General features: G+C 47.8%; 2 protein-coding genes and 4 long non-coding RNA genes across 7 annotated transcripts; 4 read left to right on the top strand and 2 right to left on the bottom strand.

Annotated features, from left to right (window-relative positions):
- Positions 1 to 9,053: 9,053 nt before the first annotated feature.
- CBLC (Cbl proto-oncogene C) lies at positions 9,054 to 37,836 on the top strand. Its single transcript, XM_079985568.1, has 11 exons — positions 9,054 to 9,853; positions 13,754 to 13,900; positions 18,183 to 18,339; positions 23,096 to 23,217; positions 26,129 to 26,266; positions 27,232 to 27,319; positions 28,000 to 28,131; positions 33,058 to 33,243; positions 33,350 to 33,481; positions 35,214 to 35,369; positions 36,607 to 37,836. The coding sequence occupies exons 1-10, from the start codon at positions 9,519 to 9,521 to the stop codon at positions 35,340 to 35,342; spliced, it is 1,566 nt and encodes a 521-aa protein (XP_079841694.1). The 5' UTR covers positions 9,054 to 9,518; the 3' UTR covers positions 35,343 to 35,369; positions 36,607 to 37,836.
- Positions 37,837 to 57,198: 19,362 nt separating this feature from the next.
- LOC307221391 lies at positions 57,199 to 62,739 on the top strand. Its single transcript, XR_013841359.1, has 5 exons — positions 57,199 to 57,213; positions 57,266 to 57,574; positions 57,658 to 57,790; positions 58,295 to 62,082; positions 62,115 to 62,739. It is a non-coding gene; the product is annotated as an uncharacterized lncRNA (long non-coding RNA).
- On the bottom strand, positions 60,115 to 122,358 carry BCAM (basal cell adhesion molecule (Lutheran blood group)). Of its 2 annotated transcripts, none has more exons than XM_079985502.1 (16): positions 122,202 to 122,358; positions 87,369 to 87,502; positions 87,043 to 87,259; positions 83,601 to 83,671; positions 82,442 to 82,538; positions 81,193 to 81,375; positions 80,024 to 80,148; positions 79,243 to 79,402; positions 78,677 to 78,792; positions 77,260 to 77,401; positions 75,486 to 75,613; positions 73,417 to 73,555; positions 70,127 to 70,165; positions 67,439 to 67,586; positions 65,309 to 65,423; positions 60,115 to 63,946 (listed from the first exon to the last, which is right to left on the bottom strand). In XM_079985502.1, the coding sequence occupies exons 1-16, from the start codon at positions 122,275 to 122,277 to the stop codon at positions 63,941 to 63,943; spliced, it is 1,896 nt and encodes a 631-aa protein (XP_079841628.1). In that variant the 5' UTR covers positions 122,278 to 122,358; the 3' UTR covers positions 60,115 to 63,940. The 2 variants fall into 2 exon arrangements, with proteins under 2 accessions (XP_079841628.1, XP_079841629.1); XM_079985503.1 differs by having other exon boundaries at positions 70,127 to 70,162.
- LOC307221423 lies at positions 113,964 to 118,110 on the top strand. The gene is made up of 2 exons (XR_013841397.1): positions 113,964 to 116,826; positions 117,330 to 118,110. It is a non-coding gene; the product is annotated as an uncharacterized lncRNA (long non-coding RNA).
- LOC307221439 lies at positions 116,807 to 117,325 on the bottom strand. Its single transcript, XR_013841413.1, has 2 exons — positions 117,101 to 117,325; positions 116,807 to 116,885 (listed from the first exon to the last, which is right to left on the bottom strand). It is a non-coding gene; the product is annotated as an uncharacterized lncRNA (long non-coding RNA).
- A 17,823-nt stretch (positions 122,359 to 140,181) lies between the features above and the next one.
- LOC307221437 lies at positions 140,182 to 142,420 on the top strand. The gene is made up of 2 exons (XR_013841411.1): positions 140,182 to 140,315; positions 141,490 to 142,420. It is a non-coding gene; the product is annotated as an uncharacterized lncRNA (long non-coding RNA).
- The last annotated feature ends 376 nt before the right edge of the window (positions 142,421 to 142,796 follow it).

Here is a 142,796-nt window from a genome sequence, read left to right as displayed (position 1 = left end):
CACGTCTGCCACCTCTTCTCTTCAAAATGTCAGCCAAGACCCGGGGGAACAGTGAGATGGCTCAATGCAAGACAAGACCCCATCTTGTCTTTACGGCGCCATCCCATCGTAAAATAGATTAAGGCGACCTGCAACACAAAATGCAAAAAAACCCCACACACTTACACATATATGAAACATAATTAAATTATGTTGGCTAAAAAGAGAAACTCTTTTTATTGTGAAGGCCTGTTTTAAAAGCACCGTTTTGTTTTTTGTTTTTGTCTTTTTATTAACCAGGCATGGGAAACTTTATTTTACATAACCACAAAAGTCACATTACAATTCATTAGAGCACAATTTTTATTAATTTAAAAAGACTACCAGCTTTTAGTACAGTTCCATGCAGTAGCTTCAATACAGGTGTATAGCAACAGACAATGTCATAAAGAACAAAGTTCAGTCAGTTAAAGGGAAAGATTGCAGGGGAGGGTTGTGTGTTTTTTGCAAGTGTAAGAAGAAAGCAAGATGAACTAGGGAATGTATCAAGTTTTGTTTAAATCAGTTCTCCGGAGCTTTTGCTTTAGTTTAAACAAAACTTATGCAACCATACACTGTGACATTATGTTAGGGAAAACAGGGGGAAACACTATGGGAAACACTTGTTGGGAATTCTGACTGGAAAAAAGCACCGTTTTTGAGAGATGTCTAGGTATGGGCGGTGCCTGCCAAACCTCTTGTGGCAGGGAGTTCCACAGGGCAGGGCTCACCACACTAAAGGCTCAGTCCTTGGTGAACCTCAGGGATATGGGGAACCACCAGAAAAGCCCCCTCAGAAGATGCCATCGATCAAGGTGGAGCTTGAGGGATCAGATGGTTGTTAAGGTAGTTTAGCCCTTTGTGAATTAACACAAGGACCTTGAACCTTGCCTGGAGTACAAACTACCATTGTCCCATACCTTTATTCCATGTTTCTTGCACTTCCGTCTCTTTGCAAATACACCTAGCGACTCACTACCTCTTCTCCCGACTCCCAAGGTTTCTACTTTTATTTTTCTCACGTTACAAGGAAAGAGAACACTTCCCACCCTATAACATTTTTTGGGTGTGGGGAGGAATTAATTGAGGCCGGAGCATAAATAAGCAGGTACAAAGTGCCTTTCCCTTTCCAATCACCACCAACCCTTATACTTCCGTGAGGAGAAGATATCAGAGATAGGGAATTCCCTCTAAGAGATCAAGGAAGGTGATCGGGTTCAAAGCCTGTCTGCTGATTTTACCTCAGAGGCTCTGATATCTGTCCTCTGCCCAGAGCCAGGTGCCACGGGAATGAATGTGGTGGTTGATCTGTTATGACGGAAAGATCATCTTCTTTAATATCAAAAGCTAAAATTCGGAGCAAAGATTGGGGAAGACCTTGCTCAAACAAAGCTCAGCTTAGTTCCAGAGCCTCTTGTCTTATTAATTCCCTTTTTATCCCATCCTTTTTCTGCAAGGCACTCAGTGTGGTGGCCGTGATTCTCCCCTCCGTATTTTTTCACAACAACAGCCTTGTTGGGTAGTACGGATGGAGGAGAATTTCGGTTCACGTTTGAATGCAAACCGACTAAACGGCACTTCCTCCAAAAAGTACGCAAATTGAAATGTATATTTTCTTTGAAATCCACACGGCATGTTTGAGGAAAGCTGCTCTCAAAAAAATAAATAAATGTGAATATTGGCAAAATGGCATACAAAAAGGGCACAACAGGAGACAACGCATACCAAGATTCTGACAAGTTTTCGCGAGGACTCTAAAAAAACAACAACGTCGCACCTTGATGTGGAAATATGAATGGAAAAAATGAGAAACTGAGTGAAACCAAAACTAACATATTGGCCCATCTCTTAGTGGTAGGTTAGACCAAGAGAGAATGTGTTGCACAAATACACAAGAGTGTTTCTTGGCTAAGTGAGGATTTGAATCTGGGGCTTCCCAGTCACAGTCTGACACTCTAACCACTACAGGGCGCTGTCTTAGAAAATAATCTGTCCCACTTGCCCTGCTTCCTGTTTCTTCCAGGGGCCAGATGATACATTATCTTGTCCCCACGGGAGGCCACTTCTGCAAAGTGAGTAGTGGTGAGTAAGGTAAAGGGACCCCTGACTATTAGGTCCAGTCATGACCGACTCTGGGGTTGTGGCGCTCATCTCGCTTTACTGGCCGAGGGAGCCGGCGTACAGCTTCCAGGTCATGTGGCCAGCAGGACTAAGCCGCTTCTGGCGAACCAGAACAGCGCACGGAAACGCTGTTTACCTTCCTGCTGGAGCGGTACCTATTTATCTACTTGCACTTTGGCGTATTTTCGAACTGCTAGGTTGGCAGGAGCAGGGACCGATCAACGGGAGCTCACCCCGTCGCGGGGATTCGAACCGCCGACCTTCTGATCGGCAAATCCTAGGCTCTGTGGTTTAACCCACAGCATAGTGGTTGCATATTTCCATTGGGTCTGGCTGGGTAGCAGGCAGGGAGGGAGGCCACCAGTAGGTGGCGCCAGAGCCAGTGACAGGCAGAGCCAACTCCTCCTGGGTTTGTCCCCATCCTCCACCTGGCAGAGTTGCGCAAAGGTAGGACGGACACTCAGGCCACATGGACGACCAGGACAGATTGGCGAACTGGCCCCAAACCAGCAAAAATAAATTTCAACAGGGACAAATGCCAGGTTCTACATACTAAGGCAGGAAAAACCAGCTATACAAATACAAGAGGGCGGGGCTGGATACTTGGCTTGCCAGCAGTACTAATATCTAGGGGTCTTAGTAGACCACAAGATTAACATGAGATGCAGCACCAAAAAAAAAGCTAATGTTATTCTAGGCTGCATCAACAAGTCTAGTGATCACAGAAAGTAATAACACCGTTTATTCTGCCTTAGTCAGACCCCACCTGGAGTCCTGTGTCCCGTTCAGGGCACCACAATTTAAGGATACAGTGGTACCTTGGGTTACATACGCTTCAGGTTACATACGCTTCAGGTTACATACGCTTCAGGTTACATACGCTTCAGGTTACATACGCTTCAGGTTACAGACTCCCCTAACCCAGAAATAGTACCTCAGGTTAAGAACTTTGCTTCAGGATGAGAACAGAAATCACGCTCTGGCGGCACGGTGACAGCAGGAGGCCCCATTAGCTAAAGTGGTGCTTCAGGTTAAGAACCGTTTCAGATTAAGAATGGACCTCCGGAACGAATTAAGTACGTAACCAGAGGTACCACTGTATTGACAAGCTGGAACATGTGCAGAGGAGGACAACCAAGATAATTATTATTATTATTATTATTATTATTTATTTATTTATACCCCTTCCCCAGCCACTCTGGGCAGCTTCCAACAAAATATCAAAATACAGTAATGCATCAAACATTAAAAGCTTCCCTAAACAGGGCTGCCTTCAGATGTCTTCTAAAAGTCTGGTAGTTGTTCTCTTTGACATCTGGTGGGAGGGTGTTCCACAGGGAGGGGGCCATCACCGAGAAGGCCCTCTGCCTGGTTCCCTGTAACTTGGCTTCTCACAGGGAGGAAACCGCCAGAAGGCCCTCGGCGCTGGACCTCAGTGTCTGGGAAGAATGATGGGGGTGGAGACACTCCTTCAGGTATACAGGACTGAAGCTGTTTAGGGCTTTAAAGGTCAGCACCAACACTGAATTGTGCTCGGAAACGTATGCAACCTGAGGTACCACTGTATACCAAGAAAAAAGCACACCAAGAACTCAGACCAAATTAAGTTTCAGTAGTGGGAGTGGTCCCTACTCGCAAATCAATAGTCAATTGTAACAAAAACTAATCCATTCAAAAGTATGTATTCTGACAAGGATTACACGTGAAGGTCTTAGTTTCAATCATTGAGTAGAAGTCAGAAGTCAATTATGGATCAGAAACCTTCCCGTCGAATCTAACTATGGACTAATATGAACTTATCTCTACTCATAAACTCTTATCTCTAATTCTGTAACGAATTATTGTGTTATACATATCCTTATGAGTTTGAGTTTGTAATCTCTGTTTGAATTTGTAATTTTCTATTTGAGTTTGTACTCCTTGTCAGAACACATACTTTTGAATGGATTAGTTTTTGTTACAATTGACTATTGATTTGCGAGTAGGGGCCACTCCCACTACTGAAATTTACATTGGCCTGAGTTCTTGGTGTGCTTTTTTCTTAGCTGAGATTTATGCATCGCAGGGGGGTGGACTAGATGACCCTCGGGGTCCCTACGATTCTATGATTTCCCACCGTATATTTAAAGCACTGCGTGATGCCACTTTAAAGCAGCACGGCTTCCCCCACGGAATAATTGGAGCTGCAGTTTGTGAAGTGCGCTAGGTGTTGATGGGTGAATCTTTGGACTTCCCCATTAAACAGCTCTCTGTGGGTAGCCACGAAGCCAGCTTGCTCTTTGTGTGTCATCCAAATCACATGAAGACTCCCCACACATTCTTGGTGTTACAAAGCACTGCATGGTGCCAGAAGAGCCCTTGCATTTTTCTTTTGTTATGAGAATTGTATTTTTTTATAATAATTTTTATTGAGTTTTCCACATTTATCATAACCACATTTTATTACATTATTCTATAGCCTAAAACATTGTTCAAACAGAGCATCGACCTCCTTCCCTCCCTCCTTCTGACTTCTGAACATCTTTACTAAATTTAGTAAACTTTTTTACCTTCTATCTTCTTTTTACATTTCACCCCATTATATGTAAATCAGTTCCTTACATTCACATTACAAAACATTTCAACTCAAACCTACAAACGTTTTCCGATGTTTACAATTCATGTTTTATATGAAAGAAAAATGTTATGAGAATTGTAAGGTCTAAGATATAAAATAAATGTTCACCAATGTACCAGGCAAACACATACATAAATATATAAACCACCTGTCTGAAACAGTACAGGCAAATGGTCCTTAAACCATTTTGACTCTCCCAAATTGACCTCAAATGTTTCTCTGCAAGGAAGAAGGAAATGGGAAAACCTCCCCATGGTCTCTTTGCTCACAAATCCTGTATTAAGGGCATATCTGTGTGTGAATAGGACGAGCCTGTGACCTGGATTCAGGAACTGAGTATTTACCATCACAAAAGAATGGCCAGACTGTCCACATAATGCAATCAGTGACCGTTATCAGGTACCCTGGCAAACAGGATTTCTGCTGTTCTCTGCTGTTGACCGCCTCCTTCTGTGATTTATGTATGATGTTTCAGGGGGGTGGTCTTGGGATACAGGGCGGGCAATTTCAAAAGTCTATATAAGAGCTTGCACACCAATGTTCTGGGTTCCTTCTCCCTCCTTCATGGGAGATGTGGGCACCCTGCTGCAACAGTTTAATAACCGATAGAGAATAATAATAATAATAATAATAATAATAATAATAATAATAATATTTATTATTTATACCCCACCCATCTGGCTGGGTTTCCCCAGCCACTCTGGGCGGCTTCCAACAGAATATTAAAATACAATAGTCTATTAAACATTAAAAGCTTTCCTAAACAGAGCTGCCTTCAGATGTCTTCTAAAAGTCTGGTAGTTGTTGTTCTCTTTGATATCTGGTGGGAGGGCTTTCCACAGGGCGGGTGCCACTACCGAGAAGGCCCTCTGCCTGGTTCCCTGTAACTTGGCTTCTCGCAGGGAGGGAACCGCCAGAAGGCCCTCGGTGCTGGACCTCAGTGTCCGGGCAGAACAATGGGGGTGGAGACACTCCTTCAGGTATACTGGACCGAGGCTGAGAACCTACATAAGGACTCTATACAGGCTTTTGGGTACCCCAGGGAGCAGTTTTTTTCTTATAACACTTTGAACAAGAGACTCCCCCCCCCACCAAACCCAACAACCTTTGGCCTAACCCCCCTCCATCCTCACCTACAACTAAAGCAGAGACAAGTTTCTTGTTTACTCATATTTGCCTGAACTCCTCTGCCTTTTCTGATATCTTGAGCCCCATATGTTCTGTCCGGCTCCTGGCCAGCAAATCAGGAAGGGACAATTCCACACAATTCCACGTTTTGCTCCCACTGCCATTGTCCCCGCCCCCTCCAAAGTAAAACCCAGTTCTAACTTTACAATGCAAGCTGCTTGCGTGCAGAGACCTTTTCCGTGCGCTCCAACATTTCTCCAATGAAAATAGGAGCGTCCTTAAGAATTATGATGATGATTTTATTATTTATATCCTGCCCAGCCACTCTAGGAGGCTTTCAGCATATATAAAAACCATAATAAAAAAATTAAACATTTAAAAACTTCCCTGTACAGGGCTGCCTTCAGATGTCTTCTAAAAGTTTTATAGTTACTTATCTCCTTGGCTCAGGGGTTGCATAACTCCATACCATCCAACATTTCTCCGATGAAAATAGGGACGTCCAAAAGAAAAGTGGGACATTCTGAGTTCAAATCAGAAATCAGGATGGCTTCTTCTGTAAATCTGGGACTGTCCTTGGAAAATAGGGACACTTGAAAGGTCTGCTTTTCCTTGTGTTGCCCTACAAAGAGCTATGTACATTGAAATAACATCAAACGACAGAGATTAAAAAGTAGTAAGGAGAATAATGAAAAGCAGCCATATTTTGGATAAGTATCAGTATGATAATCTCTTGCATCAGGTCCAACTAAAACATCACGAAGCAGCAAGGAAGCTTTCGAGTTCCCTGGAAGATAAATAAAATGGCATTTGTACACGCCTTTCCACCAAAACAGACTCTCTAGGCAACAGGCCAAAAATCAAAAGAATCTATAAGCAAATCTTTGAAAAAATGCAGCTTGCCGTGACTGGAAACCACTGGAAGGGAGAAGGTTCTTGTGCAGGCCATGCAGGTATAAATAAAAAGAGAATTAGCTGGATGCCTAAGATCCAGGTTGAGGGCTCGTAGACTTTGGTGAGAGAATTAAAACCACAAAACATGCAGCAAAGGAAAGCGTGGAAATATAGGCTGTTAGACCCTTAAAATATCCTCTTCTAAGTTGCTCCCAAAGTTCCTCTTTTCCCTTAGCACAGAAAGAGACCATAGGTTTGGTAAGTGAAAAATGATTTCCTTACAAACTCTTCAAAGGTCAAATTCATGTGCTTCTCCATACAGCAGTCAGAAAACACAGGCAGCAAAACTTCGGTTTCCAAGTGGCGAGTGTTTCTAAGTTGTTTGTATAGAATCGCAAAGGGCGGCTTGCTTAAGCCACAGAGTCTGATCTTGGAACAACCAGCATAGACCTCCTTACTGGTGAGGTTCACATGGTGGAATGGAAGAACAAGGAGCTTGATAACCCTTCCTCCCAAGGTGAGGGGGTGTGGCCTAGCTAAGCCTGGCAGGACAGCTTACTCTATTGTCTTAACCCCTTCATGCATAAATTTGACTTGAGCATGATGGTTATATGAGGCTGGTTTCCCAGAGCAGTTTAACAGTCAATCCCTCTTCTCAGGAATCAGCGGGAATTGTAGCTCTGTGAGGAGAGTAGGCGCCTTCTAACAACTCTCAGCAGTCTTAACAAACTACAGCTCCCATGATTCTTTGGGAGAAGACATGATACTGTTTTAATATAGTGGGCAGATGAGGCCTTAGTTAGCTTATGGGCCTTCCAAAGAGGCAAATGCTTGCAGTTAAAAGTCATATGTATGCAAAATAGTCATGGTTAAAGTGGCCGGATTTTCTACTGACGGGGCTTATCTGCCTTGAACGGCTACCCTGAAGCCAGAAATATAACTATTGAAGGTTTTCCTGACCAAGGATGAAACAGTGCTAGGCAATCCAGCCCAATGGGCGGGGTATAAATAATAAATTATTATTATTATTATTATTATTATTATTATTATTATTAATACCCCGTCCATCTGGCTGGGTTTCCCCAGCCACTCTGGGCAGCTCCCAGCAGAATTAAAAGCACAATAAAACATCAAACATTAAAAACTGCCCTAAACATGTCCTTCAACTGTGACCACGAAGCCTTTTCCTCGCCCGAGGGGAGGATAGCTCCAGACATCTCTGTGTGCAGACAGCCTCGCAGGCCTTCAACTTAGGCCCCAGCCCCCACCTCCCGCCTTCCCATCCCCTCACCACTCTGGCATGCAGAGACCCTCCAAGTGTCCCTATTTTCCAGGGACGTCCTTGATTTAGAGAAGCCATCCCAGTTTCTGATCTGATCCCACTTTTTCTTAGGATGTCCCTATTTTCATCGGAGAAATGTTGGAGGGTATGGAGTTATCTGACCCCACAAGCCATCTGAAGGCAATCCTGCATAGGGAAGTTGTTTTTTAAAAAATGTTTAATGTTTTGCTATGTTTTGATATATGTTGGAAGCTGCCCAGAGTGGCTGGGGATACAAGTCAGGAACGGGACGTCCCGATTTCCTTTAAAATATATATATATTCTTTATTATACTTTAATTTACATAGAACTTAGACAACACAATACATAAAATAAAGTGCTACCTCGGGTTAAGAACTTAATTCGTTCTGGAGGTCCGTTCTTAACCTGAAACTGTTCTTAACCTGAGGTAGCACTTTAGCTAATGGGGCCTCCTGCCGCCGCCGCACGATTTCTGTTCTCATCCTGAAGCAAAGTTCTTAACCAAAGGTACTATTTCTGGGTTAGCGGAGTCTGTAACCTGAAGCGTATGTAACCTGAAGCGTATGTAACCCGAGGTACCACTGTACATACAATACAAAAATTTACATATATACAAACACAACATAAACACACCGTGAATATTGTTTTGTAATTTGTTCATCTATATGCATTTCATTTTTGTTATTCTACTTTCCTATATTTTTTTCTATACAATTTTTGCTCTACGTTTTCAAGATCTATTCTGCGTCTGCCAGGAGGTTCACATTACCCGTGTACTTTTTAAGGTGTTCTTGAAATATGGCCCATTCCAATTATTCACTTTTCGTGTTGCGTTTCCTCTCAGGGACATCCCTTATTTCCACCGGAGAAATGTCGGAGGGTATGCATGCGGCCCTCGGAAGCTTGCGCGGGAGCAAATGCGGCCCTGGGGGGGGGAGAGAGAAAGCTGCCGCACCCCTGCTGCGGCCTGCGCAACAACGCCCAGTGCACAATATGCAGCCGGTAAATATTCAGAGGCAGCGGGTGGTGAATAACAGGAGCACTTTTGCGTTTGTGTGGGGTGCTGAGGGTGGGTGTGCAATGCCCTGAGGCAGTCGAACAAGCCTGCTCAGTGCAGGCATCAGCTTGTCCACTCCCGCTGTAAAACTCTCCCCTGTGTGTTGTGGCCAGCCCTGTGGTGTGTTGTCAAGGCCTCGCTCGCTCTCCGGCGCTGTTTGTTGTTTCCTTTTCAGGGGTTTGTCAGAGGTTTTTTCCTCCCCTCCACGTCTCAGCCCTGCTCTTTGGCTCTCTTTATTTCTCTACCTTTCCTCCTTCCTCCCTGCTTTTCTGAGTGACGCAAGCCAGTGCCCGCTCAGAAACCTGCTAGCCTGGCACTGGGGAACTCCGGCAAAGGCTGGGCCTCGCCTTTCTCCGATTCCTTTCCTCCCCTCGACTGCCATGGAGACGCTTCCCGGTCCGTCCCGGCTGCCTCGCTGGATTTCGGCCCATCGCACCCTAGAGAAAGCTCTGCAGGGCTTGGTGAAGTTGCAGCACCTGGTGGAGCAGCCTCGCCTGGGCCTCCGCAACAGCCCCCCTCACCTGCCCTACCTCCTGCCCCAGACGCACCAACACCTGAGGCTTGTTCGGGAACACTACGGGGCAGGTTTGGCCCAGCTCTGGGAAGAAACCTACTTTCGGGTCTTCCTCACCAACCTGCTCGAGAAGATCAAGCAAGCCACCAGGCTCTTCAAGAGGGAGAAGGAACAGATCTTCCAGGAGGGCTCGGCTGCCAGGTAAATCTCAAGAAACGGGTCAAATCTTTGCACGTTAAAGAGGGTGAATCGTAGAATCATAGACTCGTAGCTTTGGAAGGGACCACAAGCCTCATCTCGTCCAACTCTCTGCAATGCAGGGATTTTTGCTCAACATGGGGCCCACGACCCTGACATTGAGAGTCTCACGCTCTGCCAACAACAGAACTATCCTAGGTTCTGCAACATCTTGCTAGGCTGCCCCCATTTTCTGGGACAAGGGTGGTCGCCAGTGCTGGATTTGCCAGCGAGCGAAACTCTGTGATGCTTTAGGGCCTCTGATTATGCAGGGTCTCTAAAACAACAACAATAATCAGCTAAGTTTTCAAATATTGCAGGCTATCCAAGTGTCCCTATTTTCCAGGGACAATCCCAGATTTAGAGAAGATGTCCCGGTTTCTGATTTGATCCCAGAATGCCCCGCTTTTCCTTAGGACGTCCCTATTTTCATTGGAGAAATGTTGGAGGGTATGAAGTTATGTGACCCCCCCCCCACAGGAAAGGAGATAAGTAAATATACAACTTTTAGAAGACACCTCAAGGGAGACCTGTATAGGGAAGGTTTTTTTAATGTTTTGTTATGTTTTCATATATGTTGGAAGCCACCCAGAGCGGCCGGGGCAGAGTATAAATGTTGCTGTTGTTTTTGTTGTTGTTGTTGTTGAATAGGATGTCCCTCATTTCATCAGAGAAAGCTTGGAGGGTATGGTACTGCACAATTATGTTTCAGCCGGCTTGTGAGCTTGCAAATGCAAAAGTTCATTATTTCTGTTTTCTGACAGAATAGCACACATTTGGGAGAAGTAGTTAGTGCTGTGGGGTCCCTCCAATTTGACAAAGCTAAAGATCCCCCCCCCAAGTATGGATTAATCTGGCATTTCTGAACTGCAGCTCCCATCAGCACCAGCCAGCATGCCCAATGGTCAGGGATGGCGGCGGCTGTCATTCAGCAACATCTAGAGATCACCCCAGTGGCTCCCCCAGATTTAGGTGCAAGGGCACGCTTTTCGCCTCCCTTCCTTCCCAGGTTGCAAGCATGCTGGTGGAAGGCTGCACCTGTTAGGTTTCTGCCTGGCTAAAGCCCAGGATTCTGGCCAGAAGGAGTTTTACAAACTAGCAACCCTGCTGGTGCTCTGGGATAAGGCAACACTGTTTCTATTGCCAGCTTCTTTCATGGCAAAAACCCTATGAAATAACAACCTGGCTGTGGCTCTATAGGTAAAGCATGAGACTCTTGATCTCAGGATTGTGGGACACTGGGCGAAAGATTCCTGCATTGCTCGGGGTTGGAGTAGATGACCCTCATGGTCCCTTCCAACTCTACAATTCTCGTATTCAACTAAACAATATGACCAGGGCAGTTTGTTCCGAGCAGCACAAGTTCAAGAAAAAGCTGCATCTGTTGGATTTCTGCCTGCCACACGGCAGCTGTTAAGGGAAACAGAGTTTCTGCCGTGGTAAAACACGGGGAATTATCATTTTCGCTAGTAATAATGATTACATTTATTACCTTCCCTTCACCAGCAGCTCCCAGGTGGATACAGCAATTTAAAATTAAAAACGCTTAAAGCAGATTGCAATCACGGGAATAGGGTGGGCCTTGAAAGCACGCATCTCAGGTGTGGATTAAAAGTTGCAATAAGGGCTGTGGTTAGTTTAAAATCAAGTACACCTTGAAAGCTGGGGTAGAGCAATATCATTTAGTCCCTGGGGCTCTCTTAGGCTGTGAAACATTGCAGCCAGGGCGAGCAGAGGTGGCACATTTCTGTACCTACATATAAGACATTTTTTAACACCAGGTCAGGAGAATCTGGACTGCGCCTGTAAATCCTGAGAAGCCAGAACAGAAGGAAATCTTGGACCTACGAGCCTTATATGCAAGAGGGGTGGAGGAGCGGTGCTTTTTTGTTTTATATTATTCACTGAAAAATAAGAAAAGTACAAAATTGTGAGTGTACAGGGTAAAGTAAGACACAAAAAAGAAGAAGAAACAAGAAATAGTACCCATGTAGAAAACAAAGCAGGACAACAACAAATATTGTGTACATTACCAAAAAAAAGGGAGGGGGGATTCTTATTGTAGTTAACCAGACCTTATGGTATTTATAAAAATGAAATCCAAATATCGTTAAATTTGTTCATGGCATGCCTATGTTTGCACGCAACTTGTTCGTGCATAGTGAGTTTTTGTACATATCTTCAACCCAATCATTAAAGGGGAGCTGCATTTTTTAAAAATCCTCCCTCCAAGAGGGGCACTGGCGAATTTTAATTTAGATGCTGTGGCAGAAATGGCAACCAGGGTGGTGAATTGGGGGGGGGGATGGCGGGCTGCGTACATTTAAATTTTCACACACACAACCAAAGAATCTGGGAACTGTGGTTTCTTAAGGGTGCTGGGAACTGTAGTTTTTTGAGGGAGGTGAGCTACAGTTCCCATGATTCCTTTCGGAAGTGTGCTTTCAGAAGTGTACAGCCTCTGCCTGGTTTAACAACCTGACTGCAAAATTCGTTAGGGAATTATTTCATGCTAAGGTGTGCAGATCACGGGACTGATAGCAGCACAGGAGCAGGTGAAAGAAAACAGAGTTGGCCATTTTTCCCCCACCCATCCACCTGTGGCCTCAGTGATCTCTTTCCTCATTTATCAGCCGGTTGCTTAGTAACCAGGGCCTCTCCCCTCCTGTTTTATAAGGCCACAATTGGACCTTATGAATAAAAGTTTCTTGCTGCCTTTTGAACCCATGAGCTGCAGCCTTTTGATCTACAGCAATCTGCAGATAATGTCCCTTTGTCTCATTCCCTCATGGCAGCCTGCTGTTAAAGGAACAGGAGCAGGCCAGGCCTGGCTTTTTTCTGGCCGTTCGGCAACCCTGTTTGGACCCCGCTGAAGCCACTCACCCAGCCTTTCCCACTGCAACATATACCTAATGCACAAGCCCCAAGAGGCATCGAGGAGGAAAGCGCTTCACCTGTTATATTTCTGCCTGTTCTGCTGTTGTTAAACGACAACCCATATATTTTCCACATTTCCCCCCTGTCCCACGCAAAAAAACAAGCCCTAATGCCTGACTGCAAGGTTGCTTCTTCTGTCCCGGTCGTGGCTTTGACAGAGGCACAGTTCAAAATCCAACCGGTGAAGCTTTGCTGTCGTGAAACCTGAAGGGAAATCCGTTCAAAGCCCGTGCTGTTGAATTCTATTATTAGCAAGATGAGGCTGATTACTGCACGGTGTGGTTTTTATGAATGGCGTATTTCTGAACAGCTTTCAAGACCATGAGTCAATTGGGGGGCAACTGGAATAATAGGACTACAGAGCGGGAAGGGACCCCGAGGGTCATCTAGTCCAACCCCCTGAAATGCAGGAATATCAACTGAAGTATGCATGAGAGGTGGCCATCCAGCCTCTGCTTAAAAACCTCCAGTGAAGGAGAGCCCACAACCGCCAACATTTATTTCAGATAAATTACAGTGGTACCTCAGGTTACAGACGCTTCAGGTTAAAGACTCCGTTAACCCTGAAATAGTACCTCGGGTTAAGAACTTTGCTTCAGGCTGAGAACAGAAATCGTGCGGCGGCAGCGGGAGGCCCCATTAGCGAAAGTGGTGCTCCAGGTTAAGAACAGTTTCAGGTTAAGAACGGACCTCCAGAACGAATTAAGTTCTTAACCAGAGGTACCACTGTATTGTGAGAAGCAGGAAATGGCTTTATATTTCACACCCGCTGTGCCGATACTTCGTTGTGTTGTGTGTGCTTGTAAAAATTGCCTCCCCGGGCACCGCTGGTAAATGATTATCATTTGTGCCTACAGCTAAGGCCAGTTGTGTGTGATTGATTGACTGGCTGGTTGGCCTTCCCCATTTCCCCTTCTCTTGCTGCAGGAGGAATCTCACCAAGCTGTCCCTGATCTTTAGCCACATGTTGGCCGAACTGCAGGCTTTGTTCCCCGACGGGCAAGACCGCGGCAGCACCTACCAGCTCAGCAAGCCTGAGGCCCAGACCTTTTGGAGGGAGACGTGGGGATCAAGGTAGGACCCTCCCTGCGGGTCGCTCGGGCTTGGTACAAACATCCTACTCTTTCTACTTCAACACACCAGTACCAGATTTAAAAAGATAAAGGGACCCCTGACCATTAGGTCCAGTCGTGGCCAACTCTGGGGTTCTGGCACTCATCTCGCTTTATTGGCCGAGGGAGCCGGCGTACAGCTTCCGGGTCATGTGGCCAGCATGACTAAGCCGCTTCTGGCGAACCAGAGCAGCGCACAGAAATGCCGTTTACCTTCCCGCCGGAGCGGTACCTATTTATCTACTTGCACTTTGATGTGCTTTCGAACTGCTAGGTTGGCAGGAGCAGGGACCGAGCAACGGCAGCTCACCCCGTCACAGGGATTCGAACCGCCGACCTTCTGATCGGCAAGTCCTAGGCTCTGTGGTTTAACCCACAGCGCCACCCATATAAGCTAAACAAGCTATAGCTTAGGGCCCCACTCTCTTGGGGGGGGCCCAAAAAAGTAAAAGGGAAAAAACCTGGATGTACATTTCCAAAATATAAGATAAAAAAAACAAATAAAATAAAACCTACATACAGCAACATTTTTGTGTTGCGTAGGCTCCTAGGATGTACGTCATGCGTCCTGCCTGCTCGCTTCATCCCTAAAATATCACTGGTTTGCTCATTTCTATATATAGGGTGCCTACATTCTGCTATTTATAATTATTAGTAGTCTGCATCATATATTACACCTATTATTATTACATGTTATAGCAAGTTTCTGGAGACTAGATTGTAAGTCTTTGTAAATTGTGTTTCTAAAGGAACTTTTGTTATTGCAAAATGCCAATGAGTTTACATTATTACGTTTGTTATGAATAAAAGTCATTTTAAGTTAGAGCTTAATAACTATTTCACTATTAATAGACTATTATTTCACTATTAATATACTGGGACGCGGGTGGCGCTGTGGGTTAAACCACAGAGCCTGGGACTTGCCGATCAGAAGGTTGGCGGTTCGAATCCCCATGACGGGGTGAGCTCTCATTGCTCAGTCCCAGCTCCTGCCAACCTAGCAGTTCGAAAGCATGTCAAAGTGCAAGTAGATAAATAGGTGCCGCTCCGGCGGGAAGGTAAACGGCATTTCCGTGCACTGCTCTGGTTTTGCCAGAAGCGGCTTAGTCATGCTGGTCACATGACCTGGAAAAACTGTCTGCGGACAAACGTCGGCTCCCTCAGCCAGTAAAGTGAGATGAGCGCCACAACCCCAGAGTCGTTCGCGACTGGACCTAATGGTCAGGGGTCCTTTACCTTTACCTATTAATATACTTCTTAATTGTATTTTAGTTCAACAATGACTTTGATAAAATACATATTTTGTGATGTGCAAATGGCTTTAGATACCTATTAGGTCCATAAATGACCATATAGCACATATTCAACACAAAAAAACAGCGGCAGTTTGTTATTGACAAAGGACAGCTGAACATATAAAGGGCCCTGTTACCTTCAGTAGCTGAGGGCCTCACCAAACCTAAATCCGGCCCTGAACACGACACAGACTCCTGTTGCCCTGTTTACTGGGCATTCAAAATGGTATTTGTGGGGGGGGGGGGTCATATGTGACTCAGGATGCTAGCAGGGGGTACGGGGTTCATACACGATCCTGCTTTCGATCCCATTCGTGCCTGCAAAAGTTTTGGGGCGGACGTTCTGCTTTTGCTTCCAATTGGCGCAAGTACCGAAACTGCCTGCTGAAATCTTGTGTTGTAGAGGTTAATAGCACAGGGTTTGCCAAACTCAGGTCTTCACCTGTTTTTGGACTACAACTCCCATGATCCCTAGCTAGCAGGATCAGTGGCCAGGGTTGATAGGAATTGTCAAAAAAACAGCTGGAGACCTGAGTTTGGGAAACCCTGGAGAGAATCAGACTAGGACAGGCTTCCTCAACCTCAGACCGCCTGAAGTTTTGAGACTACAATTCCCATCATCCCTGACCACTGGTCCTGCTAGCTAGGGATCATGGGAGTTGTAGTCAAAAAACATCTGGAGGGCCGAGGTTGAGGAAGCTTGGACTATGACCTGAGAGGCCAGGGTTTGACTCTCCACTCGGTTGTAGAATCATAGAATTGCAGCGTCATCTAGTCCAACCCCTGGATCTCGCTGGGTGACCTTGAGGCAGCCACTGCCTCTTAGCCTACCCTACTTCACAGGGTCGTTGTGGGGATTAAATAATAATAATAATAATAATAATAATAATAATAATAATAATTTTTTTTTATACTCCACCCTCCCCAGCCAAGGCTGGGCTCAGAGCGGCTTACAAGCAATAATAAAAACAAATTGAATGATTACAACTTAAAAACAAAATTAAAATACAACATTAAAATATTGAAACATTAAAATATTAAAATGTAGCCTCATGACAGGAGGAGAAGGAAAGGAAAAAAGAAAGAGAGGGAGGGAATCAAATTGGCTCCAAGCCAAAGGCCAGGCCGAACAACTCTGTCTTACAGGCCCTGCAGAAAGAAATCAGATCCTGCAGGGCCCTGGTCTCATGAGGCAGAGCGTTCCACCAGGCCGGAGCCAGTGTTGAAAAGGCCCTGGCTCTGGTTGAGGCTAATCTAACTTCCTTAGGGCCTGGGACCACTAGGGTGTTGCTATTTATGGACCTCGAGGCTCTCCGTGGGGCATACCGGGAGAGGCGGTCCCGTAGGTACGAGGGTCCTAGGCCGTGAAGGGCTTTAAAGGTCAAAAGCAGCACCTTAAATCTGACCCTGTACTCCACCGGGAGCCAGTGCAGCTGGAAAAGCACTGGGTGAATATGCTCCCATGGCAGAGACCCCATGAGGAGCCTCGCTGCAGCATTCTGCACCCGCTGGAGTTTCTGGGACAGCTTCAAGGGCAGCCCCGCGTAGCGCGAATTACAGTAGTCAAGCCTGGAGACGGCCGTCGCATGGATCACTGTGGCCAGTGAGAAGAGGGAGAACCATATGCGCCACCTGTTTGTTGGAGAAAAAAGTGGAATAGAAATGCAAGAAATAAATAGAGGAAAAGTTATACTACCAATGTTCCAGTATGTGTATGTTATATATCTCCAGGTTTTCTTGCGCTACAGTGCAAGAGTGCCTGTCCAAGCAGCACTAATACAAGAAAGCATCACAGATTCTGGAGCAGTGCCGGATTTATGTATAGGCTAAGTAGGCTGAAGCCTAGGGCCTCTAAATCTAGGGGGCCTCCCCAGCCTGACCACCCCCCAGCAGGCAGTCTCCCCTCTCCCAAAATTGCAAACCCAAGACTTCATGCGAGGGCAGGGCAACCCAGGCCCAGCAACTCTGAGACTCGGAGCCAGCCAGTGGGTCCCAGTTTGAAACTCTAATGCCCAACCTGAAATTTTTTTGTTGGGCCCTATGGGGCAGAATCTTAAAGATATAAATCCGTGTGCTGAGTCATTTTCACAAGGTCGGCAAAGCCCTTCAGAAATCAGACCTGTTATTGAGTTCTTGTGCAAGTTCGTAAACAAATTTTGATGACGTTTTCTGACGTCCTTTAGGGGAGAAATTGTGAATTGCAGAATTTTAAATACCCATCATCATCCTTGGCATCATTCAATTTTGTTTATAATGCCTTTTCATTTTCTTCTAGTTGTGAGGGTGGGGGGTTGGGAAGGGCCTCACAAGTGGAGTAGCCTAGAGCCTCTCTTCATCTAAATCCGCCCCTGTTCTAGAGGGTCCCTAATTCATCCTCCTTAGTTGCTGAAACCATATTTTCATTCCCCTTATCTCTCCCCCAGGCCACATTCACATTTAAAGCACCACGATACCACTTTAAACACTCAGTGGCTTCCCCCAAAGAATCCTTGGAGCTGTAGTTCCTTAAGGGCTCTGAGAGTTTTGAGCCTTTCTCAACCTGTGGGTCCCCAGGTGTTGTTTGGCTACAACTCCCATCATCCCTAGCTGGCAAGGCCAGAGCTCAGGGATGATGGGAGTTGTAGTCCAACAACATCTGGGGACCCACAGGTTGAGAACCGCTGTTTTAGGAGAACCCCGGTTCCCCTCACAGACCTACAGTTCCCAGAGTTTCCTTGCGAGGGATTGAATGCTAAACCACTCTGGGGATTGTAGCTCCCTTCACAGTCCGTGGCTCCCAGAATTCTTTGGGGGAAGCCATGTCTAGCGAAAGTGACCTCGTAGTACTTCGAATGATTGGCGTTTCATTCATTCTCTTGCTATCCCTGGTTGCCCTCGTCTGGGCATGTTCCAATTGGCCAGTGACCCTCCTTACTCTGAATTTGGCCTCACCCTTTCGTTTCTCTGCAGGAGCCTCGTATCCTGGTCTGAATTTCGGGAAGGACTCGATCGGGTCCACCCTGTGGATCCCGGCCCAATGGCCTTAGCCCTGAGATCCACCATCGACCTCACCTGCAATGGGCACATCTCCGTATTTGAGTTTGACATTTTCACCCGCCTCTTTCAGGTACACCTGGGGAGTTGGTGGGACCTTGGAGTTGGTTTTAACCCTGAAAACGAAACGTCTTGCCCTCTTCACCTTCAAAAGGAGCAAAATCGGAATACTTGGGGAGGGAAAACGGAAATCTGTTTATTTTATATTGATTTACTGTTTTATCAAAATACAAAATCAAACGCAAAACGGAATCATCATTTTGCGAAATATCTTTCTTTATAACATTTTGTTAATTTTCCAAAAATAAAAACAATAATAATATTCACAATTAACAATTTCAACCATACATCTTAACTGACTTCCCTCCATTCCCCCTCCTGGTTCCATTTATTTATCATTTTTTATTATTTTACTCTTATTCATGCACGTCCTTAAAATCTTATATTCTTAATAATCTAATTTTTAAACCTTGTTCATTTTATTACAAGTGACTTTTAAAAGTTTGACTAATGTAAAAAGCCTATACACAAAGCTCACAAGGTTATGCTTTAAACATTTCCCTTGTTTAAAAAGAAAGAAAGGGGGAAAAACCAATGTCCTTTTGGGTTTCATATTGTCTAATATGTCCTGCATAGTTCACTAGATTATTTTACCAATCTTCTTTATCTTCTTTGGCATGGCCTCTTCCTTCTACGGCCCATTCTTGGCCTGCCATCCACTCTCAGGTGCAGGTCATTTTGCAAAATATCGAAGCAGGGACAAATAATTGGGTGTGGAGGGCGTAGACAGCAGTAATACATTCCAGGCTTTTGATATAATAGAAAGTCTATGAAATAAAAACAAAACTCTTAACATGGATATCTGTTATCCCTCCCTGGACAGGGGGGAGGAAGTTTAACACTGAAAATGAAACGTTTTGCTCTCCTTTGACTCCTCACATCCAAAATAAGCAACGTCGGAATACTTGGGCACTGAAATGTATTTGTTTTATTTTAAAGCATTTATAGACTGCTTAGCATTTTAAAAAAAACAAAACTCCAAATGGTGTACAATAGTGAAACAAAAAAATATATCTTTAAAACAAAAATACAACATAAAACCAAGAAGACAATAATATAATGGTATATATATTTTTTAAAAACCCAGAATGGGAATTTAGAGGGTGCAAACACAGAAAATGAGGGCTGATCATATGAATCAGAGGAACGGCAGGGCTAATTTTAGGAAAACTGCTCTTGGTGGTCCTATTTTATCTCCATTTCCAGTTGTCATGTAACCCCCCCCCCCCGCCAAGTTAGCTATCAGAGGGAATATGGCACACACATTCTGTTGTGTTGCCTGTGGCCTTTATATGTTCAGTGAGGGGAGGTGTTTTTGCTTTAAAAAAAACCCAGAACGCACTTCCTCCCTGCACCTTTGCGAAATTAAACCGAGCCAAGAGATGGAAACTTTGGCTCCTCGCCCACCTCTGCTGACCCCCCCTCTGCTATCACCACCCACGCATGGCAGCCTTGAGTGAGCGATGGACACACACCAGCCACATCCTGTCCTGTGGTCAGCAGCTCTCCTTGCAAGAGGCGCGAAAAACGCAAACGGTGCGCACAAGACAAAGATCTTCCATGGAGGGGTGTGGAGGAAGGGGGGGGACGGATGTCGTGAAGGAGGCAGCCGGTTGTTTGTCAGGTGGAGCCGGCAGCCCTCTGACCCATTTGCAAAGCTCTCGCCGAAAGCTTCCTGCAAGTCAGTTCGCCCTGCCTTCCAAATACTGCGTCCTACATTCTGAGATGGCAAGAAAAAAAGCACTCCAAGAACTTAGGCCAATGTAAGTTTCAGTAGTGGGAGTGGTCCCTACTCAAAGTCAATAGTAACAAAAACTAATCCATTCAAAAGTATGTATTCGGACAAGGATTACAAACTCAAATAGAGGTTACAAACTCTAGCAGAGATTACAAACTCAACTCATAAAGATATGTATAACACAATCCTTCGTTACAGAATTAGGGATAATTAGAGTTTTGTTACTATTGACTATTGATTTGTGAGTAGGGACCACTCCCACTATTGAAATTTACATTGGCCTGAGTTCTTGGTGTGCTTTTTTCTTGGTATATTTAATAACAAGAACTCCAACTTACCCTACATTCTGAGATGGCAAGGCTCAAGCCCCATGTTAAAGGTGCCGAGAGCTGTGAGGAGACCCCCATATTCCCCTCACAGAGCTATAATTCCCAGAGTACAGTGGTGCCCCGCAAGACGAATGCCTCGCAAGACGGAAAACTCGCTAGACGAAAGGGTTTTCCGTTTTGGAGGCGCTTCGCAAAACGAATTTCCCTATGGGCTTGCTTCGCAAGACGAAATGTCTTACGAGTTTTTCTGACTTTTTTTCCCTCCCCCCCCCCCTTTTTCTAAGCCGCTAAGCAGCTTATCCACTTATCCGCTAAGCCGGTAAGCCGCTAAAAGCCGCTAAACTGCTAATAGCGCTAATCCGCTAAGCCGTCAATGGGCTTGCTTCGCAAGACGAAAAAACCGCTAGACGAAGAGAATCGTGGAACGGATTCTTTTCGTCTTGCGAGGCACCACTGTATTTTAACAGTCAATCCCACTTCCAAAGGAACTCTGGGAATTGTACTTCTGGGAGGCGAATCGGCTTTTCCCCCCCTAACAACTCTCAGCACACTTAATAAGGCACAGCTCCCAGAATTCTTTGGGGGAAGCCATGACAGTTAAAGTGGTATCATAGCGCTTTAAATGGATGGTGTGAATGTGGCACAAGTTTTTGTTAACTGAGGTCCAGCTCTGAGGGCCTTCTGGCGGTTCCCTCCCTGTGAGTAGTGAAGTTAACAGGAAACCAGGCGGGGGGCCTTCTCGGTAGTGGCACCCGCCCCGTGGAACACACTTCCTTCAGATGTCAAGGAGATAAATAACTACCGGTACATAACTTTTAGAAGACATCTTAAGGCAGCCCTGTATCGGGAAGTTTTTAATGTTTGGTGTATGTCTTACTGTGTTTTTATATTTTGTTGGAAGCTGCCCAGAGCGGCTGGGCTAACCCAGCCAGATGGGCGACTTACAAATAAAAAAGTCATTATTAGGGCTGTGTGGTCAGGTTCCTCATGTCATTTCGTAGAGCCCTTGTCAGTGGACAGGGGTGTAGCAGGTGCCAGACTATAACTCTCAATGGCATTTTAGACTGGGTGATATATCAATATATTGCCCAATACCGATTTGAAGTGATATCAGTTTCATAATTTTTGACCTGGCAATGTACTGCAAATCATTATGTGTGTCAGGACTGAGTGAGATATCATCCTAGGCATAATAATAATAATAATAATAATAATAATAATAATAATATTTTATTTATACCCTGCCCTCCCCGGCCTGAGCCCGGCTGAGGGTGGCTAACACCAGTAAAATTACAATAAAAACATAATAGCAGGGGGGAAACCAATTTAAAATACAGGTTAAAATGCAATTTAAAATGCAGCCTCATTTTAAAAGTAGCCCATAGATCAAAACCATAAAAGGAGGGAAACATAAGGGTCAGACTGAGTCCAAACCAAAGGCCAGGTGGAACAGCTCTGTCTTGCAGGCTCTGCAGAAAGATGTCAAGTCCCTCAGGGCCCTAGTCTCTTGTGACAGAGCCTTCCACCACGTTGGGGCCAGTACAGTGGTACCTCGGGGTACAGACGCCTCAGGTTACAGACACTTCAGGTTCATAACTGTCAACATCTTCCCTTTTTTAAGGGAAATTCCCTTATTCTGAATAGGATTCCTTGCAAGAAAAGGGAAAAGTTGACGGCTATGTTCAAGTTACAGACTCTGCTAACCCAGGAACAGTACCTCGGGTTAAGAACTTTGCTTCAGGATGAGAACAGAAATCGTGCGGCAGCGGGAGGCCCCATTAGCTAAGGTGGTACCTCAGGTTAAGAACAGTTTCAGGTTAAGAATGGACCTCCGGAGCAAATTAAGTTCTTAACCTGAGGTACCACTGTACTGAGAAGGCTCTGCCCCTAGTTGAGACCAATCTAACCACCTTGCGACTTGGGACCTCCAAAATGTTATCATTTGTGGACCTTAAGGTCCTCTGCGGGGCATACTGGGAGAGGCGGTCCTGTATGATGTGAGTTGTAGTCCCAAAACAGCTGGAGAAACCCTGGACTAGATAGACCTTTGGTCTGATATAGGAGGTCTTTTCTTATATCAGAGGTAGGGAATGTGGCCCTCCGGACCTCTTTCCCTGGCCCCCAGGGCTCTTTCCAGGCTGCACCTCCTCCCTGGTCACACTACCTGCTTTGCATCCTCTGTTAGTGCTTTTGCCTGTGTTATGTACTGAGTTGAATAGGATCCAAAATGTAGCAGTCTGATTGGTCCACAGGAGCCACCCAATCCAGCTCCAGGTGAAAGTGAATCCGCGACCTGATTGGCCTACAGGACAATCCCGGAATTAGCCAATCACGTGGGGCCCATTGTGTAAATAATGTATATAAAGCAGACATTCTGGGGAAACTTTCATTCCTCCTCACACTATGAGCTAAATAAAAAGCATGAAATCCACTCTCGACTCCGAGTATATTTCAGCCTGCCTGGAAATGCCCCCTTAATAATACCCGGATGGAGGGCTATGTGTGTGTAGATGTAAGCCTACTCCGGAAGGGAAAATTTGCATCTGTTGCTCTGCCCACTTTGCCCATGGCCCCACCCACCACCGGCATGTGGCCCCTGGATTTGGCCCTCAGGCTGAAACAGTTTCTCCACCCCCCCCCCTTACATTTATAACGGCTCCCTGGGCGCTTGCTGATGCCTCTCTCTGCTCTCTCCTCTGCAGCCTTGGCCAACATTGCTCAAGAACTGGACGTACCTCGCGGTCACGCACCCAGGGTACATGGCTTTTCTCACCTACGATGAAGTGAAGGCACGCCTGCAGGCTTACACCAACAAGCCCGGCAGGTAAGATGGCTCCCTCGAGTGGTTCTACACAATCAGGCCTCCTTGCATCACTTAAGAACTGGTTTTCTCAGGGACCCTCCAGTTTTTATTCCGGTTTGCTTGCACAAAGTGTACACGGCAGTTAGACCAGCTCCGTTCTTTCTCAAGCCTTTGTTCCGATTTGTTTATGTGGCAGTTATACAATAAGGAGCGTCTTTCCACATTCATTCCTTTTTTTATGTATAATTTTTATTAGTTTTTTTAACATATCATTTTCAACAGTAATTAAACATACTTTTACATATTATTCAAATTTTTGACTTCCATCAATCCTGTCTGAATATTTTCCAATCTAATCTCTCCGTATGCATTTCTTATCTTCCCTATTACATTTCAAACTCATAACCAATATCTCTATCTTTTTCTACTTTGTAACACTTTGTATATTTCTCCTTACAAAACTTCTTGTAGTCCTACTAGCGTAATTTGTTGATTACAGTTGCTCTTCAAATAATTCATATGCTTCTTCCAATCTTCTGTAAATCACTGGTCCCGCAGGTTTCGAATCCTTCCTGTCATTTTGTCCAATTCTGCATAGTCCATTAATATCGTTTGCCATTCTTCTTTCGTCGCAATTTCTTCTTGTTTCCATTTCTGGGCTAACAATACTCTTGCCGCAGTTGTTGCATATATAAACAATTTAACATCTTGCCTATTAATGTCCAGAAGTAAAAATGCTTCTGGTTTTTTAAAAAATGTATATTTCAACATATTTCAGCATTCATTCCTGATATGCTGGTGGGCCGAGGTGTAGTGGTCTGGGGTCACGGGAGCAGTGGCGTAGCGTGGGGGGTGCAGGGGGGGCCGGCCGCACCGGGCGCAACATCTGGGGGTTAGGGTTAGGGGTAGGGTTAGGGGGCGCAAATCCACGGGTTAGGGGGCGCAAATTACTTGCCTTGCCCCGGGTGCTGACAACCCACGCTACGCCACTGCACGGGAGGGCCAAAGACCCCTTTCCATTTCTGCAGTGGGGTCCCTGCCTCTAGCTTCCTGGAGGCGCCCAGCCAGAATGAATGGGGACATATCCAGTCACTAAGAAGTCTTCTTGCCCGTTGTGCTGATTGGAACCAATCGGAGTGAAAGGAGACGAGTTGGCCATTGAGGACGGGCTCCTGGGGTCACCCTGGAGAGGAGATGCAGGAGCAACACTGATTCAGTGTTGGAGATGCTGGAGCTGTGGCTCTGTATGCTCCCAAACTAACTGTTTAGGAACGCTGGAAAACACAAGAGGTTTGGGGTTCGAGATAATGCTGAGTTCTGTCACATACAATGGAACTTCGAGGAAAATGCAACTTAAGGTTTGAAGAACTCCACATTGTGTGCATTCCTGGGCTCCTTGTGGGATTTGTGAGATATCTACACAATTTCCTGCTGATCGTTCATTCATCCTCCATTTTTCTCGTTGCTTTCCTAACCTCAAAAGTCCAGTGTTGTTTTGGGGGTTTGGGGACTGGTGGTGGTGGATTGATTGCATTGGAGCGACAGTGTGCCCTTATGTGCTCTAATTGCCCATATCTAAAATCCTGCCTTGCTCTGGAATCCCTTGACAGCCGAGGCACCTTCAGGGAGCAAAGGGAGGAGGAGGAGGTGTGGCTGTCCAACCCCAAGCAAGGACATTACTGCTCAGTGGTTAGAGCACCTTCTTTGCATGTCAGAAGTCCCTGGTTCAATTCGTGGCAACTCCAGGTAGACTACTACTTGGAACACAGGAAATTTTCCTTAAATCAAATTGGAACATTGGTCCATCTAGCATTGTCTACACTGACTGGCAGCGGCTGTTTTGCATTTTATCCAGGGGCATATTATTATTATTATTATTATTATTATTATTATTATTATTATTATACTGCCCTATACCTGGAGGTCCTGAGGGCAATTCAAAGAACAAAATCAAAATACAAAACCCCAAAATATATAATCAAAATAAAAACACCCCCCCAAAAAAACCCACATTTTAAAAGGGCATAGGAAGTCAGTCAGATCAGCCAAAGGCCTGGTTAAAATGGAACGTTTTTGCCTGGCACCTAAAGGTATAAAATGAAGGCATCAGGTGAACTTCCCTGGGGAGAGCATTCCACAGACAGGGAGCCACCGCAGAAAAGGCCCCGTTCTTGTGTTGCCACCCTCCGGACCTCTCAAGGAAGCGGCACATGAAGAAGGGCCTCGGAAGATGATCTCAGGGTCCGGGTTGGTTCATATGGGAGGGGGCAGTCCTTGAGGTATTGCGGTCCTGAGCCATTTAAGGCTTTATAGGTCAAAACCAGCACTTTGAATTGGGCCCAGAAACTAACTGGCAGCCAGTGCGGTCGGATCAGGATCGGTGTCATATACTGAAACCATCTTGCTCCGGTGAGCAACCTGGCCGCCGAATTCTGCACTAGCTGAAGTTTCTGAACGGTCTTCAGAGGCAGCCCTACGTATAACGCATTGCAGTAATCTAACCTTGATGTTACCCAGGTTACTAGCTACCTGGAGAAGCTGCCAAGTATTGAAATCGGGGGCCCTCTGCCTGCAAGGCAGTTGCCCTAACCACTGAGCCATGCTCCTTTCCCCCCAGAAAAGTCCTGCGGAGCTTCTGCCGCACAGTTTGGGCAGCGCTGAGCTAGGTGGACAAAGGCTCTGACTTGGTATCAGGGAGTTTTCTGAGAACCCCTAGCAGATGCCAGCCAACACCCCCCCCCGCCAGCTACCGCTTAAATGCTCCCAGCTAAAAATGCTTCTAGATCGCCTCCCTCTGTGAAACTCCCCAAGCCACCCACCTTCCAGGTCTCTTCCACCCCAGTTTGACAACCGCCATTCCGTTTGTGCCGCCAGTTCTTAACTGCTGTATTGCCACGCTATTGACCTCTCGCTGGGTCTCTCTCCATCTCAGCTATATTTTCCGCCTGAGCTGCACCCGGCTGGGCCAGTGGGCCATCGGCTACGTGACGGAAGACGGGAGCATCTTGCAAACCATCCCACAGAACAAGCCCCTCTTCCAGGCGCTGATTGACGGACGCAAGGAGGGCTTGTAGGTGATGGGGATTGGCAGTGGGGATGTGGTGGGGCCGGAGTTGTGGGTGTTCTATTATTGTTACTAATTTAATGATGATGATGATGATGATGATGATGATGATGATGATGATTTATTTATACCCTGCCCATCTGGCTGGGTTTTCCCAGCCACTCTGGGCAGCTTTCAACAGACTATTAAAATACAATAATCTATTAAACATTGTAGCTTCCCTACAAAATATTAAAATACCGTAATACATCAAACATTAAAAGCTCCCCTAAACAGGGCTGCCTTCAGATGTCTTCTAAAAGTCTGGTAGTTGTTTTTCTCTTTGACATCTGGTGGGAGGGCGTTCCACAGGGCGGGCGTCACCACCGAGAAGGCCCTCTGCCTGGTTCCCTGTAACTTGGCTTCTCGTAGTGAGGGAACTGCCAGAAGGCCCTCGGCGCTGGACCTCAGTGTCCGGGCAGAACGATGGGGTTGGAGACGCTCCTTCAGGTATACTGGACGGAGGCCGTTTAGGGCTTTAAAGGTCAGCACCAACACTTTGAATTGTGCTTGGAAACGTAGTGGGAGCCAGTGTAGGTCTTTCAAGACCAGTGTTATGTGGTTTTGGTGGCCACTCCCAGTCACAAGTCTAGCTGCCGCATTCTGGATCAGTTGTAGTTTCTGGGTCACCTTCAGAGGTAGCCCCACATAGAGCGCATTGCACTAGTCCAATTTATATTATTTCTTTATATTTATATACCACCTTTCGTCCAAGAAGCTCAAAGTGTATTCATTTTTATGCAAACTCCCCCCCCCCATATATGCAAATTTGCAAACATGGTTCAGTGAGCAAGCTGCAGAGCAAAATTCAGATCACTGCACACATTTTTGTGTTTCGGTTCACATGGTGCTTTTTTGGGAAGGGGCGGATTTGTTAAATTCGGCTTCAGGTGAGACCTGGATTAAATTTCTATCCCATCCCCCTTCTGCAGCTATCTGTATGCTGATGGGAAGAATGCAAATCCGGATCTGGCCGAGTTGACGGAGGTGTCATCCCAAAACCGAATCCAGGTCTCGCAAGTAAGTCTCCTTGTGCTCTTCCCCCAACCTGAGCAGGTTGCTAAGACTTTAAAATTAAGTGCTCTGAGTATAGGGACAACAGGATAAAAAACTCATGCACGCCCACCTTCATCAAATGCCTGGTTTCCAGCACCCATATCTGCAGCTTCTAGGTGGGTGCCACCTGGGGACTCAGCTACATTAGTAAAGAAACAGCAATTTGAATGCGCTATAAACATGCAACACCAGATGGCGCCAGAGAGCAGGAAAATTTTAAAATGTGATTTTCCATAGAGATTTTTTAAATCTTTTGTTAAAATGATCTAATTGCTGACTTATTTATAGCAGGGGGCAGGTTTCCTGTGTTTAGATCCACCCAGGATAGGGGGACTTTTGGGTACTGACACCTTGTTTGCGGCCTACCACTGCCTGGAGAAATCCACCTGGCACCACTTGATTCCTCTTTAAAACCATTGCGTTTCGCCAGTCCTTTGGTGAAAAACAGAACTTTCACTTCTCCCAAATGTATCCTCCGAACAACCCTGTGAGGTAGGTTAGGCTGAGAGGCAGCGACCTCAGCTTCAGGGTTCAGTGAGGACTGGAACATGGGTCTCCAAGTGCAGCACTCCAACCATTAAGCCACGCTGCCTCCCGTTCTCTCAAGTCGCCATCCCATGCCCCTTTCTCTGCTTTTCCCACAGGAGCAATTTGAACTCTACTGCCAGGTGGGCTCTACCTTCCAGCTCTGCAAAATCTGCGCCGAGAACGACAAAGATGTCCGCATCCAGCCTTGTGGCCATCTCCTCTGCCGGGGCTGCCTCAACACGTGGCAGGTGAGGGCCTGATCCCTGACCTTTCCCAGGCCCCTGCCCCTTCGCCCTGCCTGGCTGCGCCTCGCTGCCTTATGCAAGCAGCTGCTTCTCTCGTGAACTAATGTGTGCAGTGATCTGAATTTTGCTCACCGAACCATGTTTGCAAATTTGCATATATGGGGGGGGGGAGTTTGCATAAAAATGAATACACTTTGAGCTTCTTGGATGAAAGGTGGTATATAAATATTAAATATTTCCTTGACTCTCAGCCACTCTTAATGCCATTCCATGTTAAGCATTATGCCACTTTTAAGAGTCATGGCTTCCCTCTGAATATTTTGGAAGCTGTAGTCTTCCAAGGTGTTGAGGGTTGTTTGGAGACCCTTATTCCCCTTCCTGAAACTACAGTTCTTCAGAGTAGTTTAACAGTCGGACCCTCTCCCCAGGGGACTCTGGGAATTTTAGTTCTGTAGGTGAATATGACAGTGTTCTCGAAGCTACAGTGGAACCTTGGGTTACATATGCTTCAGGTTACAGACTCTGCTAATCCAGAAATAGTACTTCAGGTTAAGAACTTTGCTTCAGAATAAGAACAGAAATCGTGCTCCGGCGGTGCGGCGGCAGCAGGAGGCCCCATTAGCTAAAGTGGTGCTTCGGGTTAAGAACAGTTTCAGGTTAAGAACGGACCTCCAGAATGAATTAAGTACTTAACCCGAGGTACCACTGTACTAACATGAGGCGGTGCATGACAGGAGTGCTTGGCGTGCTCTGGCGTGCTCTAGGACCCTCCCTGCGGGTTGCTCGGGCTTGGTACAAACATCCTACTCTTTCTACTTCAACACACCAGTGCCAGATTTAAAAAGGTAAAGGGACCCCTGACCATTAGGTCCAGTCGTGGCCAACTCTGGGGTTCCGGCACTCATCTTGCTTTATTGGCCGAGGGAGCCGGCATACAGCTTCCGGGTCATGTGGCCAGCATGACTAAGCCGCTTCTGGCGAACCAGAGCAGCGCACGGAAACGCCGTTTACCTTCCCGCCAGAGCGGTACCTATTTATCTACTTGCACTTTGACATGCTTTTGAACTGCTAGGTTGGCAGGAGCAGGGACTGAGCAACAGGAGCTCACCCCGTTGCAGGGATTCGAACCGCTGACCTTCGGATCGGCAAGTCCTAGGCTCTGTGGTTTGACCCACAGCGCTACCCGCGTCCCTTCTCAGCACCCTTAACAAACCTTTAAAAAATATCACTATGGGAATTGTGCTGAGAGTTGTTAGGAGGCCTCCATTCCCCTCCCAGAACTACAGTTCCCAGAGTTCCCTGGGAGGAGGTACTGGCTGTTAAACCGGTCAGAGGGCAAGGTCATTCTGTGACAAGAAACCAACAGTTCCCAGGATTCTTTGGAGGAAACCATGACTGTTGAAGTGGCATAAGACTGGACGGTGTTGTTGTTTTCCTTGATGTGCTCCACAAGATGAACTGTCACATCCCGAGCTGGTTCCTTCCTCCATTCCTCTGCTTCCAGCCAGTCCATAATACTTATCCCATCTTGCTTAAGTGTTCATCCAGCCACTTTCCCATAGAAAGTAATGCAAAATGGATTAATCCATTCCAGACTTTTAAAAACGACCCCTAAAACAGCAATTTAACATGAATTTTACTCTCTAACAAGACCATTGGTCCATAAAAAGGAAGCAATAAACAATGTACTGCCGTCACACAGTCCGTCAGTCAGTAGCTGAACTGGGTTCCACACGGTCACAAAATGAGAGCTGCAAAAACAAAAATGCAAAATAAATAGCAGAAACACACAGACCTCAGCGTAACACTCAAATCGGAAGCGTAACACTCAAAACTGAGCACGTTCGGCTTCCGAAAAAAGTTCGCAAACCGGAACACTTACTTCCGGGTTTGCAGTGTTTGGGTTCCAACTTGTTTGAGTATCAAGGTGTTTGAGAACCAAGGTACCACTGTACAAGGATGGGGAACTTGCTGATCTCCAGTCGTGGCCAAACTCCGACTCCCATCAGCCCCAGCCAGCATGGTCACTGGTCAAGGATGATGGGAGCTGTAGTCCACCATCGTCTGCAGAGCTGCAGGTTCTCTATCCTTGGTTTGCTATTTCTAAATGCGTCTTCTTCGTTTTATACAGTGGTACCTCAGGTTACATACGCTTCAGGCTACATACGCTTCAGGTTACAGACTCCACTAACCCAGAAATAGAACCTTGGGTTAAGAACTTTGCTTCAGGATGAGAACAGAAATTGTGCTCCAGCGGCGCGGTGGCAGCAGGAGGCCCCATTAGCTAAAGTGGTGCTTCAGGTTAAGAACAGTTTCAGGTTAAGAACGGACCTCCGGAACGAATTAAGTACTTAACCCGAGGTACCACTGTACTTAGCACATGAAAGGGAAGAAAAAGTGGTGCTTCAGGTTAAGAACAGTTTCAGGTTAAGAACGGACCTCCGGAATGAATTAAGTACTAAACCCGAGGTACCACTGTATCTCTATGTATGTATCTCCATTTTGAAATACCGCCCTGAGTTTGTAATCTAACCCCCGGACCGCTCGTCAAGTTTCCATAAATCATTAAGAAAATCGTTTGAGACTGGAGACGGCAGTACAGGGAGTTGACAAGTTCATCCGCCACGCATCTGGATTTATCAGTTCCATCAGGCTTAATGGCCCATTTGCATGAGCCAGTTCATTAGGATCTCTTTCGCTCTCTTAATTCTCCCCAGCACATTTCGGAGATAAGCTGCTCCTTATCGTTCGGCAGCATAAACCAATTCTCCGACCATTTTAACAAACTCGGAGACTGTGTGTCTCTTACAAGAGTCAGGGAGTCAGATTTAAACGAGAGACAGCGTTGTTCAAATTCCCACACAGCCACAAATCTTAGGTTCATGATTTGGGCATGTCGCTGCCTCCTAGCCTCACAAGGGGTGATAAAAGAGAGCGCAAACCACAAACACCATAAAGGAGAGAAAACACTAAAAAAAACTCCATCCAGTGAAGACTGAGCGTGCTCAGTATTTTGTTGCCGTTTAGTCGTTTAGTTGTGTCCGACTCTTTGTGACCCCATGGACCAGAGCACACCAGGCACTTCTGTCTTCCACTGCCTCCCGCAGTTTGGTCAAACTCATGTTTGTAGCTTCGAGAACACTGTCCAGCCATCTCGTCCTCTGGCGTCCCCTTCTCCTTGTGCCCTCCATCTTTCCAAACATCAGGGTCTTTTCCAGGGAGTCTCCCCTTCTCATGAGGTGGCCAAAGTACTGGAGCCTCAGCTTCAGGATCGGTCCTTCCAATGAGCACTCAGGGCTGATTTCCTTCAGAATGAAGAGGTTTGATCTTCTTGCAGTCCATGGGACTCTCAAGAGTCTCCCCCAGCACCATAATTCAAAAGCATCAATTCTTTGGCGATCAGCCTTCTTTATGGTCCAGCTCTCACTTCCATACATTACTACTGGGAAAACCATAGCTTTATCTATAAGGGCCTTTGTTGGCAAGGTATTTACTCAGTATTTACTGTTTATTTATTGCATATATTTCCCCACCTCTTTTTCCAAGGAGCTCAAGGGGAACCCAGCCAGATGGGCGGGGCATAACTAATAAAATTATTATTTTTGAGGCCCCCCTCCTCATCTGATTCCCACAACAACCTTGCAAGGTAGGCTGGGCTGAGATAGGCAGTGGTCACCCAGTGAGCTTCATGCCCAAGTGGGGATTTGAACCCTGGTCCCTCCCAGGTCCTAGTCCGAAACTCTAACCACTACACCATGCTGGCTCTCTGTAGCCTCAGCAGCCAGGGAATGCTAACTTGACAGTGGAGGAATTACAACCCAAGGGAATGGAATGGAGAGATTAGAATCCGGGACAGCAGGACTCCATGCAGCAACACTTTGTTGAAGTTCCCAGTTCTTAACGCTGTTCACATGTGTTGCAAAAGCACATCAGCTGCTGCACTCTCTCCTGCCACCGTTACCACCCCCCTCCTTGGGCAAAGGTAGGGCAAATCTGCCCGAATCGGTTCCTCTCTGTTTCTCAATTTTACAGCCTTACATCCTCTTCCCCACATTTCCATACCAATTCATGACTGCTTTATTTAAAACAAAAAACTCATGAAAATTCACCAGCATTTTATGTGAAGTTCTCCAAATTTGCTTCTATGCAATTATACGTAATATGCACATTTTCACAATGCAGCTTTTCTTAATATAATGTGGATTTTGGGGGACATTAGCTGTGGTTCTTGCTAGATGGCCCAGTACGTTTCCGAGCATAATTCAAAGTGTTGGTGCTGTCTCCACCCCCATCGTTCATCCTGGACACTGAGGTCCAGCTCCAAGGGCCTTCTGGCAGTTCCCTCACTGCAAGAAGTGAGGTTGCAGGAAACCAGGTAGAGGGCCTTCTTGGTGGTGGCACCTGCCCTGTGGAACGCCCTTCCACCAGATGTCAAGGAAATAAACAACTACCTGACTTTTAGAAGACATCTGAAGGCAGCCCTGTTTAGGGAAGTTTTAATGTCTGATGTTTTAACACCTCTTTTTTATTATCATTAATTCTGTTGGGAGCCACCAAGAGTGGCTGTGGAAACCCAGCCAGATGGTCAGGGTATAAATAAAAATTATTATTATTATTATTATTATTATTATTATTATTATTATTATTTATTAAGCTCCCTTCCAACTCCGCAACCCTATAATTCCATCATTATTTTCACTAATACATGCAATTTAAAAAATGCACATTATCCCAGCATTTTTGGTACATGTTACTTGGCTGCAGAATTCAGAAAAGGGCCTGTTTCATGGGAGGTCTGTGTGCAAATTATGTAGATTTGCCTTTAACAGCAACCTGGGCAGGATTCCACCTCCAAGCCCCCCTTTTGGGAACATAGCCGCCCTTGACACCAGCCTGGCAAACTCTAACACAGCCTTCTCTGCCCCCTAGCTCTCCGAAGCTCATACCTGCCCCTTCTGTCGCCGGGAGATCTGGGGCCACGAAGACATCCTCATTGACACCTTCAGCTACAAAGAAGACAGCAGTGCCAGCCTGGAGGACGAGGGAGACGAGGGGGATTTGGAAGACGTGGAGGTGGTGCTTCAGGAACTGGCCATGATGCGCCAGGAGAAAGAGGTCGGTTTGAACAAGGTGCAATACCGGCCGGGGCGGGGTGGGGAGTGGAGCTTATGGGGCAAGATCTGGATTAATTCTGCCCTTCCCCTTCTGCACCAACCCTCAGCTCCAGGCAGCAAATGCTGCCCCATCTCTGTGCGCCACCCCCGAGTTGCAAACAACGGCTAAACCACCAGTGCCACCTCGGCTAAACATGCAGAGGCAGAAGAAGACCCCCCTACCCAGTCCCGACTACCAGGTGAGTGGTACCCAGTTCTTAAGTTTTGCTCTTTCTCTCTCTCTCTCTCTCAACACCAGGCAAAAGAGCATTTTCCTTCACGCAGTGCATACAGTTAAACTGTGGAACTCCAATTTGGATGGTTTGAAAAGACGATTGGTGCACATTCTTGGAGGAGAGAGGGCCATTGGGGGCTGCTAACTATGAGGGCTATGCACTTGCCTCCATCGCTGGAGGCAAGCCGAAGGAGGAAACAAACCCCACGTTTTCTGGCCTTAAGCTTTTCCTTAAATTCTTCTGAAACCACTGGAAACCACAGGAGAAGACTCTGGTGCTTGGATTCTGCTAGCTCAGTGTTTCCCAATCTCGGGCCTCCAGCTGCTTTTTTGGACTACAATTCCCATCACCCCTGATGACTGGTCTCGCTAGCTAGGGATGATGGGAATTGTAGCCTGAAAACAGGTGGCGACCTAAGTCTGGGAAACACTGAACTAGAGGGTTCCCCGAAGCTTATCTGGTTGGCCACTGTGAGAATGGGGTGCTGGACTGGGTGCACCAATTGGTCTCATCCAGCAGGCTATTCTTGCATTTTGTGTGGAGTGGGAGGTGCAGAGGATGTCCTGGACCAGGGGTCCCCAAACTAAGGTCCACGGGCCAGATAAGGCCCGAGGGACTCATTTATCTGGCCCGTGGCCTGCTGCTGCCACCCGCTCTTACCAGCGCTGTGCTGCGCAGCTGTCCACTTCCGGGTCGGAGGAGCACCGGAAATAGCTTGTGCGCATGTGCAAGCATTATTTGCACATGTGCAAGCGTTATTTCCAGTGCACATCCGGGTCCTAGGAGATCTGTGCACATGTGCACAAGCTATTTCCGGTGCTTCTCCGACCCATAAGTGCGCCGGAAATAGTGTGTGCGCATGTGTATGGGCATGCGCTTCCCCGCCCTCCAGTCTGCTGCGCGATCGGCACTGGAGACACTGGCCCGAGGCCCAAGTTTGCTGACCCCTGTCCTGGACAGACTGCAGAGCTTTGCTTGAATGACTTTGGTGGGACCATCTAACCCCAGAGCCTGTCAAATGGCAGAGAGTTGCTGCTTCCCCTCTGTGAGGCAGAGAGGAACAATTTACAGTGAAGAAGCACCAGGCAGGGGAGAGTTTACCCTTTCCCCACCCACCATTCCCCCCCCCCCCAAATGTGCTTTCCCTTCAACAGGGGCTCCCAGAAGCAATAACCATTCTGTGAATATGAGGGAAGAGGCTAGGAAACTGCAGGGGCAAGGCAGCAGGGAGAGGCGGGTTAAGCACACCCTCCCCCTTGCTTCTTCTCCCCTGCAGATTGCACATTTATGGCGACCGACTGTTATGTACTGAGTTGAATAGGATCCAAAATGCAGCAGTCTGATTGGTCCTAGAACAATGCAGCAGTATGATTGGTCTGCAGGAGCCACCCAATCCAGCTCCAGGTGGAAGTGAATCCACAACCTGATTGGCCTACAGGAGAATTCCGGAATTAGCCAATCACGTGCAGGCCCTCGGTAGTGGCTTGAGATACCTATTAGGTCCATAAATTACCATATAGCATATATTCAACACCAAAAGCAGCGACAATGTGTTGTTGACAAAGGACAGCTGGACATATAAAGGGCCCCATTACCTTCGGTAGCTTAGAGCCTCATCAAACCTAAATCCAGCCCTGCCCATGAGTTCCAAACATCATTGGCGGCCAGCTGATGCCAACTCTTTGACTCTGCCCAGGCCTCCTCCTCTGGCCACTGGATGCTTCATCGCCCCTTGCCAAGTCTCCCCCAGGGCAGCCCCCCTTCAGCAGCGCCCTGGGACACCCTGGCAACTTCTCCGTTTCCTGGGGAGCAGCAGCTGAGCTGATTGTGGCTGAGACGGCAGCAGAGACAGGTAAGAGACATCGCCAGCAGATTAATCAACCAGAGACTGGAGTTGATTGACTGAGGAGGGAAGGTTAGGCCGATGGCATATGAATATCACAGGAGAATATGAGACCCGTGTGCTGAATCAAAGCTCCACCTAGTGAAGAGCAGAATGAAAAAGGACAGTGGGAGGAGAAAGGGGGGAAGAGGGAAGGGAGAAATCTGAAAGGCCCTCTCTGCTATCGGAGCAATGTCCGTTGGTGGAAGGATGCAAGCTTCGTAAGTTACACAGAGTCCTTCAGCCAGTGGCGTAGCATGGGTTGTCAGCACCCGGGGCAAGGCAAGTAATTTGCGCCCCCTAACCCGCACGCCTGGCACCCCCCCCCCCCTCCACAGTGGGCGGCGACCCGGCGGCTCGGATCGGATTCGCACAGCAGTGAGAGAGAGTGAGTGAGCCAGGTAGGGGCAGAGAGCTGCGAGTGCGAGCGCGCCCCCCCAAATGTTGTGCCCGGTGAGGCCGGCCCCCCCTGCACCCCCACGCTACGCCACTGCCTTCAGCAGAACCTGTTCCAATCAGCTATGGGTGGCCTTGGGTAGGCATCCATCTTCTGGCTTCAGCTACCTCGCAGGATCGTTGTGCAGCAGCTGAAATGCACCCCAAGCTGCTTGGAGCAGGGGGTGGGAGAGCCCCACTGCAGTTTTTCAGTATATTTTTAAAAAATGCTTCCTTCGTCAACAACCCAGTAAGCTTGGTCAGCTGAAAGAGAGTGACTTTGAGCTGCTGGAGCCAGGCAGGGTGCAACAAGGATCTCTGCAGGGTGTGCCTGGTTTGTGCCCCCCCTCCCAGATTCTGTGCCCAGGGCCACGGGGCCCCCTCCAGCCCCTTCACACTACACCACCGAGATAGGGTATGTGGGTTTTATCCTCTCAACAACCCTGTGAGGTAGGTTGGGCTAAGAGATAGCCAATGGCCCGAGGTCACCAACTGAGCTTCATTACTGAGACACCTGGGTAAAGGGCGGTATAATAATAATAATAATAATAATAATAATAATAATAATAATAAAATGGCTGCATGGGGATCTGAACCCTGGTCTCCAAGGTCCTAGTCCAACACTCTAACCACTAAGCCACGCTGGCTCTCTAGGGTGCTCCTGGCCAGGCAGTGCCTCCTTTACCCAACTCCAAAGCTTCCGCCCTCTCCAGAGCCAACAGAAGCAGCCAGAAGGCTAGATGTCGCCTAACCCGTTTTTGTGTTTGCACAGCTGATGCCATCTGCAACGCACAATCTGCTCCACTGGAAGGTACCCCGTCCTCTGCCTCCGGCATCCCATCGCCAGCCTGGATTGCATCCATTGGGGGCAGCAGCCACACAAGACTGAACTTTCCATCGCACTGGTTGTCACCCACTCTGCAGCTCCCTGTTTGCCAGGGGGAAAGACGGGTTTGCTCCTCTGCAACTCTTTGCCTCGCAGCCTTGAACCACACAGACTTCCCCTGCTGAGGACGAAGAACAGAGCCAAGTGGCTCCTCTGTATTTTTCAGCGACTCCTAGGTGTCTTTTCAGACGGATACCGGTTTTCCCAGGAGAACAGCACAACCTGCACAAACCACATCACACAGACAGCCACTCCTGCCAGCAGAAAGTCGCTCAGCACTCAAAGCATCACTGCTGGGAAACAGCTATTTCCCGCTCCTGCTGATGCATCACAAGAACTTCCTCCTTTCCTTGTGAGAATGGCAGTGGTGCTCATGCCGCAGGCTCTGACTGGACAGTGTCCATGCCATCATCGCCCCATCCCATTCCTTGCCTAGTTGCGTCATTGTTTGGCAGGCTGCTGGTTTTTGTAAATTGCTCTGATGCCTTGTTTTTCCCTTTTGGGAGCAAACTCAGAAGGAAGGGTCCAATATATTTTTTTTCAGACCTTCGGAGGCCAGGGTTGAATCTGGCCTGTGTTACGAGGGTAAAGAGTTAGTTTTGGTTAGCATTTGAAGCTAGCTGTGTGTGCATGATGCTTTTCTTGGTTGAATGGATGCTGTATTAGCCACATCCACAAGGTGGTGTCCACACTCAAGTGATAGAGGCAACGAATACCACAACTTCAAGTTCGAACTTGTGTACACACACACACTTGTGCACTTCTAGGGCATTTCCAGACTACTGCTGCTTCCAAGTGGGGTTCATTCCCATGCCCGCAAATTCAGGTTGCACTTCTAAAGACAATTGGACTGCTGTTTTGCAGCAGACCTGCTCCCCCCCAAAATCAGATTTTATTGCAATAAGGAAAATGATGGGGGAAATGTCCTTGTAAAGTATGAGATGACAATTGCTTGACCTGACGTTGTGCAAACTCCCCTCAAACCAATCAGAATGTATACTCGGTAAATATACATGTCATCTAACCTCCTTGCAAACCGTGTGCAAACAAATCAGGATGAAAGTGTAATAAACAGGTCGCCTGGAAGCGACCAGAGTCTCATTTCAGATTTTTAAAGCTTGCATTGTTTATTATGGGTGCTGATGGATGCAGGGATTTTGGGCGAGACCAGGGATTTTCTTACTATTTTTATTTATAAGATAAAGGTATACATTACATGTGGGATGCTACTGTCTTAAAATGTCATAATGACAAATCCAGGTTTGTTGTTGTTTAGTCGTTTAGTCATGTCCGACTCTTCGTGACCCCCTGGACCAGAGCACGCCAGGCACTCCTGTCTTCCACTGCCTCCCGTAGTTTGGTCAAACTCATGCTGGTAGCTTCGAGAACACTGTCCAACATCTCATCCTCTGCCGTCCCCTTCTCCTTGTGCCCTCCATCTTTCCCAACATCAGGGTCTTTTCCAGGGAGTCTTCTCTTCTCGTGAGGTGGCCAAAGTATTGGAGCCTCAGCTTCAGGATCTGTCCTTCCAGTGAGCGCTCAGGGCTGATTTCCTTCAGAATAGATAGGTTTGATCTTCTTGCAGTCCATGGGACTCTCAAGAGTCTCCTCCAGCACCATAATTCAAAAGCATCAATTCTTTGGCGATCAGCCTTCTTTATGGTCCAGCTCTCACTTCCATACATCACTACTGGGAAAAACCATAGCTTTAACAAGTCCAGGTTACATTACCTTTAAATTTCAAATGCAGCGCTGGAAAGTGTCCAAGATTTAGGGTTTCTGCCATTTTAAAATTGAAGTCCCTGCTGTCCCTTTAGTCACACATGAAAAGGGACGTTTTCATGTGAAGCTCCCCCAGCGCCCACCCCACCTCAACACCACCCCAGCCCTGGAACTACCAACGAGGAAATACTTTGTCTGCGAAATTCCTCCATCCGAGGCTGCAGGATCTGAGCCTGTCAATGAAACCATGGCCCTGAGATGTGCCCAAAATATCGGGCAGGACATCCGAAGGAGGGGGGAAGCAAAGCAAAACAAAACACTGAAAGGGCAAGAACAACTAATTTCTTGCCAAAAAAAGAGAAAAAGAAAAGGGGCAATGCATTTTGCCTCATATTGCAATTTTTGCAAATGCTAGGAATATTTGCTAGGAAGAAAAAGGAAGCTGTGGACCTGGAGGTTACAGTTTGTTGGAGGGGGGATTCCACACACCCCCAATAGATGTTCTCCACTACCTTGACCCGTGTGGCAATTTGTTCCTCCGGCAAGACTATTGATCTCGCTTCCCCAGGGGAAAGGAAGAGGTGGCTCACTGGCTCCAGGTGGTTTGGTGAGATCAGCTCTTATTCCGGGAACTGTTGAGAGCACAGATCAATGCTCTGTGGTGGAATGAAGAGCTCAGGAGGCGAGCAGAACAGAATCTGTGCAAAAACAGAGGAGGCTCAAAAGAACCCCCCCTCCTCTGGACCGCCGAGATGAGGTGCTATTATGAGAGGTGGCTTCGTGGGGTGCAACTTGCTTTTCCCCCCTCCCTTTCCTCGGGGGAATAGAAGTTGTGATCCTGTCGGAGGCTCCTATTGGGCAGTGCCCATGCCATCACCACTCAGGGCTTCTTCACAGGGACACGCTTAATAGCTCAGTGTCTGAGTGCTGTTGTTTTTTTTAGGGGGGTTGCCCTGGAGTTTTCCCTGGGGGAAACCCGCTCTTTAGCGCTCAACTGGAGCAAACATCAATTTGGGGTTTTCCAAATTGTGGACACATGCACCCCCAAACTACGCACCTGCTCCTCCACTGTAGCTCTGTGAGGGGTAAACTACATTTCACAGGGGTGGGGGGGGGGGGAAGCCATGGGCTTTCAGCATAGGCTGTATACACAGCAGCCAATAAGGTATAGGACAGCTCTTTAGTTACCCTGTGCTCATCCTTTGTGGCCTAAGCAGAAATGATGCTAATGGCATGGATGTAATTTGCAGTATATATGTTTTAAAATGTATATAGCAATCACTGAGCTTGTGGGGGGCGGGGGGAAGCAAGATCAGAATCCCAATGGGCATGGAGGGGGAGTTTAACCCTTTGCAACCCGCTGTCCTGATCCCAGCAATAGCCACTGCCACCCATTCGGCTCCTTCTCCCCACCTGCCTTTGGCGTTTTACCTGTTGTTAGCCGCCCTGAGTCCGGCTTCGGCTGGGGAGGGCGGGATATAAATAAAATTTATTATTATTATTATTATTATTATTATTATTATTATTATTACAACTTAATTCCATTTCTGCCCCACCTCTCATCCCAGGAGCCCAAGGCAGCATGCATGGTCCCCCCCCCCATCGCTTGATGTTCTCCTCACAACAACCCTGTGAGGTAGGTCGAGCTGGAAGAGGCAGCGACTGGCCCAAGGCCACCCAGCTGAATTTTGGGGCTAAGGCTGTGGGATTTGAACCCAGATCTCCCAGGTCCGACATCCCTAACAGACTGGCACTGGAGGGAGAAGCCTTGATCACTGCCGGGTTACAGATCTGCCATTTTCCTCCATAACTCCTAACTCTGTTCTCCATCTGAGGCAAACTGGGCGGCGTGTGGGGGATTTAAATAGCTCCTGCCTCTTCTCCCCCATTCTGGCTCCTGCAATCTTATTTTCTTTCCATCCATCTCTCCCCCCCCCCCCCCGGGCATCCTACACCCACCCCCCAGACGCCACTGCGCCAGCTGTAACCACGCTCCATTTCCCATCCAATTTCCCCTCAGCGAGAGCTGGAAGCAAACAAGAGGTGGGGAAGGACATTAGGGGGGGGGTAGGCGATGGATAAATCATTGAGAGGCTTCCAAAATGGCCTCCTCCCCACACAACACAAACCGCACGGGCCTGGTGCGATTGACAGGACCAAGGAATGCATTTATCAGAAACGGGAGTCAAAATTCTACTGCCTGGGGTGAGATATAGGCTGCCACATCCCACAGAATAAAATATGGGAAGGAACTGGGAGATAATATTGTTGGGCTATTGGGGGGGGGGGGCGATTATTTCCTCCTCTCCCCTGAGGAAAGCAGCCATGGCTTCCGAGCCTATTATGAATCAGGCTAGCCTTGCTGCTGCTCCCAGCATCCATAGGATTTGGTCCAGTTGGCAGGGAGAGAAGAGGCGGTTTCTACGGCAACAGATGAAGTGTCTTGCTCGGACAGTTGATTTCAAGGTTGGGATGGATGGGTGGGTGGGTGGGGGGTTGGGATTTGGGAGGGGGCAACATTGCCGGGAGGGACGCACCACAGAGGAGACTCAGTGAGGGGAAGAGATAGGGTCTGACAGACCTGGGGAGCTGTGGGGGGGTGGGGGGTGGGCAGGGAGGCAGCCATCCTAATATAGGGCACTGCCTGGGGCTGCTCAAGCCTCACAAATTCCTAGGGGAACGTCGGTCCTCACCCAGGTCCCCTTGACGCCTCAGTCAGCGGAAAACATCCCAGATTCCCCTCTCCTCTTGTAAGGTGGGGAGGGGGAGCCGGAACACACACCCCAACGTCACTGAACTACATTTCCCATCATCGCATGTGGGCTGGGACTGTTGAGTCCAACTATGACTTGGTGGTTGATAGCAGACATTCCCCAGCCCTGATGTAAAGGAAGCTTTCCGTCGCAGGCCTGTGTTAAGAGCCCGGCCAGGGAACTGTATATATACCTTTGTCAATCATTCCATTGCATCACCGAATGGGAAGCCTGGATCCAGTGGTGAAGATCCGGCTGCCTCTGCATGCTCGCAACCTTGCACCCAACCTCGCTTGCCCAATCTCCTGGAAGACGCTTTGTCCCCCAAGTTCTGGGTCACGTGATGGCGAAGCCCCCCTGCTCGATCGCCCCCCAGGAGCCTGTCCCTCGTGGACATGCACACGAAACCCCTCTTTGTTTTCCACTGCCGTCACACTCAGGCAGTCCCCGTATGGCGCTGAAAGGCCGGATACTCACCAGCCTTAATAGGGGTTTCTGTCTTCCTTTGGCGGATGCTGATTTTCTCTGAGTCCATTAAATTGAGCCGGCTCATTAGCCACTCGCTGCAGCTCTTCCCCGCCTGCTGCTCTAGCAATCGGAGCAGAGCGGCCCATGTCTCTCCTCCCCCCCCCATGCCTTTTCTTTTAAGGGGGTGATCAAAGTTCTTCACCAGTTTCCTCGCTTTCTACTCAACGCAGGATATGAGCCGAAGGAGGGAGAAGTGCTTAAGCACTCATTCCTGCAGCATGCGGCCTGGCTCACTTCCTCGAGCCAGCCAATGCGCCCTAGGCCAGCGACAGGGAGCCATTTTCAGCCAAAAGGTGGGAGGGGGAACCTTTGGCACAGGGTTGTGGGGACGCACATGGCAGTGTTGGGCAAAAGCAGGGAGAGCAACGGATGTCAAGTTCACCTTCGCACGGTTGGCGACTTTCTACACACACTGAAACATTCCTGTCTATTTTCCACCCAGGCAAGCGAGAGGCCTTATCGGAGCTGAAGTGCACATTCCAGGCTGGCAAACACTCAAGGAGGGTGCGGAGGAATGAGGGCGGGTCAGATGGGGCACCTGCAGGAATTTTTCTAGCAAGCAGCAAGATGAAGCACTGAAAGGAGAGAGCCAGCTAGTCTCTCTCTCTCTCTCTCTCTCTCTCTCTCTCTCTCTCTCTCTCTCTCTCTCTCTCAGATGAAGGAAGGAAGGAACTGGGAATCTGGAGGTTAAGATTTATCCCAGGACAACTACTCCCGAGTGTCTGCACTGCTGTGGACCCCCCAAAACAGGGGACAGGTGTCTCCTGGTGGGAGAGGGGGCTGGCTGAAAGGGAGCATGGCCTGAGAGATTTCCAAAGGACAGAGAGAGATTGGGGTGGAGGGCTGCATTCCGCACACAAAAAGGCACACACCAGACCCCCCTCTTTTCCAGGGATAGGCTCCCGGATGTCCAAAGCCCGTTTTGGGGGCCTAATGTGGCCCGTCGGTTGATTTAATCTGGCCCCAGTGGCAGTACATGTACTGGGGTAAAATCCTTAAAAAAGCTATCAAATTCGGCCCTCTTTGAAAAAAGTGTGGGCACCCCTAATGAGGGTGAAAGAGGAGAGCACAAAATATGGTCTGAAGCTCAACATCAAAAAAACTAAGATCATGGCCACTGGTCCCATTACCTCCTGGCAAATAGAAGGGGAAGAAATGGAGGCAGTGAGAGATTTTACTTTCTTGGGCTCCATGATCACTGCAGATGGTGACAGCAGTCACGAAATTAAAAGATGCCTGCTTCCTGGGAGGAAAGCAATGACAAACCTCAATAGCATCTTAAAAAGCAGAGACATCACCTTGCCAATAAAGGTCCGTATAGTAAAAGCTATGGTTTTCCCAGTAGTGATGGTGCTGGAAGAGACTCTTGAGAGTTACATGGACTGCAAGAAGATCAAACCTATCCATTCTCAAGGAAATCAGCTCTGAGTGCTCACTGGAAGGACAGATCCTGAAGCTGAGGCTCCAATACTTTGGCCACCTCATGAGAAGAGAAGACTCCCTGGAAAAGACCCTTTTGTGTTGGGAAAGATTGAGGACCCAAGGAGAAGGGGACGACAGAGGATGAGATGGTTGGACAGTGTTTTCGAAGCTACCAGCATGAGTTTGACCAAACTGCGGGAGGCAGTGGAAGACAGGAGTGCCTGGCATGCTCTGGTCCATGGGGTCACGAAGAGTTGGACATGACTAAACGACTAAACAACAACAAAAACTTTGATATAAGTAACCATAAGTAACCATACAATCTTTAGGACATGAGAAGGCAGCCCTGTATAGGAAAATTTTTTTAAATTATTATTATTTTTATTATATATTGGAAGCCACCCAGGGTGGCTGGGGCAACCCAGCCAGATGGGCAGGGTATAAAAAAAGGACACTTGGAGGGTTGTGAATTCAGAACACAAACCCACTTCGAAAGGCCTTCTTCATCTTGGGCTGGGTCACATCCGCTGCTCCCCAACTGCCACCAGTTTAGGGTATGGCAGTGTTCAGAGCCCCAGTGCTCTGCTGCAGATCCAGGCAGCAAGGCTGGTCAAAGTTGCCTGTGGAGCAGTGCTTCCTGAATTTCACGTTGACAGGGCTGCATTAATAGCAGGCAGCGTCAATGGCGTCAATTCCAGGGACAGAGGTCTGTCTCCATCCCTTCCTGATAATGAGCATCCCTGAGGCAGCTAGCTGGCTGTCTACCATTAGCAGCCAGAGAAGGGGCCTAGAGAGAAGGACCTTTGGTCTGACCCAGCCAGGCGAGCTCCTTGCGTTGGGGTGAGGGGCTGACTAGCGCTTGCTGGGTGAGACCTCTCCCATATGCTGCTCTGGAGGTCAGGTTGATGCCCAAAGGGAAGAGGAACTGCCAGATGTCGTCTTGCTCATCTCAGTTTTTACCTTGAACATCCCGGCTCCGTGCAGCACATAGAGGGGACATCCCTGCTCACAGAATACAGTGGTACCTCTGGTTGTGAACAGGATCCATTCCAGAAGAAGAAGAAGAGGAGGAGGAGGAGGAGGAGGAGGAGTTTGGATTTGATATCCCGCTTTATCACTACCCAAAGGAGTCTCAAAGCGGCTAACATTCTCCTTTCCCTTCCTCCCCCACAAGAAACACTCTGTGAGGTGAGTGGGGCTGAGAGACTTCAGAGAAGTGTGACTGGCCCAAGGTCACCCAGCAGCTGCATGTGGAGGAGCGGAGACACGAACCCAGTTCACCAGATTACGAGTCCACCACTCTCAACCACTACACCACACTGGCTCCAGAGGCCCATTCGCAACGAAAAGAGCGCAACTCGCAGCGGCACGTCCGTGCACAAGCGGGTTGCGATTCACCACTTCTGCGCATGCGAGTGACGTCATTTTGCGCTTCTGTGCATGCGCGAGCGGCGAAACCCAGAACTAGCCCTTTCCGGTACTTCCGGGTCGCCGCAGGACATAACCTGAAAGAATGTAACATGAAGTGGACGTAACATGAGGTATGACTGTACTCCAATGCCACTGCTGTCGTTCTAAGAGAACGAGGGAGGCGTTCACAGAGAAGTCCGGCAGCTCCCCCCCCCCCCTTCAGAAAATATCACTGCGTTTTTGCCACATAAAAGAGGAATATATAGCACAGGCCCAGCGCTCATTTCTATGTTCTTTGCAAACGGGTCTCCCCCCCCCCCCCGGAAAGAAATAACATGAAAACAAGCACCACATTTGTGCCACTGTTGTGTTATATTTCCAAAAGGGGCTTTTACACTGTGCGAAAGTTCAAGTACATTGCAGAACCTAACAGTTAAGGAAGTGTCAAGGAAAAGGAATAAATGGTTGCTCGACGTCTACCTTGGGAGCGGCTGCATTCAACCGCCACATCTCAAAAGACAACGCACATGCTTCTCCCATTTCCGCAGGCACCAGACGCCCATGCTCAGGAGGAACATTTTTGTAGGGTATACATACTCGGAGAATTCAAACACTGAGACCTGATCCTCACCAGACCCTCCAAGTGTCCCTATTTTCCAGAGACAGTCCCGGATTTACAGAAGCCGTCCCAGTTTCTGATTTGATCCCAGGATGTCCTAAGGACCTCCCAATTTTCATTGGAGAAATGTTGGAGGGTAGGAGTTATGAGACCCCTGAGCCAAGGAGATAAGAAACCATACAACCTTCAGAATGCATCTGAAGGCAGCTGTGTATATGGGGGTAAATGTAGTGTTCGATTTTTTATTATGTTTTTATAAATGTTGGAAGCCACCCAGAGTGGTGGGGGCAACCCAGTCAGATGGGCAGGGTATAAGTAATAAAAATTATTATTATTATTTTTAATAATATTATTATGGAATAGGAAGTGAGAGCTGGACCATAAAGAAGGCTGATCACCAAAGAATTGATGCTTTTGAATTATGGTGCTGGAGGAGACTCTTGAGAGTCCCATGGACTTCAAGAAGATCAAACCTATCCATTCTGAAGGAAATCAGCCCTGAGTGATCACTGGAAGGACAGATCCTGAAGCTGAGGTTCCAATACTTTGGCCACCTCATGAGAAGACTCCCTGGAAAAGACCCTGATGCTGGGAAAGATGGAGGGCACAAGGAGAACGGGATGACAGAGGGCGAAATGGCTGGACAGTGTTCTTGAAGCTACCAGCATGAGTTTGACTAAACTGTGGGAAGCAGTGGAAGACAGGAGTGCCTGGCGTGCTCTGGTCCATGGGGTCACGAAGAGTCGGACACGACTAAACGACTAAACAACAACAATTTCTATTGGAGAAATGTTGGCGGGTATGCAGCACCATTGATACCCATAGCAAAAACCAAGAATGGAGCACACCCAGGAATCTGCCTAGACAGAGCAGCAGTCGATCCAGCTCAGTACTGTAGGCACTACTATTGTAGTGGCAGCAGCACTCCAGTAATTCCCCCCCCCCCCGCCAGGCAATGGGGTTTATTGTGGGTGTTTGTGGCTGGGTACCATCCAGCCCTGGAGACTGACTGGCTGGCTGGCTGTCAGATTCCTCCTCCTCCTCCTCTATCTCAGTGCTGCCCCCTGTAGGAGTCAGCTGGGAGCGGGAGATGGAGACCAAACAAGAGTTGGTTGTCCCTGCCTCACATTGGCTCTGGCGCCACCTGCTGTTGGGCTCCCCACTTTCCACCCTACCAGTCCCAAATGCCCACCCCCACTGGCTGCAAAGGTGTGGGTTGGCTGCAGCTCATGTATTGATTTGAAATAAGTAGGGGCTTCTTGGTTTTGACATCACACCTAAGCCGAGGTCCTGAAGGGAATGTGTCCTCTGTGTGTCTGTGTGTCACCTCTGAGTGAACCTCCACACACACACACACAGCAAAGCACACTCAACCCCTTGCAAGCACTCAGTTGCTAGGGAATTGGAGCTCCATCCCAGGGCTGCCCATGAAGGGAAGGAAATTCACCGCCGCTCCCACCCAGCCCTTCCGTCCAAAGGGGAACCCAGCCCAGATTCAGGACCACGGTTGCCTTAATAATCAGGAAAAATCTCTGTGTGCGTGTCTCTCTCTCGCTCATGAACACACACATGTGCAGGATCACTTAACCCACACACAAACACCCTTTTCTACAAACCTTTGCTGGATTTCCATCAGGACTGCTGAGACTGTACCACCTGCTTGTGTTTAATTGTATTTTGCATCGATTGAGCAATCAGTTGCATTCATATCCTGTATTTTTCCCTTCCAGGGAACTGTACATCGTTCTCCGCCTCCTCATTCATTCCCCACAACAACCCTGTGAGGTAGTTTGGGCTGAGAGACGGTGACTGGCCTAAGGCCATCCTACATGGCCACGTTGGGATTTGAACCCTGGTCTCCCAGACCCTGGGCCAACACACTAACCACTACACAGCACTGCCTCTCAAGCGACGACACCCTGTTGCCAGCATCCTGTGAGCAACTTCTCAAAGCGGAGGCAGTCTCAGAGAGGGGTCTTTTCCCAGCCCAATCTGGAGGTGTTGAGGATTTGAACCCAGGATCTTCTGCATACAAAACAGGTGATTGGCCACCAAACCCTGAATCCCTCCAATCTCCTTGCGTGGAGAGGAGGTTGGCATCCCTAGAACTACCTAGGTTGCCAACCTTTCTTGGCAGCACCTGCCCCATGACTTAGTGCCATGCTGTGGGTGGCGCTGTGGTCTAAACCACTGAGCCTAGGGCTTGCTGTTCAGAAGGTTGGTGGTTCGAATCCCCGCGATGGAGTGAGCTCCCATTGTTCAGTCCCAGCTCCTGCCCACCTAGCAGTTTGAAAGTGTATCAAAGTGCAAGTAGATAAATAGGTACCACTCTGGCGGGAAGGTAAACGGCTTTTCCATACACTGCTCTGGTTTGCCAGAAGCGACTTAGTCGTGCTGGCCACATGACCCGGAAGCTGTCTGCGGACAAACTCTGGCTCCCTCGGCCTATAGAGCGAGATGAGCGCAGCAACCCCCAAGTTGTCTACGACTGGACCCTAACGGTCAGGGGTACCTTCACCTTTACCTTTAGGTAAAGATTCACCTGTAAAGCTTCATTTTGTGGGATGGGGTGCTATTGAAGTCAAAGCAGTGACTTTGCTTTTCGCCTGAGCTCTGCAAGTGCAGCTTTCTCCCGACTGAAGTGCAGAGTGTTTGAGGACCGGGACATTTGCACGGAGACCAAAATGCTTGTTTACAAAGCTATTGTACTGACAACCTGACCACTTGTCAAACACTGACCACTTACAAACTCCAACTCCAACTCCTCAAAAGACTCCATCAACGGTGTCTCCGAAAAATTTTACATATCACTTTGGAAAACAGGTGAACTAATGCCAGTGTCCTGGAAGAAGCAAAGATCACCAGCGATGATTCTTCAACATCAATTTGGTTGGACTGGTTATGTTGTGCAGATGCCTGATTATCATCTTCCAAAGCAACTACTCTATTCAGAACTTAAAAATGGAAAGCGTAATGCTGGTGGTCAACAAAAGAGGTTCAAAGACTTTCTCAAGACAAATCTTTAAATATGTCATCTAAACACTGGCCTGCAAGTGCTCCAATTGGAGAACAGCCTTTAACAAAAGTGTCATAGGTTTTGAAGATGCTCAAACTCAGGACAATAGTGAGAAACATGCTAAGAGGAAGGCACGCTTGGCAAACCCTCACCGTGATCAACGCCTGCCCAGAAACCTATGTCCCCACTGTGGAAGGACGTGTGGATCCAGAATTGGCCTCCACGGTCACTTGCAGACTCACTGTTAAAACTGTGTTTATGGAAGACAATCTTACCAGGCTACGAGGGATCGCCAAAGAAGAAGTATTAAAGTCAATGCAGTTCAGTCCATAAAGAGCATGGCATACTTAATTGTTTGTGGGGAGACGGCAATGGGGCCATGATTTTCCCTGGGTCTCCTGTGCCTTTAACAGAGGGCAGCAACCCGCCCGGGAGTCCAGCTCTAAACCCTGCTGCCCAGGAACCAGGAACAGAACCCCAAAAGCTGGCAGCAGGCATGCTGATTATCTCAAGTGCACTAAAGCATGTGCAGAGTGCTGGTCCCCTGTTAAAGTGTTACTGCAAAGAGGCCTCGGCAGAAAGTCCCTTGCTACCTTTTATGGACTGGTTCAGAAATCGCCAGGCACTCCGTGATCTTTCTCTCTTCCACATCTTAGCAAAGGATGTCATATTTAGCACATTGACACAATCCCCCAGGGGCCAGGGTTGGCATATGCGTGCGCCAACTGTGCAGGGCATGTCGGGAAGCTGCGCTGCACTGCGCTGCACTGCGTCCTGATGATGGATAACACCTCTTTATGAAGCGAAGGGAGCTGAGAATGGGCCCCATTAAACACAGGCATATTCCTCAGGCACCTCAATCTGAGGATAAAAGACCTTTCAAGGTCAAAGGACACAGGCAGAAAATTCACATCACTCTCAGATGAAGAGCTGGGGCTTTTCAAAGAAACTGGTATGCAACATACTTAGAGCACATTCTACCCCCATCCCACCCCCCAAAAAAGATTGCTGTGAGCTACAGTTTAGCCCTCAGATAGCTACAATTCCCAGCACCCTTAGCAAACTATTTTCCAGGATTCTGGCAAGAGGGTCTTTGGGTGTGCTTTAAATGCCTGGTGTTTATGCAGCCAAATGGCCCACCGAGGCTTTGAGGCAGGGTGAGCTTTATTAGGGACACGGGTGGCACTGTGGGTTAAACCACAGAGCCGAGGGCTTGCCAATCAGAAGGTCGGAGGTTCGAATCCCCGCCACGGGGTGAGCTCCCGTTGCTCGGTCCCTGCTCCTGCCAACCTAGCAGTACGAAAGCACGTAAAAGTGCAAGTAAATAAATAGGTACCATTCTGGCGGGAAGGTAAATGGCGTTTCCGTGCGCTGCTCTGGTTTGCCAGAAGCGGCTTAGTCCTGCTGGCCACATGACCCGGAAGCTGTATGCTGGCTCCCTCGGCAAGTAAAGCGAGATGAGCGCCGCAATCCCAGAGTCGTCCGCGACTGGACTTAACAGTCAGGGGTACCTTTACCTTTTACCTTTAAGCTTTATTAATGATTCCAAGTTCTGATGGCTTTCAAATAATTCCTGGGGAACTGGCCGCCTTGCTGCTGACAGCAGCTAGACTAGAAACAGCTGGAGGTGCCAGGGGTCACCAAAGGCCAGACAGTTTGACACCCTGGCTAGCCCGAACACAGGGACGCAGTGTTATCAGAGCAATTGGTGTATCACACCCAAGCGGGCGAGAGGCATTGCAGACAGGAGAGAGAGATAAACTTGACATAACATGGTGGTCCTTTATCTCATACCTCCACGAAGAGTTTTGCAAACCTCCATCAAGCCAGATACCAATGGGGAAGAGTTATATTTAAAGGACTGGCCACAGCTTGAGGGCATCTGGAGGAAACTTTGCTCCACAGAAAGGACTGTGTCGTTGTACCATGGCGGCGACCTTTTTGTTTTCTGTGTTGATTTGGCAAACAGTTCAATAAAAATTACTCCTTTGGCAGCATGCAGTTCCCAGTCCTGTTTCGTCCCTAATGGTTCTTCATTCTGTGGGCACCACATTCTGTGGGCACCACAGTTCAAGAAGGACACTGACAAACTGGAACGTGTCCAGAGGAGGGCAACCAAAATGGTCAAAGGCCTGGAAACGATGCCTTATGAGGAACGGCTAAGGGAGCTGGGCATGTTTAGCCTGGAGAAGAGGAGGTTAAGGGGTGATATGATAGCCATGTTCAAATACATAAAAGGATGTCACATAGAGGAGGGAGAAAGGTTGTTTTCTGCTGCTCCAGAGAAGCAGACACGGAGCAATGGTTCCAAACTACAAGAAAGAAGATTCCACCTAAACATTAGGAAGAACTTCCTGACAGTAAGAGCTGTTTGACAGTGGAATTTGCTGCCAAGGAGTGTGGTGGAGTCTCCTTCTTTGGAGGTCTTTAAGCAGAGGCTTGACAACCATATGTCAGGAGTGCTCTGATGGTGTTTCCTGCTTGGCAGGGGGTTGGACTCGATGGCCCTTGTGGTCTCTTCCAACTCTATGATTCTATGATTCTATGATTCATTGCACCCCATGATTTATTTTAGGAAGCACCCACATGGAAACTTGGTGCTCAGCTGCCTGGGTGATTTGGCAGGGTGAAGACAATGGCGAGAGATGCAAACATACACTGGGTTTTGGGTGTGATCACCCTTTGCTTTCTGCCATCCACGCCAACTTGGCTTGTTCTTGGGCGCGGCGTTTTGGTTAAGAAGGGATCAGCAAAGATCCCGTGGGACACGCCCAGCCTTCCCCAAATCCCCTGAGAGGTGACGTGATTGCCACCTTCAAATATCCAAAGAGCTGTCACGTGGAAGATGGAGCAAGTTTGTTTTCTACTGCTCCGAAGGACAGGACTCGAAAAATCTCAAGGAAGGAGATTTCGAGGAAACATCAGGAAGAACTTTCTGACAGTAAGAGCTGTTCGGCCATGGAATGGCAGTGGACTCGCCTTCATTGCGGGGTTTTAAGCAGAGGTTGGGTGGCCATTTGTCATGGATGCTTGAGTTGAGATTCCTGCTTTGCAGGGGGTTGGACTAGATGACCCCAGGGTCCCTTCCAATTCAATAATAATAATAATAATAATAATAATAATAATAATAATAATAAATTATTTATACCCCGCCCATCTGGCTGGGCTTCTCCAGCCACTCTGGGCGGCTTCCAACAAAATATTAAAATACTGTAATACATCAAACATTAAAAGCTTCCCTAAACAGGGCTGCCTTCAGACGTCTTCAAAAAGTCTGGTAGTTGTTCTTCTCTTTGACTTCTGGTGGGAGGGCGTTCCACAGGGCGGGTGCCACCACCGAAAAGGCCCTCTGCTGGGTTCGCTTCTCGCAGTGAGGGAACCACCAGAAGGCCCTCGGCACTGGACCTCAGTGTCCGGGCAGAACAATAGGGGGGGAAGACACTCCTTCACATATACTGGACTGAGGCCGTTTAGGGCTTTAAAGGTCAGCACCAACACATTGAATTCTATGATTCTATGGGATCTTGGCCAAAGACCCCATATCTGACTCCATTGATCTCAGAATTCTTTAGGCTGGTGTTGATGATGGGGGCTGAGTCCTTCTGCATGCTAAGCACGTGTCCTTCTACCACGGTTCCCCACAAACACAACTGTTCAACCATTATTTCCAAAGTAAGTTGCCAGCCACCATTGTGTCCCTCTGACTTAGCCAGCTGAACGACATCCGTACAGGAGAGCGGAAGCTGTAACACATCCAGTCAGGGACCACCTATAGAGTTCAGGAAGTGACAGAGTTTCCATCCACCACCCTTCTTCCATTCTCTCTCTCTTTTTTCCTTCCCCATGGCAGGCAGAAATCCAACAGGTTGCGCTTTCCTTGCCCACTCCATGCTGTTGAATTCTGAACCTGTTGAATTATGTGTGCAATGCTACCAACCATAAATTAAGAGGTGTTGCTGTCCTTTGCCTGGCGAAAGATTTCTGTGTCACACAGACGCTTGCTCATTTTCTGGCACACACACACACACACACACACACACACACAAATTTTTCACAATGCTTTCAGGGTCTCAAATTGCAGATTACACACACTGCATTATTGAACGCTGTAAAACTGAGATCATAAACGTCCCTACATTATTTACTAGATTCTGGCTCCCCAGAGGATTTTTAGGTACATGTAAAACACAAAGAAAGCTTCATGTTTAAGCCTTGTCTCTCTTCCCCCCGGATTTTTGTGAGCAGGAGGCTTAAACGAAATCAAGGAACGCCCTCGAGACCTAGCCTCCCAGTTTGCTCTTCTCACTTTCAATCATTCAGCACTAGAGTATCAGTTCATTTGAGCGTGTACAGAGTGCTATTCCGAGTAGTCACACACAGCCCTCACCTCTTAAGGGTTTTCGAGCCAGAAAGGATTCCAGGTCAGAAAGGGAAGCGGAAAAGGAAAGCACCTCCGGGTGCAAGTAGATAAATAGGGACAATTTATCTTTACCAACGAATTTACCAATTCGCCCTCCCCCATGTCTTTAACAGATACACAGCAGGCAGAAATTCAGCAGGTCCAGCCAAGTGGCCAGAGGTGGGGTGAGGTGCTCTTATAGTTAAACTGGTCCCAAGGGCTTTAGATACTAATAGGGACCCCTGACCATTAGGTCCAGTCGTGGCTGACTCTGGGGTTGCGGCACTCATCTCGCTTTATTGGCCAAGGGAGCAGACGTACAGCTTCCGGGTCATGTGGCCAGCATAACTAAGCCGCTTCTGGCAAACCAGAGCAGTGCATAGAAACGCTGTTTACCTTCCCGCCAGAGCGGTACCTATTTATCTACTTGCACTTTGATGTACTTTCATACTGCTAGGTTGGCAGGAGCAGGGACTGAGCAATGGGAGCTCACCCCGTAGCGGGGATTCAAACTGCCAACTTTCTGATCGGCAAGTCCTAGGCTCTGTGGTTTAACCCACAGTGCCACCTGCGTCCCTTTAGATACTAATAGTAGCACCTAAAACCTGGCCGGGTAGCAGATCGTAACCAAGGTATATCTCTGAGCACAGGTGTTATATGCTGACAAGACATATATTACTATGAGAAACCCTCTTCCTCAGCTGAGCTGGAGAAAAGTATTCGGAACCACCATCTCTTTGCAACCCCCCAGCAATGCTTTCTCCCTTCTGTGGGATTAATCTTCAGCCTGTGCGTATTCTCCTAAATTATTGCAAAACAGGGCCTGTAGGTTGTGCCACTGCTGTTATTCCTGTAGGGCAAGGAGGGGCCTGATTGACAGCAGTTGCCCTAAGCAAGACCACCTGGAAAGCTGGTTGCAGAAGTGCAAACTTGTTGATGCATGCACTTTTTATTAATTTTGCAAAAAGAAAGAAACAACAACCCATACGATAATTCCCCAGATTTACAGCAAGGGTAAGGAACCAAGGGCACTGCTGAGTGTGACTGTTGTCTCTCTTCACAGGCTCAGCAGCACAGAGTTCCAAAGATACTGGCCAGTGATCTCCAATGTCAAGTCTTTTCATTCTCAGAAACTCCCTGGTGGTGGAGAATGGCCCAGAGGGATGTCACAGTGGCCGGCCAGGGAGGGGGGGGGTCCTTTCCAGCCAGGAGTGCCAACTTGGCCCCACGACCGTGAGTGCCTGGGATCGTGGGTGCCATGCAAGCACGCATGGCCCTGAAATTTGTGGGTGCCCAGCCCATTCATGGGGAATTTTGTGGGTGCTGGGCCACCCAGAACCCTGGGGAGTTGGCACCAATGTTTCCATCTCGCTGTCTTACCAGACGCACTCCCGGTTCACAGCCTCCTCTTATTCGGAGTATACAGAAAAAGTTGGTTGGTTTTAAGAGCACCGGAGCCAAGACCAGGAAGTAAGTTGGCGCCCCTGAAGCAGAGCAGGCTGAGTTGGGGCAGGCGAGTGCCCCTGGACATTCCTTGGAAAGAAACGAGGAGGAGAGCTAATGAGTTAAAAACAAAAAGGGTGTGTGGGGAGTCAAGGGAGTAAGGAAGGATGTCTGACCAAGACGGCAGGAAGGAACTGCTCTAATTAGCAGCTTATGAGTCTTCCAGAGACTGAGAGAGTCCCTGCGGAAGAGGTGCAAAAGATGGGAGAGTCTAATACACTTTCGGGAAGGCGTGTACAGCCATGGCGGCTGCCCACGGCATAGAAAGATCCAGCTCTGGAATCCATGTTTTATCCCACCCCTGTTCTAACCACAGGAAGGGTAGGTGGGACCTCCGAACAAGTTCACACATGCATGAAGGTCACAACCTCCCTTTGAAGTCCTAATAGGAAGTCGGCTGTGAGGGCATGACACTTCCTCATAGTACCACAGCCCTCGGTGGCATTGCTCTGGCCTCTCCTGAAATGCTTTCGACTGGCTAGAATGTGCCCGGGAACTGCGGCAATGCCTGATGGAGGGCAGAGAGGGGCTGTCTCGAAATCTGCCTTTTGCATGGTTGGAAAGTCACCGACTGTAGAAAGGCATCCATTGCCCCAAACATTCCCCCCCCCCCGGCCTCTTAAAGGTTGCTCAGGTTGAAAGAACGGTCCCCTACTTCTGCGGTGAAGATTTCTGGCCATCTGTGTGCTTGACTGACTCCAGCTCCCATCAGGCTCAGTCAGCACTGCCAATAGCAAGAGATGATGGGAACTGGAGTCCAACAATCTCAAGTGGCCTGTAGTTCCCTCACCCATTCCATCTCCTACAGCAGCCATGACCAAGCTTGGCCCTCCAGCTGTTTTGGGACTACAATTCCCATCATCCCTGACCACTGGTCCTGTTAGCTAGGGATGATGGGAGTTGTAGTCCCCAAACAGCTGGAGGGCCAAGTTTGGCCATGCCTGTCCTGAGAGTCCAGGCTGCTTAACCCTGTCCCCTCTGGGGTCTTCCGTTCATAACCCCTTCCCTCCTCCTCTGATTGCCTTTTCTTTATCTCCCTCACTCCCCTAATGGATGGGGAAACAGCTGGGGAAGATTTTGAGCAGGGACCGTTGCCAGAATTTAACAGCAGACATGTCTCCCCCTGACAGACATCGACTCAAACTGGCAGCCTCCTGTAACTGGGGCTTTCCCTTGCATTAAGAGTAGCAGTGAGATATAGCATTTAGACTAGTGTCAGACTCTTAAAAGAGACCAGGATTCAAATTCCCACTCAGCCATGAAGCTCAAATGGCGATCTTGTGACAGTCACTGCCTCTCAGCCTAACCTACCTCACAGGGAATTAAATGAGGAGGGGGAGATTTCCTTGGAGACAGAGGTGAGATATCATAGAATCATAGAATCATAGAATCATAGAGTTGGAAGAGACCACAAGGGCCATCGAGTCCAACCCCCTGCCAAGCAGGAAACACCATCAGAGCACTCCTGACATATGGTTGTCAAGCCTCTGCTTAAAGACCTCCAAAGAAGGAGACTCCACCACACTCCTTGGCAGCAAATTCCACTGTTGAACAGCTCTTACTGTCAGGAAGTTCTTCCTAATGTTTAGGTGGAATCTTCTTTCTTGTAGTTTGGAACCATTGCTCCGTGTCCGCTTCTCTGGAGCAGCAGAAAACAACCTTTCTCCCTCCTCTATGTGACATCCTTTTATATATTTGAACATGGCTATCATATCACCCCTTAACCTCCTCTTCTCCAGGCTAAACATGTCCAGCTCCCTTAGCCGTTCCTCATAAGGCATCGTTTCCAGGCCTTTGACCATTTTGGTTGCCCTCCTCTGGACACGTTCCAGTTTGTCAGTGTCCTTCTTGAACTGTGGTGCCCAGAACTGGACACAGTACTCCAGGTGAGGTCTGACCAGAGCAGAATACAGTGGCACTATTACTTCCCTTGATCTAGATGCTATATTCCTATTGATGCAGCCCAGAATTGCATTGGCTTTTTTAGCTGCCGCGTCACACTGTTGGCTCATGTCAAGTTTGCGGTCAACCAAGATTCCTAGATCCTTTTCACATGTACTGCTCTCAAGCCAGGTGTCACCCATCTTGTATTTGTGCCTCTCATTTTTTTGGCCCAAGTGCAATACTTTACATTTCTCCCTGTTAAAATTCATCTTGTTTGTTTTGGCCCAGTTCTCTAATCTGTCAAGGTCGTTTTGAAGTGTGATCCTGTCCTCTGGGGTGTTAGCCACCCCTCCCAGTTTGGTGTCATCTGCAAATTTGATCAGGATGCCCTTGAGTCCATCATCCAAGTCGTTGATAAAGATGTTGAATAAGACCGGGCCCAAGACAGAACCCTGTGGCACCCCACTAGTCACTATTCTAAATGCAAGGCAAGGCAAGAATAGGGCAGGCTCTTGCAGCCTCCAAATGTCACTGTCTACCAGGCTCCTATGGAACATGGCTGGGCATTTTCAAGCCAATGCATCCCCTAGGCTTCCCCTCCCAGTCCCAGTTTACGTTTTCTCCTTTGTTCAGGTCTCCGCAGGCAAATCCCTGCTTCCTGAGAAGGAACCTTGGCAGCTGTTCAGACCGGCAGCAGCAACAGGAGCTGCCAAAGGCCTCTGGAAAGGGGAAAAAAAGTTTCCTCCTTCTGTTTCTGTGGGTTCCTGGGCTCTCAATCCTGTACTTTGCCCAGCCTGGCCACGTCCTTAGCTTGCACCAAGGCAAACCACTAGCAGAAAGGAACCTCTGGAGCGCCGAGAGGTGTGGAACTCCTCTCTTCCCAGTTTTCTTTCTGCTGTAAGAAATCTAACCCTCCTTTCATTGCTGCTTCTTTCTGTAATAAACAAAATCTGCCCTTATTCCCTTATGGGGTACATAAGAGCCCTTGTAGAGTCCTTTGTAGGTTCTCTATCGGTAGGAAAAAATAACAAGAGGCCAACCAGAGAATTTTGAGAAGCAAAGCAGCTAGTAAGCTCGATCTTTATTCAACTATTGAAACAGGGTGCCCCCTCACAGACAGGAGAAAGGAGGAGGAACCCCTAACAAAAGTGTGCCTGCCCTTATATAGACATTTAAAATTGCCCACCCTCGAGTCCAAGACCACTCCCAGAAACATTACACAGACATCACAGAAGGGGTGTAGCCCAAGACCACCACCCCAGGCACATCATACCTACATCACAGAAAAGGTGGTCGACAACAGAAATCTGAGTGTGTTGTTTATTTCCTGTCTGGCAGGTTACCTGTTTAATGGTCACTTGATTGGATTGCCTGGGGAGCCTGGCCAGTCTCTTGTAATGATAAACACTTAGTTCCTGAGCCAGGTCACAGGCTCACACCCTATTCATATCTTAAATGTGCCCTTAAGACAGGATTTGTGAGGAAAGAGACAACGGGGAGGTTTCCCACTTTGACCTTGCAGAGAAATATTTGAGGTCAATTTGTTCAGGACTTTTTTTCTGTGGGGTTTCAGATGTGTGGTTTATATATTTATGTACGTGTTTGCTTGGTACATTTATGAACATTTATTACATATCTAAGACCTTAAAATTCTTATAACACTTCCTTGGGCTTCTTTCAGCTTTCTGCTGCTCATCCCCCCAAAGCAAGTGTCACCAATCTCTGCCTATAGCGACCTTCCCTCTTTGCCAGTAGTGTAATGGTGAATTTAGAAGGCCAGGGTTCCTTCCCACTAGACCCAGCCATGCCTTCGTGTAAGATTATACAGTGGTGCCCCGCAAGACAAATGCCTCGCAAGACGGAAAACCCGCTAGACGAAAGGGTTTTCCGTTTTGGAGGTGCTTCGCAAAACGAATTTCCTATGGGCTTGCTTCGCAAGACGAAAATGTCTTGCAAGTTCCTGCGGGTTCCCCCCCCCCCTTTTCTAAGCCGCTAAGCCGCTTATCAGCTGATCCGCTAAGCCGCTTATCAGCTGATCCGCTAAGCCGCTTAACAGCTGATCCGCTAAGCTGCTTATCAGCTGATCCGCTAAGCTGCTTAACAGCTGATCCGCTAAGCCGCTTAACAGCTGATCCGCTAAGCCGCTTAACAGCTGATCCGCTAAGCCGCTTAACAGCTGATCCGCTAAGCCGCTTATCAGCTGATCCGCTAAGCCCCTAAACCGCTAATAGCGCTAATCCGCTAATGAGCTTGCTTCGCAAGACGAAAAAACCGCAAGACGAAGAGACTCGCGGAATGGATTCTTTTCGTCTTGCGAGGCACCACTGTACAATGATCTTATAATTGCCTGGGATAGCTCAGTCGGCAGAGCACAAGATTCTTAATCGAGGGTCGTGGGTTCAAGCTCCAGGTTGGGCAAAAGATTCCTGCATTGCAGGGAGTTGGGACTAGACGAGCCTTGTGTTAATTTCCAACTGTAGAATTCTATGGTTCTATGAACCTTTTTACACTTGTACTCCCATTGGAATATTTAAGACAGATGCTTCCAGCTGAGAATTTCTGGCTGGTTCCGAATTTCCAATGGACCACTTAGCGCCTGTTATTGAGATTATTGCAAGCAGCACTCAACCAAGTTGGGTCCTTGTCTAATTGAGCAACCTTTCTTGGCAACACCTGCCCCATGACTTAGTGCCATGCTAGGTAAAGATTCACCTGTAAAGCTTCATCTTGTGGGATGAGGTGCTGTTGAAGTCAAAGCAGTGACTTTGCTTTTCGCCTGAGCTCTGCAAGTGCAGCTTTCTCCCAATTGAAGTGCAGAGTGTTTGAGGACCGGAACATTTGCAGGGAAACCAAAATGCTTGTTTACAAAGCTATTGTACTAACAACCTGACCACTTGTCAAACACTGACCGCTTATAAACGCCATCTCCAACTCCTCAAAAGATTCCATCAATTGTGTCTCCGAAAAATTTAACATATCACTTGGGAAGACAGGAGAACTAATACCAGTGTCCTGGAAGAAGCAAAGATCACCAGTGTTGAAGCAATGATTCTTCAACATCAACTTGGCTGGACTGGTCATGTTGTGCAGATGCTCGATTATAGTCTTTCAAAACAACTACTCTATTTCGGACTTAAAAATGGAAAGCGTAATGCTGGTGGTCAACAAAAGAGGTTCAAAGACTCTCTCAAGGCAAATCTAAAAAAAAATGTAGTATAAACACCCACAACTGGGAAACACTGGCCTGCGAGCGCTCTAATTGGAGAACAGCCTTGACCAAAGGTGTCGTGGGCTTTGAAGATGCTTGAACTCAGGGCACAAGGGAGAAACACACTAAGAGGAAGGCACACTTGGCAAACCCTCACTGTGATCAACTCCCGCCTGGAAACCAATGTCCCCACTATGGAAGGACGTGTGGATCCAGAATTGGCATCCACAGTCACTTACGGACTCACTGTTAAAACCGTGTTTATGGGAGGCAATCTTACTCGGCTACAAGGGATCGCCAAAGATAGAGAGAAATAGAAGAGACACACCTAATACACATTTGAAGCACACAACTTTCTCCAAAGAATCCTGGGACTTGTAGTTTCCCCCTCCCAGAGCTACAGTTCCCGGCACTCTTAACAAACCACAGTTCTGGGGATTCTTTGATATTGGGGGTAGGGGAGAGAATAATGTGCTTTAAAAGTAGGGATCTGCCCTACCAAAGGAGGATCTCTTAACAAATATCAAGCGTCCCTCGTTCCACTGCTCAAGAGATCTCAAGCCTGCGCTTTCAGCGTTTTCCACAACAGCAGTGAATTGTGGAAATCCAAGGCCAAAAATAAGCAGGTCACGCAAGGCAGAAGGTCAAACCCGACCACAAGCACCTTGCAGGGAGAAGAACAAAGCAAAACAAAACATAAACTCGCTCCCACTCCCAGCTGAAGTTTCCTTCCCAGGAGGAAGGAAGCCTTAACTTCTCCAAAGCCAATGCCAACAGAATTTTTTGCTCCGTCCATGACTAGGGACGACTCCAAATGGTACGTCCCAGATGAAAGAGGTTGCATTTTTTCTGAAATCCAGTTTAAAAGGGGGACTTTAGAGGAAGGGGCACAAGGTCCGCAGGGAGAAGAAACAAACACGGGAGCCAAACTGAGGTTACAATATTTTTTATTTGCTAATGTACAGTGTAACCCGGGGGGGGGGGGGGGGGCGGGGCAGCAGGTAACAGAGACATCCGAAGGGTTGGGGAGTGAGAAGCTGGAGCTATGGCAGGAGCTGAGAGAGGGGTGGCAGGTGGCAGCGTTTGCCAACTGACCTACTCCTGCGTGGTTTTTGCAGTAAACTTAAGTCTGTGGGTGGACAGGGTGGAGAATGGCAGGTGAAACTTTTCATAGCAGTCTTACCTGCTAGCAGCTTGCAGATCAAACAGCTGTGGAAGGTAGAGGAGTCAGGTATCTGTTTCGTTTTTTGTTTGTTTAAAAGGTGGCAAAACCTAAAAACAGTAGCAGGCACAAGTAAAAAGTGGTCATGAAACAAGGAGGGATGTAACGAGGGGGCAGTCTGGGCTAGTGGGCTGTGTTTAAGAGAGACACACCACCATCCCTTGCTAGGAAAATGTGGGGAAGGGCGTGAAGAAGGGGTCGCTAAGGAGTCTTGCAGCTGCCATACCGGGAGGGGAGTTATGGAAAAAGCCCACCTTTGTTTCTTGCAAGGATGGTTAAAGCTCAGTAGCCAGAATATTGCCCTCACTGCTGCCTTCTCCCACGCCTCCACCCTGGGCTCTGCCATAGCTCAGCGGCCTCAGATTGCTCTCTAAGATGCAACACCATTAAATACACTACATTTTTTTTAAAAGCCCCAAGTCTCCCCACACCCACCCACCCAAAACAGAGCCAGTGTCTCGACAAGACAGTGCAAGAGACAGAGAAAGGACACGAGCCCTCGGGGGGTCAGGGGAGAATAGGAAGACTAGAACCCCAAAAGGCTTGTCCTGTACAGACCGTTAATAGATGCCATTTTTTTATAAAAAAAAAAAAAACAACAGCAACACACACAACCCAATGCATTTCAATGAAGAAAATCAGGACGCCGAGAGATCAGGACGCCCCCTGTAGGTAGGGGTGGTGAACGACGAGAGCACGGACGGAGACGAAATGGGAATGGCTGCCTAGTGGTAAGACTTAGGTGTTTAGGGGCAGGTTGCCCATTCTCCAGCTGCTGTGGCTTTTTTCATCATGCATGGAAAAACGTTAAGGCGGGGTGAGGCTGTAGCCCTCCATCCCTGGCTGGAGATGATGGGAGCTGAAATCCCAGGGAACCACATGTTCCTCACTCTTGTCAGAAGCGGTGTGTGGATGTGTACACAGAGGAGGGAACGCAGGCACAGATTTGCTGAATCTGCGAGAAAGATGGCGGCAGTCAAAACCCGCCTAGAAGCCACACCATCTCTGGTGGCAAGGCCCCACCATCAAACCCCTCCAGGACGTAAGGCTGCCTTTAGGAATGGGAGCATTTTGCATAGGGAGACACAGAGAGGGAGGAAAGCGCTCTGCAACAGCCAGCCTCCGGGAACAGAGATTTTTAAAAAAGCAAGATCCTGACGCAACTGATTGGGAACCTGTGCACCTATTCCGCATTGGGTGTGTGTGTGTGTGTGTGTGTGTTTGCTGGCATGCTTGATCTGGCACCGGCATGCTGCGAGGTTGCCAGCCGTGTAACTACGGCAGGGAAACAAGCACACCCAAACCGGCCTGGGCTGCTGCAATGGAGTATTGATCTGCAGGAGAAATCTGCAAGCAAAGCTTTTCTTCTATTTCTTTTCCATGGCGTGGTGCCCTAAACACTCTCCTTTACTTGTTGCTGCAAATCAAACGGTTCTTTAAAAGGGGTAGCCTGGTTCCAGAAGTTGGCTGCTTTAATATGCCCATCAGCTGGCTTGTGAATGTGCTAGAAACACAAATATACTTATGAAATGTATGTGGGTGGCAGCTGTTTTTATTATGGGGTGAGCACACACGTGTGTTTGTGTGTGTGTAGGCATGCATGCATAAGGCTTCCATAAAACCACACAGCAGAGCAATTGTGGCAAAAGGCTTTCCCTCTGGCAAGTGATAACGAGGCTTTCAAATTCTACAACTAAGTGATAACAAGGCTTTCAAATTCTACTACTGTCCGTGACATATTCGCTGCATTTCAAAAAAATATGCATGGAGCAGAGAGGTTTTCTCTGTAGGGCAATGCTTGTTCTTATCTATGCAGATCAACTGTGTCAAGCCAAGAATCCAGAACTAAAAACAGGAGGGTGGGAGGGTGGGTGAGCAGGCAGGACGGCAGAGTCAGAGATCCTTGCTTGCGCTCATTAAGAGAAGGGAAATTGTTTTCTTAACTGATGGGATTTCTACTTCAGGGCAGCAGTTTAAACAGAATAAACACCTCTTTGTGAGATTGTACACATTCCTAAATGAAAGCTGAACCTTGGCTGGCTGAAGATGGACTCTCTTAAAGCTGGGTATCAAACTAGTTTTACTGTTGACTTCAAAGAAACAAACTCCCCAGGTAGATCCTGCAGTCAGGTCACCCAAAAAAGATTTGGTTTTCAAGCGGCCATAGAAGTCCTCTTTCAAAAACTGCCCCTCCGCTCTTCAATTTTGTACTAAAACTCCTCAGTCAGAAAATTAAAAACAAGTAACTGATTAGCCAAACCCAACGTTTTCCTGTATTTTGAGGTTTGGTGCCAGAAAATAAGTGTGTGTGTGTGTGTGTGTGTGTGTGTGTGTGTGTGTGTAAAGAACAACCCTATGAATCTGAAGGAGACAAAAACAGGCAGAAGCTGTGGAATGAATCACAACTTGAAATTTTTAAAAAAGAAGATGCCATGTGTTTGTCAACCTAGATAAAAGCGTGACAGCATGATCTACTCAGAAGCAAGCATTATTGAGATAAATGGAGCTTAGTATATACAGAATTGCAGCCTGAGCGATATCACTTCATCAGACAGTTTCTGTGCTGATAAATGCATAGGATGTTGTTTGTGCTGTTATTGTGGAGTGGACTTTGGGGCTGTCTAGTAGAAATTAATACTCAGCTACGATGCCCACACGTAATTTGCAAAGCCTTGGGTGCACACACACACACGAACATGTTAATGTATGGACAGAACACATTCACATGCATGTGGAGAGCATGTCAACTTTGCAAGTCTTTGCACGACTTCCCGACAAGCACGCTCAGCAGGTGTGGGGGTGTGGATGCGTGACGAAACAAGGGTGTGCCTGTATGTGTTCACTCACATTGCATGCTTCACGTGGAGGATAAAGAAGAAGTGTATGCAGGAATATAGGTGTCCACATGTCATTGCCCAACAGCGAAAGACAGACACTGCTAGCCTGGTCACCTATGGCGAGCGAGAATCGCCTCCAAGCGACTAAGCAGCACGGGGTGGGGGTGGGAAGGTTTACAAAAAGCGGGTCCTTTCAGACCACAAGTGGCTAACAGTCATGTGCCAGCAGAAAGAGGCCAGTCAACTTGTGTGAATTTTCTTCCAAGGCCGTGTTTCCGTGTTCAGGATGTAAGTGCATGTGTGGGCTTGGTTCAGGTCCGCAAGTCAGCAAGAGGCATACTGGTGTGTGGAGAGACAGGGGCCTGTGTGTCGGTGGCGCTTCTACTCACGCCAGAGGGGTCCGGGCAAGTGTCAGTTTCTTCAAAAATAATTACAAGAACAATAATAACAATCAGGCGTTTCAAGGAGGAAGAAGTAGGAGCGGCAGCACAACCCCCTCACCTCACCCCATTTGCACAAAAAAATAAAGAAGTCCAGACGCAAGGAAGCTCCCCTGCCCTCGGAGAAGGAAGGGCCCCGGAGGGACCGGGTTCCCCTCGCACAGTCCAGCCCTGGCGTCCTCTTTGCCCCGTGGTTTGTGTGGTACAGAGCAGGCAAGAGGCAGATCCTCCGGAAGAAGGCAACTCCAGGCTTGCTCTCAGCACTGCAGGGAGACAGGATTGGAAAGAGAGGGAGAATGAAACAGGGAGTCTGCGCCCCAGACTTTCCCCTCAGTTCCACCCCCCCCCCAGCCTTCTCCCTAGGGGACCCATTGCAGTCCTGCCACAGAGACACGGGCTGTAACCGTGTGATTGAAAGCACATCCCCGCACCAGGGAAATCCTGGAAACGGTAGCTTCCCCCTCACTGTGTTACAATTCCCAGTAGCAAACCACCGTTTCCAGGATTCTCGGGGGGCAGAATATGTTTTCATAGAATCATAGAATCATAGAGTTGGAAGAGACCATAAGGGCCATCAAGTCCAACCCCCTGCCAAGCAGGAAACACAATCAGAACACTCCTGACATATGGTTGTCAAGCCTCTGCTTAAAGACCTCCAAAGAAGGAGACTCCACCACACTCCTTGGCAGCAAATTCCACTGTTGAACAGCTCTTACTGTCAGGAAGTTCTTCCTAATGTTTAGGTGGAATCTTCTTTCTTGTAGTTTGGAACCATTGCTCCGTGTCCGCTTCTCTGGAGCAGCAGAAAACAACCTTTCTCCCTCCTCTATGTGACATCCTTTTATATATTTGAACATGGCTATCATATCACCCCTTAACCTCCTCTTCTCCAGGCTAAACATGCCCAGCTCCCTTAGCCGTTCCTCATAAGGCATCGTTTCCAGGCCTTTGACCATTTTGGCTGCCCTCCTCTGGACACGTTTTCATGGAATCACAGAGTTGGAAGGGACCCCCTCAGGGCAAACTAGCCCAAACCTCTGCAATGCAGGAATCTTTTGCCCAACGCGGGGCTCAAAGTTTTTGTTTTGTTTTGTTTTGAAAAGTTTTTATTGTTAAAATAATTTGGCATTAATACACACATATTGCAAATATACAAACATGCAAACATACATTTCATACAATCCTTAAAAATGTTCAAACATACCTACACTCAATCCCACAGATTTCCCATCACCTTTTCCCATCACCATCCACCACCCCTCACCCCACCTTGGTGTTAGGGGCTCAAAGTTTTAAATGTGCTTTAAATAGATGTATGCAGCCCTGTTTCTCAAAGCAGGCCCCAGCTTCGCCCCAGGTCTGCAAAAGGAGTAGGAAACCGCCTGATTCGCACTCAGCTCAGTGTTGTCCACACGGACCGGCAGGTGGGATTTCAGGCAGGGATCTCTCCCAGCCCCAGCTGGAGACGCTGCCAGGGACCTTCTGAATACAAATCACCTTTTCTCCCACTGAGCTCGAGGCCTCCCGAGCTACGATTCCTGGCACCCTCAAGAAACAGGGAGAATCCCTTGCCCCAAGCCCAGTGAGCAGGGTTACTGTCGTCCGACTTCTCCTCCATTCCTCACCTCATTTGCCCCACCACCACCGCCGCCCCCAGGGTTCAAGAGCCCCGTCTGCTCGTTCCGTTTGTCCGTCTTCATCTCCACCACGGTGTCGTCAGGGTTCCCTTCCTTGGGGGTCCTGGCGAGAGGAGGAAACAGATATATCTGAGCGCCGCATTCCGAGAACAGGTGGTCAAGAAAGCCAACAGGGTACGGTTACGTCCAGCCTCTCCCCGAACCCACCCCACACGGCACAACTCCCCAGTCCTTCATCCATTTATGGCTCTGCAGCCCAGGGAAGGCTGGCAAAGATTTACATATAAAAAGGGGGGCATCTATCTCTATCTATCTATCTATCTATCTATCTATCTATCTATCTATCTATCTATCTATCATCTATCTATCTATCTATCATCTATCTATCTATCTATCTATCTATCTATCATCTATCTATCATCTATCTATCTATCTATCTATCTATCTATCTATCTATCTATCTAATCTATCATCTATCTATCTATCTATCTATCTATCTATCTATCTATCTATCAATGGCCACCTTGGAAGGGAAGGGAAACTCTGATCCTAAAACTCCACTGTCTTGCAGGATATCTTCAGAAGAAGAAGAAATTTCGATTTGATATCCCACCTTTCACTACCCGAAGGAGTCTCAAAGTGGCTAACATTCTCCTTTCCCTTCCTCCCCCACAACAAACACTCTGTGAGGTGAGTGGGGCTGAGAGACTTCAGAGAAGTGTGACTGGCCCAAGGTCACCCAGCAGCTGCATGTGGAGGAGCGAACCTGGTTCACCAGATTAAGAGTCCACCGCTCTTAACTACTACACCATGCTGGCTAAGAAAGGGCTAAGCAGTAAACCCTACACAAATTCGGAGTGGAAACCCTAAGGCGGTTGGATGGCGCCTTGTACGCCTCCTTCCAGCAACTCCTGCAGCTCAGCCGGTGCCCAGCGTCTTGCTCTGCTTACCTTTGGACCAGATCAGCGAGGCCGAGGGGGTGGTGGTGGTCATATCATTGGGTCAGCCCAGGACCTCCATGCCATGCACACTGCCCAGGCTTGCACTCCGGAGATGTCACTTAGGTGCTGCTAATGCAATGCTTTTATGTCGCCCCCGAAGGACCCCTCTGTTGTCTCTCGAGACAGACAGATGCCAACAAAACACCCACGTATACAGAACCAGAGGCCACTGGTTTGTCTACATTGAATTGTGCATGAGCATAAAGTGAACCAGATTTGCACAGACCTCTGAGCTGGCAGGTAGGTTTTTTTTAAAAAAGTGTGGCACTGTTTGGACTTAGCAAGAATGAAGGGCTGTAGCATAAGCCTTCTACGGGATCGCCTCCCCTGGTATGCCCCGCGGAGGACCTTAAGCTCCACAAATGATAACATTTTGGAGGTCCCAGGTCGCAAGGTGGTTAGATTGGTCTCAACTAGGGCCAGGGCCTTTTCAGTACTGGCCCTGACTTGGTGGAATGCTCTGTCACAAGAGACTAGGGCCCTGTGGGACTTGACATCTTTCCACAGGGCCTGCAAGACAGAGCTGTTGCGCCTGGCCTTTGGTTTGGACTCAGTCTGACCTTTATGTCTTCCCTCCCCTTATGGTCTTGATTTATCGGCTACTTTTAAAATGAGGCTGCATTTTAAATTGTATTTTAAATTGGGTCCCCCCCCCAATTATGTTTTTACGGTGTTTTTATTGGTGTTAGCCGCCCTGAGCCCAGCTCTGGCCGGGGAGGGCGGGGTATAAGTAAAATTTATTATTATTACAGTGGTGCCTCGCAAGACGAAAAGAATCCGTTCCGCGATTCTCTTCGTCTAGCGGTTTTTTCGTCTTGCGAAGCAAGACCATTGACAGCTTAACGGATTAGCGCTATTAGCGGTCTAGCGGTTTTAGCGATCAGCTGTTAAGCGGCTTATCAGCGGAACAGCTGATAAGCGGCTTAGCGGCTTAGGAAAGGGGGGGAAGCGAAAAAAACCCGCGGGAACTCACAAGATTTTTTCGTCTTGCGAAGCAACCCCATAGAGAAATTCGTTTAGCGAAGCGCCTCCAAAACGGAAAACCCTTTCGTCTAGCGGGTTTTCCGTCTTGCGAGGCGTTCGTCTTGCGGGGCACCACTGTATTATTATTACTTACAAAGATCTCTTCTCGCCTCCGCCGCAGGGCAGCTGGCCGCGGCGCTGCATGAAGTAGAAGAAGCCCACGATGAGGAGAAGGAGCAAGACGCAGACGCAGACGGCAATCACGGCGATGGTGCTGCCGCCCTGGCTCTGTTCCCCGTCCACTGTTGGAGGGAAGGAAGCAGAAAAAGTGAAGGAAAGTTTGAGGCCCTGCAGACACCAGATCCTTCCCCAGCCTCCTTGCCTGTAGCCCGCTTCTGTCTGGCAAAGAGTGGGAAGGACCGCCTGAACAGCAGTACCATTTTTCTACCCACATTTTTGTTCGCTGCTACAGATAAAAACTTTGTTGTTGCTTTTAAAGCGTTGTTGTTGTTGTTGTTGTTATTTATTAGATTTAAACGCAGCCCTGCATCGCAAGATCACAGAGCGGTTCACCAGAGAAACATCTGTTGTTAAACGTGCCGCAATAACAGTATTATTCGATAACATTTTTATTTACTTTTTGCTGCTATGTATTTACTGTTATAATACGTATAAATGAAATACATATTACAGTGGTACCTCGGGTTAAGTACTTAATTTGTTCCGGAGGTCCGTTCTTAACCTGAAACTGTTCTTAACCTGAAGCACCACTTTAGCTAATGGGGCCTCCTGCTGCCGCTGCATCGCCACTGCACAATTTCTGTTCTGATCCTGAAGCAAAGTTCTTAACCCAAGGTACTATTTCTGGGTTAGCGGAGTCTGTAACCTGAAGTGTATGTAACCGTAAGCATATGTAACCTGAGGTACAACTGTATCATTAATAAGATCAACAACAATGTTGTTCAGCCTGTAACAAGAACAGGAAACTGCATTCCTGACAATTATAACAATGCCATTTAAACTAAATACTCATTAGAGAAACACACACACACACACACACGTGTGATCATCTGTAGTTCTGATCACTACTAATGCTGTACAGGAGGGCCATTTTGAAGGACCCCATGACTTCTCATAAAATTGCAGGAGGGTTACAGTCAATTGTTACTATTCCAACAGGTACTTTGTGTTCTGGCCATTTAAAGCAGGTCAGAAGGTTGGTCAGGGAATGAATGAAGAATGAATGAATGTAGATCAGGATTTGCTGGTAGAGATCTCTTGCTTATTTATTTATTTCAACACCGCCATTTTGTAATGCATCAGGGCGGTGTACAACATTAAAACAGGAAACACCATAAAAGCTACATTTTGCAACAGATTTACGAGGAATCTTACTGTGGAGGCAGAGCACAGCCATCGCAGCTAGTAGCCAATCGTAGCCTTTATCCTCCCCATGAATTTGCCTCTTAAAGCCATCCAAGTTGGTTGGCTCCTGAGGCAGCGAGTTCCAGAGTTTAACTACGTGCCACGTACAGAGCTGCCTTATTTTTTTCTGCCCTGGACCTTCCCCAGGGAACCATGGGAACTGTTATTCTGAAGGAGGTGGGGCAAAACCACAATTCTCAGAATTTGGGCTGGAGTGTGGGAGGAAGAGGAGCCAAATGCATTTTGTATAGGTCTAGCCACGTTCTCAATCTCAGGTTCTTAAGCTGTTGCTGGACTACAACTCCCATCATCCCTGACCCCTGCTAGGTAGGGATGATGGGAGTTGTAGTCCAACAACAGCTAGGGACTCAAACCTGAGGAAAAACTCGCTCCACGGTGTAGTCTCAGCCACAGGGCAACAACAGCACAAGGCCACACCTATTCATGTGGTGTGTTTTACACACACACACACATTGAAATCTTGATTTTTTTAAAAAAAACCCAATAAAACCCAAAACCTCAGGGAGAAATAAACTGTGGTAAGTGAATCATGTACTACTTCAAACTTGGACAGCATTTCTGAGCTCCGAAATTACACACAATGAACCTTCCCTGACCTTATCACACTTGAAAGCATAAGAAACCTGCAAGCAAAAACATCTGGGAAATTAATCTATTCTGATCTTTCTGCGGTGGAAAGAGATTCCACCAAAGGCTTCCCTCTTTTATTTTGCCTGTTTTTCCCCTCGCGTGGAGAGGGAGAAGTGGAAATAAGTCAAACCCAGAATACCTATTATTAGGCTTCTCCCCAACCCCCCCCCCAAAAAAGGGATAATATTCCACTATTTCCCCTTCATGGAGCAGTTGCTCAAAGAGACTTGTGAATATCAAAGCAAGCAGAAAAGCCAAAGGGACCCAACTGTTAAGACATAAATTATCGATCTTAAAAACGGCAGCGAAAAAGTGAAAACCAGCACAGACAATTGATACCTTTAAGCAGCAACAGACTCAAAAGCTTGTTCAAAGGGAATTATTATTATTATTAAGGCTGTTTCCTTTATTTGGCTGAATGCAAATAAAGAAGAAGGCGACCCGATTTCTTGGGGCAGGGAGTTCCGCATACAGGGAGCCGCCACCAAAAAGGCCCTGTCTCTACCCTTTCCATAGGGCAATTGTGCATGTGACTCTTGCCCTGCCTTCTCATCCTCAAACACCCACCTGTCCGGAGCTCGGGGTTCCCTGAGGCAGCATGCATGAGAAGGAAAAAGCAGTTAGCCACCTGAACTGTCAGCAAGCCCACCCAGCTAAGCTGTGCTGTCACTGCCCACCCTGCCCACCCACTGTAATAGCAGTGCAGAGTCTGGGGGCAGCAGGGTGGGAAGAGGATGGAAAAGGAGGGAGGCAAAGAGGGACTTACCTGCTGGCACAGGAGAAGCAGATGTCGTCGGCGCAACTGCTTGGAAAGAGAGACAGGTACGTTAGCAAAGGTACAGGGCGAATTCTTGCTGCGGTCTGCAGTCGCTCAGCCTGCACCCAAATCCCTACTTCCCCTTATCCCTTTCATCATTCAGAGGACCAAAAGATTCCCACATCCGGTTCTGGGCCCCACAATTTAAGGAGGATATTGACAAGCTGGAAGGTGTGCAGAGGAGGGTGACCAAGACGATCAAGGGCCTGGAAACCAGGCCGAGAGTCTTGATAGCACAAGGATGGAAGAATGAGGAAACCCCGACAAAAGAACAGTGGCAAGAGAAATTGATGAACTATGCAGAACTGGCTAAACTGACATGCAAACTGCGAGACAAGGACAACTGTAACTTGAAAGAAGAATGGGAACTTTATACAAATTACTTAAAAAGACAACAAAATGAATTGGACTCCTTGGAGGTTTTGAATAAACACACACAGATGTATTGATTGTTAATGTAGTAGACAGATAATATAAGGATTTATACAATTTTACAGTATGCAGAGAATAATATGTGTTGAAAAATCAGAGAGAGGAGCTGAGGGAAGTCTCGGGGGGGGAGGAAGGAGGCAGGGTTCGATGGGGAGGTGGGGAAAAAAAGGGGGGAAATAATGAATATGATATGTTTTGATATTTTGTTATGTTGAAATTGTTAATAAAAACTTTTTTTTAAAAAGGGGGGTCTGGAAACAAGGCCTAATGAGGAACGGTTGAAGGAGCTGGATATTTTTAGCCATCTTCAAATATCTCAATGGAATATCTCATGGAGGGTGTAGCAAGCTTGTTTTCTCCTTCTCTAGAGGGTAAGACTCGAAACAATGGATTCAAGTTACAAGGAAGGAGAAGTTACATGGCTTTAGCAGAAATGCTATAAAGAATTAAGTACAATAGATTGTAAATGGATTAAAGGAAAAAAATAATGTTAGAATTTGTTAAGTTAAATGATTAGACAGAAAATTGAGGAAGATGGAAAGGATTTGCTGAGATAATTAATTGAAGTGGAATACAAAAAAAGGGAGGTGTGAGGAGGTCGCTGAAACAAGTAAATGAAAGTTAATAACATTGAAAGTATTGGATGTGTTTGTTTGTTTTTTGTTATGTATATGTAGTATTTCTGACTTTGTATTGTATTGTATGGTTTTGTTATGTTTAATTCTTTTTCTTTTCTTTCTGTAACTTTTAAAACTTTAATAAATATTATTTTTTTAAAAAAAGATTCTGTAACTGCACGGCCCACTAGTGCTTGGATTTCACGAGAGAGGCTCTCCCTTTCTGCAGTGCCCCCGCGTTGTTGTGAAACGGCTTTGTACGTTTTTTTCCGTTCCAAGGGGCTTGTTGGGCAGTTAAAGTAAAACAAGCACCTTTGTTTTGTTCCCTTTTTGGCAAGGGGGGGGGGGGAGATGTCTGTTGAAAGAATACAGGCAACGTATGGCGAAATCTTCGATGCTGGGGGAGGAGGAGGAAGCTGGTACGATTTCTGTTGCTCCAGGAATGAGGCGTATTGCCCCATCCGTGGCCTAGCAGAGGAAGGACCTAGGCATGTTTTCGCAGAAGTAAACACACACCTTGCAAGAAGGCCTAAACAGCCTCGGCCCAGAATACCTCAAGGAGCGTCTCCACCCCCATCGTTCTGCCCGGACACTGAGATCCAGTGCCGAGGGCCTTCTGGTGGTCCCTCACTGCGAGAAGCAAAGCTACAGGGAACCAGGCAGAGGGCCTTCTCGGTAGTGGCGCCCGCCCTGTGGAACACCCTCCCACCAGATGTCAAAGCGATAAACAACTACCTGACATTCAGAAGACATCTTAAGGCAGCCCTGTTCAGGGAAGTTTTTAATTTAATGTGTGACATTTTAGTGTATTTTTGGTCTCTGTGGAAGCTGCCCAGAGTGGCTGGGGAAACCCAGCCAGATGGGCGGGGTACAAATAATAAATTATTATTATTAAAGTTTGTGGCAGAACTGAGCCTTTCTAAGCGCACACGTTTGGGCAGTGACTTTGTGCAGAGTTCAGGCAGCCATGGGAAAGTCTCCTTGGGTCATTTCCCAACCTGGTGCCCCCCCCCCGATGGTCTTGGACTATGGGCCCGATGTGATTTGTAGTCCAAAATGTTGGAGAGCGCTAGATTGGGGAAGGTTTGTCTAGGAGTCAAGTCAAACCCTAACGTCCACAACCCCTGCGCACAAATGCCCCCCCCCCCCCCGCCAAGATAGGGAACCTGCACAGAAATTGCAACACCCCTCCTCACAAGATTATCCCACATATCAGCTTGGGACCAGTTTACCCATGAGGCTGTGCACTTGACGGCTTCGATTTTTAAACTGGCGATTGGGCATTGGGAGCGCAGCTTCCTCCAGAACTGGGGAGGCGTGTGCATTGAACTCCCGGCTAATACAGAGAGGGGAACTCTCAGTTTTAGCAGCAGGTTCAATGCAAACCCCTTTCTGGTCCTGGATCAAGGCATGCCAAGAGGCCCATCGTCACACACCAGGTTCCCCACAACTGGTTTAAATGCAAAGATTAATAATTTGTCAACAGCTTTAATGCCAGGAAATTAGAATGAGGCAGACCTACTGAAAGGGGGTGGAAACACACCTTGCAGTGGCCTCAACCGATGTCTGTGGTTGTCTAACCACTGCCATGTGCTCCCTTTCCCTGCCAACCTGTCTACACCTGCCCAGCCTGCGGGGGAAGAAAGCAGCCTGAGCGCTGCAAATGACTAAGCGCCACACCTGGGCCAAAAACCTCCACTCATCTGAAGGGTTTGGGCATCCCCAAAACCAATTTAAGCCAGAGCCAAACTGAGCATGTTATTAATTAAACGACTGCAATTTAACATGCCCGGCTTTTAAAGATGTCGGTAGCGGCTGTCAGGATTGGGACAGCAGCTTGTGGGAGAGAGGAGGCTTTGATTACGGATTCTTTAGTTGAGATTCCTGCATTGGGGTCCCTTCTATAATCCTGTGATTTCTGGATAGGTAGCAGTATGGGGTGAGGAGAAGGCTGTGGTGAGCATTTGGGGAGGCAATCCTGCTCTTCCCACGACCATTACTGCTGCCACTTAAATTTTAAAAACCACGCAGGTTAAATTGCAATTGTGCAGTGAACATTCTGCTTAATTCGGACCCTGGTTTATGATGCTGCTTGGACTATTTACTACAAGTCATCTGCGAACAAAGATGAGCAGAGGCGTCTGGAGCGAAAGGGTGAAAGGTCCTGCAGTTCCCTTTGTGGACACTCACCCATCTGTAACAGGAACGTCTGTTCGGCCTTGCCGTGCTCGTTCTCTGCCCAGCACGTGACCCCGTTCTGGGCCAGTTCCGGGGTCACCTCCACCAACAATTCGCTGACGACTCTGTTGCCAAAGGTCCTCGCAGATGGCTGGGAAGAGAGAAGTAAAGAATGGCAGCATTTCGCATGGGACGGAGTCTCTCTCCATCCCCAGCTCCCTGCCTCGCACCTGATACACCTTTGTTTCTACCTGAACAGGTGGGTTGGGATTCCAGAGGCCCTTCTCCATGCAGGAGCTACAATGAAAGCAGTCAAGATTGCTGCTGCAGAGTAGGGGTCAAGAGACTCAGCTGAGAACCAGGTTGACGTGTGCAATGTTGGACCCGACCTCATTACAAATACTGACCTACCTCGCAAGGTTGTTGCAAGGATGCCCAAGGGCAGAACTACAGCTTACTTTGGCCAATATGTGTCCCCAAACCTGCATAACTATAAGATAAGTAACTATACAAGCTATGGAAGACATCTGAAGGCAGCCCTGTACAATGGTACCTCTGGCTGCAAACGGGATCCGTTCTGGAGGCCCGTTCGCAACATGAAAAGAGCGCAACCCGCAGTGGCACATGTGTGCATGTTGCGATTTGCCGCTTCTGCGCATGCATGTGACGTCATTTTGCACGTCTGCACATGCGGCGAAACCCGGAAGTAACCCTTTCTGGTACTTCCGGGTCGCCGCGGGACGTAACCTGAAATAACGTAACATGGAGCGGACTTAACATGAGGTATGACTGTATAGGGGAGTTTTTAAGGTTTAATGTTTCCTTATGTTTTTGTATAGGCTGCAAGCCGCCCAGAGCGTCTGGAGCAACCCAGTCAGATGGACAAATGGGAATCCTCACAAAACGAAGGGTGAATTCTCAGCGCTGTCCTGTGGACTACAATTCCCAGTGTGCCTTGCGTGTTGGTGGTGAGGGGGCGGACTGGGGCGAAGTCACAGCAGAAACAGCTCTTCTGCGTCTACTCGTGACCTTGGGCTTTTTCTCGCAGCCCCTGCCCACTCCCTCTGTTCATCTCGGCGCACAAAGAGGCCACCCAGGGAGTCCGCTTCCCCCAGCTTGACTGCTTGAGAGCAGCTGGGTATCAGCAGGCAAGGGTGTGGGGGAGAGAAGGACCCCTAAAAACAGCGGTTTGCGAATCATCTTCCGGCAGGGAATCCTGCGGACGCTGACTCGCCCACTAATGAACCCCTTGCAAGCCTGCTTTTCAGCTCCAGGATGTTGCAGGGGATTATCTGGGTTCGTTTTGGGGCACAGGTGCTGAATAGGGGGCCCCCAAGCAGTCCTTGTGATCTGTGGGGTGAGCTGCACACTGCACTGCCAGCCACGTGGGAACAAAGCCCTCTGGCCTAAGGCAGCAAATTGTCTGCTCCACAGAATCAAAAGAAGAGACCCAGCACACACACACTCACACACACACACACACACACACCCTTGAGGGAAGCTGATCTGCGGCCAATGGCCTCTTTTGAGAAAGACCTGACCAGCTCCCAAGAAATCCAGCAGAAACACACACTGCAAACCTCTGTGCCCTCAGGCCCAGAGTAGGGTGAAGGGGAAGGTCCAGCGCCCCTGTAAGGTCAAGGGAAAGGGACCCCTGACCATTAGGTCCAGTCGTGACCGACTCTGGGGTCGCGGCGCTCATCTCGCTTTATTGGCCAAGGGAGCCTGCGTACAGCTTCCGGGTCATGTGGCCAGCATGACTAAGCCGCTTCTAGTGAACCAGAGCAGCGCACGGAAACACCGTTTACCTTCCCGCCAGAGTGGTATCTATTGATCTACTTGCACTTTGATGTGTTTTCGAACTGCTTGGTTGACAGGAGCAGGGACCGAGCAACGGGAGCTCACCCTGTCGCAGGGATTTCAACCGCTGACCTTCTGATTGGCAAGTCCTAGGCTCTGTGGTTTAATCCACAGCGCCACCCGCGTCCCCAGCGTCCCTGTAGGGTGCTACAATTGCTCCACAATCTTCACCAGCCGGTCCCCTGCGTTTCCCCAACAAAGCTCTTCGCCGCTGGACTCACCTCTTCCCCAGTGACGCTCCACTTGATCTCTGGCTCAGGGTAGCCGAAAGCAGAGCAGGTAAAGGTCAGTTTCTGGCCCAGGCTCTGGTAATGGCGTGTGGACTGGAGCTGCTCCACTTGCGGGGTTCCTGTTTTCGGGAAGGAGGAGGAAGTCAGGACATGACAACCAGGAGGGGGCACATGAACCCTGCCCCCCAAAGGCTTTTAAGTTCTGGGCCGAGGAAAAGGATGGATTCTGCAACATGCACAGAAAATGCCAACCAGCCTCTCTCCGTGACTAACAGCATGAATTATATCCATCTATGTATTCTAGTGAGCTTCTAATATGGCCTATACACCTTCAAGCTGGTCTTCATAGTCTTAGGGACTGGAAAGTTGCTAAGGAAGGAAGGAAGGAAGGAAGGAATCCCAGCAGCAAACGTTGTCCCCCGTCCCCCTTTCACAGAATCATGTACGAGATTTGTGTCCAAGATTTGCCTAATCTTGGCCTTTTCTCCAAGGAGCTCCCATTTTTATCGCCACGGCAACCCTTTGAGGTAGGCTGGGCTGAGAGACAGCCATAGGCCCAAGCCTATCCCAAGCAGTCAACCAACGCCTGAATGCCAGTGACTGGAAGACTGCGTCACTCGTGCAGTACATGTTGCGGTGGTTGATATTATTAATGCTTATTTAATTTGTATGCCGCCCTTCATCTGCATATCTCAGGGCAGTTCATGACGTAACATTACAACACAAAACCACAAAGCACGCAGTAAAAATATGAAAAACAACAAACCAAATAATCCCCCCTCTCCCACAACACTTTTAAAAGGGCAACGGATGAGAGTTGGAAGAGAAACTGGGAAGGAAGGATTCAAGCTCACCATGTGGCCTTGGGTCAGTTTCTGACTCTCAGGCAAACCTACCTCACAGGGTTATTGTGGGGGGGAAACCATGCATGCCACCTTGAACAGCTCAGGACCGCAATACCTCCAGGACTGCCTCTTTCCACATGAACTGCCCTGGACCCTGTGACCCTCTTCTGAGGCCCTTCCTCATTTGCCTCCTCCACAAAAGGTCTGGAGGGTGGCAAGATGACAATGGGCCTTTTCTGTGGTGGCTCCCTGTTTGTGTCATGCACTCCCCAGGGAGGTCCACCTGGCTCCTTCACTATACACCTTTAGGAGCCAGGCAAAAATGTCCCTCTCCAACCAGGCCTTTGGCTAATTAACATCTGATGCCCTTTTAAATGTATTTGTGAGAGGGGGTGGAGGTTATTGGTTTTTTGGGAGGCGTGTCCTTTTTTGTTTTTGTTCTGTATTTTGTGCTTTTGTCCTGTATTTTTATGTTGTAAATACTAATACTAATACTACTACTACTACTACTAATAATAATAATAATAATTTATTATTATTTATACCCCGCCCATCTGGCTGGGTTTCTCCAGCCACTCTGGGCGGCTTCCAAAAAAATATTAAAATACTGTAATACATCAAGCATTAAAAGTTTCCCGAAACAGGGCTGACTTCAGATGTCTTCTAAAAGTTTGGTAGTTTGTGAACCGCCCTGAGCCCTACGGATGAAGGGCGGTTTACAAATTTAATTAATTAATAATAATAACAACAAACAACAACAACGCCTTGGAGGAATGTATCAAGACAGATAAATAACATGTCCTGTTCTGAGGCTTCCCTTGGACATCAGGTTGTCTCCACTGTGAGAAAAGGATGCTGGAGTATTATAGGCCGTCAGCCTGATTCTTTTCTTAGCTTCCGCCGCCCCCCAACCAGCCTACCTTCCACAACGACTTCCACCGTCTGGGTCCGTTGCAGCCCAGGTATGCTGGGCACAGAGGCTTCACACGTGTACCCGCCGGCCATGTGGTAGCTGAGTGAACTCAGGGGCAACGTCTCGCCGTCTCCCACCTTAGTCTTTCCCTGCAGGGGGATGGGGGAGGAAAAACAAGAGACTGCGTCTGAATGGTGCAATTCCCGCCCAAGAGAGGCTAGCCCAGCTCCCTCTTTGTCATCCGGCAGCCTGAGATCTCCCTGCTCAGGAAACAGAACAGAAGACGGGATCTGCTCACTCAGCTGCTGTCCAGGCAAAGTGGATCTGAACTGCTGGTCCTAAATGTGTTCCAATGCATTTTAATGATTGTTTTTAGCTAGTTTGTTGCCTCGCCCTTTTTAAACGCTGTAAGCCATACCTTGAACCCCAACTTGGGATAAAGGCAGGGCATAAATGACCTTAAACCATCATCATTATTTCTGAAAGTGGGGTCACCTGCCTCGAGCCTTCGAGAATGGGCAGGGTTTTCGGAAGACATTCATATTTAGAAAAGCCTACCCAGAAAGTTTGTAGGAGTTTTGATTTGTTTCATTCTACTCTACTGCGGTTTAAACTTTCTGTATGTTTTAAATTACGGTTGCAAATCTTTTAGTGATAAGGTTATTGCTTTATCTTTTTTTTAAAAAACGCTTTTGAGGCTTTTTCCACAATCAGGCGGTATATAAATTTTATGAAATAAATAACTACAAGGCGAAGTACAATTAAAAACAAACCAGGTGGAGAGATTGCTCCTAGACTCACCACCCACCGCCAGATGAATTTTCCAAGCATCTCCATTCTTACGCTTAAAATGCAAGTTTCTATCCCTCAGTGTGGTTGCAGCAGGTCTGATAACCCACAGGCAGGATGCCTTTTGAAAAGACTCTGGTATTTGGAGATTCATCACTTCTGACTGCCTACCATTTCCACCCTTATGACCAGCCGGACAGTCTGCTACCCAACAGGGTGGTTCTCTTGCACAGGCTCCATTTACAACTATGGGAAGCTGGGCAAGAGAACTGTAGAATTCCTCTGAGTGTGCAACTTTAGGCTTTGTTCTGCTAGCTGCGCCTTTCGAGAGAAGTGCCGTTTCAGCCTTGCAAGTTGCAAATTTAAAGACACAGTTCTGCGAGACGAGATAAGGGCTGAGTTAAGCCGCTAGAGGAATGAATAGGGAGAGAAGTGTGGAAACCATCACAACCCGCCCACGGCACCTGCGGAGTTTGTGCTTTGCAAGAGAGCAAGGACATGAGTCCAACTTCCGTTTGCTCCCCCACTTTCCCCCAGGAAAACCTGATGTTTAGTGCTGAATCGCAACAAATGGCGATGCTGAGCTAGATCGCAGCTCATGCGTTATTTCGTAAGCGTGTGGCTCCTCCACCCACCTTCTTCCATAGCAAGGTGGGCATCTGGGAGCCAGTACCAGAGCAGGTCAGCTCGATGTTTTCGCCCAATCTTGCCATCACCGTCTTGTTTGGGTTCAGAACCAGGGGGTCCAGATCTAAAGTGGGAACAGGGGGAAGGGTGGGGGAGAGAGAGAGAGAGACAAAGAGTGACAGAGGTGACAATACTCAGGGTTTTGATGGAAGTGCAACAGCAGGGATCATTCAGTTTGTAACATAAGGGGTTAATTCCATTCTCAGTGATAGTCAACTACCCAAGAAGGGTGTGTGCGTATGTGGAGGTGTTGCTTGGCAACCGGACAGATTGGCAAGATCTTCCATGAAGCAGCGAGTGCTCTGGTTGGCTGTGTAGTTTGGAGGAAGTTTCTCCTCTGTATCTTTGGTTGTACATCTCCCTGCTATGTACATTCTCCTCAAATTCTACACCATTTTTGCTTCTTCTCTAAGGTGTTGTCAGGATTACTTTTCTCACTGCCGTCGTCCCCCACCAACCTGTCTCCCAGCATGAGGCCGTTGTCCCCTCCCCCAGCAGTCCACGGGCCACTCACAGTTGACATAGATGGTCACCTCCTTCTCCAGCTCTACGGTACTGGGGCTGTCAAAGTCCAGCACCTGACACCGGTACGTCCCGCCGTCTGCCTTGGTCACGTGCGGAAGGCTCAGGATTCCGTTGGCGTGGGACCCCAGGTCTACCTGTGTGTCTTCACTCTGGATTTGCAAGGGAGGCAAAAAGGGGACGTCCCCCCAAAAAAGGTCAGGAGGCCAGTTTCATCTGGAGCGAAACAGCAATGGCAACCACCACCCAGCCTGAGGCCTGGAGAAGTGACTTCATGCCCACTGCTATCAGAAAGGATGTCCTTGTTTTCCAAATCATAAAGGTAAAGGGACCCCTGACCATTAGGTTCAGTCGTGGCCGACTCTGGGGTTTCGCTTTACTGGCCGAGGGAGCCGGCATACAGCTTCCGGGTCATGTGGCCAGCATGACTAAGCCGCTTCTGGCGAACTAGAGCAGCGCACGGAAACGCCGTTTACCATCCTGCTGGAGTGGTACCTATTTATCTACTTGCACTTTGACGTGCTTTCGAACTGCTAGGTTGGCAGGAGCAGGGACCGAGCAATGGGAGCTCACCCCATCGCGGGCATTCGACCGCCAACCTTCTGATCGGCAAGTCCTAGGCTCTGTGGTTTAACCCACAGCGCCACCCACGTCCCTCATTTCCAACTCATATCAGCAGGTAAAACCAAAACACACAATCGTCTCAAACCCCCACTGCCTTCCCCCAGGAAGGAAGAGGTTGGACATGGATAATGCGTCATGGTCAACAGTACCATTATTTTGTAAAAGACGTACTCCGGCGGGGGATAGCCGTCTGCCTGGCATTGCAACTCGATATCATCCCCTTCCTTGATGACCTCTGGGGAATCTACAGAAAACTGCACGTTCTCTGTGAAGTCTGAGGAAAGAGGGTCACACTGAAACCACATGACTATTTATTTCTGTATTGTTATTATTATTACTACTATTAATCGTAGATCTCTGCAGTCTGTGGAAGAGTTTCTCCTGCACGTTCCAAAGATCTCGTAAGCCTGCTGCTACACAGTATTTATTTGCTTATTTCTTGCATTTATAACCCCACCTTTTTCTCCAAGGAGATCAAGGTAGTTTATACGGTATTCCTCCTTCTCCTCCTTTAATCCCCATAACGACCCTGTGAGGCTTGCTAGGCTGAGAATTTGAGCCATGGGACCGCGCACCAATTCTTTTAAGTACCTAGCTACGCCTGACCACGATACAATAAAATTAGAACCAATGCGCGGCAAGATCCTAGAAGCAGGAGCATTAAGGTCATACATCAAAGCCCTCAGCCAGGATTAAAGCATATTAAAAGCCTGCCGGAACAGATTTATTCTGAACAATATTTGTAATCCTGCACCTTCTACCTGACTAGGAACCTCGGAGCAGCTTGCAACAAATATAATTTTGAAAGCAAAACCAAAAGGCGGGTGTCTTCGTAGAAGCACAGAATTAGAAGGGACCACAAGAGTCATCTCTAGCCCACCCCACCCCCCAGCATCTTTCACCCAACGTGGGGCTTGAACCCACAACCCTGAGGTTAAGAGTCCCATGTTTTCCCAAATAAGCTATCCCTCAGGTGGCACCGACCCCTTCTGGGTGTACCTCTAAAAGCAGGTCAAAGAGAAAAGCTGCTGGAGGGCATTTTGCAGTCTGCAGGCCACCACCACCAAAAAGGCCCTGCAGCCATCCACTGGGCCTTCGCTGAGGATCAAAGGCAGGCCTCCAAAGTAGATCTTAAAACTTGGGCAGGGACACGAACATGTGTAAATCGCCTCGGAACGGTGGTTTGGAAGGGAATTAATAAAGCAATAATGATAACATTGACACTGTCACATGGAAAATGCTTACTGAAGGCCACCACACCCGAAACCACACAGGATGAATGCTCCACAGAAGCTCCCAATATTTCCACGTAACTTACAGTGCAACGTGAGATGGAAGGGGTCCGACTCTGCGATGCCGACTTTTCCATGCGGCATTGCGTAGCTGACGTGGCAGAGGAAGCTGGAGTACTTGTCAGATTTGTTCACCCGCAGGTACAGCGTGCTGGAGACGGAGAGCAGTCCTGACGCCTCTTTCACTGTCCGTGACACGACATACAGCTCTGGGGAGCAGCACAGGTATACAGGTGATGCAGAGAGTGAGGCCAGCACATGAGGGGCACATGGGGAGGCGAAAACTCTGGAAACGGGGCAGCACAAGGATATTTTCCAACGCATCATTTCGGTGATTTGAAAGAAATACAGCGGTACCTCGGTTTTCGAACGCAATCCATTCCAGAAGACCGTTCGAGTTCTGAAACATCCGAAAACCAAAAACTCAATAGCCAACAGCTAGGCCTCAGAATCTTGCACTCAGGGGAAGCCACGTGGCATATTCGACTTCCGAAGCGTGTTCGAAAACCGAAATGTTTGTCAATGGAGACGTTCGAAAACCGAGGTACCACGGTATATAAAATGGCAACTTTCACGCAGTTTAAGGATTTAACAGCTATATGGTTTTCAGCTGTGAGGTAAAGGTAAAGGGACCCCTGACCATTAGGTCCAGTCGTGCCCGACTCTGGGGTTGCGGAACTCATCTCGCTTTATTGGCCGAGGGAGCCGGCGTACAGCTTCTGGGTCATGTGGCCAGCATGACTAAGCCACTTCTGGCAAACCAGAGCAGCGCACGGAAATGCCATTTACCTTCCCGCCGGAGCGGTACCTATTTATCTACTTGCACTTTGACATACTTTCGAACTGCTAGGCTGGCAGGAGCTGGGACCGAGCAACAGGAGCTCACCCCGTTGCGGGGATTCGAACCGCCGACCTTCTGATCAGCAAGTCCTAGGCTCTGTGGTTTAACCCACAGTTTTGTTTTAATGGGTGGTTTTAAGGTTCTGCAGGAATAGAGGCATATTTTGAGTGATGCAGGCCTATTTTGAGGGGGAAAATAAATTTAAACAGGCAGCACTCTAGCACAGAGCAACCTGAGGAAAGGATGAGAGAGAGCACCTGTTTGTTTATACACTTATTCGAAATTAGCCTCAGGATGGCGTAAGATGCTCAATGGCAGTCAGGAACGTAAGACTGAAAACGGCAGTGGCAGTCGGGGATGTACCTAGAGCTATGTTTTCTCAGACAGCTCATGTCCTCGAAGGAAGGACAACAGCAGAAAAACAGCTTCCTTACCCTTATTGCGTTCCGTGGAGGCATTCAGAGAGCGGCCATCTTTGTACCAGCTGATGGTTGGCACCGGGTTGGCGTTTTTGCTGGTGCACGTCGCAATCTGGGGAGGAAGGAAAGGCAGGGAATCATTGGTTAGGCCCTGCTGTGACCACTCTCCCTCACTCTCCTTAGGAAAGTTCTCCCACCTGGGATGTCAGTTAGCCTTATTTACAGTCACAGCCTCCCACCTTGCCAGCAGGGCTGTACAAAAAAAAAAAAAAAAAAAAAAAAGAGGAAACACTAAATTGCGCTGGTTTCTGCAACCTTTCCTAACTTCCTGTTAATCGCTTCCCAGCATAAAACACCCCGAAGCCATTTACAATTAAAATATATATATCTTAAAAGTTTTAGCTGCAACACTGGTACGGAATGGGTTAAAATAATCTCTATTTTAAAAGTCTTGTTGAAAAAGTAAGACATTCAATAGGAACCAATAAGGTAATATTGGCAAGGCTGAAGGCCCAATTTTTACGTCACTTGGAGGGGACCTCCTGAGGAGATGGCAGTTGGCTGGAGCACCATCTCCTGCCGAGCGCAGTGAGTGTTTTGCATGATTTATTCTTTCTGCTGATTATGAGGAGAGACAAAGCTATATAGGGCAGAGAAGCCTGACTCCGGACAACTGGAAATCTTATTCAGTGGCCTCCCCTGAGATTCACCAGGCACAGCCCACACATTTTGAAGCACGAGAGCTAGAAAGATGATTTCTTTCTTTTTCAAAATGGAACTCAAAACGGAGAAGTTCAAGTAGCTGAAATCTGAGACTGATGCCATATTTAATTCCCATGGAACTGTGGGGTCTTCCAACTTGAAGGGAAGCTAGATCCACACACCCAAGGAAAGGCTTAAAAAGCTCCCTCACAATAATAATTACGGGGCAGGGAACACTCTCAAGGCTGTTTCCAGCTCATTCTCATCTATCTCTTTGAGCCATTTCACTTCAGCGCCAGGAAAGGGGCTGGAGAAGGGCGAATTCCTCTGAGCATGTACAGAGTGCTCTCCCTTTGGTGTGAAGGCACCATAGTCAGTGCACCTATTCCAAGCCCTGAGGTCAGGAAATAAGGCTTTCAGGCACTTCCAAGGTGTTGTTTTTGTCTTTAAGAAAAGGATAGCAGCATCTCACCTCTGAGGCGTCCTCCTCAGTCACAGAGAGGGTCCTGCTGTTAGGTAGGACCTCTGGGGCTTCAGGTGCACCTGTTTGAGGAGACAGTAGAGGTCAGACAAAGTAGGGCCACTGACTACTCTGCTCACTTACAAGACTTGCCATGTTCTGCGTGTACATCCCTGTTTATTAAGCTTTTCCTTTGAGGATGGGTCCTGAGTGGGTGACTATGCAAGGCGGGGCCTTTTCACCAGTGGCACCCAAACTGCAGAAATTCCTTCCTAGGAAGTCCCGCCTCCTCCCATCTTCATCCCCCAGATTCAAGAGGAAATGAAGAGAGTGGGAAAATAAGCGAGGAGCTCTGGTCTCGGAACAAAATTCAGGGTGATCTCACCCACAAAATGCAGGGCCCCCCCATCAGTAAACAGGTTTCCCAAAATTTGTGGTGCGAAAAGGAAGCTGGGTTTCCTGCTACAAGTCACTAATCAGTATGTGGTATGGAGAGTTGCTTATTTTGCCATAAAGGCTGGTTTATATAGGAATGGAGGTACCTTGGAGATCTGAAAACACAAGCAACATACCTTCATATCAGCTTTGTATTACACAAATGGCTGTTTTTTTAAAAGAATATGTTTTAACATGTTTCATGCTTCAGTGTGAATGTTTTCATTTTGCCCATCCTAATGATTAACTTTATGAATTACTGGTTATAAATAGAGAGTATTGAATTTTTTTGTGTGAGTTTGTGTTATCTGGTTTAAATTTTGTTATCTCGCTTGGTGCTGCTGCGGTTCAAGGACAAACACAATAGAAGTTATCTTATTCAATAAGCAAGGTTGGGGGGGTGGACCCCAAAACAAACCAGCACTGAGCTAGATTCCGGGACCACAAACCCCATTGCTTCCTCTTGATCAGAGAGGGGGAAATGATCAGGCGTCTCTGTTTATTAGCATGGAAGGTGTGTAGACAAACATAGCTGCTTCTCTTGTCCCATTTGTGTTTGCAGGTGCATGACAGAGCCACTGGGATGTTGTTGCAAGCAGCCGTTTGCTGTCCCAAAGTCAGGGAGGCTGGCCTGAACCTTGCAGACCATGGCCATGGAAGCTCGGAGCATGTAAGACCCATCAGCGTTAGGTTGCTGAAGGGGGGAAAGTACAGACAGAATGAGAGATGCAAGCCACCTTTGGAAAAAAGAGCGGAGGTGGCATCTCCAGGTGTTTTGCTGCGGGCAGGGAAACGATTTCGTAAGGGAAGGAATTACGCATCATCGGGCGAAGAAGCAGCTGGGAGCTAGAGGGAAAGAGATTGGCCCAGGAGGACTGGGTTGCAGGGAGTTATGAGAAGTCCTAGATAGTCCCAGATGGGGGAGATCAACCAGGATAGCAAAGAGCTGGGGGCACAAGGTATTTCTCGCCAGTTCAGAATGGGAAGGTTGAGTGATTTCCTTGCAATGCGACAATATGTTCCATTGGTGTTCTGATAGTTGAGGTTCCTGCACCGCAAGGGGGTTGGACAAGGTGACCCTACGGGTCCCTTCCAGCCCCACAATTCTACGATGCTATTTTATCTCTAAGAAATTATATTATATCTTTCTCAAGCAGGACCAGCGTTAAGCAAGGCAGGGCTGCCACAAAACCAGGCTCAAGTTGTGTGTCTTGGTTTCTCGATTTGATCCTTCCTTGTGGTTCTGATTGTATTGTGGTATTTTCTGCGTCGTGACTTGCTGTAATTTTTACTGACTATAGCAATTATTTTATTGTAATTGTAAAGAGTGAACTGCTATTTGATTGTCATTTGCTGATATTTAATTTCATTGCATACTATTATATTCTAACAGGTGTTATATTATTTGACACAAGTTGTTTATTTTAAAGTTATGTTTCCATTGCGACTTATTTGTACTGGATCAGATTGTTATAAGGTGCTGTTTCTTCAGCTTGTAAACTGCCTTGCGTAATAGTAATGTAGGAAGGCGGTACAGTGGTGCCTCGCAAGACGAAAAGAATCCGTTCCACGAGTCTCTTCGTCTTGCGGTTTTTTCGTCTTGCGAAGAAACCCTATTAGCGGTTTAGCGGATTAGCACTATTAGCGGCTTAGCGGCTATTAGCGGCAAAGCGGCTATTAGCGGCTTAGAAAAAGGGGGGGGGAAGTGAAGAAAATCGCAAGACTCACAATACGTTTTCGTCTTGCAAAGCAAGCCCATAGAGAAATTCGTCTTGCGAAGCGCCTCGAAAAACGGAAAACCCTTTCGTCTAGTGGGTTTTTCGTCTTGCGAGGCATTCGTCTTGCGGGGCACCACTGTATACCAATTAAAAGTGAAACGAAATGAAAAGGAACACATAAAACAGGGGCCTTCTAAGGAGAAAAGGAAGCAGTCTGACACAGGTTGAACTGATGCAAGGCAGGCGTTTCACAATATCTTAACACTGTGTCCTGTCTCCACACCGGCACAAAACACCAGCTTAGTTCTAATTTATCCACAGGTTAATGTGGAGGAAGACGCCTAGAGAGGACCGGCCTTATCATTTCACAAGGCAAGGAAGGGACACCTCAGGCTGCAGTTCTGAGGGCACCATTAAGCTGCCAATCATAATAACAGCATGAAATATTTTACCACCATTAGGGATGTTCTGCTTCAGGTACCAGAAATATATTGGGCCATCTCAGGGCCTAGAATTTCCTCTTTAGGAGCCTTTCAGAGCTTGGCAAAGGGAATACGGAGATGACATAAAAGGGCCGAGACACCCAGAACAGAAAAAAAACACATTTGGCCAAGAAGGGTTGCGCAGCAGGGATTGTTTTTCTTCTATCGATTGATTCACACGGTGCTTTAAAGGGCTAGCCAAGCCAAGAAGAGCAAGATTCATTTTTACTGATTCACAAGATAACTTAAGGGAAGGGAGAGAGGTCTCTGGCTCCAAGGATCTAAATCCCAGAGGCAGGGACTTATTTAGGCTTTGCGCCAGTTCAAGTGGAGGCCTAAGGGTTAACCAAAAAACGGTGTGTTTGAAGGCAAGGTTGGGATCTGAAGGTGGAATCTGCAGGACCGGTCCAAGAGATTTTGCCGCCTGAGGCAGAGCAATAAATCTCCACCCGCCCGCAATTCACATGCACAAAGCCTGAGGGTAGACAAATTATTTTGGTCCTGCAGGCAGAAAATCCTACAAGCACCTCTCCTCCTCCTTGCCAATCTACTAGCAATAATTTAGGTAGCTGGTCGTTTGCTAGCCTTCTTTGACAGCCAAAACCAGCACCCTGAGGCAGCCGTTTCACACTGTCCCAACGGTAGGGCCGGCCCAAAGGAGCAAGGGGAGCAAGGGTGGAGCCAGGAAACCTGTGGGCAGGCAGCGAAAACAAGGGCAAGCCGTAAAGAGAGCTTTACGAGGGAAGGACAAGGAGACAAGATGGCGGCATGAGTGCCTTGTGGTCCGAATGGCGAGAGAAGCGATGGCAGGAGCCTCACCGTACACCTTGAGTTGCGTCACTCCCATTCCGCTCCCTGCAGCGCCCGCCGTCACCTGGCAGGAGAAGGCTCTCTCGTCAATCACCTCGGCCGCTTTGATGACCAAACTGTGGCTGGCTTCCATGGAGGCGCGGTCCGTGTACTCGGTGCCTCTGTCCACTCCCTGCCGACCCTGATCGCTGTAGGCCACACGCCGCTGCTCCCCGTTCTTGTCCGTCTGCAGAGGTATTCACGGCCAAGGACAAAAGGGCTGGTTACTAAGGGCATCTAAAAGCACCACACACCCCAGCCGCCATTATCCGCCTTCCCAAGACTAGGATACTCACAATGAACCACTCCACCAGGGGCAAGCCATCGTGACCTTCCGTGGTGTGAGTGCAGGAGATGGACACTTTGTGGCCTAGCTCAACCTCCAACAAAGCCGGGACAGACACTTGCACCTCTGCCTGGCATTCTGGGGCTGAGGGGAGGAGAAAAAGAATGAATGAATGAAGATCAGGACTGACCAGAAAACAACCTAAGGCCATGCTCAGTAGTAGATTTTGTCAGAGGTTTCCTCCAAATGGATAGGCCCAAGGCCCACCTGCCTAAGGACCTGCCCAAGCAAGCCCCATATCCACCGTCAATGGTTCTTCCATATCCCATATTTTTGCCTGCAAGCTGGCAACTTTGGGGCTTCCTTCAAGGGGGGCCGGATTTTTTTCACGGGGCACGTTCGTTACAGACTCAATTTCCCAAAAATGTTAACCGCCAAAATGAATTACAGCACGAAACAGCACGTTTTCGGATGTCGCAGTCATAAACACGTACTTTTATTGTGGCCACATAACGGTCTCAAAAGAGGACTGGACAACTGAACGGAGGATAAGGCTGTTGATAGCTCAGTTGGTTAGAGCGTGGTGCTGATGATGCCAAGGTTGCGGGTTCGATCCCCATACAGCTGCAGGGGGTTGGACTAGATGACCCTCGGGGTCCCTTCCAACTCTAGAATTCTATGATTCTTCCCATGATGGCTATGCCCTGCCTCCACGGTCAGAGGTAGCAGTACTGTACTTCTAATACTAATTTATGGAAACTAAATGGGGGAACAGTGCCCTTCTGCTTGCCTGTTTCTGTTTCGGGCCGCAGGCTTGACCCAGCAGGTTCTCCTTATGTTCAGAGTTCATCCTGTGGTTTAAATCCATGGGAAGCCGCCTTAAACCAAGTCAGACCAATGCTCCATCTACCTCAGTGCTGCCTACACTGACCGGCAGCAGGTCTCCAGGCCTTCAGGCAAGGCCCAACCCAGGGATGCCAGGAATTGAACCGTGGGCCTTCCACAAGAAAGAGCAGTCTCTGACCCTGAGCTACGGCTCTCGCCCATCATTTTAAATAACAAATAACAGCAGCATGTTTTAGGATTTATGCAGCTCTCACAAAGTGTTTTTCAAAGTGCTTCCTCTCAGGCCTCGCCGGTGAAATCCTGCAAGATAGGCATTTATTCTCATATTGCAAAGGTTGAGGCTGAGGAGGGGAAAAAAGCCGGGCGGGGGAAGTGGGGGTTGGTTGGTTATTTGCCCAAAGCTATCTAATAAATTCAGAGCAGAGATGAAATCTGAACCGTGTACTTCCTGGCTCACAGCACTTGCTCTTATCTATTATGTGACAGCAGCAGCTTTCGCCAGCCTATCTTTTCCACAAACAGGTCATCCCAATTTCACTGGGCTGTTATTGTTTTTTTGTAAACAGCGGCCCTTTCCTCTGCCCCATCCATGGCAACAGAAGGAGGGGGAGAAACATTGAAATTGGCAGCTCATCTTTTATCACAATGGGTAACATTCCCAATGGGAAGTAAAACCGCCTCTGAAGGGAATGCGATTCATCTCTCTCGCCTCTAAATGCCTTGATTTGAAAGGTGTGAAACTTGTTCTGTATAGAATTATGATTCTCACAACATGTGAGATCCCTCGTGTGTGTGTGTGTGTGTGTGTGTGTGTGTGGTTGAAATAAATGCCCTCTGCAGACTCTCTCCTTGCCCCTGCCATCACCGGTGACCATTCTGAAAGGAAAAATTTGATGTTGATCTTAATCAGAAATTCCCCAAATCTGCACTTCTTGAAACATGACTATTCTTTCAAAATTTGCACTTCTCTGAATTTTGCGGCAGAGTTCTCCAACCAACTGAAGTGTACAAAGTCATTAATTATAGTAAGGAAAAACACTTGCGCAAATGTGTACAGTGGTACCTTGTTTTTTGAAAGGAATGCCTTCTGGGAATCCGTTCGACTCCCGGAACCGTTCAAAAACCAAAGCGCGGCTTCCGATTGGTTGCAGGAGTTTGCTGCAGCCAATCGGAAGCTGCGGAAGTTGCGCTGGACGTTCAGCTTCCAAAAATCATTTGAAAAACAGAAGACTCACTTTCGGGTTTCGATCGTTCGGGAGCTGATTTGTTTGGGAGCCAAGGCGTTCAGCTTCCAACGAATGTACAATTATCAAACCTCTGTACATGTATCTACATTAGGACAGATTTCCACTAAAAACGTTGGCAACTTCTCTGGAGGGCTTCCATGCTTTAAAAAAAAACCTGCAAGTGGCTGCGGACATATGGGGAATGAGATTTACAACAGGGTTGTTGTGAGGATTAAACGAAATGGGGAGGAGAAACGCATACACAATCTTGAGATCCTTGAACGACAAAGATGGTATATAAATGTAATAAATAAATAAAATAAAATTTTAGTGTATGCCGTGAATGTGGCCCTAGCCTCCACCAAAGAATCCTGGGAACTGTAGTTTGTTAAGAGCACTGAGAGACCCCCTATTCCCCTCCCAGAGCTACGCTTCCCATGGTAATTTAACCATCCACCTCTCTTCCCAAGCAACTCTGGGAATTGCAAATATGTGGAAAGGCAGACATGCTGCGTTCAGCAGAGTAAGGTCCTTGACATTCACCCCCTGAGGGGCAGGAGGGCAGTGCTGGGGGTCTCCACAACTGTTGAAAACCATCAGATCCCCACAGTACTCAACCAACGTTTTCTAACATTGGTTTTCCCCACCGCTGTTGAGAGAGATGGTTCCAAAGGGAAGTTTGCCCTCGAAAGTTTCTAAGCTGCAAAGCAGAACCACCAAATGCCCAGCTCCTCTTTCCTCAGCCGTTCTAAAAATATCCATGGCTCGTTTTCTCTCTCTCTCTGCTGCCGTGTCTTAGAAGCAGATAAGGGCAGGGGCAGCTTGGCTTTAAGTGGAAAACACAATCCTTTTATTCTCCACTCGCTGGCCACCACAAGACCGCCTAATGCTTCTGATCCAGGAGCCACGTTCTTTGCAACATCCTGAGGAGAAATTTCAAATTCTAAGTTTAAAGTCCCAGAGGTATACTGCTGCAACTTCCGGTTTTACTACTAGAATAAAGTTGGTAAAGTGGGGTCCAAGGATACCCTGACAATTGTACCCAATCCTCCCGTGCTACATCGGATTGTAGCTGGTATGCGTGTACTAATTAATACAACTCCAAATATTACTATTTTTATTATACGGACTTTCCTTTGAGGTTTTTAAGCAAAGTGCGAGTGACCGTTTGTCATGGATGCTATAGATGATTATATGATTGATACCCTTCCAGATACAGTGGTACCTCAGGTTACATACGCTTCAGGTTACATGCGCTTCAGGTTACATGCGCTTCAGGTTACAGACTCTGCTAACCCAGAAATAGTGCTTCAGGTTAAGAACTTTGCTTCAGGATGAGAACAAAAACGACGGCAGCAGGAGGCCCCATTAGCTAAAGTGGTGCTTCAGGTTAAGGACAGTTTCAGATTAAGAACGGACCTCCGGAACGAATTAAGTACAGTGGTGCCTCGCAAGACGAAAAGAATCCGTTCCGCGAGTCTCTTCGTCTAGCGGTTTTTTCGTCTTGCGAAGCAAGCCCATTAGCGGCTTAGCGGCTTAGCGCTATTAGCGGCTTAGCGGCTTATAAAAAGGGGGGGAAGGGGGGAAAAGTCAGAAAAACTCGTAAGACATTTTCGTCTTGCGAAGCAAGCCCATAGGGAAATTCGTCTTGCGAAGCACCTCCAAAACGGAAAACCCTTTCGTCTAGCGGGTTTTTCGTCTTGCGAGGCATTCGTCTTGCGGGGCAGCACTGTACTTAACCTGAGGTACCACTGTATACCACCTTTCCTCCTTTCATATGCAACTCAACAATCTGCAAGCCTACACAGGGTTTTTGCACTCCTGCACATCCACACGAACGCACACAGAACCAAAACTGCATCTTTCCAATTTGCAGAGAAGCAACAGCACAGTGGAGAGCAGGAGCTAAGCATAGTTTCCTGAGCCGGGTGCCATGGCAAACTATGGTTAGCTCCGAACAGGAAACGGGGAAGTGAAGCTGCACAGAAGAAGGGAAGGGAGAGTGTGTGAGCCCATGGTTTATCCCCAGTCCTCCAAACCATGGTTAGGGGATCATCTGAACTAAGGAATGGGTCTTTTCATCACAACACTGTTAACCACAGTTTAGCGTTGTGTGTGTGCATTGTAGTGAGACTGGTTCATGCGGCATTACACACAAACACCTAACACACACCTAAGACACACACACACAGAGCTTTCTCTATTACACTGTATGTTGTGCATTTCTCATGCACTCAAAACAGGAGAAGCGTGCCCCTTTTTCCTCCATCAAATATCAGATATTATATGCCTTTAGCTACACTTAAGGCAATCTTGATTGAGATTTGCTGGGAGGAGCTGGTATGGGGCGGGGGGGGGGGGAGAGAAAAGAGGAGAGAAGAGGAATAAAGCAGCTATCTGGCACTGGGGGGGGTGTGAAAGGAGAGGGAGAAATTGGCTATATGAAAGGGCCCACAAGGAAGCAAGCAAGCCGGCAGCTGCTTGGGATTCCAGGCTGGCGCTGAGGGCTTTGTTCCAGGATAAGCCCCTCCAAATGAGGGGGTTGGGGGAGAGAGCCAGCTTTCATCTCCCAGCCGGGTAATGGAGAGGGAGGGGGGGGCGGTTCTGGCAAGGCGGAATGCCCAGAAACTGCTGAGCGCCAGGGAACCAGCTGGGAAAACCCAGGGAAGAAAAAGAGATTGATTCATAAACACTGGTGCATAGACAGAAGGCTCCTCGTCTTCACGTAACACCTCAAACCAAGGCAGACGGAGGAACGGAGCAGGTCCCCCCACCAAAGCACCCAAGGGTAGCCAAAGTTAGAGGCAGAGACAGGGCTATGATAAGCTCCTCTGTAAAAGACTCTCTGGGAAGGAAGGAAGGAACTTATTCAGACTGCAGAGCAGGCAGGCACAAGGCCCGGGGACAGGGAGGGATTGCAAGGTCTAAAGGATGCTGGATGAATACAATGCCCAAGGGAAGGCAGAAGCATGTCCAGGGTTGAAAATGGGGTGGCAGAGGCATCACTGTCTCTGAGGTACAACGCACAAATGCCTTTCCCCCCTTTCGGTTACACTCAGCTGCTTAAGATTTTGAAAGGAAAGCTTGCTTACTAAGGGTGATGGTGGGGTGAATGTTTGCGTTGCAGGGAAAATATCCCTTGTGTGAAACACCTCCAGCAATCTGACTTTTTTCTGTATGCCACAACAGCTGCGAGAATATTACTAGCGAAGAATTGGAAGAAACAAGATTTACCAACTCTCAAAGAATGGCAGATGAAGATGATGGACTACAGTGGTACCTCGGGTTAAGTGCTTAATTCGTTCCAGAGGTCTGTTCTTAACCTGAAACTGTTCTTAACCTGAAGCACCACTTTAGCTAATGGAGCCTCCTGCTGCTGCCGCTCCGCTGGAGCACGATTTCTGTTCTCATCCTGAAGCAAAGTTCTTAACCCGAGGTACTATTTCTGGGTTAGCGGAGTCTGTAACCTGAAGCGTATGTAACCCGAGGTACCACTGTATATGGAACTTGCCAAACTGACCAGGAGACTGCGAGAGCCACAGAGAAGAGACGGTGGAAGACTGGAAGAAGTTTAAGGAATATTTGAAAAAATATGTTAATATTTAAATCTTTGAATAGCTTTGGAAGTGGATATAGGCTGTAGGGTTAGAAGTAGAAGATAGTGTATTTTAAAACAGTATTATTTGTAAGTGATAAAATGTGAAGTTATTTTAAGTGTGACAAAAAAAAGATGGTTAGAAACTATGATGTATGTAAACTGCTGAAGATGAAGTAAAATGAAAATCAGATAGGTGAGACCTGGGGAAGCCCACTTAACAATGTTTAGAAAAATAAGGATATGACAAGAATTTGTTTGTGTTGTTTTTTGTGTGTGTGTTCTTTATTTGTGTTATAAAATGAATAAAAAAATTGGGGGGGGGAGGCAATCTGCAATCCTCCTGGGGGATGGGGCGTGGCGTAGCTCAGGGGTACGGCATGTGTCTTATATGCATAAGGCGCTGGGTTCAATCCTGGGAATCTCCAGGTAAGGTTCAGAACATCCCTTGCCTTAAACTCTGGAAAGCAGGGGCCTGTTAGTGAGACAATCCTGAGCTAGCCGGACTCTTTATTAGAAGGGGGGGGAAAGTGTGTCAGGTCTACTGAGCACAACAAATCATCTTTGGTGAGTCTTGTCCCTATGGAGCAGTTGTGGAGGCTGAAGATCCCTGCCTTCTCACAGCTGCCTAGGTTCCCTCCTCTGTAGAGTTTCCCCCAAGCAATCTGAGACTGCGCCTTCATGGTGCTAATTTCTCCTCCACCCTCTTCATGCCTCTCCTGGTTCTGGGAGACAAGGGAGGAGGGGAGCTTGTTGCAGCAGGAGGGCAAGCTCTGAGCCTTCTTCTTCCCTTGGGGGTTCCCCGCCTGGTTCCTCCCACCATTCCTCTGTGTCCAGCCAGTCCCTGACAGGTGCCCTCTAAGGGCTCTGTAGTTCTTTCAGAGATGCATCCCTAGGGATATCTAGGAAACTGCATTATACCAAAGTCAGACTATTGATCCATCTAGTTCAGCGCTGTCTACAACATGAGGCAGTGGCTCTCCAGGGTTCCCGGCAGAAAGTCTGTCCCAGTCCTACCTGGAGATTATCAGGGATTGAATCAAAGGCTTTTTACTTCCAAAACCTGTGCATTGCCATGGAAGAAGAAGAAGAGTTTGGATTTGATATCCCGCTTTATCACTGCCCGAAGGAGTCTCAAAGCGGCTAACATTCTCCTTTCCCTTCCTCCCCCACAACAAACACTCTGTGAGGTGAGTGGGGCTGAGAGACTTCAGAGAAGTGTGACTGGCCCAAGGTGACCCAGCAGCTGCATGTGGAGGAGCGGAGATGCGAACCTGGTTCACCAGATTACGAGTCTACCGCTCTTAACCACTACACCACACTGGCTCTCTTAATGCCCACTGGTAGATATGACGCAGAACACGTGGTCCACCAGTTTTCTGGGAGTTGATTGGGCCGCTCAGGTCAGCCATTATGTAGATAAACTGCTCCTGCCCAAATGCCTTTATGAGTTCTCTGATTGACAACCCACCTGGTCCCAGGGCAGATTGTGGCAATGTAACATCACAACATGCCGACCGCTAAGCCAATGCCCTCTCATCTATCTCTCTGGCTATCGAAAGACAGTCTGAATTAAATTAAAACAAAATAAAACTCCGGCTCAGGAACTGCAAGGGATTATGATTGTTTTACAACAGCAACCACAAAGTGCCTTTTTCCGTGTAAATTAAGTGGCTGAAGTGGGGGAGAAAAAGGAGGCCAGTAAGGAGCAGAGGTTTATGTGAAAGGTTTGCGAACTAAGTTTAGCTCCGGTACAAAAAGCAATTTCCTCATCTGAGAAAGTGCTCAGAGTCATTTATTACTTGTTTAATACATTTTGTATACCGCCCTTCATCCAGAGGTCACGGGGCAGTTCACAACACGAAAATACAAATACGTAATAATACAAAAACAAGACAATAACTTCCATCCTACGAACACATTTAAAAGGCCGTAGAATCAAAGGCCTGGTTGAAGAGGAACATTTCCACCTGGCGCCTAAAGATATGCAATGGAGGCTCCAGGTGAGCCTCCCTGGGGAGAGGATTCCACAAATGGGGAGCCACCACAGAAAAGGCCCCGTTCTCGTGGTGCCACCCTCCAGACCTCTCGTGGAGGAGGCACACAAAGAAGGGCCTCAGATGATGATAGCAGGGTCTGGGTTGGTTCATATAGAGGTAAGCCGTCCTTGAAGTACTGCGGTCCTGAGCACAGGTATCCTGTTCACTGTTCTTTAATTCCAAGTCTTTTGCACGTAATTCTGCCTTGCAGATTCCGGGGTTCTAGAAGTCTGACTACCCCTGTTCTGAATAACTATTAGAGGTTCAAGACAGCCTGGGGATTATTTAAGTGCTGCCACCCTAGAATGTTTATGGGGAAAGAGAAAACAGGTGCCCCCAGATAGAAGAGGAAATGAAATTGAAATTAAGAGCACAGCAGGAACAGAGAGGCCAAATCAAAAGCTTTCAGCTCCTGGCATTATTCAGATGCAAACGCCTTTGTGCTAAAGGACCAGCAGCAAAGCTCAAACAACCCTGTGGCAAAGAGAGGCATAAGCAGCTGGCCTGGCAACTTAAAAATATTTTAGCTTCAAGGCCAACCATTCCCAAATATCCTCCCACACCCCTCATACCCCTGGTGCTTAACCCTTTTCTCTCTTTTTGGCGGATGTTTCTGTTCCACTCTGACTTCTGGGTGCTCAGAGGAGAACTATTGCACTTTATAAGGGGACATGGGGCTGGTGATGAATGGGCAGGACCACATAAAGTTCTATTTCCCTGGGTCCCAACCAGTAGAGTAATGGTTCAGGGCACAGGGTATGTGTGTCCCGAATACCCCTTACTATTTCTGCAACGGGGTCCCTGTCTCCAACGTCAGTGTGAAAGTGGGGATTCGTAGCCACTCCTAAGCCTTTAGGAACACTGAAAACACGTGGTTTCGGATTCAAGAGAATGGTGTGTAATAATAATAATAATAATAATTTTATTATGTATATGCCCCCGATCTGACTGGGTTGCCCCAGCCACTCTGGGTGGCTCCCAGCAAAATATTAAACACGCAATAAAACATCAGACATTAAAAACTTCCCTGTACAGGGCTACCTTCGGATGTCTCCTAAAAGTCAAATAGTTGTTTATCTCTTTGACATTTGGGAGGGTGTTCCACAGGGCGAGTGCCATTACCAAGAAGGCCCTCCGCCCAGTGGCATAGCGTGGGGGGTGCAGGGGGCTGGCCGCACTGGGCGCAACATCTTGGGGGGGGGCGCTCGCACTCGAGTGCTAAAATCCACGGGTTAGGGGGCGCAAATTACTTGCCTTGCCCCGGGTGCTGACAACCCATGCTACGCCACTGCCTCCGCCTGCTTCCCTGTAGCTTCACTTCTCACAGTGAGAGAACCACCGGAAGGCCCTCGAAGCTGCACCTCAGTGTAGGTCTGAATGATGGGACTGGAGACGCTCCTTCAGGTATACAGGGCCGAGCCCGTTTAGTTCTGTTATGCCCAATGGAACTTCACAGAAAACATAACCTAGGTCACTCCGAAAGAATAACCTCTGAAGACAGTTTGGAAACCCCAGATGGTGCAGAATTTGGCGGCTAGGCTGCTCTCGGGGGGCAAGACGATTTGAGCATACTATACCGATCCTGGCTGCCGATTAGTTTCCGGGCCAAATTCAAAGTGCTGATTTTGACCTGTAAAGCTTAGGATCCCAATAACTCAAGGACCACCTCTCCTCATATGAACCAACCTGGACGCTGTGATCGTCATCTGAGGCCCTTCTTCATGTGCCTCCTCCACGAGAGGTCCGGAGGGTGGCAACATGAGGGCAGGCCTTTTCTGTGGTGGCCCCCCACTTGTGAAATCCTCTCCTCTCCCCAGCACCAGCTTAAACCATTAAAAACAGCACCATATTTATCCAAATATCACAGGCCCTTGGCCAGGCCATTGAGAAGAGGCCTTTTAGTTGATAAATTTAGAGAAGAAAATGAATTGATGCACCAGCTCCATTTTATGAAAACCCTGAGGCTTTGGCCTTGTTAGTCTGGGCAATAATCCAGTCTTGGGCAAAACAGCTTCAATATCGGACATCAGAAAAAATAATGAACCAAGGCCAAGCATTCTTGAGCGTTCTGCAACATTTTGGAGTAGATACACCCATAATCACTTTCTGTATAATGCCGTTTTGCATGCTGAGGTATGGAGGGGTGATTCACAGCAGAAAGACATGAAGGCATGGGGCAAGTTCTCAAAGAAAGAACACGTGCTGTTATTTTAAAATGCCCAAGCCCTGCAAAACCAATTTAGGTTTCTCTCTTGGGAGAAGCAGAAGCTTTGGTAAAAGAGATGAAAGGGGAGGAATGGTTACAGAACAAGCCCTTACCATTCTCTTTCCTGCAGCAGGCTAAAACACGCTTCTGAGAAGGCAATTGCCCCGGAGCGAGTGACAAAATGGAGCCGAGAAAATACTGAGCGTTCCTCTCTTGCATACGGTGAGATGAGTGATATGCACAAGATCAGGACTGTGACAGGCAAGTCCTGCGATCCAGTCCTCGTACAGGGGCACACTAACAGGTTTATCTAAACTAAGCAAATTGATTTCTTCACTTTGAAATTTGTTTTCTTTTCTAGTTGCGGAACAGTGAGAGGAGGAAAGAACTCAATTTCCCTTGCAATTTTCAGCCTCCTGAGTTGCAGATGCAACTCTGGTAAACACCTTACTATCAAAACTCAGAAGAACTTCAAATATATAATGCACCCCTATAATGCTGAGAGACAGAATTGTGATTTTGAATGTTTAGGGACAACAGCTTTATGGCTCTGGCTGAATTTAGGCATCAGCTTCAAAGCATGGTTCCTGTAGTTTAACTATGGCTTGGCATAATGTCCAGTTGACAGACCGTGGCTCACAACTGGACAGCAAACTGGAATCCAAAACTGGGTTTGCAAACTATGCTTTAGGTTTACTTGGTACGTTTGAGTTGACAAACCCTCATTTTAGCTGGGGCAAGGCAATGGAAAGGAGGGCACTCCTGTCACCATTGATGAAAGGCATTTTGGCAGATATACCTTGCCTTGGCCCAGGTGAAAAATGTTCTGTTTGTTTACATTCACCTTTCTTCACAATCACTGACTCACAGCCTCCGTTAAATATGACTGGAAGCCTTTGCAAAAGGAGACTTGCGACCTCCGTTTGCAAAGAGTTGAAACCGTCCATTTTCTCACTTGTCTCTAATGTGACATAGGTTTATTATGAACAACTGCAGAGTGAGGGGTGTAACTGCTCTGAGCTTGAGAAGGTGCAGCAATCTCACACTTAAGCAACAAGAAAATAAACAACAGCTCACTCCTGGCCTCAGCCTAGAAATTACACAAAAGACAGGCGCGGAAATGTTGCAATGTGTCCACCGGCTGTAGTCTTCCACTCGCCGAGCACATGCTTAATTGTATGCAAATGAGGTTAATTATGTATAAATAAGATGGGCAGGTTATCTGCCGCCTGTCAGCTCACAGTGTGGCTGCCGAAGCTGAACCAACTGTCGGACACAGAGGTGGCGAGGCTGAACTACAACAGCAAATATGCATTGTTACATTAATCTCCTCTAAACCCAGTAGTGGAAAACTGATGGCCCTAACCGAAGCAATTAAAAATCTCCCTCCCTCCCTCTTCCCCTGTCTCTCGTTTATATTGCTTACAGATATTTTTAAATTTTAGACCATTCAGCAGCTTTGCACATAATAATAATATGTGAGTTTCGACTTGGTTAACTGATGGGAAAAAGGGCAGTGTCTTTCCCCCCTGCCTGCCTCCTTTCAGTGCTTTGTTCATTAGGGCTCGGCAATATCTGGTTTTCAGCATCACGATATATCACCAGCTAAGCATCACGATATATTGATATATTACGAAGTCTGATAATGATGGAGCTATGAAGAGACCCCCTGTCTGACTGTATCTTGTGACCAAATGTGGATGCGGAGCTCTGCTTTTCTACAATACACATTACCAAAACAAATAACAACCAAAGCATTACCAAACATTACCAAAACAATAACAACAACCCTGAAAATGGATGCCCTTTAGCTTAGCATTGGGTTTGCCTGCATGCCTAATGTTCAGAGTGCAAGTTGGGTCTCCCGTGGGAAGGAGGCCGAGACAGATGCCAGCGACTGGCAGTCTGTACCAGAAGGCAGCTTGCCAGTTTGCTGCCACCCTGCAGCAGTGAAAACAAAACTTGGGTGACGCCATGCCTCACAAGAATGGTCGACACCAGGAATCAAACACACACAAACACACATTTTCCCTCCACCTGAGATGCGCCTCCAGCGGCCTAAAACCGTATGGAACCATACAGGCCCACACGCCTTTCTCTAGTCCCCAGGGTGCGCTGCCAGGCCCGTTTTGTCTGGGGATTATTTCATTTTATTTTGGGGACATTAAACTTGGGAAGGCCAACCAGTTGTTTCCATCGTGACCGAGAAAGGACAAGAATGAGGATCTCTGGCCCACATCCAGAGGCTCTTTGGTCAGGCTGGGCCTTGTTGGTTTGGGCCTGTGAAGCACACTTTCCCCTGGGGCCATGCGCATAGAAGAAGCAGGGTGGGAAAGAGATTTCCAAGGGCTCCCCTGTGGGAAGAACATTATTCTCGAAAGGCCTGTATAGATAATGGTGGGAAAAATGCGAGCTGCCAGCCTTAGATGTGTGCCACTCGCTCACTTTGTCTCCTGTCCGCACCATGAGGGAGACAGGGCCATAGTGGCACACCAGCTGCGCCCAGGCAGAAGGCTCCACTGGGATGCATGGCTTCATGCCTTTCTGTGAGTGGCGGCAAAGCACATTTGCAACATGAACATCTCCCTCCTTCCCTCTCAGTTCGCTGGCACTGAGAGCACGGCAGAGGAAGGTGACGTTGCGCTCTACTGACAGGGAAAAAGTTCATGCGCAAACCAGAACTGTTCCACTTAATCAGGTACATCTGGCACCCGTATGTCAAGGACAGCTCCAGAAAGGCAGTGCATGGCTGAAGTAGGATTTAAACCTGAGCAGACCATTATCCTCCCTTGTTTAAGGTAAAGGGACCCCTGACCATTAGGTCCAGTTATGGCCGACTCTGGGGTTGCGGCGCTCATCTCACTTTACTGGCCGAGGGAGCCGGCGTACAGCTTCTGCGTCATGTGGCCAGCATGACTAAGCCGCTTCTGGCGAACCAGAGCAGCGCACGGAAATGCTGTTTACCTTCCCGCCGGAGCGGTACCTATTTATCTACTTGTACTTTGATGTGTTTTTGAACTGCTAGGTTGGCAGGAGTCCCTTGTTTAGGGAAGCTTTTAATGTTTGATGGACTACTGTATTTTAATATTCTGTTGGAAGCTACCCAGAGTGGCTGGGGAAACCCAGCCAGATGGGCGGGGTATAAATAAATTATTATTATTATTATTATTATTATTATTATTATTATTATTATTATTAGCTGCTTTATTAGAAGTTAAGAGCATTGGGTCACATGGCTCATTAGTGCGCACACCAAGGGCAGAAGCTCCTAGAGGTTCAGAAAGGGAGACATTCCCAGCCCTACCGAGAGATGCCAGGGATTGAATTTGGGACCTTTTACATGCAAAGCAGATGTCCTCCTACTGAACTATGTATGGGCCCTTCCGCTTGTATAGGAGAGGAACCATTACTCATGTAGGTAAACAGTCCCATGGCTCAGCTTGCAACATCCCCAAGCTTTGTTTTGTTTTAAAAGATATCTCTGGTAGCGAGACCAGGGAGGAACTCTGCCAGAGAACATGGCGATCCAGGCTAGACTTGTGGCTTTTCACACTGTGCCTGGGAAACTCCTGGGAGGTTGTTTAAGCAGAGGTTGGATGGCCATCTGTCATGGATGCTTTAGTTGAGGCTCTTTCATTGCAGGGGGTTGGACTAGATGCCCTTGGGGTCCCTCTGATTCCTCTGCAATGGAGAGAAATTCAGGGTGTATTGGACGTGCTCTGAGGAAGGGGTGGGCAGACGCCAGGCTTGTCAAATCTACTTCATTCACCAAGAGGAGCCAGATGCAAAACAAGAATGGGGAAGAATGGGGAGTGTGGACAAGTCACACTCTTAAAATTAAAGAACAGAGCACACATGAACACACACTCAGCCTGAGCATTCATTTTCAGCAGCAGAAATGAGCTCGCGGTCATTTCACACACTCCTGCCTAGGGCAACCTTTCAATTTACATAGAGCCACAGCAAGACTCAATAGGTCTGCAACAAACGCCATGCGGGAGCCAAGCCTTCGCACAAAAACCTGCCCAGAATCCTCTTCAACACAGAAAAGTTTAGGTAATGCATAGGTATCACTCGAAAGGCAAGTTGAAGCGGAAAATGACCGAGATGCTTAGAGGGAAAAACCACCGGGCTAGATGAAACAGTGCTCTGACTCATCACGAGAGCCAAATTCGCATGTTTACTTATGAAAACTACACAAGATCAAGTGATAAAACATACAGGCAGCGACTTCAACTGTCAACGTGTTTTTCAACCAGCCAGGATTCCCGGCATTACACCCAAAAGCTGAGGTTGGGAAAGGGCAAGGAAAGGAAGCCCCCTTCACTCAAATGGTGAACCATGCATTTGGTTTTGCCACTCAGATTCAGATAATCTTAGCAGCTGGGTTTAGAAGCATAGGCTAGATTTAAGGCAGTCCCTTGAAGAATGTCCGTCTTGTAATGAGCTTCTGTAGCAGAAAAGTGTCCCTTTGGCAGAAGAGAAAAGCTTGTGCTTCTGGTAACAACTCACTGAACCCAAAGTGTGACTGACTGAAAAAAAAAATGGTTTTCTGCCCCCTCTGCTGCGTGCCTGCATGCAAACAAATGCATGAGCACATGTACATGTTTGCAAATAGTGTGCAGTTAATCCCCCCTTCCTAGCCATGTGTGTGGGCAAGCAAAAGACCTTGAAACGCATTTTGTACGCTGCCTACTTTGCAAAACGGGATTCACCAAGGCTCTTTTGTTTGTGGAGAAACCTAGCCCTGCTAAGATCCTGGGTGAGTGAGGACTGGCTGTTGTGGCTGCGTCAAGGGAACTGAACTCTGCATGTACCTAGGGGCACTCTCCCCATTACACAAAGGAAATTAGCCTCATGCACATCGGAAGAATGAGATGGTAGGTGTTAACTCCCAACACTAAAAAAACTAGATTTTGGCGCCTAAGTCAGGTCACCACTGTTCTGGAAACACAGTACACACAAAATAACTGCTATATTCCCTATCTATCCTGCAGTTTTTTTATGAAACACTGCGCTTTGATGCATCTGCCCCCAAACCATCTTCCATTGAAACTGAGGAACAGAGTGAAGCAGCTGAGTTTCACGTTGGGAATGTGCACATAGCCATGTTTATGTTCATCTCTTCATCTCCCCGCCACCTCCAACCAGATTAGCTTTTGGAGCTATCACATTCTTGAATTCTATTTTTTTATGTAGAAGGGAACATTCAGCTACACGATGGATCACCATTTTGAGGGGGCCAGTGGGAACATTTGCAAACAAAAACAAAAAAACCTGTTGTGGGCCTCATAGCATGGTTGTGAGGGTAAAATGGGGGGGGGGGGTGGACCCTGAACCCTGGTTGTCAAATGAGCCACTGGTGCTTTGAAAAATAAGGAAATGTGCATCTTAACACCCACCTAAAGCCGCATTGGGACGCAGGTGGCGCTGTGGGTTAAAGCCTCAGCGCCTAGGGCTTGCCGATCGAAAGGTCGGCGGTTCGAATCCCTGCGGCGGGGTGCGCTCCCGCTGCTCGGTCCCAGTGCCTGCCAACCTAGCAGTTCGAAAGCACCTCCGGGTGCAAGTAGATAAATAGGGACCGCTTACCAGCGGGAAGGTAAATGGCGTTTCCGTGTGCGGCTCTGGCTCGCCAGAGCAGCGATGTCACGCTGGCCACGTGACCCGGAAGTGTCTCCGGACAGCGCTGGCCCCTGGCCTCTTAAGTGAGATGGGCGCACAACCCCAGAGTCTGTCAAGACTGGCCCGTACGGGCAGGGGTACCTTTACCTTTACCTTTTAAAGCCGCATTGCCCTGTACAAAGAACAGCTAAATGGATTTTATCCTGGTGCTAGTTCTCCCAGAATTTGGCAAAACATTGCTTTCCCCCCCCCCTTTCTTAAATTTCCTCTTACCGCCCTATCCAAACTGTAAATACCCAGCCACTTCTGACAGCTTAACAGCCCCCTAGATTTCACTCAAAGGTTTTGTTTACTTGTTTTTAAAAGCAAATTTACCACCTCCCACTGCAAAAATCTATGTTAGGCTTGTCTGGTTAACTTAAAATGTCTGCTGCAGAAGCTGCCTCTCCCCATATCAGACCGGGACCACGGTGTCCCACCTCTGAGGCACGCACACAAAAGCAGGCCCATCTGAGCCCAACCCGGCCATCTTTCTCTCTCCCACCCCCGGCCCCCCAGCCCTGTCTGGGTTCAGGTTGCCCTGTCCTCCCTCAGGCCTTCCCTGCCGGGGAAGAGAAGCAGGAGTGACAGATTAGCCTTGTTAGTGGATTCCCGCAGAGGGGACGCAGACCAGTGACAGCTGGCGCTGGGGATGCTCCCAGGCCGGGAAGGGAGCCCCCTCGCCCACACCCACCCCAAATCCCCGAGCCTGCGCCAGACGCAGCCCGCAGTGGCATGGGAAGGGCAGATGAAAGAGGCCGGCTTGCACCCAGGCCAGCCTCTTTATTCATGTTGATGAGGGGTCTCCTAAGAATAGCCAACTTCTCTCAGGGCAGCGGAGAAAGGAAAGGGGCGGGGGATTTGCAAAAGCAATGAGTCCCTGCAGACAATCTAACTCATGAGTAGGCAAACTAAGGCCCAGGGGCTGGATCTGGCCCAATCGCCTTCGCAATCTGGCCTGCGGACGGTCCGGGAATCCGCGTGTTTTTACATTAGTAGAATGCGTCCTTTTATTTAAAACGCATCTCTGGGTTATTTGTGGGGCCTGCCTGGTGTTTTTACATGAGTAGAAAGTGTGCTTTTATTTAAAATGGATCTCTGGGTTATTTGTGGGGCATAGGAATTCGTTCATTTCCCCCCAAAAAATATAGTCCGGCCCCCCAAAAGGTCTGAGGGACAGTGGACTGGCCCCCTGCTGAAAAAGTTTGCTGACGCCTGATCTAACTTTATCAGTTGCACCAGACATTTAAAGTACACTGCCTCCCCTGTAAGTATCCTTGGGAACCGTAGATCATCCCTCACATATACAGTTCCCAGTAACCTTAAGAAACTACAGTTCCCTAGATTCTTGGTGGGATTTTATGTGTCTTTAAAGGTTTTACATGTGTGTTGATTGTGTTCCAAATGTACAGCCTCCGTGTCCTGCATCAAAAAAGAGAATTACCACTGCCGACGTGTAGTAAAATGTGGGGTGAAATGTTTGTCTGCTATTATATTTCGATCCCACTTTCACTTGAAGGAGTTTGGGGCGGTCAGCGCACATTGTTCCCCAACCCTCTGCTCCGGCAGCATACACAATTTGATACTCACAACAACCTTGTGAGGTAGGTTTCGTGACTGGGGAAGGATTTGAACTTGGGTCTCGTCATTTCTCGTTTGGCACTCTAGCCCAGCTTTCCCCAACCAAGTGCCCTCCAGCTGTTTTGGACTACAGTTCCCAAAGTTCCTAATCCCTCCTGCCCTGAACTCTGTCCAGCCAACTCCAGCCAAGCTTTTACCACCTTTTATGGACTCTCCAGATAACCATCCTATCCGTAAGAAAACAGGAAGTTTTTTCCCCTCTCCGCCTCCAAGCACATTTTCAAAACCAGAGCCAAAACAGATTGAAATGCACTTGGGCAAGAAATCCCATCCTCACCAGAACAAAACCACAACTCTAACACACTTTTTGCTCGTTGAAGACAGAGCTCCTGGAGCGTGAACATTTAGTAAAAATAATGGATCCAGAACCCGGGAGTCCTACCTCCCAGCTTGATGGCAGGTTTGCAAATAAATAAATAAATATGTGATCCTTAACTCCTGCCCTGATGCAGAGAAGATTCAGACCTTGGACCCTACAAGTCTCTTCCCAAAAATGGGAAAAGAAACCAGGGACCTCAGCTGCAAAACTTGACCTTCTTCCTCCACACCTGAAATCATCCCCTACAGCAGGGATAGCGAACTAGGTACTTTTCATGTATTAAGGTAAAGGTAAAGGGATCCCTGACCATTAGGTCCAGTCGTGACCGACTCTGGGGTTGCGGTGCTCATCTCGCTTTATTGGCCGAGGAAGCCAGTGTACAGCTTCCGGGTCATGTGGCCAGCATGACTAAGCCGCTTCTGGAGAACCAGAACAGCGCACGGAAATGCCGTTTACCTTCCCGCCAGAGCTGTACCTATTTATCTACTTGCACTTTGATGTGCTTTCGAACTGCTAGGTTGGCAGGAGCAGGGACTGAGCAACGGGAGCTCACCCCATCGCGGGGATTTGAACCGCTGACCTTCTGATCAGCAAGTCCTAGGCTCTGTGGTTTAACCCACAGCGCCACCCGTGTCCCTTTTTCACATATTGCTGAACTACAATTCCCATCATTCCTGATCACTGGGCATGCTGGTTGGTTGATGCCGGTGGGAATTGGAATCGAAACAATACAGTGTCAGGTTGTAAGTGTCCCAACTCTGCCTTGCTGAGAGCCATGGAAATGATGCAATAATCCAGACATATCATCCCTCTCTTCGACACACTAACCTGCGTCCAAAAGAGCGGTTTTCTTTTAACTAAAGTTTCCAAAGCCAGGTCAGTACCCCGCCTCGTTTCCCCCCCCCCTTTCTTGTCAGTGCCAAATTACACAAGACACACAAAAGCCTGTTACTGCAGCTTGAAAGCTCTTTCCAAAAGGAAAAAAAGGGGGGGACATCTTTGGAAGAGACAATTGGGAGTGGAGCAGCGGCAAGTGGAAATAATCATAGAATCGCAGAGTTTGAAGGGACCCTGAGGGTCATCTAGTCCAACCCCCTGCAATGCAGAAATATGTCCCATATGGGGATCAAACCTGCAACCTTGGCATTATCAACACCACATACTAATCGACTGAGCTGTCCGGCAGGTTCAAGGTTTCCCTATACCTACAGCCCTAAAGTGGGCTTTTCTCTTCCGTCTCTAAAGCCACAGTCTCATGAATGGACAGAAAACATGCAATCTGGCCCCAGACATCATAGCCAGAACTGCATATTGCTTGACTGCATGGTACAGAGGCTAAAATATTTTGAAATGGCGACATAATGCAGCAGCTTAAAATAGATAGCTATATATCAGGGGAAAGGCAGGCTTATGCTTCCAAGTCTTAAAAGCTGGGGAAGGGGCTAGTCAGTATCTCTAGGGAGCAGGGGTTTATGGCGCTGCGAGGTTAGTTCCTTGTCGATCCTCAAGTCTAGGAGATTCGATATGTGATGCACAACAGCTGACAATGCGTTTTGCTTCACTTATGCCAGTCTCAGAATCCACTTTGCTTTGGTGCAGAATGCGTTGCCTCTTTCACTCCCCAGTATTGATTATCTCCAGCCCCTTTCTGTTCTTATTGCTGTTATTTATCTGTTTATTCCATCTGCCGGTCCACTTTATACAACTGAAAAGCCTCGAAATCGGATGGGCACAACGAAACACGTCGGAGCAATTTAAAAGCGGAAAAACGGAAAAGTCAACGACAATACAAAATACAAAATAAAACCCAGCAACCACTTCTAGCCACCCCATTAAAAAAGATGCAACATTAACGTACCAAAGGCATTAACGGGGAAACAGGAAGGTCTAGCCTGCTGCCTAAAAGATGACAAAGAGTTTATCTGCATCTCTGGGGAACTGATTTTGCACTAAAGAGCTGGTTTTCAAGGGGAAGAGGTGGGGATTCATATACTAATAGCAACACACTGAACTTGGCCTGGTAGCACAGGGGTTAGCAAACTTTTTCAGCAGGGGACCAGTCGACTGTCCCTCAGACCTTGTGGGGGGCCAGACTATATTTTGAAAAAATATATATGAATGAATTCCTATGCCCCACAAATAACCCAGAGATGCATTTTAAATAAAATCACACATTCTGCTCATGTAAAAAACATCAGGCAGGTCCCACAAATAACCCAGAGATGCATTTTAAATAAAAGGACACATTCTACACATGTAAAAACACGCTGATTCCCGGACCGTCCATGGGCCAGATTTAGAAGGTGATTGGGCCGGATCCGGCCCCCGGGCCTTAGTTTGCCTACCTATGTGGTAGCATATCAGAAACCAGTGCAGCTTTCTGAGCAGAGTTATTATATGCTAACAGGGCCTCACTCCTGTCAGAACTCATACTGCAGCATTCTGAAACTTAGAAACATAGAATCATAAGAGTTGGAAGGGACCCGAGGGTCATCTAGTCCAACCCCCGCCAATGAAGGAATCTCAACTGAAGCATCCATGACAGATGGCCATCCAAACTCTGCTTAAAAACCTCCAAGGAAGGAGAGCCCCCAACCTCCCGAGGGAGACCGTTCTGCTGTCTTAACAGCTGTGGCTGCCAGAAAGTTCTTCCTCTTGTTGAGTCGGGAATCTCCTTTCTTGTAACTTGAACCCGTTGCTTCGGATCCTACCCTCTGGAGCAGGAGAAGACAAGCTCGCTCCATCCTCCAGGTTGTCACCTCAGGTGGGGCACACGAGAAGGGCCTCTGACAAAGGGTTTGGGCTGGTTCATATGAGGAGCCCAGGTCCCTGAGATATGCTGGACATGAGCCATAAATGACTTTAGAGATCAAAAGCAGCCCTTTGGACTGAGCCCAGGAACTAATCGATAGCCACAGCAGAGCAACAGATCCCACGATAAACAAGGAGACCGTCAGAAGGGAACTGCTCTTCTTTGCCAATGCGTAGGCCCTACACCTCTGTAGTGTGAAGCGCAGAATGAAAACAGACTCTCTCCAAAGCAAAGAGAAACAATCTGGGTGGCTTGGATGCTTGCCACTGAACATTAATCTATTCGCTAAAGCGTTTATGCTCTGCTTTTCCTGCCCATCAAGCTGCTATCATCCCAAACAAGTCCTTTTTTTGTGGGGGGACGCAAAGCTGATAAAGGGGACAGAGACTGGACAACACCTCTCTGGCCAAGCAGAAGACACTTCCTCAAATTTGGAGGAAGAACAAGTTGTCACATAAACAAAGCAATGACGAAAACCTGTTGCTGGAAAACATCAAGAAGGAGGAAGCATTTGTTAGCAACCTCAATGTCACACTCTCCTGCTCTGTGTTAATTAATCCAGAATTACCACCCCAATCGCAAACACGGATTAGGACTCCTCCATATTTATTATCTGGCCTTGAAAAGCTTGAAACCATATAATCTGCAGGTTAATCAGCCAATTGGAGGGAAGGCTCCTAATGGATGGGACCGAGATGGAAAGGCATGCTTGGCTTGCGGTTTCTCCGAACCTTCTTGGCCGCGGCGTCTTAATGCATTAGGGGAATGAAAGAGAGACCGCTAAGATGACTCGGCTTCCAAACAGGGAGCTGCCGCTGCAGAAGATTTAGTTAAATTGCAACATGTAATTCCTCCAGGTTTTCCTAGCCAGCCGCTTACACGCAGATATATTAAAGTTGCAAGGGTGGCGTGTGGGAGAAGCCACTGCAATGATTCCCATCGGGCAAGAGCTCAGCGAAAGGTTTTGAGAGGTAAAGGTAAAGGGACCCCTGACCATTAGGTCCAGTCGTGGCTGACTCTGGGGTTGCGGCGCTCATCTTGCTTTATTGGCTGAGGGAGCCTGCGTACAGCTTCTGGGTCATGTGGCCAGCATGACTAAGCTGCTTCTGGCGAACCAGAGCAGCGCACAGAAACGCCGTTTACCTTCCTGCCGGAGTGGTACCTATTTATCTACTTACACAGGTGTGCTTTCGAACTGCTAGGTTGGCAGGAGCAGGGACCGAGCAACGGGAGCTCACCCCATCACAGGGATTCAAACCGCCGACCTTCTGATCGGCAAATCCTAGGCTCTGTGGTTTAACCCACAGTGCCACCCGTGTCCCTTAAACTTAAGAGGGGGCAGTCACAACTCAGTGGTAGGGAGTACAAGCTGGCACAGTCCATTTAAATCCTTGGCATTTCCAGTTTACGAGGATCAGGTAGCAGGTGGTGTAGAACAGCTGCCCCCAACCTGGTGCCCTCCAGGTGTTTCGTTGATTTAATCCATTTCCCACAATTCCTCCTTGGAATAGGAGTGGTCATAGTCCAAAATAGCTGGGAGGGCGCCCATTTGAGGAAGGCTGATGGAGAAGACGTCTGCCTGTGAAGCGAGCAGCAGTAAATCACACCGAGTGAGTTGGCGTTAACTCTTTATTAGCCAAACAGATCTCCAGAGGAGTGCTGAGATGGTCAGGCCTACCCTAAGGCAGCTTCATGGGTTAAGCTAGCTGTTCTGAACATGCACCTTGATATGGTTTCATGTCACAGGAGGAGGAGGAGGGACAGAACAGAGAAACACATAAAGAGAGGTGATTCCTGTCCCCGCCACACGCATAGCCAGGAGATGTCTACAAGTAGCTGACATGAAGTCACAGCATGAAAAGGCATTTAGAACACAGCTCCTTCAGGCAGGATGCATACCACATCCATGGGGAGCCCAGCAGCGCGCTTATTTATTTACTTAAAATATTGATGTCTCGTCGCCTTTCTGTTTCTGCTTCTCAACCTCCCAGAATGGCGTACAGAACAATTCTCTCTCTTCCTCTCTCTCCCTCTCTCACACCAGACAAACCCCCCCAAAATTAAATGCAAACCAGCCACTTAGATAAGATAGACATCTTGGGGCATGGGGGATAAATATATCATCATCAGTATTAGAAACTGAGATATGAAGCTAGCGGCTAAATGGCAGCTTAAACCTAGGTTACGGGCGCAACAAAAGAATGTCTAGGCGCACTTTTTAAAAGAAGAATACAAAGCTGAAAATGAATGAACTGCAGCTAAAGTATTGTGTTCATTTTTCACATGGTCTATTCCTTCCCCTGCCCAGCCCCCTAATATTCTTAAGAGAATCTCTCTTCTCCAGTCTTCAGAGAGTAGCTGGAAGTGGGGAGGCAGAAAAGGGTCCTCCTTTCTTTCCCCTCTGCAGTTTTAATCTGAAATCTTAGGCGCAGTACTGCCCCCAGAGCTCAGAAACTGCTCGCGCTGATGACGCTCGCAAAATGCGCCTTGAACAACGGGAGTTTCGAACGCTGATCATCAGCCAACCAGGCCAAAGGCCTGCTGAAACAGTTTGATTTTCAAAAGGCACCTGAATTCCACTTCTGGAAAGGAAAAGAAGAAACACGGGGCAGAAGGAGAAAAGGTGCAGGATTCCGAGGACATACCCTGAGGCCATGCACATGTTTCTATGTCATGCTTCCTAGTGACTTGAGAAGCACGGCTATTTAGTCACTTCTAAAAAGAGCAAAAGGGGAGGATCCTGATGAAGTCCTAGAAGTGGATCACACAGGCCGTTCTCTATTTGCAGATCCCCAGAGGGAGGGATCTCCCTTGCTAGCCTTGCGGGTTCCAGGTCGTCCCCGGGGTGGGGTGGGGTGGCGGAGACGAAGGAGTTACTGAGAAAGGGGAGGCTGATTAAACAGTAACAGGTGCCGCTGACCCAGGGAACAGCTGTGGCCTGCCATGAAAAGAAGCCAGGGACAACCAAGGAATAAAAACAGGGAGGGGGGGGAGGAAGAGCGGGGGGGGGCGGCCGAGGGAGGAGGAGGAGGAACCCAAAGGAAGACGAGCAGCCAAGGACTAATGGGAGCAGAAAGAACGCAGCGTTTCTGCACCACTGGGATTTGGGCTTGCAACTGCAGCGCTGGGCAGCCAGCTCAAAACTTGGCGTCCTGGGAGTCTCACTCCCTCCTTTGTTAAAGAAAACTGGCTAGCCCTCGTGGCTGGTGAGAAGCCTTGCAGTATATGAAGAGGTACCAAAGATCAAGAGGCAAACTTCAGTCCCCTCGCATTGTTTTTCTTTCCTAGCATCCTACCATGATAACAGGCTCTCCCCCCCTCCCCCGCCCAGTGTCCCATAGCTGCCTCTCCATCATTTTCCTGGTTCTCTCTGAAAGAATATGAAATGATGCCTTGAATATCTGGGCCCTTGCAAACAAAAATGAAGACCTGTGTGTGCATCTTTCTGCATAAATCACACAATGCACGATAGGTTTACGTATTTGTTTAATAGGGTTCCTTCTTTGATTTTTCCCCACTCTAAAGTTGCATCTGCTTAATTTATCCTTGGGCCCTGCATTGGAAGAAAGGCGTGATACACATTAGGGAAATAATAAATAAAAATGGGTGCAAACCAATTGATTTGCACCCATTTTTATTTCCAGTTCTACAGAAATCAGATTTCCATAGCTGCCTCTCCATCATTTTCCTGGTCCTCTTTGAAAGAATATGAAATGATGCCTTGAATATCTGGACCCTTGAAAACAAAAATGAAGACATGCATGTGTATCTTTTTGCGTAAATCGCACAATGCATGATCGATTTACAGTGGTGCCTCGGGTTACATACGCTTCAGGTTACATGCGCTTCAGGTTACACACTCCGCTAACCCAGAAATAGTGCTTCAGGTTAAGAACTTTGCTTCAGGATGAGAACAGAAATCGTGCTCTGGCGGCGGCGGGAGGCCCCATTAGCTAAAGTGGTGCTTCAGGTTAAGAACAGTTTCAGGTTAAGAACGGACCTCCGGAACAAATTAAGTACTTAACCTGAGGTACCACTGTACTTATTTGTTTAATAGGGTTCCTTATTTGATTTTTCCCCACTCTAAAGTTGCATCTGCTTAATTTATTCTTGGGCCCTGCTTTGGGAGAAAGGCGTAATACACATTAAAGAAATAATAAAATAAATAAATTTTAAAAAATGAAAAATCCGGTTTCTGTAGAACTGAAAATAAAAATGGGTGCAAATCAATTGATTTTTATTTCCACTTCTACAGAAACCAGATTTCCTTGCCATAAAATTAAGATTTTTACAACAAGAATAACGATAATATCATGCTTGCGCACATATACACACACAGCCTAGAGGCGAAAGAGGGAAAGAAAGCTTGATGTGGTATGTAAGGAAACCAGATGTGCAGGCAAAGGCGCCATGGGTCAGTGTGTCTGGCTGTTAACCAGAAGGTCAGTGGTTCGAGCCCACCCAGGGACAGCTACATTGCAGGCGGTTGGACTAGATGACCTTGGGGTTCCTCCCAACTCGACAACACTATAATTCCAAGGACAAGCAAGAAATCAGTTCTGCAGCTGAAATCAGTTTTGCAGTCCACAGACCCATCCCTCCATTTTTCTGCCCACTCTCCCCCACCACACACACGTAATCAAGTCTATAATATTACACCTGATCTAGAAAAGGGCGAATTCTCACCAGAGGAGCAATTCTCACCATCACCCTAGCCCTAACAGCGCCAGTTAGGAAGGGTGTCCAGCTTTGGCACAAAAACATATTGCAATGTTCATATTTATTCTTTGGCTCGTTTTTATTTCAGCTGATTTTCTGTGCAATCGCAGAGTAGCTAACAACAGTTTAAAATCAATTTGTAACATGTTGGCAATCAATAAAACAAGAAAAGGGAGCAGCGTAGAAATGCAGTGCAAATAAAAAGGTCGATTTGCTAAAAAACTGAACCTGAGAGGCCAGATGCATGTTGGAAGAGAAACATCTTGACTAGATGGCAGAAGGTCAAGGGGAGGCTGGGTGGACGGCTGGAGATAGCGAGTTCCCCAGTTTACTTAGCAACAGCTGCTGCACAAAGCAGGCTTAGAAAAGTTCACTTAGCAAGGAGAGAGGAAGTTTGGGGACACCCATCCTGAGAGCATGTGCAACCAAAGAAATGCTGGATGCAGCCTCCGGCATTGCAGCATCAGAGCTACTGGTCCTGATGGGGTGTTAGAAATTATCCAATTTGCTACTGGCGCTGGTCCAATTGCGACCACGTGGAGATCTCTGGGTGCCAGGTTGGCAACTGAAATCTCCATCTGGCTGGCCCCTCTGGAGATCTTAAGCAGGTAAGCAGAAGAGCTTATTCATTGCATTTTCTCCCCCCCCCCTTTCCCCAAGGGGTTCATGGTTTGTCCCTCTCCTCGGTTAATCCCCCACAACGACCCTGCAAGGTAGGTCAAGAGGCTGTGACGGACTCCGTGAGCGTCAGGACTGAGTGGGGATTTGAACCCTCATCCCCCAGGTCCGAGTCCGACACTCTAACCACTACCCTACATTGCCTTCCTTTTGCTGTGGGGCAGCTCTATAAGATAAGTAGTTAAATAAATAGGGAGAAAGCAACATGTCACTTAAAGAAGTTAAGTTACAGGGAACCAGGCAGAGGGCCTTCTCGGTAGTGGCGCCCTCCCTGTGGAACGCCCTCCCACCAGATGTCAAAGAGAACAACTACCAGACTTTTAGAAGACATCTGAAGGCAGCCCTGTTTAGGGAAGATTTTAATGTTTGGTGCATTACTGTATTTTAATATTTTGTTGGAAGCCACCCACACCAGGTTAGGGATAGTTGCCCCATGCCTCTAGCAACAGCTGATCTGCAGAAATCAGCTTTAAAAAAAAATAAAAATGCAGGCGATGTTCTGCATCATTACATCTGGCAATGTCTGTGGATCAAGTTGGCTGGGGAAGCCCAGCCAGGTGGGCGGGGTATAAATAATAAATTATTATTACAGTGGTACCTCAGGTTAAGTACTTAATTCGTTCTGGAGGTCCGTTCTTAACCTGAAACTGTTCTTAACCTGAAGCACCACTTTAGCTAATGGGGCCTCCCGCTGCCGCCGGAGCCCGATTTCTGTTCTTATCCTGAAGCAAAGTTCTTAACCTGAAGCACTATTTCTGGGTTAGCAGAGTCTGTAACCTGAAGCGTATGTAACCTGAAGCATATGTAACCTGAGGTACCACTGTATTATTATTATTATTATTATTATTAAGAAGGACCTGAAATATTTTCCTGGTAGCTTGAACTTGTTTTATTCCGGCTTGTTTTATTTCACGTTTTAATGTGTTGTAAATTTCAGCGCCTGGCCGATTTCTCTTCCTCTGTGTGACATAAGCACAATTCTGCAAAGTAAATTCTGCAAGCTCGGGGAAGCGGGGATTAAGATTTACTTAATGTGTATAATGTACACAGGTCGCAGAATTCAGCTCATCTTCTTGCAGAATCCGGATTGCCTCGGAAGAGCTTTTGCTTTTTTAAAAATCAAGTGCAGAACATGCACACACCCACGGCAAACGTCCCCTGTGGCACATACCTAAGCGTGTTTCTAAGTACATGTAGCGACATGCGTGTCTGCACCACAGACTCTCCTGCGGTTTGCATGCGCACACCAAGTCCCGTGGCGCAGCTTTCCCGCAGATCCAGGGCACGCCAGGTAGCATGCATGCGCGCGGGTTCCTGCTATGTTCGGCACATGGATTCCAGAGGGTGGGAGCAAGGGGCTGGAATCCGACAAAGTTCCTTTGCTCTTCAGCATCACGTTCAGAGCAAATGACAGCGAGGGACGCTTTCTTTCCCAGCTCCCACAGACCAAATGCCCAGCTATGAATAGCTCCAGCCCAGAGCTGCCTGGGGGGACCAGCCCCAAATCCCCAGAGGAGCTAAAAAAAGCCCCGGGGTCTAGAAATAACCACAAGCTGGTGCTAGAGCAACTACTTTATGAGCTTTCTCCCCCCCACCCCACCCCTCAGTGCCAGTCTAAGGATGAAAGAGAAGGCGGTGCTGCTGGGCACATTGTTTATCTCCCTGGCTCCCAGGGCAGTGATGAGAGCAAGGCATCAGCTCAGCATCCCAGCCGGGCTGGGGCGCCTGCAGACACGCTTAATGAAGCCAGCTAATTAACATGGGGGAGAACTGGAGTTTGCCTGGTGTGGGAGCTGCCAAATAGAGCAAAGGAAGAGGGAACTTTCAGGAATTTGAGAGCAGGAGGAGGAGCAAGGAGAAGGGGCGCTCCAGGCGGAAAAAATCAAAGCCAGAACTCCTGGGTTCTTTCCCCAGCTCTAAGAAGACAACGCAAATATTTCTGTGCGGTGGCTTCAGACCGCTTATCAACCACGGCTCCAGAAACCTTGCAAAACCTGCAAGCTATGAATAATCACTGGAAAGATAAAGGCACTCTGCACGTGCTCAGAGACACCTGCTTCCACATTTAGCCTTGGCGTTTTAAAATAAAAGGTTCCGGGGTCAATTTCTGGCAGAGCTTTTAGACCATAGGTCTGGGAAGAGGATTTCCAGGACTCCGGGGTTCCCTGCGAAAGCATGGCTACTTAGAAGAAGCAGCACACAAAGCCCAGTTTGCGCACAAAAGCGCTCCAGAAGTCAAAATACACACGTCAAGTGTCCTTTCTGACCGAGTATACCGGACAATCTTTGCCCAGGCTCTGCCACAGATAAACGTGTGTGTGTTTGAAGGGGGGAATCACGCACATTAATTTCTAGCCTGCAATTTGAAGAGAAGTTTACACGCTTGGTCAGATAAACACAATGCGACGAAGGGGATGGACGGGCGAAGAAGGAGTCAGGCAGAGCAAGAGAAACGGAGGGGGAAAGAAAGAGAGAGAGAAATGGGCGTCGGGAAGGGAGAGGCAGAGAAAGACAGCAGGGGAACGAAAACAGGCCTTGCCCCAGGGAGGAAGGAAGCCGGGGCAGGTGCCTTTCAATGAAAGGCGTTCCTTGTGGGACGGAACAGGCCTCAACACACCTGAAACCACAGAAGCCGCCGCATAAAGGGGCTTTGAGAGGCCTTGATGGGAAAGGCAGGGGAACAAAGCAGAGGACGGTTGCCAAGGGAATAGGGGATGGGGCGCTGCCCCCTTAGGTAGTCCTGAAGGGCGGATTTGGCAACATCCCCTTCTGCAAGGACAGCCGCCCAGCCCCCAGCCGCTGCTCTGGGCTTCGAGGGCCCCTTGAAGTGGCTAGACCGGTTGTCTTCCCTCTCTCTGGCTCAGGGATATAAGCGATGTTATCAGGGAATCAGGCCGAGGGGGAGAAGGTGGAGGAAGAGAGCCCAGAGTTGGCAGCATGGCACTGTGAGTGCCACGGCTGGCACACAAGAGCGGCATATTCTGTCACCGGCACCGCTTAGCCGCCTCCTGGCACGCACATTTTCTCTTTGGCAGGGGAGAGCGTTTGTGCGGATGTGAAGCAAGCGGGCAGGATTTGGAAAAGAAATAAGAGGTGTCCCCAAACGGACGAAAACGTCGACCCGTCACCAAGGGAGCCATGACAGGCCTGCGGCACCCGGGCGAGCCCCGGGCTTCTTTGGGCGCGAGGGTCAGCCCACGAGGCAAGCTGTTTGTGTGGAAGAGCTGCCACGACTGCCTGACCCCTCGCTGCCACACACAGGCCCCATGCGCACCATGTTTAAAGGGCTTTAAGCAGCCATGGGTTCCCCCCCAAAGGATTCTGGGAGTTGCCATTTGTTATGGCTTGTTCCCCTCAGGGAGATACAGTTCCCAAAGTTCACTGTGCAGAGGGATTGACGGTTAAAACCTCTCTGGGAATTGTAGCTCTGGGAGGGGAACAGGGGTCTCCTGACAAACCTCGGTGCCCCTAACAAACTGCAGCTCCCGGAGTTTAAAGTGGTATCATAGCACTTTCAACGGTTGGTGCAAATGTGGCCATGCATGCACTCTGCTTGCAGCTCCCAGCAGGACACGGTGTGCTCCATGCACGGCTCCCATGCAGAGGCAATTATTTCTAGCATCCTTCATGCCACTTGTGGAAAGCTGCTCCGAGTCTTGTTTCGCTACGCAGTGAGCCATGGCAATTTTCACACCTCAAATGTCACACACATGGGCTGGGCCAGGGGTCTGCAACCTTTAAGACAAAAAGAGCCACTTGGACCCATTTCCGAAGGAAAAAAAAAACTGGGAGCCGCAAAACTCGTCATTATAAAAATAACTTTTTTGTCACTTTTTTATTATTTCTTTGTTTGACCCCTCAGAATTACTCCTCCTCATAGAAATAAATGTTAAATTAACAAGTTACCTTTTTGTGTGTGTGTGTTCTTCACTCCCCTTCAAAACAGTGACCAGCGTATATGCCCCCTTTCAATGCAGTGACCAGCGTACATGCCCCTTACAATGTAGCGGGCGGGCGGGAAGGTGACGTCGGGACAGTGCGTGACTAACGCATGCACCGCCCCCATGCGACGTCACAGCCAGTACAGCGCCCGCCACAGTGGGGAGTGTTGGGGCGCACAATGCGCCTCCTCCCCTCGCTAGTATCCGCCCCGGAGCCGCGGCAAAGGTGTAAAAGAGCCACATGCGGCTCCGGAGCCGCGGGTTGCTGACCCCTGGGCTGGGCAAAAGGCAGCAGGCTCACACCGGTCTCATTCACAATGCCCTGAGGCTGAGCCTGGAAGAGGCATCTCGCAGAATCCAAGCGCCACCATCTCCCCAGGCAGAGATCTGTCAGTATCTGGTATCTGACTCCTAACTTTCCATCCTCTTGAGAACCAAAATAGACACGCAGGCTGCAGTTCTACGCACATTTACCTGGGAATACGTTTCACTGAGCACAGGGGACTCACGTCAGAACAAACAAACTGAGTTGCAAATCTCATTTTCTTTCTCCACTCTTCCAAACTATAGGCGAGGACAGGCACTGGTCAGAAGACCGAGTGACCGAATTGTGGGGTTCGGGGTAAGCAGAGCAGCTACTTCTAAAAAGGAGAAGCCACATAAAGAAAGCAAGAAAATAGCTATTGAGAAGCCAATTGCAAGCTAGTCCCTCCTTCGACTCTTAAATTTTTCTCCACCTCCATGAGGACTAGAAACTCAGTTTTTTAAAAAACAAGCCAGAAATTCCCACAACAATTTATTTATGCTGCCTTCCCGTAAGAATCTTAGGAATCCGCAACACAGTTCAAACCCACCCACCAAAACCGTCATAAAGACGCAACGGCGTAAAAACAACACAGCAGCTATAAACTGCAGGCTTAAAAAATGAAGCAGCGGGAGCAAAAACAACTATCTACCCCCTCAAGGGCTCAAGGCTTCTTCCCGGATGCTACACGCACCACAGTCGAGGAGCCCGTTTAGGCTTGTATGAGCGCACTGCTGGAGAACACGACACCCGATTTCTGCATCACGCTTTTGAGCTTTGCAGTTTCTTTATTCTCCTCCCTTTATCCTGCCCCTCATCACCATTAACAAGGACAGGGACCCCTGCATCTGCAAGAAATCAAATCTCCTTACCTCTTTAACTACCTCAATTCAGCAAGTGGGGACTTATTAGGGCAGATATACGGCCACATGGGGAGCTGGCCATCTGCACTGCTTCTACACAGTAGCTGGGGATGATTTCACAGCACGTCTGCACCCCATTAGTAATCAGGGGACTAGATAAAACCCTCCTCACCCCATGCGCTGATGCCACAACTCTGTCTGCACAGCTCCTTGATGCTCACCATTAGCAGAGTGCAAGGAGATTTACAATGGGCGTCACGAGCAACTAATGCATTTTAAGCATATAGCATTGCATTTGGAACTCTTAGTTAATGCCTCCCATTTTATACAATAAGATATTTGTTTTAAAAAGTATATATTCATGTAATATGTAATAAATATCCTACTTTTCAGCTACACCACTAAGACAGCATGCATTAATAAAACACACACACACTCTCTTAAAATGCAGCCTTAAATCCAAAAGGCAGTTGCCAATATTAATTTAAACTGAAGTAAATGAAACTCCTTATCTCAGTCCCTTGTCATTTGAAGCTGCGAACGCAGATAAGAGAAACCAGGAATCGTGCCCAGTACACATTATGCCACCCAGGGTGTGGCTGCCAGCTAGCTGCCACACATCCAATTTAAGGTACGTGTTTTGACCTATAAAGATCTGAAAGAGTTTGGGACAAGGCTCTCTCCAAGATCACCTTTCCCAACACAGCTCAGGGTGATCTATGCGTGAAGCCCTCCAGACCGGACCCCCGTTTCCTGAAGCCTGGTTGGCCAGGGATTCAGAGGATGGCCTTATCTGTGGTGGTACCCGTTTTGCAGATGAGCTACCAATGGAAATCAGCAAAGCCGTGGCAATGGGCTGCTTTCACAGGCAGTTAAAGACCTTTCTATTTATCCTGGCATTTGCTATCAATATTGTCTTCTCTGCCCTCCCTTTTTAATGTTCTGGCTGCTGTAGTTGCTGAAATTGTACCTGGAGAGGCTTTAATTGCTGTAATTTATTGATTTTCGTGGCTCTTATGTACACAAAAAGGGTAAAAATCTTTGAAGGAGAAGGAGGAGGAGGATACGCCTAAAGAGGGGCTGCGTGAGAACTGAAATCTCAGCCAAGATTCAATTCTGGAACATGGTGGCGATGGCTGTAGTGAGCATGTGCAGAGTGACTTCTCTTTTTTTCCTCCCCAGCAGTCAGGAAACCAGGAGAGCCGCCCTGATCTCATACTTCTGGGCCTGGAGAAAATACTTCAAGATTATGAAGGATGCCCAAGCTGAGCTCGCCAGGATCAGATGAATTAAGCACTTTACAAAATGGGTTCTTAAAGGGGCCTGCCATAAAAGAGGCTTACCAACTGATAATAATCGGATATGTGGTTTTCAAAGGGGCTCAAGTCTCAGAACACCTCCTTTTCTAAAGGGTGCTCTGGATGGGAAGGTTTCAAGAAGGGGGGGACTAGAGGGACACCCCCCAAAATCCTCTCCCAAGGTGCTTGCTGTTGCCTCCGCCTGGGGTGAGGCAGAGGTGCCTTGGAGCAGCAATCTCAGCCACTGCTCGGAGGGGTAAAGGGAGCGGTTCTTGAAGAGCCCAGGAGGCTGGGAAAAGCTAACGCAGGGGACCAGGAATGCAAAGAGGCTGGGGCTGAGCAAACAACGAGCTGGGTCTTGTTTGGGTAAGAGCATCCCTCCCAGTACTCCAAGCTGGGGGAAGGGGACTGGGGGAGACTTACAACTGATTTACACCTCCTCCTCCTCCACTCTTCTGGGCACCCCCTGCCTCATTCCAGCAGAGCCCTCCACACCCAACCCAGCACCATTCCAGCATCCGAGCCCATCCGCCTCCCTAAGAGCAGATTGTATAAACATCCTCCCCTGTGTGCCAGCCTCTAGCATCTACAAAATCCAGCGTGAGGGGGTCATGACTCAGGGGGTGTTGGCAGGGTGGCGCAAAACCCGGTGTCCTGAGAGAAAGGGGCCCCCAAGATGATTTGAAAGGGAGTGGGGCAAGAAAGTGTACTTGAGGGGTAATTTTGAACCCAAGCGAAAAGGCTCTGCAGAGCTTGTTTTCTGAATTTCAGGCCGCTAGAGCCATTCTTTGCTACAGTTCCAATGAGGAGGACTGAAAGCTGGGTTGTAGTTTTTGGTTTATTTTTTTCAAGTAGCAAGAATTAGAGGTGCTGGATCTCACCCCTGTGTAAAAGCCACACCCTCTGAGCTCAGTCTCCTAATCCCAAATATGTAAAGGTGGGCTGAGCGGTTCCTTAGATATTTTTTAAACTCTGCACATGCCCAGAGGCACTCTTTTATATTAATCCTCATGCTCCAGAGAGCACTCAGGCTTAGCACTCAAAACAGCTTTTTTTGAGATGATAAGGACTAAACACCTTTCATAATCCAGATGGCTGAGGTTTTCAGGGTGGGATTTTTAAATGCAAGCTTCCTACAACAAGCGAGCAAGAATGTGCACAGAACCGGGCTTCAGGATTTATTCCAGGTTAAATTAGCCTGGAATAAAATATCACCATCTGGTGTGTGTGTGTGTGTGTGTGTGTGTGGACGAAAAGAGGTGCGACTGAGTCCAGGATGGCACCCTTCTCCACAGTTCCTCTTCTGTATTTGACGGGGGGGGGGGGGTAAGGAACTCGCACATTATTTTTCCTCCCTTAATTACGTTCCAAATCACCTCACCCTGCCCATGAGTCACTTAAGAACGGTCAAGTCACTGCTGAGCAAGAAAGAGTGCCAGGAAACGAGGATCGGTGCCAAGAGAGGATGGGGAGGATATGAGTGGGGTGGGGGGGAGCAGGGAACAGCAGCAGTCCTGGGAAGGTGGAAGCAGTGGCGTAGCGTGGGGGGTGCAGGGGGGGCCGGCCGCACCGGGCGCAACATCTGGGGGTTAGGGTTAGGGGGTGCAAATCCACGGGTTAGGGGGCGCAAATCCATGGGTTAGGGGGGGCAAATTACTTGCCTTTCCCCGGGTGCTGACAACCCACGCTACGCCACTGGGTGGAAGCGCAGAGAGTTGGGTGGGGGAGAGGAGAAAGAAGGGGGGTCACACGCTTTATGTTGCGGTGACCCCAAGGGAGACCCTAGATCTTGCCAAGGGGCTCTGTGGCATATTAATTGGAGAGGCGGTGCAGAATGCGGGCGGTGTCAGAGGGGAGGATGGAGAAGGCAAAGATGGGGTCTTTGACTCGTCCCCATTAGGAGACGCTTACACCCCAACCCCAGACTTTTCCAACTACTAAGCTGAATTCCTTGCAAAGAAGAGATACCTATCCAGTAACACAGAGAACTATTCCCAGTCCCTGCACCCCACCCTGATCTACTAGGTCCACCCCCCCCCCGTTCTCTCCACCTCCCCTAGAACTGAACCTGGCCGCCGCCAACCCCACCACCCCGCCCCATTCATTTGGGGCTCTCTCTTCCCTGGGATTGGAGAAGAGAACGCATGGCGCCTTTCCTGGTCCCGAAAGGTGGTTGGCTAAAAGGGATCGGGTAGAAAAGAAGGATCATCTGCCACAAAACGCCACGCACGGAGAAAGAAAAGAGACCTTTCTGCGGGGCGAGGTGGCAGGCTGGCTGCTTCCAAAAACGGGGGGAGGGGGGCAGATCGCAGGTGCAAGGCGACCCCCCCCCACCTCTCTTCGCCACCAAATCCTTCCTCCCGCGGACGCGTAAAAGTTGCCAGAAACTTGGGAAGGGAGGGACTTGCGGAGAAGAGCAGGTGGATCCGACGCTTAAACCCGCGGAGGGGGAGGAATTAAGACCGGGGAAGCTTCCTCGGTGGGCAAAGAGGTGTTTTGGGGAAAGGGGGTGGCCGAAAGCGCAGGGAGATCCCGGGCGAGCTGCGCTGCCCTTCCCGGCGGCTGCGCTCGGTCTCTTTCTTTCTTCTCACCCCGGGGCGCGCGCGCCCGGGCTCCCGCTTTCCCTTTCCATTCCCGGCTGGCAAAGGAAGCAGCCTTCGCCGCCGCGATCGGGGGTCTTCCCCGAGCCCCTTACCTGAGCAGGCGAGCAGAAAGAGCCCCAGCACGAGGGCGCGCAGAAGGAGCGCAGGCGGGGATCCAGCGGAGCCCATGGTACGCCTTTGGTGCGTCCGAGAGGAGCTGCAGCCACCGACTCCGGCACCCCAGCCGCCGCCGCCAGCTCGCCCCCTCCGGCCCGGCGAGACGGCCCGCCCCCGACCCGCCCCCAGCGGCTCAGCGCCAGCCCCAGCCGCGCCCCCCGGGTCTGCGGGAGAGCGAGCGAGCGAGCGAGCGGCTCCCCAGCCGGCGGAGGCCGCAGGGGAGACGGTCGCCAGCTCGGCGCGCGATCCGAGCCCCCTCTCCTCGGAAGTAAGCTCTGTGGAATTCAACGGAGCTTACTCCCAGGTAAAGGGGGTTGCCGTCACTCCGCCGTCCCGCTTTTCCGCGCCGAGATCCGCTCCCCCACCTACGCCCGCCCCTCTCCCTCGGGGCTTGGTTTCTAAAAAGCGAGGTGTTGGGACTCAGTCCTCCTTTGCGCAGGGCTTCGTTGGACCCGGATTTCAGGCCCGGAGCCTCTCTCTTTTTGCCAAATAATATTTCTTAGTTTTCCAGTTTTTTAACAGACCATTGCCAAATTAAATCAAATTTAATAAAAAATTCCCAGAATGGTTTCCTCCTCCTAGATGCGTCCCTAGTTTTCCCGTTTGCGTAAATATTCCATATTTATCTCAACTCACATTTCAGTCCGTATATACAATTTGCAATTATTTTTTAATTTGTATTATTTTTTACTTCCCGTTATCCATCAGCTGTCAATTTATCAATTCCTGCTCCTATAGTTACATTACAATATAACAACAATATCATATCCCCTTAAAATACAAATGAGGTTATACTTCCCCTTGCCTATCCACTTTTAAGCACCGAGATTGAGACCTAGAAATAAGAAGAGAGGACCTCTGAGCAAGTGCAGAGTGTCGTTCTTTTCTTGATGCATAAAGCTGTCACTCAAGCTGATGCTTTGTGTGCTGTAATAAAACACATGGAATCTTATGACAATAAATCTAGTCTTTCAGGTGCCAAAGATTCTTGGGGGCAGGGTGCTGCGCTCCAGAAATTAATATTGCTTTATACAGCCTATTTACCTATCTAAGTATTTTTACCTCCTCTTTTTCTTTTTGCTCAAATGGGTCTCCAAGGCAGTTTGGAATTAAACAACAGCAGCAACCCCAAATAGTGAAATATACTGTAGAATTGTAGCAAAGCAATGGTCATGGTAATAATAGCCGCAATTTATTTATATACCGGAGTTTCCATAAATACATCTGTGCTCAAAGCAGTTCACATAAGAAGCAGTCAAGTAAAAAACCTCCAATCGCATCCAAAAGTAAAATGGAATAAAATTGAAAGACTGTCTAAAATGCATTCGTGGCAAGAGGAAGAAGAAAACTCAGCTCAGACCAAGAACTTGGCTCATTTTTTACAGGTGGCTGGGAAGCCATGAAGGGAGGAAAGCCAGTCAAGCTTGAGTTCCATGCTCCGGGCACCACAACCAAGAAGGCCCTGAGGAACAATCTCGGCCTGGATCAAAGTCTCAGATTTCGCATGCAAGGGGTGAGCAGGTTCAGGCTGGCGGAAGAGGGGGCCCCGTCAAATCGCCTGGTCCCAGACAGTTTTAGAGCTTCATAGCAGCACTTCAAACTGAGCACTGAAGCCAATGCAAATTGAACAGAAGTTTCGCAAACCACAGTCAGTTCTCTGGCTGAGGTTTGTGGAAACTTTTCAGAGACCGTCCCCACGCAAATGCGATGTAGTAATCTAATCTGGATGCGATCAAGGCACGAGCGGCAGAGGCTGGAGTTGCTTGTTTCAGTAAAAGGGTACAACTGAGCAGGCATGTTAACCAGTGCTGTGCAAATTCACTCCTAGACACTGCCGGATTTACGTATAAGCTAAACACGCTATAGCTTAGGGCCCCACTCTCTTGGGGGCCCCAAAAAAATTAAAGGAAAAAAAACCCTGGATGTACATTTCCAAAATATAAGATAAAAAAACAAATGAAACCTACATACAGCAACAGTGTTTTGTGTTGTGTAGGCTCCTATGATGTAGGTAATGGGCCCCGCCTGTATTTCACTATTAATATACAAGTGGTACCACAGGTTAAGTACTTAATTCGTTCCGGAGGTCCGTACTTAACCTGAAACTGTTCTTAACCTGAAGCACCACTTTAGCTAATGGGGCCTCCTGCTGTTGCCGCACCGCCAGAGCACAATTTCTCATCCTGAAGCAAAGTTCTTAACCTGAAGCACTATTTCTGGGTTAGCAGAGTCTGTAACCTGAAGCGTATGTAACCTGAAGCATATGTAACCCGAGGTACCACTGTACTTTTTCTTAATTGTATTTCAGTTCAACAATTACTTTGATAAAATACATATTTTGTTATGTGCAAATGGCGTTGAATACCTATTAGGTCCATAAACTAGCATATATTCAAGACGAAAAACAGCGACAATTTGTTATCGGCAAAGGACAGCTGGACATATAAAGGGCCCCATTAGCTTCAGTAGCTGAGGGCCTCATCAAACCTAAATCCGGCCCTGCTCCTAGACATAGCTGCAACCGGGATGTCCCGAGAGTTGCTCCAGCCTGCAAGCCTGAACTCTTCCAGAAGATGACTGTGTGGTCCTGTCTAGAACCAGCTGCATGCCTAATCCTAAAATCTCTCTCCTGCTCCTCAACAGATATCCCTTCTGCATTGTCCGCTAGATTAAGGCGAACTAATATCAGTGTCCTGGAAGAAGCAAAGATCACCAGTGTTGAAGCAATGATTCTTCAACATCAACTTCGTTGGACTGGTCATGTTGTGTGGATGCCTGATGATCGTCTTCCAAAGCAACTACTCTATTCAGAACTTAAAAATGGAAAGCGTAATACTTAAAAATAAACTATTCCGAACTTAAAAATGGAAAGTGGTCAACAAAAGAGGTTCAAAGACTGTCTCAAGGCAAATCTAAAAAAATGTACTGTAGTATAAATACCGACAACTGGGAAACACTGGCCTGTGAGCGCTCCAGTTGGAGAACAGCCTTTACTAAAGGTGTCATGGGCTTTGAAGACACTCGAACTCAGGACGCAAGGGAGAAACGTGCTAAGAGGAAGGCACGCTTGGCAAATCCACACCGTGATCAACTCCTGCCTGGAAACCAATGTCCCCACTGTGGAAGGACGTGTGGATCCAGAATTGGCCTCCACAGTCACTTCTGGACTCATTGTTAAAACTGTGTTTATGGAAGACAATCTTACTCAGCTACAAGTAATCGCCAAAGAAGAAGAAAGGCTATGTACACACCCAACATCTAAAGCATATTCAAAGCACATGGTTCCCCCCCCCCAAAAAAAAAAAATCATGGGAACTGTAGTTTGCCCCTCACGGAACTACAATTCTCAGCACCCTTAAACTACAGTTCCTAGGATTCTTTGGGGGGAATCTGCTAGACATGATGGCAGCGGTGGACTTGGGGCTCTCAAATTTCAGTGTGGTGCTAAAAATTCAGTGCTGGACTAGATGGGCCACTGGCCTGATGTATCAGGGCTCTTTTTAAGTCATGTGCTTTATGTGTACACAGCCTACGTCTTGGCTTGTGAGTCCCCATCCGGCCCTTTTAGGATCTCCGCAGCCTTCCTGGACTCTGATGGTAGAGGTAGAGTTCAGGTGTTACCAGCCTGCTCCTGCCGCCCGACCTCAAATTCCTGGGCAGCCTCTCCCAGTCGTTTCATGTAGATGTTAAATAGCATCAGGGACCTTGAAGGACTCTGACCAAGAACATGAACAGCAACTCCCCCCCCCCCTTTTGGAATCTCCCCAATTATGTTGGCTAAGTGAGAGAGGAAATATACGGAGTAAAATTATTAATTGGAGGAAGAAGGGGAAAAACAACTCTCACACATCTGGGTTTAGAGATACAGTCTGCTGGAAGACTTGGGCACTTTTTGGTTTTGAAAACAAGCATCTCTCCAGTGTATCTCCTGCTATATGTGAAAGGGGGAGAAGCTGGTCTATAATGATTAAATTAACTTATTGCAAAAGAATACTTATAGATCAACCTAATAGGCTCGTGGAAAAAATAAGGGGGGGCAGGTTTGCAATGTTTCGGAATAATAGGTTTAATGATAATGTTCATCCTTGTGTCACTTTCAAGTATGTTGTAAGACTAAGAGTATTTCCCCTTTATTTACTTTACTAGATCTAAAATTAACAAAGCTGCAAAATGAGAAAATAAGCAGCCCTCTTCCAAGAAACAAGCCTTCTGCGTTCTCAGATGTGTTGGCGCATGCCCTGGTCTCTCAGGGCTGCAAAAGACACTCTGCATGTGCTCAGAAGCGCTATTGATTATTACTACTTAATTCCAGCCCTCCACTCTCCATAGTGCTGACTCCAGGCTCCAAAACCTCCCTGCAGATTATCATCAGTCACCAATTCCACCATTGGCTCCCCACATAATTCACAATCCCGACCTCACCACTGACCCCCACCTTCTAAAGGAGCCGTTTTCAAACATCGTATCCTTAGAGAACCCTTCCCAGTGAACTTTTGAGCACACAGATGTTGCTATGGGGGGCATATAGGGCAGAGACCCCCAAATATTTTCCTGAGTTCCCCAAGCGATTCTGGGTTGGCAGTGAATTCAGGAGGAATCGAATTGGCAGTGTTCTGGATTGCTGAGCAAGATATTAATTTGGGCGCAATAAATTAATTTCAGATGGCTTTATCTAGAGATGATTTGGGATAATGAAGGGAATAAATGAAGGGGAACTGAACTGATTTTGAGCAGGGTCTTTGGGGAAGTTAATTAGGGAGAAATGAATGAAAGGGTAACTGATTAGAGAGGGTGATTTGGGATGCGGCACAAATTAATTGAAGTGTTTATCTGGGGTGATTTGGACGGAAGATTAGTTGTGACATCTAAATTCTAAATTTGCATTTATACATCTAAATTACCAGAAGGCCAGAACTACAAAGGCTCTTGGAAGAGCGACTACATTAATTAAGGCATCAGCTTTTTGCAAACTTTCAGAACCACAGTGTCTGATGAAGTCCACAAAAAGCCGATGCCATAATACGTTTGTTAAAATTCCACAAGGCTCTTTTGTCATATACATATATGTACATAGAAAAATATTTACATATAAATCCACGTATGAAAATGTAAACAAAATTGTTCCTATGGAGCCATGCCTTGCCACGGAAGGAAACGTTGCAGAAGATTCTATGGCACATAGCTCATACGGACCGTTTTCCAAAACTTTCTTGCATCGCCTCTTGCAGAAAGAAGTCGGCAATCAGTATGATTTTTTTTTTTCTTTCTCTCACGGAAGCTTATGCATTATTACTAATTTTCTCCTTGAGAAACTCCCCATAGTCTCTCAGAGAATCCAGGGTTGGCTGGCTCTATCTACCATTAGTTAGAGGCTTCTGTTTCCAGGCACCTGAGGTTGGATGTTATGAGAAAATGGTAGTGATTTAATACATTGCTATTGTATTTTTACTGCCAGGGAGAGGTGCTTGCTGGATTTGCTGCCTCAGGGGTCAAAATGGCCCTGGACATTTGCTGTTCTGCCTCAGACAGCCTCAGGTACCAAAATGTTTTGGGCTGGGCTGGGCTGGGCACCTCTTCAGCATCCCTTATTTATCTTCTCTGGGACACGTCCTCCATGCATCTGGAGGCTTAACTTTGCTGCGCCATTCAGTGGTTAAGCCAAAACGCCTTCACAAAATTTGGCCAAACAACATCAGACACAACATTTGGAAACAGAAATCCCAAATGTCAATGTTGCTTTTCCTCACAGCATTTGAAACCTGAGCACCTTAGACTTGTTCGTATATATCTTCATTGTTTTCATTATGGCAGGTGCCGTCCAACCGAAAATTTCAAAAGGCTAAAAGCAGGAAACACCATTGCATGTCAGCGACGAAATAATGCCAGACAGCATTGCATGTCAGATATTGTGTACCAAATAATTAAACTGGGTTATCGGTATATTTACGGCCAGCATCAAACCTTCTGGAAATATTTGATTAATCAGAGAATGCTAGGGCGATACTGAGCATTAGCGTTTAGAGAATTCTGAGGGAGGAGGGAATTCATTTCAGTTTTAGCCAACCCATCTGCACTGTTAAAATAAAGCATTATTACACCACTCTAAGCAGGCATGCCTTCTCCCAAAGAATCCTGGGTATTGTAGTATGTTAAAGGTATCCGGGGGTTGTTAGGAGACCCCATTTCCCAGAGTTCCCTGGGAAGAGAGGTTGTTTGTTGAACCACTCTTGAGAACTGCAACTCTGTGAAGGGAACTGGGGTCAAAAAGACTCCTGCATTTCACCCTGAACAAACTGCAACTCCCAAGATTCAATGGGGGACGCCATGGCTGTTTAAGGTGCCATGATACTTCTTTAAATGCAATTCACAGATGGGGCCTAAGGCGGTGGGGGCGCTGTTTCAATGCCTCACGTTTGAGGAATTAGTTCTATTACTGGCATGCAGGATATTCCTTTTTTCACATCCCCCTGCTGTAAAAACTCCTTTGCACCCCCACACGGCCTTGCCCCCTTCTGGCCCGGGTATCCCAGCAAGCCGCTGGGCTCTGCTGCAAGGTCGGAAATCTCTCCTACCCTTTGCTATCTGGCTAACCTGGGTCAGCAGCTGTTTAATTGCGGTCCGGATGAATCCTACGGCAAACGGACAGCCCAGCTGTCCCAAGCAGATAGGACCAGCTCAAGGCTAGCCAGGCAAAACAGGAAAAAAAAGAAGGTTGGGTAAACAAACTGGGCTGCGGACCTGGGAATTCCCTGCACGGTCTCTCATGCCTGTATTTTCTCTTCCCAGGTGGGGAGGAGGGGGCAATTCGCAGTATTTATTCCATTGCATTTGCACCAGGAAGACAGCAGGCAGAGGAGGGTGAAACAGATTCTTCCCTCATTCGGATCCAAACTGGAGAACTGCTTTGAAGTGAAACAACATCAGAGATCCGATCATGTTTTGGCCGCAAGCCAATCTTCGTCTCCCATCTCAAAGCCGGAGGAGACTCACAAAGGCTTTAAGTTGGAGGCCAGGCAGTCAACTCCACACCATGCTTTCAAAGCGCTGCGATGCCACTTTAAACGGCCTCCCCCAGAGTATTCTGGGAACTGTAGTTTGTTACACGCTACCCAGGCTTGTGCCCCGGGGAGGTCACTTCAGTCATAGCTGTCAACTTTTCCCTTTTCTCGTGAGGAATCCTATTTGGAATAAGGGAATTTCCCTTTTAAAAAAGGGAAACGTTGACAGCTCTGCACTTCAGTGTTGCTAACACGGTGGCTTGACTTCACCCCTGGAAGCACACTCCATTGTTTCTCGAGACTGATGCCAACAGACAGACTTCCCCCAAAGGATTCTGGGAGCTGCAGTTTGTCAAGGGTGCAGAGTGTTGTGAGGAGAACCCTGTTCTCCATGCAGAGCTACAGTTACCAGAGTTCCCTGTGAAGAGGGATTGCTTGTTAAACCGCTCGGCGAATTGTAGCTCTGGGAGGGGAACAGGGGTCTCCTAACAACTCCCAGCACCCTTGACAAACTATAACTCCCAGGGGGAGGGAGCCATTTAAAGCAGAATTCTAGTGTTGCGAATGCATGATGCCAGCAAGGACTCAGCTTTTGTCAAGGTCAGGAGTCAGCAACCCTTTTCAGCCGTGGGCTGGTCCACCATCCCTCAGACCTTGTGGGGAGCCGGACTATATTTTGAAAATAAATAAATAAACGAATTCCTATGCTCCTCAAATAACCCAGAGATCCATTTTAAATAAAAGCATACATTCTACTCATGTAAAAACACCAGGCAGGCCCCACAAATAACCCAGAGGCACATTTTAAATAAAAGGACACATTCTACTCATGTAAAAACACATTGATTCCAGGTCTGTCTGCGGGCCAGATTGAGAAGGCGATTGGGCCGGATCCGGCCCCTGGGCCTTAGGTTGCCTACCCCTGGTCAAGGTCTTACCCACTGCAGGGGTTTGGACTAGAAAACCCATGGGGACCCCCCAACTCTACAATTCTATGAACTCCCATCAACAGTAAGCCTGCCAAGTCACTGGGTCACAGTTCCTACCACAATATTGAGCTGTATTTTTCCCCCCAATTTCCATTTAAATTACAGCAATCATTTCTCTATGGGCATCTATAACACAAACCAGCACATGCAGATGTGATGAGAGAATCCTTTGATATCTTTTCTGGCTGTGGGTAAGTGTTCGCTCAAAGGGTGCTAACCTTGACTGCTGCCCAAATGTTTCTGTTTCCATTCTTCCTTTTTAATGATAAAAGGGAAATTTCCCTCAGTATTGAAAAGCATTGTAACAAAAGGGGAGGGGGATTTCCTTTAACTTCTTAGGAAACAGCAAGCAGGTGGCGTTCTAATTTTGCCCATTTCAAGAAAGCTAGGCTTTCTGTTCTTGTAACTCGCGCCTCCAAAATGAGCTGATTTAAAGGATTTCTATCTGCTCACACTTTTTTATTTTAAGTGTTTATTTATACTTTTCAAGTTTATACATTTCGTTAGTTTTACAATCAATTTAACATTTCAAAGTTTGACTTCCTTCCCCCTCTTCCTGCGGTTCCTTAAATTTGTTTTTTAATATCTTCTGCATAACCAAATTCATTTAAGTTGCTCATTTAATTATCTACTTTAAATATACACTCTTATGAAACTGCAGGTTATTACAGTAATCCTGCCAATGTTTTTATCTGTTTGCAATTTATCCGTAAATATCCAACAAACCATTTCCACTCTTTTATAAAAAGTTTGTTATCTTGACTTCTTATTCTTACGATAAGTTTCGCCATTTCTGCACATTCCATAAGTTTTTGTATCCTTTGTATCCGTTGCTGGGACTTCTGCTTCTTTCCACTTTGGGGCGAGTAGCGTTCTTGCTGCCGACAGGTAATTCTGTCCCTATAATTCCCCAAAGAAAAGATTCTGGGTTTGTTTGTTTTTTACAAAAGTTATTTTGAACATCCTTTTCAATTCATTATATATCGTTTCCTAGTAAGCTTTAACTTTACTACAAGACCACCACGTATCTGCTCACACTTGTCTGCCTCAGCCTGTCGCATTGAGGAGAAGAACTTGTACAAAGTTCCGAATCTCCCACCATAAGAAGGAGCCTCTCTTTGCTGTAGAATCATAGAATTGTAGTGTTGGGAGGGACTAAGAAGGAATCCTTTGCAGGAATCCTTTGCTTAACGTGGGGCTCAGACCCATGACCCTGAGATTAAGAGTCTTATGCTCCTAGGTTCCAAAATCCCAAAGGAGCAGAAAATGTTGTTGTTGTTTAGTCGTTTAGTTGTGTCCGACTCTTTGTGACCCCATGGACCAGAGCACGCCAGGCACTCCTGTCTTCCACTGCCTCCCACTTTTGGTCAAACTCATGCTGGTAGCTTCGAGAACACTGTCCAACCATCTCGTCCTCTGTCGTCCCCTTCTCCTTGTGCCCTCCATCTTTCCCAACATCAGGGTCTTTTCCAGGGAGTCTTCTCTTCTCATGAGGTGGCCAAAGTATTGGAGCCTCAGCTTCAGGATCGGTCCTTCCAGTGAGCACTCAGGGCTGATTTCCTTCAGAATAGATAGGTTTGGTCTTCTTGCAGTCCATGGGACTCTCAAGAATCTCATCCAGCACCATAATTCAAAAGCATCAATTCTTTGGCGATCCGCCTTCTTTATGGTCCAGGTCTCACTTCCATACATCGCTACGGGGAAAACCATAGCTTTAACTATACGGAGCAAAAAATACTCTTTATGTATGCAACAGCAGCCACACGGATTTTAGCAGCCCAGAGATGGAAACATGAAAGAGTCCCTATCAGAGAGGAATGGCAAACCAAGCTATTGGACTACAGTGGCACCTCGGGTTAAGTACTTAATTCGTTCTGGAGGTCTGTTCTTAACCTGAAACTGTTCTTAACCTGAAGCTAATGAGGCTTCCTGCTGCCACCGGAGCATGATTTCTGTTCTCATCCTGAAGCAAAGTTGTTAACCTGAAGCACTATTTCTGGGTTAGCGGAGTCTGTAACCTGAAGCATATGTAACCTGAAGCGCATGTAACCCGAGGTACCACTGTATGCTGAAATGGCAAAACTGACTGGAAAGCTCAGGAACCAGACGACAAAGACTTTAAGGGAAAAAATGGGAGGGGGGGGATTTATAATTTATTTTGGAGACCACTGTAAGCAGATGGAAACATCAGCAGGATTTTAATGACTCTTGTAACGTAACATACACTATGGGCAATATGGAAAGATGCAAAATAGAGATTATGAAATAATATGCAGTTGAAATTTTCGACAATAGGACCCAGGGAGGGGATGGTGGGAAGCCTCGAGATTCAAAGAAATTTCTTTATACATATATGTATAAAATCAAATAAAAATATTTTTAATAATAATAATAATAGTCTCATGCTCCTGTACTGCAGGGGTTGGACTATTTGACCCTTGGTCCCCTTTCAACTCTACAAGTCTATGATTCTATGACTGCCAGACCCTTTTATTAGAAGGGCGATTTGGTGTGTGTTGCTGTTGGCCTGCGGCGAGGAGACTGCAAGCGCTCCCCTCTTTCTTGTGGCTGTTTGGTGGTTTTAGTGCACTTTGCTGTGAAATCCCCTTTCCTATGGAAGGAAATTTACAAACCTTTGACATTTCAGAAGGCCAGAAAGAGGAAGGCTGGTTGCAAATAAGCGCTGGGGTGTGGCAAAATCCTAGGATTCAGGTCCGTGTTCTGTCATACTAATGACAAATAATAATTTAATTTTGTTGTTGTTGTTTAGTCATTTAGTCGTGTCCGACTCTTTGTGACCCCATGGACCAGAGCACGCCAGGCACTCCTGTCTTCCACTGCCTCCCGCAGTTTAGGTCAAACTCATGCTGGTAGCTTCGAGAACACTGTCCAACCATCTCGTCCTCTGCCGTCCCCTTCTCCTTGTGCCCTCCATCTTTCCCAACATCAGGGTCTTTTCCAGGGAGTCTTATCTTCTCATGAGGTGGTCAAAGTATTTGAGCCTCAGGTTCAGGATCTGTCCTTCCAGTGAGCACTCAGGGCTGATTTCCTTCAGAATGGATAGGTTTGATCTTCTTGCAGTCCATGGGACTCTCAAGAGTCTCCTCCAGCACCATAATTCAAAAGCATCAATTCTTCGGCGATCAGCCTTCTTTATGGTCCAGCTCTCACTTCCAAACATCACTACTGGGAAAACCATAGCTTTTACTATACGGACCTTTGTCGGCAAGGTGATGTCTCTGCTTTTTAAGATGCTGTCTAGGTTTGTCATTGCTTTTCTCCCAAGAAGCAGGCGTCAGTTAATTTCGTGACTGCTGTCACCATCTGCAGTGATCATGGAGCCCAAGAAAGTAAAATCTCTCACTGCCTCCATTTCTTCCTCTTCTATTTGCCAGGAGATGATGGGACCAGCGGCCATGATCTTAGCTTTGTTGATGTTGAGCTTCAGACCATATTTTGCGCTCTCCTCTTTCACCTTCAGTAAAAGGTTCTTTAATTCCTCCTCACTTGCTGCCATCAAGGTTGTGTCTTATATATATAAAAAATACCAAGATTCCTTCACTGAGCAATACAGGCTCAGAGAGAAAAAAGGGTGAACCCAGTCAGACCTGTGCTCCATCTACCTTAGTATGGCCTGCCCTGGCTGGAAGCAGCTTTCCAGGGCTCCGCGCAAGCAATGCCCCCAGCCCTACCTAGAGATATCTGGATTAAAACCTGGGGCTTTTCTGTGTGGAAAGCAGATGCTCTTGCACTGAGCTATGGCGTTTTGCCCAACTAGGAGTTGTGAAAAGGGGGTGAGGCAGATATAGGTAGGGATGAGGAACCCCTTAGACCCTTTCAGGAAATTTGGGGGTCTTAACGCAATTAATGTGTCCTCAAAATGTCGCTCCCCATAAAACCAAGTCACCAGCCAAGGCTCTAGACCTCCCCCCGCCCCGGCTGCCTTTTGCTGGCCAGGGAAGACATTTTGTAATCTTGGCAGGCTTCTACCTCGCTAAGTAGTCGATGTTTTATTTAAAGGCTGTGTTTTATCAGTAGCTGCGGCCTCTGTTGTAGTTGTTGGATATATTGTTTTGAACGCCGAGTGTGATTTTAAAGTGTTGCCATCCGCCCAGAATAGGGCATAGGCGTTTCAAGGGCAGATAGACATTTCTGCATGAGAAGAGCTTTGGGTTTTGACGCCATATTTTGTGGGAGGGGAGGGTTGTCCCTGCAGTTCACCAGAAACGCATCAAGGGATCTTTTGACGATAAGACCAGGCGTGGCAGGCAGGCTTTCCCGGATTATAGTTTGACCGCAATGGCCCACTTTGAGTGCGTTTCTGATGGATTCCGGAGGCATGAGGGGCAATACTGAGCACAGACCCTCCTAGTGCCCCTATTTTCCAGGGACAGTCCTGGATTTACAGAAGCCATGCCGGTTTCTTATATGATGCCGGAATATCCCGCTTTTCCTTAGGACGTCCCTATTTTGATTGGAGAAACGTTGGAGGGTATGGAATAGGACTCCCCTATTGAAAGTGAGGAGGAATTAAAGAACCTTTTAATGAGGGTGAAAGAGGAGAGCGCAAAATATGTTCTGAAGCTCAACATCAAAAAAACGAAGATCATGGCCTCTGGTCCCATCACCTCCTGGCAAATAGAAGGGGAAGAAATGGAGGCAGTGAGAGATTTTACTTTCTTGGGCTCCCTGATCACTGCAGATGGTGACAGCAGCCACGAAATTAAAAGTCGCCTACTTCTTGGGAGAAAAGCAATGACAAACCTAGACAGCATCTTAAAAAGCAGAGACATCACCTTGCCGACAAAAGTCTGTATAATTAAAGCTATGGTTTTCCTAGTAGTGATGTATGGAAGTGAGAGCTGGACCATAAGGAAGGTTGATAGCTGAATAATTGATGCTTTTGAATTATGGTGCTGGAGGAGACTCTTGGAGAAACTTTGGAGGGTATGGAATAGGACATCCCTATTTTCATTGGAGAAATGTTGGAGGGTTTGCTGAGGCAGAGCAGTTTACACTGCTTAGTGCTGTATAAACCGAGTGAGCAACACACTCTAGAATCTGACCCACAATCCTCTGCAGTGCTGCTCCTTGACAGGCACTCATGGGCTCCTTGGACAAAGGATCCCTGAAGGTAGAAACTTTGAAAACCTGTTATCTTGATGTAGGAACAGAAGCCAGGAGGTCTGTCCATCTCTAGGCTGTGACCTCTCTTTGCCACTAGCACGCCGGAGCTTGCCCCCTCGCTTTCCCAGTCAGCAGGGAAGCAGAGCCTGCATTTTGCACATTCCAGTAATGTTCCACTGGAATGAAGCAACACTGCGGCCCCCACAACCTTTGGATAAAGGTCGCTCTCCTGTCGGGGGGGGGGGGATAAGGAGGGAGTCCTGGTTTCGGCTAAGACCGGTGTCTCCAGGGATGTGAGACAGGCCTCCTGCTCAAACTCTCCCCTCCGACTTAACGCCCGACACATCCGCATGGTGACACATTTAAAGCAGCGTCTTTAAACACTCGTGGTTTCTCGCCAAAGAATCTTGGGAACTGTAGTTTGTCCGGGGTGCCAAAAATGGCCAGGAGAACCCCTCACAGGACTATGATTCCCAGAGTTCATAGGGAAGAGGGTTGGATCTGTGAACTGCAGCTGTTGTGTATTGGGTTTAACACATTTTATGTTACAAGGTTGGGACGCGGGTGGCGCTGTGGGTTAAACCACAGAGCCTAGGATTTGCCGATCAGAAGGTCGGCGGTTTGAAGGTCGGCGACGGGGTGAGCTCCCGTTGTTCTGTCCCTGCTCGTGCCAACCTAGCAGCTCGAAAGCACGTCAAAGTGCAAGTAGATAAATAGGTACCACTCCGGCAGGAAGGTAGACGCTGTTTCCGTGGGCTGCTCTGGTTCGCCAGGAGCGGCTTAGTCATGCTGCCACATGACCTGGAAGCTGTATGCCGGCTCCCTCGGCCAATAAAGCGAGATGAGCGCCACAATCCCAGAGTCGGCTATGACTGGACCTAATGGTCAGGGGTCCCTTTACCTTTACCTTTATGTTACAAGGTGCGTTCTACCATTCATATAAGTGTTGGTTGACCAAACTGCGGGAGGCAGTGGAAGACAGGAGTGCCTGGCGTGCTCTGCTCCATGGGGTCACAAAGAGTCGGACACAACTAAAGGACTAAACAACAACAACAACAATCTGTTTACTTTCATATATTTCTGACATGATATCTAGAAATCAGATCCCTGTTTGGGAACCAAGGGGACCTGCTTGCTGCTGCTGCCGCTGTTAGGAATTGCAATTCAATATTTTGTTTTTTGTTTACCTGGCACTGTGCTGTATTTCTGAAGGGCTGTGTTATCTTTATGGATTTGCCTTGTTGCAAACTGCCCTGTGGTTCCTGCAAAAGGACAGAATGGAAACCATCTGAATAAAATGAAGAAAGGCATTGGCGTTCACGATTCTACAGCCGCCAAGGTTACTTTGAACCAATCGCTGTCTGCCTCTGGACATAACACTAAGCCCTGGTTTGTTTAGGTTATCTCTCGGGCTCACCTATCTTCCAAGGTTATTGGGAGGACAAAGGAAGGAGTTCTGCGGACGCTGCCCTGAGCACCTTGAAGAGAGGGTGGATGTTTCTGTTTATGATGATGTTTAAGAGGACGAGTTGTGAGACAAAACCCTGACATTTGACCCAGTGAGATGTACATTTTTAGAACCCACCCAATTTTTGTGATTGTAAAGGGGGCTGCTAATCATTTTTATTGTTGTAGATGAAAATTGTGTTTGCATAGATAAACATATGCAATTGGTTCCAAATTTATCCATCGTTTAAAAGAATAACCCGAACTCATGTTTGATCCTGGCACAATGCAAACACATTGGAAGGTTGCAAGTGGCTTTAAACTGTTTGTTTTTTAATGGTTGCAACTCTCCCTGGGACCGTAGGGTGAAGGGGGTGTAATAAATTAAAATAATAGGAATAGTAGTGCCCTGATTCCACTTGTATGGAAGATCACCTGGGTAGCTGATGTACACATCAGCATCATCTGGTTGGCAGCTATGAGACCCGTTTTGAGAAGGGATGGGTCTTATCAGCCCAAGGGCCAAATTCCTTACTAAGGAAGCTTCCAGGGGCCGCATTCTAATGACGGGCAGGGCTACCCGCAAAAGCGGACAGAGCAAGGAATAGAAAATTTTCCTGCGTATGGTAAAATAGTTTAAAAACAGACACACATGCACGCACCGCTGAATCAAGGATGCACTGCGTTCAGGCAAAGACATTCAGGGTGCAAGGCAGGACCTGTGAGGGGCGTGGCTTAGCAAGAGGAGGTGTGGCCTGGGGATAATTCCAAAGTCCAGACGGAGATACCTGGTGCCCCACTTCTACTAAGGTTCCCCGCCCATGGAGTCAATGGTGATGGGATTCTATCCAGCCTCCGCAAAGGCTGCCCACAAGCCGCTGCTTCCTCAACTTTTCCTTTTGTGATTGGAAGTCCAGGAGCTTTCCCAGCTGCGGTCTGGGGACCCCCAGTGGTCTGTGGACTTCATCCATGTCAGGGGCATAGCTGTCAACTTTTCCCTTTTATTGTGAGGAATCCTATTCGGAATAAGGGAATTTCCTTTTAAAAAAGGGAAATGTTGACAGCTATGGTCAGGGGTCAGCAATTTTTTTTCTGCCGGGGGCCAGTCCACTGTCCCTCAGACCTTGTGGGGGGGGGGGGCGCGGACTATACTTTAGAAAAAAATATGAACGAATTCCTATGCCCCACAAATAACCCAGAGATACATTTTAAATGGGACGCAGGTGGCGCTGTGGGTTAAAGCCTCAGCGCCTAGGACTTGCCGATCGAAAGGTCGGCGGTTCGAATCCCTGCGGCGGGGTGCGCTCCCGCTGCTCGGTCCCAGCGCCTGCCAACCTAGCAGTTCGAAAGCACCTCCGGGTGCAAGTAGATAAATAGGGACCGCTTACCAGCGGGAAGGTAAACGGCGTTTCCGTGTGCGGCTCTGGCTCGCCAGAGCAGCGATGTCACGCTGGCCACGTGACCCAGAAGTGTCTCCGGACAGCGCTGGCCCCTGGCCTCTTGAGTGAGATGGGCGCACAACCCCAGAGTCTGTCAAGACTGGCCCGTACGGGCAGGGGTACCTTTACCTTTACCTTTACATTTTAAATAAAAGGACACATTCTACTCATGTAAAAACACCAGGCAAGCCCCACAAACAACCCAGAGATGCATTTTAAATAAAAGGACACATTCTACTCATGTAAAAACACACTGATTTCCAGACTGTCCGCAGGCCGGATTTAGAAGGCGATTGGGCCGGATCTGGCCCCCGGGCCCTAGTTTGCCTACTCATGATCCTGGTGGTCTGTGGCATATCCAAGTGAAATATTTATATAGGTTTTTTAATTGTACTTCTTTGCTCCTTTTATTTATGACGTTGCATTTTACTGCGTTGCAATTTGAGCCCTGCAGAATGCAGGCTTTAACGCAGGCAAAAGCCCAGTACAAGAAACGAAGGAAGCGATAGAAGTGCGATTAAAAATCGCACGGCATGTAGCACAGCGCATTACAGATGCTACGACAGATGGGGGAAGCCGCTAAGTGGTCCGCCAAGAGACCCTTGGCTATTTTCAAGTGGTCTGGGGAAATAGAAAAGGATTGGGGACCGTAAAAATAAAATATTTGGCTTTCTTTTGTTTGGGAACCGCTGCTTTAGGGAATGACTGTTGCTGATCCTTTGTATACCTGAGGCTATAATGTGGTTATGGCTCACCTTCACTGATAAACTGGCTTAAGTCAACTATGAGTCTTTCACTAACAATTGAGTAACCACAGGCAGCCTTCGCACAGCTAAGATGGAGGAGGGAGGGGCAAGGCTTGTAGGTCAGATGGCTAGACTTCCAGAAACATACATGCTTCACTGCAGCGTGTTAACTGGCCATAAAGGGATCTTTATCTCCAGCAGGAGATTACCACAGGTCAGCAGTGCGCTGAACTGAAGAAAATTTGCACACGGGCGATGTTTTTGCCTTGTTTGAGAACTGGATCCCGGGACTTTGTTGGTGAAAGGTTCTGGACATTCCTATTCAACGCCTGCGTGCAAAGCATTAATTTATCTGAAAGCTGGCACCGCATAATTCCTAAAAGGGCAAGCCTGGGAGTCCCCGGTTCAAATTTCACCAGACCTACATACTCTCTAGGCAGCCTTAAGACCAATCCACTCAGCCTTGGATCCTACGTCTTCAAAATAAATAGGTTTGCTGATAAAAACAACAGTACCGGCCTCTTTCACTGTGATGTGATAAAGATTACTGCTGTGAAAATGTTTAATTACAATTTCTATTCCACCTTTTCTCCAAAAAGCTTGTATACGTGGTTACGCCTCCCTGATTTATACTCAAAACAATCCTGGGAGGAAGAGAGGCTGTGACTGGCCCAAGGCTGAGTGGCGGAATTTGAACTCAGATCAAAAAAACATTGATTCCCAGACCGTCCACCGGCCGGATTTAGGCACGGTTGGGCCGGATCCAGCCCCCGGGCCCTAGTTTGCTTACCCATGACTAAGAGCTTTGGTCGCTGTGACTGCATGTATGGGTTGCAGAATATGGGTTGCTACGATTTCCAGAGTGCTTTAACAACCAGTCCCTTCCCCTGGGAATTCTGGGAACTGTAGTTCTGAGAGGAGGGAAGGCATCTCCTAAAACAACTCTCAGCGCCCTTCGCAAACTGCAGCTCCCAGAATACTTGGGGGCGGGGAGAAGCCACAAGTGTTTAAAGCAGCATTGCAGTGCTTTCAAGGCATGGTGTGAATGTGGCGACACCCTCTCCTTTCCAGAACATTCCTGGTATCTGCAGCTCCCGGATCGAGAGAGGGGAAAGTGCAGGAAGGCCATAATTTGGAGGAGAATGTCATATGGCCAACGGAGAATTGATGGTGAAGGAAGGTGAGGACAGGTGACCTCACCTAGGCCCGAAGTCACCCCCCCCCCCCAAAGCAGGCTCAAAGCTTCTCAAAGCTTTTCAAAATCATTTTCTCAGCAGCTAAGCATCAGAAACATTCCGCTCTGCTGTTGTAGCACCCTGCTTGTGGTTAACGCTTAGCTGGAATGAAATATTCAACGCAGCAATAGAGAAATTAAAATAATAATTTATTTGTCAGACAAATAAATATGAGGCACAGTGGTATATGGTTACCAAGCTCTGGCCTGGCCTCCTGCCATTCTGGCCAGCACTTATATTTCCTTAATCCAGCCCCCTTGCTCCTCCTGTGGCTGCCTCTGTCCAATCAGCCTGGTTGAAATTCCTATTGGCTGTTTGCTAGAACCAATCACAAAAGATACACCCATTTCCTCTTGTCCTTTTATGGGAAACAAAAAGCTATATATTCTTCTATCTATAAATGACAAATAAGTAGTCATATATCTTACATGTGTCTCAACAAGGAACCTTAATTACCAGCTCACCTCGCCCTATTGCCCTCCAAAACAAATGGTTAATCTTAAATTTTTATCTTAAACAGATGTCAAGGATCATCATTGAAAGATCTCCTTCCTTTGGAGGTCTCTAAACAAAAGCTTGACAACCATATGTATGCTCTAATGATGTTTCCTGCTTGGCAGGGGGGGCTAGGCTGGTGGCTGATGGCCCCTGTGATCTCTTCCAACTATATGAAATAAGAATCTAGCATAAGGATTTAACATTTCTTAGCTTCTAATTCCTTTGCATAATTACATTTAAGCCAATATATTTAATACATAACATAGATAGCTTTTTAAAAGGAAAAGAAATCTTAAAAGGATCTCAGTTTAAGAAAGAAACAACTTTAGAAAAAGACTTCCCAAAATACTCTCTTCCTTTCTGCCAGCTAGATGCTTTTCCATTGCTCTTGACCTTTGAACCTTAGGAAAATATGGCTCAAGTTTAATGGGAGGCACATGGTTTTATTTTACTATTTACCCACTCTTAATTATGTTTTTCTCTGCTTTTTTATCTTCTGTAATATGTAGGGTCAGTGTAACCTTGGCTGTCAGCCTGTAATTCCCTTTTTACTTTGAGAATTGTTTTCTGCTATAAATCAGGGGGCCCCCTTGTCTAGGAGGAAAAACATTGCCAAGGTTCTTAGGCAGCTGCTCTTCTGCCTGGCATGAAACATTTGAAGATCTTTAAGCTCATTTTAAAATACAGGCCCTGATCAAGCCTCAATAAAAATGCAGGCTATGATTAGATGCCTCACTGTAACAAAGGTAGAGAACAGTCCATTGTTTCCCAGGCCTTTCTCATGCCTCCAGGCCTTGCTAAAGAACCACATTGCAATTTACTTTCTGTCCGGGAACCATGCCAGAACAAGAGATTGAAACATATCTGAACACACTGAAACTCCTTTCCTGGGAAGAGTCCAATAGTCCCAAGACAGCTTTCTGTTCATGCTCAGAGGACTCCTGAGGGAGGAGAAAGGAGGAGGGAACTGGAAAGGGGTATATATGCTTGTGCACATGATTGTGAACTCCGTGCATGCTTTTTGTGACTTATCACACGTGCTCCTTCTACCAGTTCATGGATGGTAGAAATAAAACCTTTTTCTCCGAAACTATTCCTTGAGTGTCTGTTGACTCCCACTTCCCTTTCCCAGGCGCAATATTTTTCCCACCCGAGGGCAAAGCCTCATAAGGCTACATTTCTTGGTGCGATTGGCCGGGAAAAACAGATTCCCTGAGGATAAGGGATGTGGGTTCAAGGCGTCCCTGTGGTGAACAGCTCGGTTTGTGTCAGCAGTTCCAGTGCACATCCTGCCAAGTTCGTGGGAGGAATTGCCACCCGTTCCTGAGTGGACACACTGCAAGAACCGGAGAAAAAGCAACGGCCGAAAGAAGGTACCTCGAGGACAAAGGTAAGCTCCACAGGGTTAGGTGGGAGCAAAGAGAGTTTGATCAGCTCCGCCAGCAGGGTAGAAGAAGTGCCACTGGTTTTGGTTTTGCCCAGAAAAAGCAGTAAAGGGTCTGCTGGGCCCCGGTCGAAGCTGTGAAGCACTGCCGGTTGTGGTTTGGTTTTGTGGTAAAAAAAAGGGGATTGGGGGAGGTGCATGGGTTTTTTTCTGAATGTGCGTGTGGGGACACTCCAGTGAATGTTTTGAGTGCGTGAGACGTTGAAAGCAACGTGTGGTCTGTGACTGAGTGAGAGAAATGACGTTAGGAGGAGGGAGTGTCCCAGTATCCCAAGTGTTCCAGGGTCCCAGGCTACAATGGAGGCACGGGAAGCTGACCCTCCAACATTTCTCTGATGAAAATAGAGACGCCCCATCCGACATTTCTCCGATGAAAAGGGGACGTCCTAAGGAAAAGCGGGACATTCCAGGATCAAATCAGAAACTAGGGCGGCTTCTGTACATCGGGGACTGTCCCTGGAAAACAGGAGACTTGGAGGGTCTGTTAATCTCTGCATTAAATGACACTATAGGTATGCCCTCATTCCTTCGTCTTGGTGTTATGTACTGAGTTGAATAGGATTCAGAATGCAGCAGTCTGATTGGTCCTGGAACAATAGGGTCCAGAAT

Source organism: Podarcis cretensis, assembly GCF_951804945.1.
Source record: "Podarcis cretensis genome assembly, chromosome: 8".
NCBI lineage: Eukaryota > Metazoa > Chordata > Lepidosauria > Squamata > Lacertidae > Podarcis > Podarcis cretensis.
Note: the sequence above shows the minus strand (reverse complement) of the source record. Positions and strands in the feature narration are given on the sequence as shown.

Coding starts and splice junctions, on each gene's coding strand:
- BCAM (XM_079985502.1), bottom strand. CDS start 122,277: ATGGGCTCCGCTGGATCCCCGCCTGCGCTCCTTCTGCGCGCCCTCGTG. Junction 79,403..80,023: donor ACGTCTTTTACAAAATAATG/GTACTGTTGACC, acceptor TTGCAAATCCAG/AGTGAAGACACACAGGTAGA. Junction 77,402..78,676: donor CCACCTTGCTATGGAAGAAG/GTGGGTGGAGGA, acceptor ATCCCCCTGCAG/GGAAAGACTAAGGTGGGAGA.
- CBLC (XM_079985568.1), top strand. CDS start 9,519: ATGGAGACGCTTCCCGGTCCGTCCCGGCTGCCTCGCTGGATTTCGGCC. Junction 27,320..27,999: donor ACCGAATCCAGGTCTCGCAA/GTAAGTCTCCTT, acceptor CTTTTCCCACAG/GAGCAATTTGAACTCTACTG. Junction 28,132..33,057: donor GCTGCCTCAACACGTGGCAG/GTGAGGGCCTGA, acceptor TCTGCCCCCTAG/CTCTCCGAAGCTCATACCTG.